Source organism: Scyliorhinus canicula, unplaced genomic scaffold, assembly GCF_902713615.1.
Source record: "Scyliorhinus canicula unplaced genomic scaffold, sScyCan1.1, whole genome shotgun sequence".
Taxonomy (NCBI): Eukaryota; Metazoa; Chordata; class Chondrichthyes; order Carcharhiniformes; family Scyliorhinidae; genus Scyliorhinus; species Scyliorhinus canicula.
In genome coordinates this window covers 1065432-1209610 of record NW_024056013.1, presented here as the reverse complement: position 1 = coordinate 1209610, position 144179 = coordinate 1065432, and the positions used below count along the sequence as shown (strand labels likewise).

General features: G+C 47.3%; 5 protein-coding genes and 1 long non-coding RNA gene across 6 annotated transcripts in view; 2 read left to right on the top strand and 4 right to left on the bottom strand.

Annotated features, from left to right (window-relative positions):
• LOC119961536 (gastrula zinc finger protein XlCGF26.1-like) overlaps positions 1-10847 on the bottom strand; it is a gene marked incomplete at its 3' end in the record, with an annotated part of 14740 nt that extends 3893 nt beyond the window's left edge. The window contains exon 1 of the mRNA XM_038788862.1: positions 9745-10847. Within this exon, the coding sequence (XP_038644790.1) occupies positions 9745-10758 (1014 nt within the window). The remainder of the gene's footprint in view (positions 1-9744) is intronic.
• Positions 10848-43822: 32975 nt separating this feature from the next.
• LOC119961544 (zinc finger protein 850-like) lies at positions 43823-116979 on the bottom strand. Its single transcript, XM_038788869.1, has 5 exons — positions 115687-116979; positions 106826-106831; positions 73879-74716; positions 44452-44741; positions 43823-44301 (listed from the first exon to the last, which is right to left on the bottom strand). Exons 1-5 carry the CDS (start codon positions 116361-116363, stop codon positions 43887-43889), a joined length of 2226 nt encoding a protein of 741 aa, XP_038644797.1. The 5' UTR covers positions 116364-116979; the 3' UTR covers positions 43823-43886.
• Positions 63767-65129, top strand: LOC119961549 (gastrula zinc finger protein XlCGF17.1-like). The gene has a single exon (XM_038788872.1). The coding sequence runs from the start codon at positions 63907-63909 to the stop codon at positions 64954-64956; it is 1050 nt and encodes a 349-aa protein (XP_038644800.1). The 5' UTR covers positions 63767-63906; the 3' UTR covers positions 64957-65129.
• On the bottom strand, positions 95550-101639 carry LOC119961560. Its single transcript, XR_005459680.1, has 2 exons — positions 101610-101639; positions 95550-96020 (listed from the first exon to the last, which is right to left on the bottom strand). It is a non-coding gene; the product is annotated as an uncharacterized LOC119961560 (long non-coding RNA).
• Positions 102303-104880, top strand: LOC119961556 (gastrula zinc finger protein XlCGF8.2DB-like). Its single transcript, XM_038788886.1, has 2 exons — positions 102303-102379; positions 103582-104880. The coding sequence occupies exon 2, from the start codon at positions 103876-103878 to the stop codon at positions 104635-104637; it is 762 nt and encodes a 253-aa protein (XP_038644814.1). The 5' UTR covers positions 102303-102379; positions 103582-103875; the 3' UTR covers positions 104638-104880.
• Positions 116980-125501: 8522 nt separating the features above from the next.
• On the bottom strand, positions 125502-131453 carry LOC119961547 (zinc finger protein 229-like). Its single transcript, XM_038788871.1, has 2 exons — positions 131383-131453; positions 125502-126962 (listed from the first exon to the last, which is right to left on the bottom strand). The coding sequence occupies exon 2, from the start codon at positions 126618-126620 to the stop codon at positions 125502-125504; it is 1119 nt and encodes a 372-aa protein (XP_038644799.1). The 5' UTR covers positions 126621-126962; positions 131383-131453.
• Positions 131454-144179: the final 12726 nt, after the last annotated feature.

Sequence of the window (144179 nt, the reverse complement as noted above, 5' to 3'; positions counted from 1 at the left end):
GATCATTGTTGATCTTTTATGGACTCAGCTCCACTTTCCGGCCCGAACACCATAACCCTTAATCCCTTTATTTTTCAAAAAACTATCTATCTTTACCTTAAAAACATTTAATGAAGGAGCTTCAACTGCTTCACTGGGGAAGGAATGCCATCGATTCACAACCCTTTGGGTGAAGAAGTTCCTCCTAAACTCAGTCCTAAATCTACTTCCCCTTATTTTGAGGCTATGCCCACTAGTTCCGCTTTCACCCGCCAGTGGGAACAACCTGCCCACATCTATCCTATCTATTCCCTTCATAATTTTATATGTTTCTATAAGATCCCCCCTCATCCTTCTAAATTCCAACGAGTACAGTCCCAGTCTACTCAACCTCTCCTCATAATCCAACCCCTTCAGCTCTGGGATTAACCTAGTGAATCTCCTCTGCACACCCTCCAGTGCCAGTACGTCCTTTCTCAGGTAAGGAGACCAAAACTGAACACAATCCTCCAGATGTGGCCTCACTAACACCTTATACAATTGCAGCATAACCTCCCTAGTCTTAAACTCCATCCCTCTAGCAATGAAGGACAAAATTCCATTTGCCTTCTTAATCACCTGTTGCACCTGTAACCAGCTTTTTGCGACTCATGCACGAGCATACCCAGGTCTCTGCACAGCAGCATGTTTTAATATTTTATCATTTAAATAATAATCCCTTTTGCTGTTATTCCCAACAAAATAGATAACCTCATATTTGTCAAAATTGTATTCCATCTGCCAGACCCGAGCCCATTCACTTAACCTATCCAAATCCCTCTGCAGACTTCTGGTATCCTCTGCACTTTTTGCTTTCCCATTCATCTTAGTGTCATCTGCAAACTTGGACACATTGCCCATGGTCCCCAACTCCAAATCATCTATGTAAATTGTGAACAATTGTGGGCCCAACACTAATCCCTGAGGAACACCACTAGCTACTGATTGCCAACCAGAGAAACACCCATTAATCCCCACTCTTTGCTTTCTGTTAATTGACCAATCTTCTATCTATGCTGCTACTTTACACTTAATGCAGCAACCTTTTGTGTGGCACCTTGTCAAAGGCTTTCTGGAAATCCAGATATACCACATCCATTGGCTCCCCGTTATCTACCGCTCTGGTAAAGTCCTCAAAAAATTCCACTAAATTAGTTAGGCACGATCTGCCCTTTATTAACCCATGCTGTGTCTGCCCAATGGGACAATTTCCATCCAGATGCCTCGCTATTTCTGGAAGAAACCCTGGAGGATTTGGAGAAACTACCTTCGCGATTGCTCATCAAATCTCCACATGGTCACTTCTGGGCACAAGGTTCACCTCTGTTATTCCAATTGGTCAGTCAGGGTCATTCAGATTAATGTCTCACAAGTCACAAATGAAGTGACTTATAAAGCATATTCTTACCTCTAATTATATAACTTTGGTAAAAGGATACAGAAATAATGATTGAATACTTTATTTGGATTTCAGCCCAGGGAGGAGGGAGAGTGTGTGGGACGGGGATTTACAGCTTTGGGGACAGAAGAGAGAGAAAAAAATGTTCCGCAGAAACTGGAATTAACTGTTCTGAATTTCTATCTTGTACTGATAGTGTGGCCTTTGTAAACTCCTTTTACAGGGCATTAGGAGAGGATTTTCAGACAGGAAACACAAACCAAATATCACATTAAGATCTGACAGCGTCACTCAATTGATCAGGACCTGAATATCCTCAGAATATAAATGTGAATTGAAAAATGTTTGTTCTGTTTGTGGGAAAATATTTGAAACATCAGTGTGACTGGAAAAGCACCAAGACACACACGCACCTGAGTGAGTGTGTTCCAGTGAACTGACTGTGGAAAGAGCTTTAACCAGTTACAGCCTGAAAAAACACACCATTCATTAAGGGGAGAAACCATACACGTGTTCTGTGTGAGGACCAAGCTTCACCTGATTGTCTAAAGAGGAAACGGACAAAGACACTGACTCCATGGAGATGCCGTCGAAACCGTGGGGTATGATTTTCGCTTAGGGGGTTTCCAAAATGCGAGAGGTCCCGGGTTCATATCCCGGACGAGCTCTGCAAAGCGCTTGACTGGGGAGGTGATGGTGTAGTGGTATTGTCACTGGATGAGTAATCCCGAGACCCAGCACAATTCTCTGAGAATGCAGGTTCAAACCCCACCATGGCAGATGCTTCATCGTGGCTTGTATTTGAACTTGAATCCAATAAATCAGGAGTAGCACAGTGGTTAGCACAGTTGCTTCACAGCTCCACTGTCCCAGGTTCGATTCCCGCTTGGGGTCACTGTCTGTGCGGAGTCTGCGCATTCTCCTCGTGTCTGCGTGGATTTACGCCGGGTGCTCCGGTTTTCCCCCAGTCCAAAGATGTGCAGGTTTGGTGGGGTGGCCATGCTAAAGTGTCCAAATGGGTTAAGTGGGGTTACTGGGTCATGGGGATAGGGTGGAAGTGTGGGCTTGAGAAGGGCTCTTTCCAAGGGCCAGTGCAGACTCGATGTGCTGAATGGCCTGTTCTGCACTGTAAATTCTATGATTGTGGAAGTTGGATGTTAAACAGTTTTGTGAGAATTGGGTCAAAGGAGCAAAGGGTAAGTCTCACAGACAAGATGAGCTCTGAGAGAGCATGATGGGAGACAGCAGGAAAAGAGGGGAAAGATGTGAGTTCAGAATTTGGACAAGGAAGTCTTTGAGGCAGTTTTACTGAGTGGCTTAGTGGAAGAGGAGCTGTAGAATCAGCTCATTGGATTGTTTCAATGGGTGGGGTTTTCCAATCCTTCCTGCTGGCTGGATCTTCCAGTCCCACAGATCTCTCGGTCTGCTGTTCTGGTTCATTGAGTTTGCTGTAGGCCTCTTGGGGTCTGTGGAAGAACTCCCGGTGCCCCATTCACCTGATGAATTCCCTGGAGCGGAGAAACTACGACATCTTCTTCGCAGCCTTCAACACATCATCGATGAAGACGAACATCTTGCCAAGGCCATCAACACTGCTTGCCTCCAAACAACCGCACAACCTCAAACAGACCATTGATTGCAGCAAACTACCCAGCATTCAGGGGAATAGCGATCATGACACCACACGACCCTGCCATGGCAACCTCTGCAAGACATGCCAGATCATCAACATGGGTACCACCATTACACGTGAGAACATGTGTAATGGTGTGACTCGGCCAACGTTATCGACTTCATACGCTGCAGGAAAGGATGTCCCGAGATTTGGGACATTGGCGAGGCCATGCAGACCCTGCGACAACATACGAACAGACATCGTGCAACAATCGCCAGGCAGGAATCTTCCCTTCCAGTCGGGGAACACTTCAGCAGTCAAGGGCATTCAGCCTCTGATCTTCGGGTAAGCGATCGGCCTTCAGGACCGCACGACAACGCAGAATGGCCGAGCAGAAACTGATACCCAAGTTCCGCACACATGAGTACCGCCTTAAGTGGGACCCTGGATTCATGTTACATTACATGTGCTTGCGAAATCCTACCAACTGTCCTGGCTTGAGACAATTCACACACCTTTAACCTGTGATTATCCCTCTCTCTAGTCGCACCGTATGTACCTATAAAGACTTAATTACCTGCAAAGACTCGCATTCAAAGCACCACTTTGCATCATTGAATTTTTCTACATATGTGTTTGAGGAACCCACATCATCATTCACCTGAGGAAGGAGCTGCACTCCTTAAGCTAGTGATTCTAAACAAACCTGTTGGACTTTAACCTGGTGTTGTAAGATCTCTTACTGTGCCCACCCCAGTCCAACGCCGGCATCTCCACATGATAAATGAGAAGCATTAAATACTTTTGCCAGTTTTGAACCAGGCATCTTTTGCACGTTATATGAATGTGATAACCTCTATACTGTACTACAGAAACAGCTGGCAGCACAGTACCAAATGGACCTGTGCAACGTTCAACTGCACAGTCTTGCTGCAGCTTTCAATGTTCGGCTGGGAGGCCAGGTCACTGATTACATGAAGACAGCTGTTCCTTTAAAACAGATGTCTCAATTCATAAGACTATAAGATATAGAACTGATATGGAACGTTAGCATTTGTTCAGAAAATATGGAACGGAACAATGCTCTCTGTTCAATCATTAATGCATCATTCTTATCTTCCTGCAGAAAATTTCCACCAATTTTACTCAATGTGTTTCATTCTTCAATATTGAACATCAGTATATTTATTTGTTATGTATGACTTCTTTTTGAATTGAATAGATCTCGAGTCTTCACCCTGAATAACTCTGAAATATACACCATTGAATAGCAAACATTTTTTTTAATATAAAATGTTTTTTATTGAGTTTTCATACTTTATATCCAACAAATTACAAATTATTAGAGAAAAAAAACCAAAAACACGCAAAAATTAACATATTTACAGGTAAGCATCTTCGTAATAACAACTGTGGCCGCCCCCTTTAGCCGGCATACATATTTTACATTCCCCAATATGGCCGAGGCACATGTTTATGGGCATTTATTTACAGTTTGGTTTTGGGCCTTAGCTAGCCATCAAACCCCCATAACGAACCCGTAGCCCTCTTCCCCCCACACCCCGCTACCTTCCCCCGATTCCCGTCCATTTTCCCCTGATTCTTGGCCACCCGACTATTCTTCCTCTTGTACGTTGGCCACAAACAGGTCCCGGAACAATTGCATGAATGGCTCCCACGTTCTGTGGAAGCCGTCGTCTGACCCTCGGATGGCGAATTTGATTTTCTCCATTTGCAGAGATTCCGAGAGGTCGGACAGCCAGTCTGCAGCTCTGGGTGGTGCTGCTGACCGCCAGCCAAACAGGATTCTACGGCGGGCGATCAGGGAGGCAAAGGCAAGGGCGTCCACCCTCCTCCCCAGGAATAGATCTGGCTGGTCTGAAACCCCGAAGACCGCCACTATCGGGCATGGCTCCACCCTCACCCCCACCACTTTGGACATAGCCTCGAAGAAGGCTGTCCAGTACTCCACAAGTCTGGGGCAAGACCAGAACATGTGGGCGTGGTTGGCCGGGCCTCTTTGGCACCGTTCATATCTGTCCTACACATACGGTTTCTTGTTAAGTGGGCTCTATGTACCACTTTTAGCTGTGTCAGGCTGAGCCTTGCGCACGTGGAGGTGGAGTTGACCCTAAGCAGTGCTTCGCTCCAGAGTCCCCACCCTATCTCCAGCCCCAGGTCGTCCTCCCATTTCATTCTTGTTGCGTCCAGTACGGTGTCGTCCCTTTCTACCAGTCGGTCATACATGTAGCTACAGTTCCCTTTCTCTAGGATACTTGCGTCCAGTAGGTCTTCCAGTAGTGTCTGTCATGGCGGTTGTGGGTACGTCCTTGTCTCCTTTCATAGGAAGTTTTTGAGCTGCAGGTACCGTAGCTCATTCCCCCCAGCTAGCCAAAATTTCTCTCAGTTCGTCCAGTGTTGCGATCCTGTCGTCCGTGTATAGGTCCCTGACTGTCAGTGTCCCCCCGTCCTGCCTCCACCTTTTGAAGGTGGCGTCAGTCAGTGCTGGTGTGAACCTATGGTTGTTGCAGATGGGAGCCTTGTCCGACATTTTGGTCAGGCCAAATTGCTGCCGCAGTTGGTTTTGAATTCAAACATGACTGACCAAGAAACCTTTTCACTGGGTAACACAAATCCCATGAATCTTTGTTCAGTTTAACCACAGACATATTTTAAACAAAGTCAAATATCGTTAAATGGAAGAGAATTGAGAATTATGTGTTGCTTATATTTGACCCCTCTGTGTTTTGGTGTGAAATATTCTGCAGCCTAAATCCCGTTCATGTATAAGAAAGGAGGGGTGACAGCAAATCTGCACTGAGCCTGGATTTCCTCATCTCCCTGAGTTGCTTTTCCTGTTTCTCCATTAAGGCCGAATTTTTCAAGGTGGTTTCGTTAAATCTGACATTTCCTCTAATTCAGTTACAGTATCGTTTGTGTCTGTCTCTATGACCACACATTACCATTAGATATGTTTCAGATGGTGATTAAAATGTTAATCTGCGTCTACAAAGCCATTAAATTCTTTTGTGAACTGAGCAAACTTCCAAGATCCGCACTTTGTTTTTTCATGTATGGAACGATCTGTCTGGACTGTACGCAGAACAATACTTTTCACTGTACCTCGGTACACGTGACAATAAATCAAATCCAATCAGAGACAGTTTCTTACTTGTCTTCAAATTGAAAAGAGTCGTCTTCAAAATTATTCATTCATGGGAGGAGGGCGTCACTGGCTGGACCAGCATTTACTGCTCATTCCAATTGCTCTTGAACCGTACCAGCCTCCCCGAACAGGCGCAGGAATGTGGCGACTAGGGGCTTTTCACAGTAACATCATTTGAAGCCTACTCGTGACAATAAGCATTTTCATTTCATTTTCATTTTCAACTGTGTGTCTTGTGAGGCTATTTCAGAGGGCACTTAGAAATCAACCACAACATTGCTGTGGATCTGGAGTCATGTGTAGGTCAGGCCACGTAAGGAGAGCAGATTTTCTGAAGGACATTAGTGAACCAGATGGGTTTTTACAAGATTTTATTCAATTTCATTATCTATCACAGATTCGATCCCAGATCCCCAGAGCATTAACCTGGGTCTCTGGATTACTAGCCCAGTAACAATACCATTACGCCACTGCCTAGCCCACAGGCTTGGCAGAATATGATGTCTTGTAATTTCTCAAAATTACAAGGAATTTATTTTTTCAAACAAATTCTGATAGTTCTGCTGTTCGAAACATTTGGTTGACAGTGTTTATTTTTTAAAATAAAGATCTAGTCTTCACAAAATAATTACCTCATACACCAATTCACTAATGATAATAACTGTTCACTACTGAATAATCATTGATTTAATTATTGTTTGTTGCTCTGAAATAAATACATTGTTAATATAGAAAAGGTACAGAAGGTGAAATGGCTGCATGAAGCCACGTGTTAGAGGTATAAAAGAGCTTCCTTGACCTTGTTACTAATGACAGGGAATACACTATGAAAATAACAATTTTAGAACTAAATGTGATTACACATGCGTACTTACAGCTTCCTACATTACAACAGTGAATATATTTCAAAAGTACTCCATTGGCTTTAAAACACTTTTGGAGGTCCAGTGTTTGTGAGAGGTTTTATAGAAATGTACATTTATTCTAATTGTCTGCAAACTAGGATATATTACACTCGGTGTCCTCACCAGAATCATTGATAAAGATTGAGTCTTAATTTTGTGTAATAACCACGGCATTGATACCATTTTGAATACTCTGTGAAACTCCCGACACACCATATGCACATTTATTTTTTGTATAACACAGCGGGTTGTTGTGATTTGGAATACACTGTCTGTAAATGGTGCTGGAATCTCATTGGATTGTAACTTCCAAAAGATAATTTGATACATTCTGAAAAAGAAAACAAAAAAGTCGTAATCTGGTATTGAATGGGTCACTGTACAAAGAGCTGGCACGGGGAAAATGGGCCAAATAGACTCCTCTGTGCTCTAGGAGCCTTGTGTACAGGTAAAACGAGTGGTGACAACCTGCAACTTGCTGCCTTTGAGAGTAGGAGATGCAGATATGACGGAATGATTTCAATCGGAAATTGGACGGGCACTGAGAGAAATAAACCTGCACAGATTTGGGGATAGAACAGGGCAAATGGACAGACTGGCTTCCTCCACAGAGAGTCAACATGGTCTCAAAGGGCTGAATGGCCCCATTCCCCACCCTCCACATGCTGTGATCTCAGGAGAGACAGCTACTCCAGCCGTTCCAACTACCTGGAGTCCCTTATCCCTGATGCCATTCTTGCACAATGGTTAGCACGGTTGCTTCACAGCATCAGGGTCCCAGATTCGATTCCCGGTTTGGGCCACTGTCTGCAGACTCTGCACGTTTTCCCCGTGTCTGCGTGAGTTTCCTCCCACAAGTCTCGAAAGATGTGCTTGTTAGCTGAATTGGAGATTCTGAATTCTCCCTCGGTGTACCCGAACAGGCGAGGAGTGTGACTACTAGAGGATTTTCACAGTAACTTCACTGCAGTGTTAATGTAAGCCTACCTGTGACAATAATAAAGATTATTATTATTGTAAATGTTCTCTACACCCTAAGAACTTCACATCTTTCCTGAAGTGTGGGATCCATATATAGAGTTCCATTCCAGAGTGATTGATTTGAAAAGCATGGAGGAAATGTCCAACTTGTTCAGTACCAGGGTGAGACTACACTGGGAGCACTATCAACATTGGTGATCTCCGTTTAGAAAAAGGAAATAGAGGCACTGGATAAGGTGCAACAAAGGTTCATAATATACAGAACTGAGAGCATTTAACACTCGGGAAAGGCTGGGGCTGCTTTTTTCTGGAAAAGAGAAGACTGATGGGTGACCTGATGGAAATCTTTAAGATTATGAAGGGATTCAATAGTCCAATAGGAATTTCAGTAGAAACCTCTTTACCCAGCGAGTGGTCAGAACGTGGAACTCGCTACCACAGCGAGTGGTTGAGGTGAAGAGCATAAATACGTTGAACGTAAAGCAAGATACAGACATGAGGGAGAAAGAATAGGAGATGCTGATGGGCGGAGGCTCATGTGGAGCATAAATACTGACACAGACCATGGCTAACCCCAGCCTGTATGGGAATTTAACCTGTAATGTTGGTGTCACTCAGCACGGACCAGCCATCCAGCCACTGAGCTAACCGAGCCCCATGTAAATCTGTAATAATTCCTTAAATATTAGTAATTGCCTGCAACGAGACCTGGGTATCCTCGTACGCCAGTCACTGAAGGAAAGCACGCAGCTACAGCAGGAGGTAAAGAAGGCAAATGCTATGCCAGCCTTCATTGCGAGCGGATTAGAGTACAGGAGCAGGAATATCTTGCTGCAATTATACAGGGCCTTGGCGAGGCCGTAGCTGGAATATTGTGTGCAGTTTTGGTCTCCTTATCTGAGGAAGGATGTTCTTGCTCCAGAGGGATTGCAGCGAAGGTTTACCACACTGATTCCTGGGATGGTATGACTGACGTATGAGAGATTGAATCAGTTAGGATTGTATTGGCTGGAGTTCAGAAGAATGGGGGATCTCACAGAAACCTATAATATTCTAACAGGACTTGGCAGGGTAGATGTCGGAAAGATTTTCCCGATGGTGGTAACTAGAGGTCGCAGTCTGAGGATACGGGGTACCATTTAGACAGAGATGAGGAGGAGAAACTTCTTCAGAGTGGTGAGCCTGTGGAATCTGTTACCATAGGAAATAGTTGAGACCAATACACTATGTTTTCAAGAATCATAGAATAGATCATAGAATTTACAGTGCAGGAGGCAATTTGGTACATCGAGTCTGTACAGGCCCATGGAAAGATCACACTACCCAACCCGTACCTCCACCTTATCCCAGTAACCCCAGCTAACCTTTTTGGACACGAAAGGCAATTTAGCATGGCCAATCCACCGAACCTGCACATCTTTGGACTGTGGGAGGAAACCCACACAGACAGGGGGGGAACGTGCAGATTCCCCACAGACAGTGACCCAAGCCGGATCACAGGATATGGAGGGGAAAGTGGGATTAAGGAATTGAGTTGGATGATAAACCATGATCGTAATCAATGGCGTAGCAGGTGCAAAGGGCCAAAAGATCTCTTACTGCTCCTATTTTCTAAGTTTCTGTGTAATCCCTTCCCACACTAAGAGCAGGTGAATGGCCTCTCTCCAGTGTGAACCCGCTGGTGTGTCTGCAGACTGGATAACTGTGTGAATCCATTCCCACAGAGGGAGCAGGTGAATGGCTTCTCCCCAGTGTGAACTCGCTGGTGTCTCTGCAGGATGGATGGATCAATAAATCCCTTCCCACACTGAGAGCAGGTGAACGGCCTCTTCCCGGTGTGAATTTGCTGGTGTGTCTGCAGGCTGGATAAATCACAGAACCTCTCACCACACTGAAAGCAGGGGAACAGCTTCTCCCCAGTGTGAATTCGCTGGTGTGTCTGCAGACTGGATGACTGAGTGAATCCCTTCCCACATAGAGAGCAGGTGAACGGGCGCTCACCAGTGTGAACTCGCTGATGGATCTGCAGGTTGGATAAATCACGGAATCCCTTCCCACACTGAGAGCAGGTGAACGGCCTCTCCCCAGTGTGAACTCGCTGATGTTGCCGCAGAGCGGATGAATCAATGAATCCCTTCCCACACTGAGAGCAGTTGAACGGCCTCTCCCCAGTGTGAATTCGCTGATGTTTCAGCAAGGTGGATGAATTCATGAATCCCTTCCCACACTGAGAGCAGGTGAACAGCCTCTCCAAAGTGTGAATTCGCTGATGTTTCAGCAAGGTGGATGAATCAATGAATCCCTCCCCACACTGAGAGCAGGTGAATGGCTTCTCCCCAGTGTGAATTTGCTGGTGTGACTGCAGGCTGGATAAATCAGTTAATGCCTTCCCACACTGAGAGCAGGTAAATGGCTTCTCCCCGGTGTGAACACGCTCGTGTCGCTTCAGGTTGGATAAACGAGTGAATCCTTGCCCACACTGAGAGCAAATGAATGGCCTCTCCCCAGTGTGACTGTGTTGATGAATCTCCAGCTCACATGGGAATCTGTATCCCTTCCTACACTGAGAGCAGGTGAATGGCCTCTCCCCAGTGTGACTGCGTCGATGAACCTCCAGCTGAGATGGGAATCTGTATGTCTTCCCACAGTCCGCACATTCCCACAGTTTCTCCATGTTTTGGGTCTCGCCGTGTCTCTCCAGATTGGACAATCAGTGGAAGCCTTGTCTGCACACAGAACATGTGCACTGTCTCTCCTCACTGTGAATGGTGTGATGTTTTTTCAGGCTGTGTATCTGGTTGAAGCTCTTTCCACAGTCAGTTCACTGGAACTCTCTCACTCGGGTATGTGTTGTGTGGGTCTCGGTGCTTTTCCAGTCACATTCACGTTTAAAATCTTTTGAAGCCGACAGATCGGACAAACATTTCTCCTTCTCGCCGATGATATTCAGATCAAAAGGAATCGAGTGAGTTTGTCACAACGATATGTGATGTTTGAGATTTCTGTCTATAATTCCTCCTCTTCCAATTTCCTTTAAAAACAATTTACAAAAGTCATCATTGTTCGTCCAGGATAGAAATTCAGAGCCGACAATTCTAGTTCCTATGGAACATTATTTCCTCTCTCGTTCTCCAAAAGCTGTAAATATCCATCCCACACACTCTCCCTCCATTCTCACTCTGCTGTATCTAATATTCACCCTCCCAATTCTCCTGAAGGTGCTGATTCATGTTGATTGACAGATCCCAGCTCAGCTCACTGCTTCCTGACCAGGACACAGAGATTATAATAGGAGCAAGAGTCAGCCATTCCGCCCACCGAGTCTGCTAACCATTCAATGAGATCCTTGGCCGATCTACCTCAGCATATTTTCCCACAGGATCCCCATATCCCTCGATATCTTCAATATCTAGAAACCTATCAATATTTGTCTTGAACATATCTGATGAATGAGGCTCCACATTCCTCTGGGGTAGAAAATTCCAAAGCTTCACCATATCCTCGAGTGAAGAGATCCCTCCTCATCTCAGCTTTCTCTCTATTTTCCTACCTGTTCCCCATAACCCTTAACTCCATTGTCAATAAAATATCTGTCAAACTTGTGCTTCAATATATTCAATGACCCCCAGATACAACTGGTCCCTGTGGAAGAGAAATCCAAAGACTAACAACCGTCTGAGGGAAGAGATAACCCGAAATCTATAACGTAGCTACAGTCTTCTATTACAAGACGATAAATAATACATTTACTTATTACAGAACGGTAAATAATACATCTAATCTGTACCACGTAACAACACTAGACATATCTCTGTCCATTATTAATTTAATGTCCCCTGAAAAATCAGCCATCTCCTGGGGGAACCCACCCCTTTAATTGTGAACATTAGGAAAGAGACAATTTTTTTGAAATAAATTTTGAGTAACCAATTATGTTTTTCCAATTAAGGTGCAATTTAGTGTGGCCAATCCACCTACCCTGCACATCTTTGGGTTGTGGAGCTGTTACTCACGCAGGCACGGGGAGAATGTCCACACGGACAGTGACCCAGGGCCGGGATCAAACACGAGTCCTTGGCGCCGTGAGGCAGCGGTGCTAACCATGGTGCGACCAGAGACCATTCTTTTCGTCAGACAAATAAATGCATGAACCTGTTAAGGAGGCCCCAATCCCCCAATAAGACCCATTGATTTTGTCAGTCTGCAGACAGGAGCTGGAGAACTGAACCCAGGCAGAGGAGAGGGAGGGAGAAAACTGGGAGTGGAGGAAAGAAATGGTGCAGATGGTGAGATGGGTTTGGATTTCAGCCCAGGGAGGAGGGAGAGTGTGTGGGACGGGGATTGATAGCTTTGGGGGAACAAGAGAGGGAAAAATGTTCCAGAGAAACTAGAATTGTCTCTTCAGAATTTCTATCCTGGACTGACAGTGATGGCTTTTATAAACTCCTTTTACAGGATATTACAAGGGGAGGATTTACAGATGGAAACTCAAATCAAACTTCACATCAAGATTTAACAGAGTCACTCCATTCATCAGGACCTGAATATCATTGGCCTGTGAATGTGGCAGAAGAAATGTTTGTCTGTTCTGTCGGTAGGAAATGATTTTCAAGATCAGTGTGACTGAAAAAAACCCGATAGACACACGACTCGCGTGAGAGTGTTCCAGTGAACTGACTGTGGAAAGAGCTTTAACGAGTCACACAGTCTGAAAAAACATCACACCATTCAGAACGGGGAGAGACCGTACACATGCTCTCTGTGGGGACAAGACATGAAATGAAAAATGAATTCACTTATTGTCACAAGTAGGCTTCAAATGAAGTTACTGTGGAAAGCCCCTAGTCGCCACATTCCGGCGCCTGTTAGGGGAGGCTGGTACGGGAATTGAACCGTGCTGCTGGCCTGAGTTGGTCTGCTTTAAAAGCCAGCGATTTAGCCCTGTGCTAAACTAGCCCCTGTAACCCCTGACATAAACTGATCGTCAAATTTGAAGAGGGACAAGGACACCAGCAGCATGCTGAAACCATGGACATGTGGGGACTGTGGGAAGGGATTTAGAACCCCACGTGAGCCGAGGACTCATCACCGCAGTCACACCGGCGACAGATCATTCACCTGTTCTGAGTGTGGGAAGGGATTCACTCAGTTATCCGAGTGAGGATTTACCAAGATGTGGGAAACGAGCTGGTGAGCGGCCTTTAATAAAGTTCAGGCTGCTCTGTGTAAGAAAGGAGTTTGATTCGGGGTGGTATACCCAGCAAAGCTGCAGCTCACACATGAGTCCAAAGACTTCCATTTTGAGACACCGGAGGAGGTGAACATTGTAAAGCATGGACTGAGGTCCAGTTATCTGTATTGGACAAGATCTACGTTTCTTGTGGGGTGGGATGGGTGTTGTGATATCCTCTATATAGTTTTGATATTTTCTGATGAAATCTGTTTTTCTGTTTGGGGTGAAGAGAGATTTTCTTTATGAAGCACAATGTAGATATATGGGGGTTGGGGAGGGAGATGGGTTAGCTACCTGATGACTAAAGAACTGTTTGCGTCTTACTCTGAGTGTATGGGTACGTGTGTGGCGGCCATCTTGGGTGGACTCTTGACCTGTACATTTTGAACATTTACTGGATAGTCCCTCATGGCTGATTCTGTGATACGGGGGGAGGGGGGGACAGACGCCTGATTCAGCTGGTCGCCTGGAGCATAAGCAGATTGGTTGGACCAGTGAAGAGGGGACGGGTTTTCGCTCATCTAAAGAATCTAAATGTTGGTGTGGTGTTCTTGCAGGAGACTCACTCATGGCTTAGAGATCAGACCAGACTGCGGAGGGGTGAGCCAAGTGTTTCACTCGGGCTTTGACGAAGGGCTCAAGGTGCTGTCATTTTTTTGTTTTGTAAATTTAGAGTCCCAATTCATTTTTTCAAATTAAGAGGCAATTTAGCGTGGCCAATTCACCTACCCTGCACATCTTTGGGTTGTGGGGTGAAACCCAGACAAACATGGGGAGAATGTGCAAACTCCATACAGGTAGTGACCCAGGGCCGGGATCGAACCTGGGACCTTGGCGCTGTGACGCAGCAGTGCTAACCACTGCACCACCATGCTGCCCGAGGTGTTGCAATTCTAATCGATAAACAGGTCCCTCTTTCGGTCACTAAGATCATTGCGGACACTAATGGGAGATACACGGTGGTCAGTGGGTCATTGTCCCCAACTGGGACGATGTTCCTTTGTAAAAAATATTATTGGGGTCCACCCCAGACCTGGATACACATCAGTTGATTCTTGGAGCAAACTTCAATTGTGTACTGGATCCTAAAATGGACTGGTCCAAGCCCATTCATCCCCGACAAATACAGGAAAAGGGAATGAAACCGAACGGACCACCCGGCAGCGACCCAGGCACCGGAAACGACAACGGCAAACCCGGCAAAAGATAAAGAAAAGCTGTTCAAGAGTAGATTGTAAAAGGATTATGGGACACAGATTTATGATTGTGAGCAAGATCTACAGGGGAGATTTTACACAGTGAGTGATAATGATCTGAACTCAATGCTTACACACAAAGGGCGATAATCTCCAGGTCCTGATAACCCGAATGGTGCTGTCAGAATTTGATGTGAGGATTGGTTGTGAGTTTCCTGTCTGCGAATCCCTTTCTAAGTCCCTGTGAAAGACGTTTACAACGGCATCACTGTCAGTCCAGAAATGAAATTCGGGAAAGATAAATATTTCTCCTGGTTTGAATTTGCTGTGTGTAAATCCTCCCCGACTAATCCCCTGTAAAAAGCGTTTCCAAAATTAATCACCGTCAGTCCAGGATAGAAATTCACACATTCACTCCTCCTGTTCCCTGGTCCAGGATGACCACTCATGCCCCCCCCCCCCCGCTGCACACTGACCCTCTTGTCATCAGCAGTCCCTCGATTTGAGGGTGTTGTCCACTCTAGGTTGGGAGTTTCTGCCCTGGGTCTTAATGTGACTGAACAGAGACTCAGAGCTTTGGACACATGGGATAGGATGTCCAATGAACCTTGAATTTACAGTGCACAAGGAGGCCATTCGGCCCATCGAGTCTGCATCGGCCCTTGGAAAGAGCACCCCATTTAAAGCCACACTTCCAACCTATCCCCTCAACCCAGTAACCCCACCCAAACCCTTTCAAACACGAAGGGCAATTTAGCACGGCCACTCCATCTAACCTGCACATCTTTGGACTGTGGGAGGAAACCGGAGCACCTGGAGGAAACCCACGCAGACAATGAGAGAGTGAAATCTGGAAAACAGGATTGGCTTCCTTTTCTTTCCATCTCTGCCACCGCTTTGCATTTCAATAAGACATTGGGACTCTAAGACTAATCCAGTTTGAAGGACAAGTTGTCTCCATTCTGAACAATGGGGAACAAGCTCCTCCCACTCATTGAAACATGGGCCCGACAAAGATGAGAAACGCGCATGCGCCCTGATGCGCAGCCAATAAAGATGGCGGCCGTAAATATGAGCCGAAATGAGGTGTTGCAGTTCTGCTCGGTACAAACTGGGTCCCGGAAATTTTTTTCCGCGGTTTGCGGCTCACAAAAGCTTTATACAACATTTCCGCCCACCCCCGCGATCTCTCGCTCCCTCCATATTGTTAATCGCCTGTCACCAATTTCCGATCTGAAAAACACGTCTTTCTCCTTCGCCATTACCCATACTGCGCATGCCTCAATCACAGCCTGGCCCCGCCCCTCATTCACTCCGATTGGTTGGACGACCAACCGCCCTCGCTCGTTCCTCTCGTTCCGCCTCCTCCTGCTATTGGTCCAGAGCTGCCGTCAATCACCCGGACATTGTGACGGTTACAGAGGCCACAGGCTCAGGCTGACTCGCTGATTGTCCAATAATAACAGTGAGAGTCTCAGTGGGACAATCAGACAATAATAGTGGAGATGGGGCCCAGAGGAGAAACAGCAAAGGATTCACTCACTTTGAGAGTAACAACACAGTATCATTCCAGTAATAAGTGTGTGAGTATCATTCCACTGCAGTGTGTGAGTGAGGAGGCCATTCGGCCCATTGAATCTGCACCGACCCTATGAAATATCACCCTATCTGGGCCAATCTCGGGCGGCATGGTAGCACAGTGGGTAACACTGTTGCTTCCCAGATCCAGGGTCCCAGATAATAATTCTGTCACTTATTATTAGACAATAACCTGCCTGAAATGAAAATCGCTTAGAAAAGCCCCTAGTCGCCACATTCCGGCATCTGTTCGGGGGGGGCTGGTACGGGAATGCCTGTTATTCCAATGCTGGTGTGTGTAATCTGTCACTGTTGAAAAATGAAAATCGCTTATTGTCACGAGTAGGCTTCAAATGAAGTTACTGTGAAAAGCCCCTAGTCACCACATTCCAGCGCCTGTTTGGGTAGGCTGTTACGGGAATCGAACCGTGCTGCTGGCTTGCCTTGGTCTGCTTTCAAAGCCAGCGATTAGCCCTGTGAGCTAAACAGCCTCTAAACTCCTCACGGACAGTGACCCACAGCTGGGATTTGAATCCGGGTCCTCAGCGCCGTAGGCAGCAATGCTAGCCACTGTGCCACCGTTATCATTTGACAATAATAGGAGGGCAAGATGCAAGGTAGCAAAGATAATTTGATGTTTCTGTGTTATGTAATGAGCCAGAATTGATAAAAGACCTTAAAGTAAGGGAACACTTAGGAAGCAGTGATCATAATATGGTAGAATTCAGTCTGCAATTTGAAAGAAAGAAGGTAGAATCAGATGTAAAGGTTTTACAGTTAAATAAAGGTAATTACAGGCGCATGAGGGAGGAACTGACGAAAATCGACTGGAAGCAGAGCCTAGTGGGAAAGACAGTAGAACAGCAATGGCAGGAGTTTCTGGGAGTAATTGAGGACACAGTGCAGAGGTTCATCCCAAAGAAAAGAAAGGTTATCAGAGGGAGGATTAGGCAGCCATGGCTGACAAAGGAAGTCAGGGAATGCATCAAGGCAAAAGAGAGAGCCTATAATGTGGCAAAGAGTAGTGGGAAGTCAGAAGATTGGGAAGGCTACAAAAACAAACAGAGGATAACAAAGAGAGAAATAAGGAAGGAGAGGATCAAATATGAAGGTAGGCTAGCCAGTAACATTAGGAATGATAGTAAAAGTTTCTTTAAATACATTAAAAACAAACGGGAGGCAAAAGTAGACATTGGGCCGCTCCAAAATGACGCTGGTAATCTAGTGATGGGAGACAAGGAAATAGCTGAGGAACTTAATAAGTACTTTGCGTCAGTCTTCACAGTAGAAGACATGAGTAATATCCCAACAATTCAGGAAAGTCAGGGGGCAGAGTTGAATATGGTTGCCATCACAAAGGAGAAGGTGCTAGAGAAACTAAAAGGTCTGAAAATTGATAAATCTCCGGGCCCAGATGGGCTACATCCTAGAGTTCTAAAGGAGATAGCTGAAGAAATAGTGGAGGTGTTAGTTATGATCTTTCAAAAGTCACTGGAATCAGGGAAAGTCCCAGAGGATTGGAAAATCGCTGTTGTAACCCCCCTGTTCAAGAAGGGAACAAGAAAAAAGATGGAAAATTATAGGCCAATTAGCCTAACCTCGTTTGTTGGCAAAATTCTAGAATCCATCGTTAAGGATGAGATTTCTAAATTCTTGGAAGTGCAGGGTCGGATTAGGACAAGTCAGCATGGATTTAGTAAGGGGAGGTCGTGCCTGACAAACCTGTTAGAGTTCTTTGAAGAGATAACAAATAGGTTAGACCAAGGAGAGCCAATGGATGTTATCTATCTTGACTTCCAAAAGGCCTTTGACAAGGTGCCTCACGGGAGATTGCTGAGTAAAATAAGGGCCCATGGTATTCGAGGCAAGGTACTAACATGGATTGACGATTGGCTGTCAGACAGAAGGCAGAGAGTTGGGATAAAAGGTTCTTTTTCGGAATGGCAACCGGTGACAAGTGGTGTCCCGCAGGGTTCAGTGTTGGGGCCACAGCTGTTCTCTTTATATATTAACGATCTAGATGACGGGACTGGGGGCATTCTGGCCAAGTTTGCTGATGATACAAAGATAGGTGGAGGGGCAGGTAGTATTGAGGAGGTGGGGAGGCTGCAGAAAGATTTAGACAGTTTAGGAGAATGGTCCAAGAAGTGGCTGATGAAATTCAACGTGGGCAAGTGCGAGGTCTTGCACTTTGGAAAAAAGAATAGAGGCATGGACTATTTTCTAAACGGTGACAAAATTCATAATGCTAAAGTGCAAAGGGACTTGGGAGTCCTAGTCCAGGATTCTCTAAAGGTAAACTTGCAGGTTGAGTCCGTAATTAAGAAAGCAAATGTAATGATGTCATTTATCTCAAGAGGCTTGGAATATAAAAGCAGGGATGTACTTCTGAGGCTTTATAAAGCACTAGTTAGGCCCCATTTAGAATACTGTGAGCAATTTTGGGCTCCATACCTCAGGAAGGACATACTGGCACTGGAGCGGGTCCAGCGGAGATTCACACGGATGATCCCAGGAATGGTAGGCCTAACATACGATGAACGTCTGAGGATCGTGGGATTATATTCATTGGAGTTGAGGAGGTTGAGGGGAGATCTAATAGAAACGTACAAGATAATGAATGGCTTGGATAGGATGGACGTAGGGAAGTTGTTTCCATTAGCAGGGGAGACTAGGACGCGGGGGCACAGCCTTAGAATAAAAGGGAGTCACTTTAGAACAGAGATGAGGAGAAATTTCTTCAGCCAGAGAGTGGTAGGTCTGTGGAATTCATTGCCACAGAGGGCGGTGGAGGCCGGGACATTGAGTGTCTTTAAGACAGAAATTGATAAATTCTTGATTTCTCGAGGAATTAAGGGCTATGGGGAGAGAGCGGGTAAATGGAGTTGAAATCAACCATGATTGAATGGTGGAGTGGACTCGATGGGCCGAATGGCCTTACTTCCACTCCTATGTCTTATGGTCTTATGGTCTTATAGTCAGTGTCACTGGGAGGTGTGTGATAAAATAGGAATGGAAACATCGTGACAGAGGCACGTGTGACTGACTCCACCTGATTCAGAGCTGTTCTATCCAAGATGAGAGCAATGAGGACATGGGGAACTCCAGAGATTTCTGGTATCTGAGGTGCATTTGTAGAGGAACTGAAATCACTCTAGTGGTTTTCGATTTATACAGGAAATATATCTGACAACTAAAACCAAAGTTTAAATCTTCTCTTTGAGACACATTGTGATTGAAAAGATCAAATGTTAAAACATCAGGAGAGGAAAATTCAGACTGTCACAAAGGGCATCATTGCTGCCTCACAGCACCATGGACCCTGGTTCAATTCCGGCCTTGGGTGACTTTCTCCCAGTATCTGCATGGGTTTTCCTACCTACCAGTCAAAGATTTGCAGCTCAGGTGGATTGGCCATGATCAACTTCCCCTTAGTGTCCAAAAATGTATTGGTTAGGTGGGGCTACAGGGATAGGGTGGGGGTGGGCCTAGGTATAGTGCCAACTGAATGGGCCGAATGGCCTCCTTTTGCACTGTAGAGATTCTATGAGTGAACTGTCGAATTCATTTGATTCACCATAATACTGCCAATTTACCCTCTACAAGTGTAACTCACTTAGAAAGTTACTGTAAATCTGCTTCCAGCAGGCTGTCAGTGTGAATTCCAGATCACATCATATCACTGTGTAAAAACCATTCTCCTCATCATCATTGTTGTCAAATATCTTAAATCTCTGTGTCTTCTGGTTACAAAACCTCCTGAAACAACATTTCAAACAAAGTTGATTTATTTCACATTTATTCAGAATAATAAACCTCATCAGCAGATTAAGACTGTCAGAGTAAACATTATTGAGTCCTGTACATGACTAACATCATCAAGGGTATAATCTAAACCTTGTAGTCGCTTGTGAACTCGCTGGTATGCTAGCAGGTGGGATGACTGAGTAAATCTCTTTCCACAGACATTACAGTTGAATAGCCTCTCCCCAGTGTGAATGCGATGGTGTTTCAGAAGATAAAATAAATTAGAAAATTCCTTCCCCCATCTGGAGCAGGTAAACGGCCTCTCCCCAGTGTGAACTCTCTGGTATATCAGCAGGTTAGATGACTGACTGAATCCCTTCCCATACACAGAGCAGGTGAATGGCCTCTCCCCAGTGTGAGCATATTGGTGTGTCAGTAAATCCTTTTTGTTTTTAACACTCTTCTCACAGTCAGGACAGTTAAAAAGTTTGTTATCAGACTGAACAAGTTGATGTGTCTGCAGGTGGGATGACTGAATACATTGATGTGTCAGCAGATCCTTTTTACATTTAAAACTCTTCTCACAGTCAGGACATATAAATGGTCTCTTATCAATGTGAACAAGCTGATGAGTCACTATGTGGGATGACCGAGTGAATCACGTTCCACACACCAGGCAGGTAATGGCCTCTCCTCAGTGTGAACTCGCTGGTGTGTCAAAAGGTTGTATGAATGGTTGAATCCATTCCCACAAATAAAGCAGATGAACGACCTCTCCCCAGTGTGACTACGCCGATAACCTTCCAGTTGTGATGGGTAACTGAATCCCTTCCGACAATCCGCACACTTCCACAGTTTCTCCATGGTGAAGAGTCTTTATGTCTCTCCTGGTTGAATCTTTGTCCACACACAAACAAGCATTGAATTTCTCCCTGCAGTGAATGATGTGATACTTTTTTGAGGCTGTGTAACTGGTTAAAACTCTCTCCAGTCAGTGAACTGAAAACTCATTGGGGGTGGGTCTCGGTGCTTTTGGAGTCACCCTGCTGAAACAGAACAAACACTTCTTCCAAATTCAAAGACTGAAGATATTGAGTTCTTAATGAATTGAGTGATTTTGATGTGATGTTTGGTTTTGAGTTTTCTGTCAGCCAATTCTCCACCAAATATCCTGTAAAAGGAGTTTACAAAAGCCATCAGTCAGTCTAGAATAGAAATTCTGAACAGACAATTCCAGTTTCTCTGGAATATTTTTCCTCTCTTGTTCCCCCATAGCTGTAAATCCCCGTCCCACACACTCTCCCTCCTCCCTGGGCTGAAATCCAAACCCATCTCACCATCTGCACCATTTCTTTCCTCCACTCCCAGTTTTCTCCCTCCCTCTCCTCTGCCTGGGTTCAGTTCTCCAGCTCCTGTCTGCAGACTGACAATGAAACCAATGGGTCTTATTGGGGGGTTTGGGTTCTCACCATTGTCCCCGCTCGCGGCGGCTCTCATTCAGCTTCTGAGAGCCGCACTCACTCTCACTGCGGCTGCGCTCAGACCGGAGCAGCACCGCGCATGCTCCGCACAGAGTGGCCACTTCCGGGGGCGGGGCATTGTGACGCCTGCGCTTTCTGGCTCCTGTCACGAATATAGGGCGTATTCAACCCCGCCTGGCATTACGGGTACCCTTCCACGCCATTATTCAATTGCGTTCTTCCGTGTGATAAATTGGTTCCGGCAATTTTGATACAGTTCGGTGTTTGTCCCGAATGTGGCGGCTGCATCGGTGCTTTTCTCTCTGATCTGCCCCTGTTAAAGGCTGTCATTTGTTTAGGGGGCGATTTACAGCAGGGCGCCTGCGGTCGCCATCGTTCTCAGCGGAAATGTGCAGCAGGGCGCATGCGCGGACATCCAGGAACCGGAAGCCGGAAGAGAGAATCTTGTGAATTTCTCTCCTGGACTGAGAGTGAAATTCCTTTGGAAACTCCTTCTTTAGAAAAAGGAGGCTTCACTGAGGGGAACTTCAAACCAAACATCAAGTCATCCTCTGACTGAATTATTCGATTCATCAGGACCTGAATATCATTGGGAGGTAAAATGGTTTGTCTGTTCTGTCTGAGGACAAAGATTTCAGATATCAGAGTGACTGGGAAACTTTTAATGACCATTCCGGGTTAAATTTGAGACTAATTACACCGATCACCGATTGGGGAAGTTAAATAATTTGCTGTTGTACTCTTATGTATGCAGGTAAATTTTAAAATTACCGCATTAGCATACTTGGCAGCGAAACTGGGCAAACTGCTGACCTTGTTAGTAGTGAGAGTTACTATCCCGGATTTTATCAAAGTTTGTTGTTCCTGTTGCATTTCATTCAGCTCATCGTGGCTGCAAAGTAGGTATTCAGCCGAAACTCAATTTGCAGATTGTGGTCTGTAGTTTTTTAAGTTACATCAATTCAACTGTCTATCTGAATACTTTTAAAATGTTATGAGGGTTTCTGCCATCATTTCAGGCAGCATGTCACAGATCCTCACCACCCTCCTAGTCCTTCCATAAATCTCTGCTCCCTTTTATATGTATCCCTCAACCAAAGGACCTTCCTATCCAATCTATTTAGATCCCTCAGAATTTAAAAAATATATTAATTTATATTTTTTACCACTTTGGCGGCAATTTAATTTTGCCAAGCCACCTAACCTGCACATATTTGGGTTGTGGGGGTGAAACCCACACAGAAAATGGGAGAATGTGCAAACTCCTTACAGACTGTGACCCAGGGCCAGGATCGAACCCGGGTCCCCAGCACGCAGGCACACAAGCCACTGCCACCATGAAACTCCAGAATTTTATACATTTAGAATAATCTTTACTATTGTCACTAGTAGACTTATATTAACACTGCAATGAAGTTACTGTGAAAATCCCCGTAACCACACTCGGGGACCTATTCAGGTACACAGAGGGAGGATTCAGAATGTCCAATTCACCTAACAAGCATGTCTTTCGAAACTTGTGGGAGGAAACCCATACAGACACTGGGAGAACGTGAAGACTCTGCGCAGACAGTGTCCCAAGTGGGAATTGAACCCTGGGACCCTGGCGCTGTGATGTAACAATACTAACCACTGTGGTACCATGCCGCCCATAAAACAGTTCGGCTCAATGTTCTCGCATTAAAGAAGCTGAAGCGCCCAATGTGGGTCTTGAACCCACGGCCCTGGGATTAAGAGTGCTCTACCGACTGAGCTAGCCGGGCTGCTTGTCATAATTTCATTTTGGTCTCCCCTCAGTCTTCTGTACCAAAGAAAACAGCCCCAGTTTATCCAAACTTTCTCTGAGCAAACATTTTCAATTTCTTGTCAATGTTCCTAAATCTCCTCTGTGCTCTCTCTAGTGCAGTCTTCCTGTGCACAGGAATCTAGCTCTGGCCTAACTAGTCCTGTCCTGCCATTTATCATGTCATCCTTTGCCTTGTTTTCCCTCCAGCTTTCTTCCTCATTCATCAATCATTTTTGTTTCACAGGTAAACTTCTTCATGTTCCTACATTTACTTTCAAATCAATGATGTAACCAGGAGTGAAGGGACCAGTACTGATTCCTTGGAAACCGGCACTGGAAACAGCCCATTGATTTTCTCTATTCTTTATGGGATGCGAGTGTCACGGGCAAACCAGCTTGGTTGCCCATTCCTAATTGCCCTTAAACTGAGTGGCTTGCGAGGCAATTCAGAATGAACCACATTTCAGTGAGTTGGCCAGATCAGGTAACGCCGATGCAGACTCGATGGGCCGAGTGGTTTCCTTCTGCACTGTAGATTCTATGATTAATTCCGACCTTGGGTCACTGTCTCTGTGGCGTTTTCCTGCGTCTGCGTAGATTTCCTTTCCGGGTGCTCTGGTTTACTCCCACAGTCCAAAAATGTGCAGATTAAATGGATTGGCTGTGCTAAATTGTCCCTGGGAGGTGTTATGGGTATAGGGTGGGGAATTCGCCACGGGAGGATGCTCTTTCAGAGAGTTGCTACAGACTCGATGGGCCAAATGGCCTCCTTCTGCACTGAGGGAATTCTATGATTCTACACTGGATGCAATGATGTGTTCACTCACACACTGCAGCCTGACTCTTATTATGGGAGAAGACACTGTGTTTGTTATTCTCAAAGTGAGTGAATCCTTTGCTGTTTCTCCTCTGGGCCCCATCTCCACTATTATTGTCTGATTGTCCCACTGAGACTCTCACTGTTATTATTGGACAATCAGTGAGTCAGCCTGAGCCTGTGGCCGCTCTCACCATCTGTAACCATCACAATGTCCGGGTGATTGACGGCAGCTTCGGACCAATAGGAAGAGGAGGGGCGGGTCTGGAGGACCGACTGACAGCAGCTGATCCTCCAACCTATTGGAGTGAATGAGGGGCGGGGGCCCTTCTAACCCCCTGTAAAAGGAGTTTACAAAAGCCATCACTGTCAGTCCAGCATAGAAATTCTGAACAGGCAATTCCAGTTTCTCTGGAACATTTTTCCCTCTCTTGTTCTCCCAAAGCTGTAAATCCCAGTCCCACACACTCTCCCTCCTCCCTGGGCTGAAATCCAACCCCATCTGCACCGTTTCTTTTTTTTTAAATTTAGAGTACGCAGTTTATTTTTTCCAATTCAGGGGCAATTTAGCGTGGCCAATCCACCTACCCTGTACATCTTTGGGTTGTGGGGAGAAACCCACGCAAACACGGGGAGAATGTGCAAACTGCACACGAACTGTGACCCAGAGCTGGGATCGAACCTGGGACCTCGGTGCCATGAGGCCGTAGTGCTAACTACTGCACCACCATGCTGCCCTTCTGCACCATTTCTTTCCTCCACTCACAGTTTTCTCCCTCCCTCTCCTCTGCCTGGGTTCAGTTCTCCAGCTCCTGTCTGCAGACTGACAATAAAATCAATGGGCCTAATTGAGGGTTTGGGACCTCCAGCGGGTTTTGGTGAATCCTCCCCGCCCACCTACCAGGGTTTCCTTCCTTGCCATCGGTGAGAACTCTGATTTATTATTCTCCCTTATGGTCCAGGTCTCTCCCTCAGCTTGACATATTTATTTGTCTGGCGAAAAGGATAGTCTCTTTCCTAATGTTCACAATTAAAGGGGTAGGTTCCCCAGGAGATGGCTGACATTTCAGGGCAATTAAATGAATAATGGACAGAGATATGTTACATGGTACAGATTAGATATATTATTTGCGGTTCTGTAATAAATTATATTTATTATTATTTCTCGCCTTGTAATATAAGACTGTAGCTACGTTATAGATTTCCAGTCATCTCTTCCTTCAGAGGTTTGATAGTCTTAAGATTTCTCTTCCACAGGGACCAGTTGTATCTGGGGGTCATTGAATATATTGAAGCACAAGTTAGACAGATATTTTATTGGTAATGGAGTTAAGGGTTATGGGGAACAGGTAGGAAAATAGAGAGAAAGATAAGATGAGGGATCTCTTCACTCGAGGATGTGGTGAAACTTTGGAATTCTCTATCCCAGAGGAATGTGGAGCCTCAGTCATCAGATATGTTCAAGACAAATATTGACAGGTTTCTAGATATTGAAGATATTGAGGGATATGGGGATCGTGTGCGAGAATGGTGCTGAGGTAGATCGGCCAAGGATCTCATTGAATGGTTGAGCAGACTCGGTGGGCCGAATGGCCTATTCTTGCTCCTATTCTAATCTCTGTGTCCTGGTCAGGAAGCAGTGAGCTGAGCTTGGATCTGTCAATCAACATGAATCAGCACCTTCAGGAGAATTGGTAGCGTGAATATTAGATACAGCAGAGTGAGAATGGAGGGAGAGTGTGTGGGATGGAGATTTACAGCTTTTGGAGAACAAGAGAGGAAATAATGTCCCACAGGAACGAGAATTGTCTGGTCTGAATTTTCATCGTGTACTAACAATGATGACTTTTGCAAATTGTTTTTAAAGGAAATTGGAAGAGGAGGAATTATGGACAGAAATCTCAAACTGCACATCTTGATGTGACAAACGCACTCAATTCCTTCTGATCTGAATACCATTGTGAGAAGGAGAAATGTTTGTCCGAACTGTCAGCTTCTAAAGATTTCAAACATCAGTGTGACTGGAAAAGCACCGAGACCCACACAACACACATCCGAGTGAGAGTGTTCCAGTGAACTGACTGTGGAAATAGCTTCAACCAGTTACACAGCCTGAAGAAACATCACACTATTCACAGTGAGGAGACAGTGAACATGTTCTGTGTATAGACAAGGCTTCCACAGATTGTCCAATCCGGAGAGACACGGCGAGACCCAAAACATGGAGAAACCGTGGAAATGTGGGGACTGTGGGAAGGGATTCAGAATCCCATCTCAGCTGGAGGTTCATCGCCGCAGTCACACAGGGGAGAGGCCATTCATCTGCTCTCAGTGTGAGAAGGGATTCGCTCAGTTATCCACCCTGCGGAAACACCAGCGAATTCACACTGGGGCGAGGCCGTTCGCCTGCTCTAAGTGTGGGAAGGGATTCATTAATTCATCCCACCTGCAGAGACATCAGCAAGTTCACACTGGGGAGAGACCATTCACCTGCTCCGTCTGTGGGGATAGATTCACACAGTTATCCATCCTGAAGATACACCAGCGACTTCACACTGGGGAAAAGCCATTCACCTGCTCTCAGTGTGGGAAGGGATTCACTTGGTTATCCAGCCTGCGGAGCCATCAGCGAGTTCACACTGGGGAGACGGCATTCACCTGCTCTGAGTGTGGGGAGAGATTCAGTGATTTATCCAGTCTGCAGACACACCAGCGAACTCACACCAGGGAGAAGCCATTCACCTGCTCTCTGTGTGGGAACGCATTCAGTGATTTATCCAGTCTGCAGACACACCAGCGAGTTCACACTGGGGAGAGGCCGTTCACCTGCCCTCAGTGTGGGAAGGGATTTATTGATCCATCCATCCTGCAGAGACATCAGCGAGTTCACACTGGGGAGAAGCCATTCACCTGCTCCCTCTGTGGGAATGGATTCACACAGTTATCTACTCTGCAGACACACCAGCAAGTTCACACTGGGGAAAAGCCATTCACCTGCTCTTAGTGTGGGAAGGGAATACATAGAAAATTGGAGCAGGAAGAGATAATTTGGCCCTTTGCACCTGCTCTGCCATTCATTATGATCATAGTTTATCATCCAACTCCACAGCCTAATCCCGATTTCCCCTCCATTTCCTTTGATCCCCTTTGCCTTCAGTGCTGTATCTAACTGCTTCTTGAAAATATGCAAGGTATTGGCCTCAACTAGTTCCTGTGGTAACAAATCCCACAGGCGCACCACTGTCTGGGTGAAGAAATGTTTCCTCATCTCTGTCTAAATGGTCCACCCCGTATCCTGAGACTGCGCCCACTGGTTCTGTACACTCCCACCATCGGGAAAATCTTTCCTACATCTACCCAATCAAATCCTGTTAGAATATTATAGGTTTCTATAAGATCCCTCATTCTTCTGAACTCCAGTGGATACAATCCTAGCTGATTCAATCTCTCATACGTCAGTCCCACCATCCCAGGAATCAGTTTGGTAAACCTGCTCCGCACTTCCTCTAGAGCAAGAACATCCTTCCTCCGATAACGAGATGGAAACTGCTCACAATATTCCGGGTACGGCCTCGCCAAGGCCCTGTATAGAACAAAGAACAATACAGCACAGGAACAGGCCCTTCGGCCCTCCAAGCCTGCGCCGATCACATGTTCTATCTAGACCAACCACCTGTATCCTTCTATACCCCATCTGTTCATGTCCTGTCCAGATAAGTCTTAAAGGTCGCTAACGTATCTGCCTCAACCACCTCACTTGGCAGTGCTTTCCAGGCCACCACCACCCTTTGTGTAAAATACTCTTCCCGCACATCTCCACTGAACCTTTCCACCCTCACCTTGAATTTGTGCCCCCTTGTAATTGCCATTTCTGCACTGTTCACTGTACCCCTAATAATTTTAAAAACTTTTATCAGGTCACCCCTCCATCTCTCTCGTGAAAACAATCCCGTTTATTCAATCTCTCCTCGTAGCAACATCCTGGTAAACCTTTTCTGTACTCTGTCCAAAGCCTCCACGTCCTTCTGGTAGTGCAGTGACCAGAATTGGGACACAGTATTCCAAATGTAAGATGGGATTCATTTGTTCATCCAAGCTTCTGCAACACCAACTTGTTCATACTGATGAGAGACCTTTTAAATGTGCTGACTGTGAGAAGAGTTTTAAAAGTAAACAGGATTTACTGAGACACCAACGCACTCACACTGGGGAGAAGCCATTCACCTGCTCCGTGTGTGGGATGGGATTCACTCAGTCATCAGACCTCCTGAGACACCAACTTGTCCATACTGATCAGAGACCTTTTAAATGTGCTGACTGTGAGAAGAGTTTTAAAAGTAAACAGGATTTACTGACACATCAACGCACTCACACTGGGGAGAGGCCATTCACCTGCTCCGTGTGTGAGAAGGGATTCATTTGTTCATCCCAGCTTTTGCAACACCAGCGAGTTCACACTGGGCAGAGACCGTACTCTTGCCCCGTGTGTGACAAGAAATTTATTCAGTCATCCCACCTGATGGCACACCAACTTGTTCACATTGATCAGAAACCTTTTAAATGTTCTGACTATGAAAAAAGATTTAAAAGTGAACAGAATCTGCGGAAACACCAGCGAGTTCACACTGAAACAGAATCAGAGAATTTACAGTGCAGAAGGAGGGCATTCGGCCCATCGAGTGCACCGGCCCTTGGAAAGAGCACCTTACTTAAGCCCATACCTCCAACCTAACCCATAACCCCACCTCAACTTTTTGGACACTCAGGGCAATTTAGCATGGCCAATCCATCTAATCTACACATTTTTGGTCTTGTGGGAGGAAACTGCGGTACCTGGAGGAAACTCGCGCAGACATGGGGAGAACGTGCAAACTCCGCACAGACTGTAAGCCAAGCCAGGAATTCTGGGACCCTGGAGCTTTGATGCAACAGTGCTAACCACTGTGCTACCGTGTGGCCTACATGTGGGAGCGATACTGGGGAGAGGCTGTTTAACTGATCCATGCGAGGGAGGAGATTCACTCAGTCAAACAACCTACACAGACATCAGCAAATTCCCAGACAACAGCAGGGTTTGGATTCAGCTGTTGCTGCTGCTGTTAGTCACATCCAGGACTGAATGATGCCTGGACGTCTGTTTCCAGTGGGGCTCCACAGTTTTCCGGTATATATCAATCATTTCGACTTAAATGTATGCACCAGGATTATACAAAAGTTGCTGATGTGTTTTAGACAATGAGGGAGTAAGCCATGAAGATAATGAGAGGTTAGGAACACACTTCAGTTAACTCCCGATAAAAATAAGGTCACTTCAGGATAATGGAAAAAACTGGTGGGGAAGCTACAAATAATCCTGTTTAAGAAAAATCAATTCAAAGTACCCAAATGTTTTTTTTCCAAATCAGGGGCAATTTAGCCTGGCCAATCCACCTAACCTGCACATCTTTGGGCTGTGGGGGTGAAACCCATGCAGACACGTGGAGAATGTGCAAACTCCACACGGACAGTGACCCAGGGCCGGGATTCAAACCCGGGTCCTCAGCGCTGTAGTCCCACTGCTAACCACTGATCCACGTGCTGCCCTAGCGACAAACAATTCCAATAACTTTATTGAACAGTTCTCAAATGGAAAGGCACTTGACTGCATTAAAAAGAAGGATCTGCAATAGACGTTTGATCAAGCACGTCATATTGAGGGCAAGATTATAAACAAGGCATTCATTTAAAGTGATTGGCAAAAGAAGCAATGCTGAGCAAGGCTAGGAGAGTGGGCAAAGAAGTGGCAGATGGAATACAATATGGAAAAGTGTGAGGCTATGCACTTTGGAAGGAGAAATGGAGGCATAGACTATGGGAGAATGCTGAGGAAATCACAAGCACAAAGGGACTTGGGAGACCTTGTTCAAGATTCTCTTCAGGTTAACGTGCAGGTGCACTGCAGCCTCACGGCGCTGAGGTCCCAGGTTCGATCCTGGCTCTGGGTCACTGTCCGTGTGGAGTTTTCACATTCTCCCCGTGTTTGCATGGGTTTCGCCCCCACAACCCAAAGGTGTGCAGGGTAGGTGGATTGGCCATGCTAAACTGCACCTTAATTGGAAAAAAAGAAAATGAAAATCGCTTATTGTCACGAGTAGACTTCAATGAAGTTACTGTGAAAAGCCCCGAGTCGTCACATTCCGGCGCCTGTCCGGGGAGGCCGGTACGGGAATGAATTGGGTACATTAAATTTTTTTTTAAAGGTTAACGTGCAGGTTCAGTCAGCAGTTAGGAAGGCAAATGCAATGTATTCAGGTCGAGTAGGCGAGAATACAAGACCAGGGATGTACTTCTGAGGCTATATAAGGCTCTGATCAAACCCCATTTGGATGTTAACAGCAGTTTTGGGCCCCGTATCTAAGAAGGATGTGCTGGCCTTGGGCTTGTCGTATGAGGAACGGTTGAGGACTCTGGGTCTGTACTCATTGGGGGGATCTTATTAAAACTGACAGGATGCTGCGAGGCCTGGGTAGAGTGGACATGGAGAAAATGTTTCCACTTGTCGGAAATTATTCCACAAAACTCTCCAAGAAATGCTTTAGGCAAGAAAATCGGCAGGCATTGGAAAATAAACAGAAATCGTGGCAACATGTTCATTTTAACCAACCCTCCAGTGACCCCCCCCCCCCCCCCCCCCAATCCTGAGCAACCTGCACCCCCAGATATCTAAAGTGAATCCCTGCCGTACGGAATGGCAGCCCCCCCCCACCCCTGCCCACACTCCCGGCCTAAACACCACTAAACACTCACTTTTGTCGAGATTTAATTTGTTCCCCGAGAAAGACCCAAACACCCGAAGCTCCAATATTCCCCCTCTTGACACACTCGGTTCCGACACATATAATAACACGTCATCGGCATACAAGGTCACCTTGTGCTCTATTCAAACCCCGCACCCACGCGCTATCCATTTCCATACCCCAAACGTCTTAATGCAATGGCCAATCGCTCAACCGCGAGTGCAAACAGCAGTGGGGGGACATAGGACATCCCTGCCTAGTCCCACGGTGGAGAGAAAAGTATCTCGAGTTGATGTTTTTGTGTGGACACTGGCCCCAGCTCCTTATTCAGTAGCTTTACCCAGTCCACAAATCGTGGACCAATCCCAAACCTCTCCAGAACTGCTATCAGTGCCCCCATTCCATTTGGACCATTTGGCCCTTAGCGCCTGCTCTGCCATTCATTATGATCATGGCTTATCATCCAACTCCATAGCCTAATCCCGCTTTCCCCTTTACATCCTTTGATTCCCTTCACTCTAAGTGCAATATCTAACTGCTTCTTGAAAACATACAATGGGCGAGATTCTCCGCAAATGCGGAGCATCGTGAAGGCTGCCGTGGAAGAGGCCGTCACCCACGGCAGCCCCCGCTCCGCCTCCCGGAACCGATTCTCCCCCCCCCCAAAATCGGGGCTAGGGGCGGGGCCCCGGGCATCTCGGCGGCGCGGCCTTGACGACGGTCGTCAAGGCCGCACGCCAAGCATCAACGCCCCCTCTCCCATTCTTCTGGACTCCAGCGAATATAAGCCTAACTGATTCAATCTCTCATAATCAGTCCCACCATCCCAGGAATCAGTGTGGTAAACCTTCGCTGCAATCCCTCTAGAGCAAGAACATCCTTCCTCAGATAAGGAGACCAAAACTGCTCACAATATTCCAGGTACGGCCTTGCCAAGGCCCTGTATAATGACAGTAAGATATTCCTGCTCCTGTACTCTAATCCGCTCGCAATTAAGGCTAGCATACCATTTACCGCCTGCTGTAGCTGCATGCTTACCTTCAGTGACTGGTGTAGAAGGATACCCAGGTCTCGTTGCACATTTCCCTCTCCTGATTTATGACAATTCAGATAATAGCCTGCCTTCTCGTTTTGCTTCCAAACTGGATAACCTTGCATTTCTCCAAATTATACTGTATCTGCCATTCATTTGCCCCTCACTCACCTTCTCTAAATCACACTGAAGGATCTCTGCATCCTCCTCACAGCTCACCCTCCCACGCAACTTGTGTCATCTGCAAATTTACAGATATTGCATTTTGTTCCCTCATCTAAATGGTTAGGTGACGCAGTGGTTAGCACTGCAGTCTGACAGAGCTGAGGACCAGTGCTCAATCCTGGCCCCAGGTCACTGTCATGATCTCATTGAATGGTGGAGCAGGCTCAAGGGGCCAGCTGGCCTACTCCTGCTCATAGATCTTATGTTCTGATGTTGACAATGCTCCAAGTGTAGTCGAACCATCGTTTTAAACAAGTGGAACATTTCTGCCGTGCTTTTCAATTCTATCCCTCTTGAATGGAACCCTATATACGGGCTTCACACTTTAGGAAAGATGAGAAGTTCTTAGAGAGGGTGTAGAGGACATTTACAAGATTGGCATCAGTGATGAGGGACTCCAGTTAGTTGGAGTAACTGGAGCAGCTGAATTTCTCTCCTGAGATCACAGCATCTGGAGGGTGGGGAATGGGGCCATTCAGCCCTTTGAGACCGTGTCGGCTCCCTGTGGAGGAAGCCAGCCTGTCCATTGCCCCGTTCTTTCCCCGAATCCCTGTGTGTTTATTTCTCTCAGTGCCCGTCCAATTTCCTATTGAAATCGTTCCGTCATCTCTGCATCTCCTACCTCATAGGCAGTAGATTCCAGGTTGTTACCACTCCCTTTACATGTACACAAGGTTCCTCAAACACCGAGGAGTCTATTTGGCCATTTTTGCCGTGCCAGCTCTTTGTACAGCGACCCATTTAATCCCATAGTTCGACTGTTTTGTTTTCTTTTTCAGAATGTACCAAATTCCCTTTTGGAAGTTACAGTCCAATGAGATTCCAGCACCATTTATAGACAGTGCATTCCAAATCACAACAACTCGCTGTTTCTACAACAAATAATTGAGCATATGGTGTGTCTGGAGTTTCACAGAGTATTCAAAATGGTGTCAATGCCATTGTTATTATACAAAATTAAGACTCAACCTTTCTCAATAAATTGGTGAGGACACCAAGTGTAATATATCCGAGTTTGTGGATAATTAGTACAAATGTACATTTTTATGAAACCTCTCATGACCACTGGGCCTCCTAAAGTGTTTTAAAGCTGATGGAGTAATTTTGAAATATATTCACTGTTGTAATGTAGGAATCTAAGTACACATGTGTAATCACATTTACATTTTAGTTTTAAAATTGTTATTTTCATTATAAATTTTTTTTAGAGTACACAATTCAGTTTTTCCAATTAAGGAACAATTTAGCGTGGCCAATCCACCGACCTTGCACCTCATTGGGTTGTGGGGGTGAGACCAACAAAACCACGGGAAGAATGTGCAAACTCCACACGGCAGTGACCCAGGGTCGGGATCGAACCTCGGACTACGTCGCCATGAGGTAACAGTGTTAACCATTGTGCCACCTTGCTGCCCGTAAATTGTTATTTTCATAGTGTATTCACTGGCCTTAGTAATAAGGTCGAGGAAGCCCTTTTATACCTCTAGCATGTGCCTTTCTGCAGCCATTTCACCCTCTGTACCTTTCTATATTAACTATGTATTGATTTCATTGCAAAAAACAATAATTAAATTGAACTTTATTCAGTAGCGAACATTGATTATGAATAGTGAATTGGTGTGTTAGGTAATTATATTGCAAAGACTAGATCTTCATTTCTAAAGATAACACAATCAACCCAAATGTTTCCAGAAACTGCAGAGCTATCAATTTGTTTGAAAAAATAAATTACTTGAAAATTTTGAGAAGTTACAAGATGTGGCGATAAGCCTGTATATAATATTACATGTACTCAGCAGTGTGACCTCCCACCAGTAGTTGGCGTCAGGCATCAGTCAGGTGACATCCAGCTACCAGTAGAAGGTTATCAGGCATAGACGAGGCCAGTCGCACATAAGGGTAGTTCCAAGAGAGTCCAATGTAACTCTGTGATAACATAGTCTGTACAGCATTCTGATCGTTACCTTACCACGTGTACATCAATAAATCATCGTTCTGGCTAAGTCACCAGCAGTTCTGTAGAATCATTGCAAGACAAGATCACAGAACACAACACAAGACACCATATTCTGCCAAGAATATCTGGGCTGGGCATTGGAGTAATGGCATTGTTACTGGGCGAGTAATCCAGAGACCCAGGTTAATGCTCTGGGGATCTGGGATCCAATCAGCCTGTGACACATGTGAAACTGAAATTGAATAACAGTATTGAATTAAAATTCTGATGATAACATTCTTGATTGTTGTAAAAACTCAACTGGTTCGCTAATGTCCTTCATGAAATCTGCTCTCCTTACGTAGCCTGGCCTATAAGTGACTGGTAATGTGTGCTTATAGAGACAGACACAAATGATACTGCAACTGAATTAGAGGAAATGGCAGAGATTTAACTGGGCCACCTTTTTGAAAAATTTGGCCTTAATGATAGAAAAACAGGAAAAGCCACTCAGGGAGGTGAGGAAATCCAGGCTCAGTGCAGATTTGCTGTCACCCCTCCTTTCTTATACATGAATGGTATTTAGGCTGCAGAATGTTTCAAACCACAACACAGAGGGGTCAAATAGAAGCAACACATAATTCTCAATTCGCTTCCATTTAACCATATTTGACTTTGTTTAAAAGCTGACTGTGGTCAAACTCAATAAAGATTCATGAGATTTCTGTTACCCAGTGAAACGCTTTCTTTTCTTGGTTAGTCATGTTTGCAATTCAATGCTGGTCAATGTGTACACCCCGAATTGGGACGATGCTGGTTTCATGCGGTGCATGTTGGGCCGGATTCCAGATTTGGAGGCGGGGGGCCTAATGGGGGGGGGGGAGTTTATCACGGTGCTGGCTCCGGCACTAGGTCGATCCAGATCCAGGATGGGTAGGAGGCCAGCGGCGGCTAAGGTGTTGAGGGGGTTTATGGACCAGATGGGAGGGGTGGATCCATGGAGGTTTGCGAGGCCGAGGGCCAGGGAATTTTCATACTTCTCTTGTGCACAAGGCCTATTCCCAGATTGATTTTTTTCGTTATGAGTAGGGCGCTGATTGCGAGAGTGGAGGTTGCTGAGTACTCGGCGATAGCCGTCTCTGACCATGCCCCGCACTGGGTGAACCTCGTGGAGGTGGGCGAGCGGGTTCGAGGATGTATCGAGAGGTACCTGGAGGCCAATGACAATGGGGAGGTCCGAGTGGGGACAGTCTGGGAGGCGCTGAAGGCAGTGGTTAGGGGTGAGTTGATCTCCATTCGAGAGTAGCGGGAATTATAGATAGAGTCAGCGGATGGGAGGCTGATTTGCGTGATGGACTGGGCTACATTCACAACCTTTTGTAGTTTCCTGCGGTCTTGGGCAGAGCAGGCTCCATACCAAGCTGTGATACAACCAGAAAGAATGCTTTCTATGGTGCATCTATAGAAGTTGGTCAGGGGCGTAGCTAACATGACAAATTTCCTCAGTCTTTTTAGAAAGTAGAGTCGTTGGTGGGCTTTCCTAATTATAGTGTCGGCATGGGGGGACCAGGACAGGCTGTTGGTGATCTGTACACCTAAAACCTTGAAGCTCTCGACCCTTTCTACTTTGTTCCCTTTGATGTAGACAGGGGCATGTTCTCCACTACACTTCCTAAAGTAGATGATAATCTCCTTCATTTTGTTGACATTGAGGGAGAGATTATTGTCATCGCACCAATTCACCAGATTCTATATCTCATTCCTATGTTTGAAATCCAACCCACTACGATGGTGTCATCAGCAAATTTGAAAATCGAGTTGGAGGGGAATTTGGCCACAGTCATAGGTGTATAAGGAGTGTAGTAGGGGGCTGAGGACACAGCCTTGTGGGGCACCGGTGTTGAGGATGATTGTGGAGGAGGTTTTGTTGCGTATCTTTACTGATTGTGGTCTGTGGGTTAGAAAGTTCAGAATCCAGTCACAGAGGAAGGAGCCGAGGCCAAGGCCACGGAGTTTGGAGATGAGTTTCGTAGGAATGATGGTGTTGAAGGCTGAGCTGTATTCGATAAATAGGAGTCTGACATAGGTGTCTTTGTTATCTAGGTGTTCCAGGGTAGGGTGCAGGTCCATGGAGATGGCGTCTGCTGTGGACCTGTTGCAGCGGTGGGCAAACTGTAGTAGATCTGGGCAATCTGGGAGGCTGGAGTTGATTTGTGCCATGACTAACCTTTCGACGCACTTCATGATGAATAAATGAAATGAAATGAAAAATGAAAATCGCTTATTGTCACGAGTAGGCTACAATGAAGTTACTGTGAAAAGCCCCTAGTCGCCACATTCCGGCGCCTGTTCGGGGAGGCTGGTACGGGAATGATGATGGATGTCAGACCCACTGGACGACAGTCATTAAGGCTCGCTGCTTGACTTTTTTCGGTACAGGGATGCTGGTCGTCTTCTTGAAGCAGATAGGGACCTCAGATTGTTGTAAGTAATTGAACAATTGTTGTAAACAGCTGAACATACATGGCTGGATAAAGACTAAAGCAGATGTCAAGACCCTTGGAGCGAAAACAGGTCTGGAGGGAGTGAGTCAAAAAACCTGGGGAGTTGCATTTTGCATAAATGGTGAGTGTGATCCAGTCACAATTATGAACAGTAAACAAACCTATCACTGGTTTGATGAGATGATTTACCGTGTCCCAGGTCTTGTAAATACTGTACAAACTGTAGATCAGCCTGCTGGCTGCCCATGTCTAAGTGATATCAGAATAATGTGCTTCTGTATTAAATAAAGTATCCAAACCTCTCTTTGTGCTTCATGCCCAGCATCTTGCCTAACTGTGGCTCCTCTGTTTTGCCGACTGGGAGAATCTTCCTGTTTACTAATTGCTCTATGGCAGCTGTGTTACCCAGAATCCCCCATGCTGAAGAAAGTCCCCTATCATTGAATGTACGAGGCCAGTGCGCAGGTGCAGTGTGGGTGTGTGCTCTGAGCATGCTCAGTGTCAGTCATGGTGAGAGTGAGGAGGAGCTGGGTTGAACACAACAGTGAGCTGTACCCCTGTTAGAAGGGCATCTCCCAATCTCCCAATTAACGGGCAACACGGTAGCATGGTGGTTAGCATAAATGCATCACAGCTCCAGGGTCCCAGGTTCGATTCCCGGCTGGGTTACTGTCTGTGCGGAGTCTGCATGTCCTCTCCCTGTGTGCGTGGGTTTCCTCCGGGTGCTCCGGTTTCCTCCCACAGTCCAAAGATGTGCGGGTTAGGTGGATTGGCCATGCTAAATTGCCCGTAGTGTCCTAAAAAGTAAAGGGGGGGGGGTTGTTGGGTTACGGGTATAGGGTGGATACGTGGGTTTGAGTAGGGTGATCATTGTTCGGCACAACATTGAGGGCCGAAGGGCCTGTTCTGTGCTGTTCTATGTTCTATCTCTGTTTGACTCTCCTGCAGCTTCCTGTCATGGTTGAGTTGGACAAGGAATTCTCATCATTTGAGCTGGAAAAGGCCATTGATTGCTGAGCAAGCAGAAAGGTGCCCGGCAAGGATGGAATTCCAGCTGAACTGCTCACACACAGAAAGTCCCATCGACTGTCACACCTTCCTGCCCTCCCCTTTTGGGCTGTGAGACTGGTACCATGGAACATGTGTGATGCAATAAAAACAGCAGTGACAGAGGGACAGCATCAACTACAGGGACATCTCACTCCTTAGAGTCAGGGGAGACCTTCACTTGGGTGATGTTTAAAAGATTCATCTACTTGCAGACTGAGTTTGTCCAGAAGCACAGTGCGGTTTCTGTGCTGACAGATCTACAGTGAACATGATCTTCTCCACACACCAGCTACAAGAGAAGTGAACAATTGGGATTTGATCTAAAGTGTTTGTGCTGAGAAAGTGAAATGTTCTAATTACTGAGTGAAAGATAACCTTTCAGTGTGAATCACAATTTACTGGTACAATTGGAAAAGGTACCAGAACATTTCAATCTCTGAATATAAACTTCAGCCTTGAAGTTATGTTTCGGAGTTCACAAGCTGTGGGAAGCTTTGTGAATGTTTCCTCTTCCCTTTTGTAAACATGATGTGGAGATGCCGGCGTTGGACTGGGGTGAGCACAGTAAGAAGACTTATTACAACAGGTTAAAGTCCAACAGGTTTGTTTCAAACACGAGCTCTCACCTGATGAAGGAGCAGTGCTCCGAAAGCTCGTGTTTGAAACAAACCTGTTGGACTTTAACCTGGTGTTGTAAGACTTCCTACTTTTGTAAACAAGCAAAGAAGTTGACCTTTCCCTAACAGCACGGCAATAATTCAAAATAAAGACTTTGACTTTGAAAGATTTGGCTTCATCCCATTTGTTGGGGTTATATTCCCGTGCGAATCATCCTGGGCGGGATGGAAATTTGCCAGAACTTTTTTAAAATAATACTAATCTTTATTGTCACAAGTAGTCTTACATTAACACTGCAATTAAGTTACCGTGAAAAGCCCCTAGTCAGCACATTCCAGAGCCTGTTCAGGTACACAGAGGGAGAATTCAGAATTGTCATGTGAGAGTACCTTTAAGAACTGGGTATATATCAAATAGCTGCAGTGAAGACAGACAGCCCAGCTCCACCCACACTCTGATATCACTGCAGCTATTTGATAAACACCCAGTTCTTAAAGGTATATGCACTACAGCTATTTGATAAACATCCAGGAATTTCCAGTCTTGGGTTGGGGGAGGAGGGGGTGCCAGGGAGACCGGAATCACAACAGGAAAACAATCCCTTCACACTCTCGGAGCGGTGAACGGTCTCTCTCTAGTGTGAGCATGTTGGTGAGTTAGAAGATCCATTTTGCTTCTAAAGCTCTTCCCACAGTCCGAACACAAAATGTCTTGTGTCAGAGTGAACATGTTGGTGTGAAATGAGGTGGGTTAAAGTTATAGAGTTTTACAGCACAAAACAAGGCCCTTTTTCCCATTGTGTCTGTGCCGGCTATCAAGCACCAATCTATTCTAATCTGTTTCAGGGATTATTAACATCAACTCAAATAAACTCCATCTGTCAGAATGAACATGGTTCAGTCCTGGATGTGATTAACACCAATAACAGCAGAGTCCTGGAGGCACTTGTGAACTCACTGGTGTGTCTACAGGGTGGATGACTGAATGAATCGCTTCCCATACAGGGAACAGATGAACGCTCCCTCCCTGGTGTGAATGTGCTGGAGTTTCAGCCGGAGGGACTGCTGAGTGAATCCCTTCCCCCACACGGAGCAGGTGAACGGCCTCTCTCCAGTGTGACTGCGCTGGTGAATCAGCAGATCCATTTTGCCTTTGAAGCTCTTCTCTCAGGTGGAACATTTAAAAGGTCTCGTGTCAGAGTGAACACGTTGGTGGGAAGTGAGGTGGGAAGACTGAGTGAATCCCTTCCCACACTCAAGGTCGGTGAATGGTCTCTCCCCAGTGTGAACGCGCTATAAATTGCCCCTTACTGTCAAAAGGTGATATGGGGTTTCGGGCAGAGGGAAAGGAAAGTGCACCTGGGTGGGGTGCTCTTTTGTAGAGTTGTTGCAAACTCAATGGGGGAAATGGCCTCCTTCTGGACTGTAGGGATTCTGTGATGCTGCCAAATCTGTTGAGTTAATCTGGCATTTTCAGTTTTAACTCAATATTACACACACTTTTAATCCACTTTTTATATTTACTGAACCACCATACCATCAATTCCCAGGAGCAGTGTCTTGATGTTTCAGCTATTTCGACCTTGGGTGACTGTGCAAACGCCACACAATCTCCCTGTGTCTGTGTGGGCTCCCTCCGGGTGCTCCAGTTTTCTCCCACAGTCCAAAGATACAAGTTAGGAGGATTGGTCACACTAAATTGCCCCAGCCCCTCCACCTTCTCCTCCTGCACCTTCGGGAAAGAAAGCCCGTCAAGGAACCTCTCCATTCCCCTCCTATCCCCCGTTGGCTCCGACCGGTACAGTTCCCCGTACAAGTCCTTGAAGACCTCGTTCACCTCTACCCCCTTCCGCACCACATTCCCACTCTTGTCTCTCACTCCAGCAATTTCCTTAGCCGCATCCCGCTTGCGGAGCTGGTGAGCCAGCATCCTACTCACCTTCTCACCATGTTTGTACACTGCCCCTTGTGTCTTCCTCCACTGTGCCTCCGCCTTTCTAGTGGTCAGCAAATCAAATTTAGCCTGGAGGCTGCGCCTCTCCCCCAACAGTCCCTCCTCTGGTGCCTCTGCATACCTCCTGTCCACCTCCAGCATCTTTCCCACCAGTCTATCCCTCTCACTCCTCTCGCTCCTCTCCCTGTGTGCTCGGATGGATATCATCTCCCCTCGAATCACTGCCTTCAGGGCTTCCCAGACCATCCCCATCTGAACCTCCCCCGTATCATTCACCTCGAGGTACCCCTCAATACTTGCCCGGACCCTCCTACACACCTCCTCCTCCGCCAACAACCCCACATCTAACCGCCACAGCGGACGTTGGTCCCGCACCTCCCACATCTTCAACTCTATCCAATGAGGAGCGTGGTCGGAGATTGCAATGGCCGAATACTCGGTCTCCTCCACTCTCGGAATCAGTCCCCTACTCACCACGAAGAAATATATCCGAGAGTAGACCCTATGTACGTGGGAGAAGAAAGAGTACTCGCGTGCCCTCGGCCTCACAAACCTCCATGGATCCACTCCACCCATTGTATCCATAAACCCTCTCAGTACCTTGGCCGCTACCGGCCTCCTACCCTTCCTAGAGCTGGACCAATCCAGTGAAGGATCCAACACCGTATTAAAGTCCCCCCCTATAATCAGACCTCCAGCCTCCAGATCCGGGATCCGTACCAACATACGCCTCATAAAGCCTGCATCGTGCCAATTTGGGGCATACACACTAGCCAGTACCACCTTCTCTCCTTGTAGCCTGCCCCTAACCATAACATATCTACCCCCCTTATCCGCCACCACCTCCGATGCCTCAAACAACACATTTTTCCCCACCAGAATCGCCACTCCCCGGTTCTTCACGTCCAACCCAGAGTGGAAAACCTACCCCACCCACCCCTTCCTCAGGCGGACCTGATCCGCCACCTTCAGGTGGGTCTCCTGAAGCATTGCCACATCTGCCTTTAGCCCCTTCAGGTGAGCCAGTACTCTCGACCGCTTCACCGGCCCATTCAACCCTCTCGCATTCCAAGTGACCAACCGGATCAGAGGGCGTCCCGCCCTCCCTCCCCCGTCGACTAGCCATAGCCCTTCGACTGCCGCCCCAGGCCAGCACCCCCTGCCCGACCCAGTCCCCATAGCGACAACACCTCAATTCTGTCCCCCCAGCCCCCACCAGCTCCTTCTTGTCCCTACCAGCAGCAACCCGGTATTCCCCTTTCCTCCCCTCCCTTCCCCCCCCAGGCCAGGAACCCCCCCAGCCGCGAACCATCCTCCATTGATCTTCCGTGGGTCAGCTGACTTCTGCTGACCCCGGAAACTCCCGCCAATAGCCCAACCCCTCCCGAAGTGGGATCATCCCCCAATCTATCCCTCCTCCAGGCACCGCTCCAGGGCGGGGAAGAACCAGTTAAGGCCCCGCCTCCCCCGTCACCGTCTCCACCCCCCAGCCCCGCAGCGCGGGAAACCAGAGGAAAGCCTGCGCTTTCGCACTGCCCCCCCACACCCTTCTGACGCAGCTCCCAAATATCAGCCCCACTTCCATACCCCCAACCCGCCATAGAATACAACAGACCCCCCCGACCCTCCCCGCAAGATACACAGCCCAAACAATGCCCCACGGCACAAAAAACAAAAAACATAGCAGAACAACCCCTCTGTAAATAACCATATCAAAATTGCAAAAGTACTAAAACAAGAAGAGAAAAACAGAAGAAAAAGAGAACACAGCAACAGCAGTATCCAGCACTAATATATTACAGCCGACCTCGCAACGCCCAACCCCTAGTTCAAGTCCAGTTTCTCCGTCCGCACGAAGGCCCACGCCTCCTCCGGGGAATCGAAATAATGGTGCCGGTCCAAATAAGTTACCCACAGGCGCGCGGGCTGCAACATTCCGAACTTTATCTTTTTTCTATAAAGCACCTCTTTCGTCCGATTAAATCCGGACCGCCGCTTAGCCACCTCCGCACTCCAATCCTGGTAGATCCGTACTACCCCATTCTCCCACTTGCTGCTCTTCACCTTCTTGGCCCAGCGCAGCACACACTCCCGATCACTGAACCAGTGGAACCTCACCAGCACCGCGCGCGGGGGTTCATCTTCCTTAGTCCTCCTGGCCAGCACCCTGTGCGCTCCCTCCAGCTCCAAGGGCAGATAGAAAGACCCAGCCCCCACTAGTGAATTCAGCATTACAGCCACGTAGGCTGTCAGGTCCGACCCCTCCAGCCCCTCCGCAAGGCCCAGGATCCGCAGGTTTTTCCGCCTAATGCGGTGATCAAGCTCCTCGAAGCGTTCCTGCCACTTCTTGTAGAGTGCCTCGTGTCCCTCCACCTTACTCACGAGCACCACGGCCTCCTCCTCTCGTTCAGTGGCCTGCGTCTGCAACTCCTTGATGGCAGCACCCTGGGTGGACTGAATCTCTGACAGCCTTCTGTTCGTTTCCTGCAGAGAGCTCAGTACCTCATCCTTGAATTCTTTAAAGCAGCGCAGGAGAGCAGCTTGTTGCTCCTGGGCCCACAGCCTCCACTCCTCTGGGGCTCCCCCTACCGCCATCTTGGATTCCTTCCCCCGTTTTTTCTGAGGAGCTGCTGCCGTTTTCTCCCCCTTTCCACTCTGAGTTCGAGGCATGGACTGCGGGGAAAGTCATTCAGGCACACCTTCCCCCACCGGGAGACGTCGAGAAATTTCTGTTTTGGGCTCTCAAAAGAGCCGAAAAGTCTCTTTAAAACGGGAGCTCCCAAATGTGTGGCTTCCTACTCCATCACAGCCACCGGAAGTCTCCGTGTTTGTGTATTTTAAGGGAGTATATATAACTTCCTTAGTTCGTCCTGTTGTCCCCTCAGATATTCCATCCGTTTGGTTAATGTATCTGCAGTCTGAGTTCTTGCAGTCTGTCTCCAATTCCTTCCTGTCTTGGGTATATAGGTCTAGATAGCTTGGTGTTGTGATTCATGTTGTTTAGTTCCCTATCTGTCTCCAGCAGATATTGTTGTCTCTCGATAATGACTGTGCTGTTGTCCTTGTCTTCTGGTCTTATCAACAGATCAGTGTTGGGTCCAAACTCGCGGATTGTCTGTCCTTCTCTCCGGGTGAGATTGTGTTTGTCTCTCGTATTTCACTACTGTGACAGGGCAGAGACCTAATTGAAGGGATTAAAACATGAGAGTTCTTGAAAAGATGGGTAAGGATTTGGCAGGCGACAACAAGTTCAAAGAGTTTGGAGAGGATTGAAATGACTCAGACGGGTATTCTGTCTGTCATGGACGGCAAAGTGGATGAATGAGTGGGAGCTGGAGAAAGCTGGTGTTCGGAGGAACCTGTTTGAGGCACTGATAGCAAGGAAGCTCACGTATTTTGGACATATGTTGTGAATAGGAAGGGAGTGTTTGGACAAAGAGGCAATGGCAGGCACCTGGAAACTGTGTACAAGGAAAGCCCAAAGGTGGCCTGGGTGGATAATATCAGAATGTGGACTGGCCTCTCGATGGGACAGGCAGTGAGAGCAGCGGAGAAATCAGTGAGAAAGACTTGTCTAGACAGCGGCCAACACTCGGAATGAGGACGGATGAAAGACAAGACAGGACACCTTTTGTGGTAGACGAAAGACTATTTACTAAACAGGATAAAATTAATGTACTATATCTGCATTTGCAGATCATTGCAAGTGGAAATGTGCTCTTGCTCAAAGAGAATCAGTCCACTGGAGTGAAAATTGGAAGACCGACCAGTCGAGAGGGAAACCCTCTGACCTTCCCTGTTCACCAAATGTCAGAAGTGAACATGGTTCAGTCCTGGATGTGATTAACAGCAGAATCCAACCCCTCTAATTACTTGTGAACTCGCTGGTGCCTCCGCAGATGGGATGCATTTCTGAATCCTATCCCACACACGGAGCATATAAACGGCTTCTCATCAGTGTGAACTCGCTGGTGTGTCAGCAGGTTGGAGGAATTGATAAATCCCTTGCCACACATGGAGCAGGTGAATGGTCTTTCCCCAGTGTGAACTCGCTGGTGTGTCAGCAGGTTGGATGAATTGGTAAATCCCTTGCCACACACGGAGCAGGTGAATGGTCTTTCCCCAGTGTGAACTCGCTGGTGTGTCAGCAGGTTGGATAAAATAGTAAATCCCTTCCCACAGACAGAGCAGGAGAACGGTCTCTCCCCAGTGTGAACTCTCTGGTGTATGAGCAGGTTGGATGAATTAGTGAATCCCTTCCCACACAGTAAGCAGGTGAATAGTCTCACCCCAGTGTGAATTTGCTGATGTGCCATTAGGCAGGATGAATCTCTGAATCCTTTCCCACATTCGGAGCAGGTGGATGGTCTCTCCCCAGTGTGAACTCGCTGATGTCTCAGCTGGCTGGATGAATTGGTAAATCCCTTCCCACACACTGAGCAGGTAAATGGCTTCTCCCCGGTGTGAACTCGCTGATGTTTTAGCAGGCTGGATGAATCTGTGAATCCTTTGCCACACATGGAGCAGGTGAATGGTCTTTCCCCAGAGTGAACTCGATGATGTCTCAACAAGTCAGACGAATTAGTAAATCCCTTCCCACAATGAGAGCAGGTGAACGGTCTCTCCCCAGTGTGAACTCTCTGGTGTATCAGCAGGTTGGATGAATTAGTGAATCCCTTCCCACACAGTAAGCAGGTGAATGGTCTCACCCCAGTGTGAATTTGCTGATGTGCCATTAGGCAGGAGGAATCTCTGAATCCTTTCCCACAGATCAGGAGCAGGTGGATGGTCTCTCACCAGTGTGAACTCGCTGATGTCTCAGCTGGTTGGACTGAATTAGTAAATCCCTTCCCACACACCTGAGCAGGTAAATGGCTTCTCCCCGGTGTGAACTCGCTGATGTTTTAGCAGGCTGGATGAATCTCTGAATCCTTTGCCACACATGGAGCAGGTGAATGGGCTCGCCCCAGAGTGAACTCGATGATGTCTCAACAAGTCAGACGAATTAGTAAATCCCTTCCCACAATGAGAGCAGGTGAACTGGTCTCTCCCCAGTGTGAGTACGCCTGATGAGTTTCCAGCTCAGATGGGAAAGTGAATCCCTTCCCACAATCTCCACATTTCCATGGTTTCCTCATGGTGCTGGTGTCCGTGTCTCGGTGCTTTTCCAGTCACACTGATCGTAAAATGGCCGAATGACGCCGTCAGATCTTGCTTTTAATATTCTATTAAAGGAGATTAGAAATGTCATCACTAGTCAGTATAGCTCACAAATTCAGAACAGACAATTGTAGTCGCTGTGAAACATGCTTTCCTATCTCATTCCCCAAATGCTGTAACTTTCCACCCACTGCTCCGAATATATTTAATGATGCAGTCTCCACTGTTCTCTGGGGAAGAGAATTGCAAAAACTAACCACCCTCTGTGGGAAGAAATTTTTCCTCATTCACCCGAGGAAGGAGCTGTGCTCCGAAAGCTAGCCATTCAAAACAAACCTGTTGGACTTTAACCCGGTGTTCTAAGACTTCGTACTGTGCCCACCCCCGCCCAACGCTGGCATCTCCATATCATATAAAGAGGGCGCCCGTATTTCGCACCTTTCATTTACTCAAACATTTTCTCTCCTGGTCACCGGGACCCTGAATCTGCTGCTTCGCAAAAATGACCGCGCATGCGCCCCGCTCCCTGTTGAACAGAGATGGCGCCGCTGGAACTGGGCCTTTCCCGGATAGAACCTCCGCAGCTGCAAACTCGGGAAATGCAGGATCTGATTCCGGCCGTGGGGCCTGTACCATGTGTTTATGAAGCCCTCCGTTCCCTCTCCACCCGGACTCACAGCTCCATTACTCACTCCGCCCCACCGACTCTAACCCACCACAAAGGCGTTCCCGCACTGGCAGGGCTCCGAACAAAGTGACAATGCGCATGCTCCAGATACAGCCCTGACTGCGCATGCACCGGATACAGCACTGCGCATGCTTCGGATACAGCACTGCGCCTGCTCACTGGCCTCCTGTGGAGTGAATAGGGCATATTCACAACCGCAGGGATTAATAGTCCTACCAATCAAATCCGAAACACTCAACCAAATAACTTTGTTACGATTTGAGATTAATTAATTTAAAATCTCAAATTGTGAATTGGTGATCTGCTATGTTCCGTTTTCTCAGTGTTCTCTTGTGTGACCACGCAGAGGTGTTCAAGCTTCTATGCTGTTTCCTCTCTTACCTCCTCTCATGGTACTGACTCTGGCTGGGTTCAATCGCGCCGCCACTGGTCCCTCTCTCTCTCTCTATTCCTGATGCTGAATATTCAGTGTTTCACAGAATGATACTGCATGAATGGAAGTCGTTTGGCCCATTAGACTTGTACTGGCTCTTTGGAAGATCTCTTCATTGAATCCCACAGCCCTGCTGGCAGAGTGAGAACAATGTGTATCTGCTGTTTTCCAATTGGATTGTTCATAGTCACATTCACCCCTGTGGAAAACAATGATTTGCCTGTTTTCTTTTAGAATACCCAATTCATTTTTTCAATTAAGGGACAATTTAGCGTGGCCAATCTACCTACCCTGCACATCTTTGGGTTGTGGGGGCGAAACCCATGCAAACACGAGGAGAATGTGCAAACTCCACACCATCACAGCATTTAGCCTATCAATCTGAGGACATCATCATTATTATTGCCCTTGAAACTGTTGACAGAATCAACCACAATTCTGAAAGCTCCATTAGTTGTAACACTCTCAGTGAAAACATATTTATCTAGCAAAAAACACACAGCTTCTCCACAGCAGAAAGGAAACCACTCACACACCAGTTCAAACTCTGAATGATTTCGGATGTTGCTAGTAATTGTCCAGAACTAGTTGTTATTTGCGAGGTGAAGGTACATCAGTAGCAGGAGTTGAAGAGGGTGATGGTAATAACCAGGCAGTCTGACTCACCAGGAATGCTGCTCTAGAGGAAGGTCCATGGGATCCACCCAAATTACAATCATTGGCACCGGTATGACAGACTCCAGATAAACCTGATTTAAAACACTTGTCAGGACCCATACCCTAGCGTGAGAATGGTAAAGAGGTGATAGACTTTCCCTTATCTCTCACAGCAAGGACTCACCCATCCTACACGATGAGGTTTTCTATCACAAAGAGGCTCTAATTCGATTTGGGTCACATCTGGATGTCTTACAAAAAGATTTTTTGTTTAGGGATCAAATTGGGTGAGTGTTTCACTTTCATGTCCCCATATGCTCATAATTAGTACTGGTGGCTGAGGAAACACCAGGATGTTTATCAGCACCTGAACCTGTGTCCAAACTAATCCGGTCATGCAGCAGGAAGACTAATTGGGAAGTTCCACATGATGGTCGGGATAAATTGGGAAGAACAAGTCTTTTATGGGCTATTCAGAACTGAGGGAAGGAAGCACGGTATCTATCTTACTATGGAAATAAGTGTGTCAGGTACAAAATTTAAGAAGTCTGATAACTAGATTGAGAATAAGTACTATGTTTGATTTTATCCAAAAGGGACTAGATGTGGATGGTCACCATGCTCATGGACAATGTCATACGATCACCACTCTTCAAATTTTCCTTTCTGACCTCCAGCCAGGTAATATTAAACATTTAGGTTGGAAAGTCAAACATCTGGTTCAGGGGAAGGTGCTCCTACAAACGATTCACTGGGATAGTTCCCTCCATGCTTGAATTGAAATTAACTATTGTTGCCTGTCCCTGGGTCTCCTGTTGTTAGTTGGAAGAAGTCCTCCATGGACCACCGTTGGAATATTGTGTACAGTTCTGTGGTCCAGCTAGTGTCTCATATAAGTTTAGCATAACCAGCTTGCTACTGTACTCCATGCCCTTATTATTGAATATTATAATAACCTTTAATAATTTTATTGAAACAAGTAGGCTTACATTAACACTGCAACGATGTTACAGTGAAAAGTTCCTAGTCACCACATTCATGGCACCTGTTCGGGTTCACGGAAGGAGAATTCAGAATGTGGAATTCACCTAACAAGCACATCTTTCGGGAATTGTGGGAGACAACTGGAGCACCCAGAGGGAAGCCATGCAGACACAGGGAGAGCGTGCGGACTTCACACAGACAGTGACCCAGATGGGAACCGAACCTGGAGCTGTGAACAACTGTGCTACCGTGCTGACCCATATGCCTTAACTGTTGTCTTCACCTATCCTACCACCTTTAATGACCTCTGCTCCTGTACCCCACGATGGCACAGTGATTAGCACTGGTGCTTCACAGCACCAGGGACGCGGGTTTGATTCCGGCGAAACCTCTCAGCCGAGTCCAGCATCGGCACTGCGCATGCTCCACATCACCATGCCCGGGGAGTGATTGACGGCAGCTCTAGACCAATAAAAGAAACTGGCGGGGCTGGAGGAACCAACCCCTCCTCCAACCAATCAGAGTGAATCAGGGACGTGACTGAGCCCCAATCACCATCCTGTATTAGAGCATGCGCAGTGCCGATATAAGTTCAGGATTTTGGCGGTCGGGTGGAAATTCTCAGCCGGTCAATTTCAGATCGGGTGAGTCATAAGGGAGGGATGGAGCCGGTGGATGGGTCGGGAGGTTTCATAAACACTCCGTGTAGGCCCTAAATTCGGATTACGAAGCTCGGATATGGGAGTTGAATTGGCGATCGCTGTTCGGGCTTTTCCCCGAGACAGGCCCGGGTGGCCGGGCGCATGCGGAGGGAGTGAAGGCCCGGCTTTGCTCCGCCTCCCATTCACTCTGATTGGCTGGAGGACCAGCCGCGCTTGTTCGGTCCTCCAGATCCGCCCCCTCTTTCTATTGGTCCGAACCCGCCGTCAATCAGTCCCTTGGCATTGTGACACTGATGTGGAGATGCCGGTGTTGGAAGTCTGACACCAGGTTAATGTCCAATAGGTTTGTTTCAAATCACTAGCTTTTGGAGCACTGCTCCTTCCTCAGGTGAATGAAGAGGTATGTTCCAGAAATATATACATAGGGAAAGTCAAAGATGCCAGACAATGCTTTGAATGCGAGCATTTGCAGGTAATTAAGTCTTGACAGATCCAGAGAGAGGGGGAATCCAGGTTAAAGAGGTGTGAATTGTCTCAAGCTTGGACAGTTGGTAGCATTTCGCAAGCCCAGGCCAGATGGTGGAGGGGTGAATCCAAGGTCCCGGTTGAGGCCGTACTCATGTGTGCGGGACTTGGCTAAAAGTCTGCTCGGCGATTCTGTGTTGTCGCGCATCCTAAAGGCTGCCTTAGAACACTTACCCGGAGATCAGAGGCTGAATGCCCTTGACTGCTGAAGTGTTCCCCGACTGCAAGGGAACTGCCTGGGAAGGAAACCCTGGCAGGTGGGCGGGGAGGATTCACAAACCCCCAATAAGCTCCCGAAGCGTGATACATTGGTGAGACCTTGCAGACGCTGTGACAACGGATGAACAGGCGTTGCGCCACAATGAATTGGGTACACTCAATTTATTTTTAAAAAGTAAAATTTCAATGAATTCAAATTATACCTTCTGCCTTGGTGAGTTTCAGATCTGGGAGGCAGGAAGATCATTGGGACAGTATAAAATATTTTTGTGACTGGAACATGATTTGGACAGTAAAGATATTAATTTTGGGTCATTAGGACAGTACCGGCCCCACAAATGACCAGCTTCATTCAGCTCAATTTCACAACCTGCCTTTGTGTTTTGTGGGTTCTCTCTCACTCCCTATTTTCTGTTTAAATCAGTTTCACAGGGTGTTCGAAGGGGAGGATTCAAAGTCTGGAAACTCAAACCAAGCATCACATCAGGATCTGACAGAGCCCTCAATTCATCAAATCCTGAATATCTGCGGATTTTGAACATGGAAGAAAAAGTATCGTTCACAGTGGGGAGAAATCGTACACGTGTCGTGTGTGTGGACGAGGATTCAGTCGATCATCGGTCCTCAAAAGCCACAAATGCAGTCACACTGAGGAGAAACAGTGGAAATGTGCGGACTGTGGGAAAGGATTTACTTACCCATCCAGGCTGGAAATTCATCGGCGCAGTCACACTGGAGAGAGACCATTCACCTGCTTCAAGTGTGGGAAGGGATTCACTCAGTTATCCCACTTGCACAAACACCAGCGTATTCACATTGGGGTGAGACCATTCACCTGCTCCAAGTGTGGGAAAGGATTCACTCAGCCATCCGCCCTACGCAAACACCAGCGAATTCATGTTGGGGAGAGACCATTCACCTGCTCCAAGTGTGGGAAAGGATTCACTCAGCCATCCGCCCTACGCAAACACCAGCGAGTTCACACTGATGAGAGACCTTTTCAATGTCCAGATTGCGGGAAGTGCTACAGATGTTCTGCGGAACTGATTCGCCATCAGCGTGTTCACACTGACGAGAAACCATTCCGGTGCTCTCACTGTGGGACTGGGTTCACACGATCATTTTACCTCACTGTACATCAGCGAATTCACACTGCGGAGAGGCCGTTCATCTGCTCCCAATGTGGGAAGGGATTCACTCAGTCATCCAACCTGCTGTCACACCAGCGAATTCACACTGGGAAGAGGCCATTCACCTGCTCTCAGTGTGGGAAGGGATTCGCTCAGTCATCCACTCTGCAGAACCACCAGCGAATTCACATTGGGGGAGGCCATTCACCTGTTCTTGGTGTCGGATGGGATTCCCTCAGTCATCTGACCTGGAGAAGCACCAGCGATTCACACAGGGGGGAGGCCATTCACCTGCTCCAAGTGTGGGAAAGGATTCACTCGTCATCCGATCTGGAGAAACACCACAAGTTCACACTGGGGAGAAACCATTCACCTGCTCCTGGTGTGAGAAGGGATTCACTCAGTCATCAGCCCTGCGGAGACACCAGAGAATTCACACTGGAAGAGGCCATTCACCTGCTCCTGGTGTGGGAAGGGATTCATTGATTCATCCGACCTGCAGAGGCACCAGCCATTCACACTGGAGAGAGGCCATTCACCTGCCGCAAGTGTGGGACAGGATTCACTCACTTATCCACCCTGCAGAGGCACCAGCGAGTTCACACTGGAGAGTGACTGTTCACCTGCTCCAAATGTGAGAAGGGATTTACCTCTTCATCCCACCTCCTGACACACCAACGCGGCCACACAGCAGTTACCTTAACGGCGTTCAAAAAGCATCTTGACAAACACATGGATAAGATGGATATAGAGGGATATGGCACAAGGGTTTTGGCCAAGGTAGCTATCATGACCGGTACAAGCTTGGAGGCCGAACGGCCTGTTCCTGTGCTGTATTGTTCTTTGATCGCTGTGCAGTGTTTGATTTTTGCTGTCCTTCATATTCAGGACTGAACCATGTTCATTTTGATCTCTTTCTGCTGATAACAAACTCCAGCCCATTTACAGGGGCTAATATTCTGGCTAAAAGTCAAATACATCAGATTTGTGTGAAATACGCAGTGTGTTGAAACTTTCTAATATCTCTGACACAAGTTATTTCCTTTTGAAGTTCTCTCGCTCTCCCCTGTCTCTTCAGTCCTCACCTCCAACAAGAAGTGTGAGGAGCTTGTGGAGCTTCTTTGTGCCTGAGATTGAGTCAATCCGATCAGCCGCCTCTGCTGCTTCCCTCCCTTCTACGAACCCACCGGACCAAACTGTCTCTAAATTTCATCCTTTCCCAAGCCCTGAACCCCATCTTTCTCTAGTTTCTCTCCTATCTCCCCTCGTTCCCTCTCATAGCCCATCTTGTCCATGAAATCCGGCTTCTGCTTCATTGACCATATTCCCACTGAGCTACTGATCAGCCAACGACTGAGTCCACGGATATGTCAACATTTCTCTCTTCAACTGTCCCTCTATCCTTCAATCTGCCATCATCACCTCCCTCCTCCACAAAACAACCCTGACCCTGCCAACCTTATAAATTACTGCCACCATCTTCAACCTCCCTCTCCTCATCCAAAACATATTGCCACCTCCCAAATCCTTGCCCATCTTTCCCAAACTCCATGTTTGAGTCCCGTCAATCAGGTCTCTGCCCTGTCACAGTGAAATACAGGAAACAACAGAATCTCACCCGGAGAGAATGACAGACAATCTGGAGCTTGGATCCAACATTGATATGTTCATAAGACCAGAAGACAAGGGTAGCAGCACAGTCATTATCAAAAGACAACAATACCTGCTGGCGACAGACAGACAACTAAACAGCATGAATCACAACACCAAGCTCCCTTGACCCATATACCCGAGACAGGAAGGAGAATTGGAGACAGAGTGGAAGAACTCAGACTCCAGACACATTAACCAAAAACAGATGGAATATCTGAAGGAACAACAGGTAGAACCAAGGAAGTTCTACCTAAAATACACAAACACATAATCTTTATTATTGTCACAAGTAGGCTTACATTAACACATAGAACATAGAACGATACAGCGCAGTACAGGCCCTTCGGCCCTCGATGTTGCACCGACATGGAAAAAATCTAAAGGCCATCTAACCTACACTATGCCCTTATCATCCATATGCTTATCCAATAAATTTTTAATGCCCTCAATGTTGGCGTGTTCACTACTGTTGCAGGTAGGGCATTCCATGGCCTCACCACTCTTTGCCTAAAAAACCCACCTCTGACCTCTGTCCTATATTTATTACCCCTCAATTTAAGGCTATGTCCCCTCGTGCTAGCCACCTCCATCCGCGGGAGAAGGCTCTCGCTGTCCACCCTATCTAACCCTCTGATCATTTTGTATGCCTCTATTAAGTCACCTCTTAACCTTCTTCTCTCTAACGAAAACAACCTCAAGTCCATCAGCCTTTCCTCATAAGATTTTCCCTCCATACCAGGCAACATCCTGGTAAATCTCCTCTGCACCCGTTCCAAAGCTTCCACGTCCTTCCTATAATGAGGCGACCAGAACTGTACGCAATACTCCAAATGCGGCCGTACTAGTGTTTTGTACAACTGCAACATGACCTCATGGCTCCGGAACTCAATCCCTCTAACAATAAAGGCCAACACACCATAGGCCTTCTTCACAACCCTATCAACCTGGGTGGCAACTTTCAGGGATCTATGTACATGGACACCGAGATCCCTCTGCTCATCCACACTACGAAGAATTTTACCATTAGCCAAATATTCCGCATTTCTGTTATTCTTTCCAAAGTGAATCACCTCACACTTCTCCACATTAAACTCCATTTGCCACCTCTCAGCCCAGCTCTGCAGCTTATCTATGTCCCTCTGTAACCTGCAACATCCTTCCGCACTGTCTACAACTCCACCGACTTTAGTGTCATCTGCAAATTTACTCACCCATCCTTCTGCGCCCTCCTCTAGGTCATTTATAAAAATGACAAACAGCAACAGCCCAGAACAGATCCTTGTGGTACGCCACTCGTAACTGAATTCCATTCTGAACATTTCCCATCAACTACCACTCTCTGTCTTCTTTCAACTAGCCAATTTCTGATCCACATCTCTAAATCACCCTCAATCCCCAGCCTCCGTATTTTCTGCAATAGACGACCGTGGGGAACCTTATCAAACGCTTTACTGAAATCCATATACACCACATCAACTGCTCTACCCTCGTCTACCTGTTCAGTCACCTTCTCAAAGAACTCGATAAGGTTTGTGAGGCATGACCTACCCTTCACAAAACCACTGCAATGAAGTAACAGTGAAAAGCCCCTAGTCGCCACCTTCCGGCGGCTGTTTGGGTACGTAGAGGGAGAATTCAGAATGTCCAATTCACCTAATAAGTATGTCTTTCGGGACTTGTGGGAGGAAACCGGAGGAATCCCACGCAGGCACTGGGAGAGCATGCACACTCTACACAGACAGTGATACAAGTGGGAATTGAACTCTGAACCCTGGTGCTGTGAATCAATTGTGCTACCACCCAGGGAAATCCCACCAGTCCATCCATCGGTCAGCAGAAGGAGGCCATTCGGCCCATCGAGCCTGCACCGGCCATCGGAAATGGAACCTACTTCAGCCCATGCCTCCACCACCTAACCTTTGTTTGGACACTAAGGGGGCAATTTAGCACGGCCAATCCACCTAACCTGTCCATCTTTGGACTGTGGGAGGAAAAACTGGAGCACCCGAGGGAACCTACGCACAGGACAGGGAAAATGTGCAAACTCCACACAGTCACCTAGGCCGGAATAGCTGAAACTTCAACACACTGCTCCTCGTAGATATAATTAGTGGATTACAAATGTGTGTAATCTAGAGTAAAACTGAAAATGCCAGATTAACTCCACAGGCCTGGCAGCATCGTAGAATCCCTACAGTGCAATAGGAGGCCATTTGGCCCATTGAGCTTGCAACCAACCCGACAAAAGAGCACGCAAAACAGGCTGCACTTCCCATGCCTCTCTCCCCGTAACCCCATTTCACCTTTTGGACACTCGGGGGCAATTTATAGCGCGTTCACGCTGGGTAGAGACCATTACCCTGCCTTGAGTGTGGAAAGGGATTCAGTCAGTCTGCCCACCTCACTTCACACCAACGTGTTCACTCTGACACGAGCCTTATTAAATGTTCCACCTGTGAGAAAAGCTTCAAAGGCAAAATGGATCTGCTGATTCCCAGCGCAGTCACCTGGAGAGAGGCCGTTCACCTGCTCCGTGTGTGGGAAGAGATTCACTCAGCAGTCCCTCCGGCTGAAAAACCCAGCGCATTCATAGAACATAGAACAGTACAGCACAGAACAGGCCCTTCGGCCCTCGATGTTGTGCCGAGCAATGATCACCCTACTCAAACTCACGTATCCACCCTATACCCATAACCCAACAACCCCCCCCCCCTTAACCTTACTTTTTAGGACACTACGGGCAATTTAGATGGCCAATCCACCTAACCCGCACATCTTTGGACTGTGGGAGGAAACCGGAGCACCCGGAGGAAACCCACGCACACACGGGGAGGATGTGCAGACTCCGCACAGACAGTGACCCAGCGGGGAATCGAACCTGGGACCCTGGAGCTGTCAAGCATTTATGCTAACCACCATGCTACCCCTGCTGCCCCTGAGTCATCTGGACTGTGGCTACTTTACTTTCATATTTTCTAAATACAGATTCCACATCCCTGTTCACTTAAATTTACTCCTTCTGATGGATACCAGTGTGTTTAATCCTATCCTGAGTTGTTTTTTTTAATAAACAATTTTAATATAGGTATTTTTGGCATTATAAACGACAATGTACAAAGAACAATAAACATAGTGCAATCACCACCTCCCATCCCACCAAGGCCTGCTTAATTGACCTCCTATTCTATGCTACCCTAACCCCCTCTTTTCCCCCCCCCCCAACTGACGATTAATTCTCCGCGAAGAAGTCGATGATGTTGCCACCCCCGGGTCGAATCCTAGCAGCGACCCTCTCAGGCAAACTGTATCTTCTCCAGGCCGAGAAAGCTCGCCATGGTCCGAAAGCCAGATCTCCGACTTCGGGGGCGCTGACTCCCTCCAGGCTAGTAGTATCCGTCCTCCGGGCTACCAGGGAAGCAAAGGCCAAAACGTCTGCCTTGCTCCTCCTGGACTCCCGGGGTCCTCTGAAACCCCAAAAATTGCCACCTCTGGACTCATCGCCACCTTGCTTTTCAAAACTCCAGACATGACGTCCGCAATCCCTGCCAAAATCCCTGAGTTTTGGACACGACCAGAACATGTGGACATTGTTCACTGGTCCTCCCACACATTTTGCGCACCCTCCTCTATCCCAAAGAATCTACTCATCAGGGCCACTGTCAGTGGCCCAGTGAACAACCTTGAATTGGATCAGACTGAGCCTTACCACATTGCAGTCGCCTGACCCTGCTCAGCGCATCCGCCCACAGGTCCTCCTCTATCTCCCCCCCCCCCCCCAGCGTTTCCGCCCACGGCCCTCTATCCCCTCCCCCCCCCCAGCGTTTCCGCCCACAGGCCCTCCTCTATCTCCCCCCCTCCCCCAGCGTTTCCGCCCACAGGCCCTCCTCTATCTTCCCCCCCCCCCCGTGTCCGCCCCAGGCCCTCCTCTATCCCCCCCCCCCCGCGTGTACGCCCACAGGCCCTCCTCTATCCTTCCCCCCCCCCCGCGTGTCCGCCCACAGGCTCTCCTCTATCCCCCCCCCCAGCGTGTCCACCCACAGGCCCTCCTCTATCCCCTCCCAGCGTGTCCGCCCACAGACCCTCCTCTACTTCCCCCCCCCCAGCGTGTCCGCCCACAGGCCCTCCTCTATTCCCCCCCCCCAGCGTGTCCGCCCACAGGCCCTCCTCTATCCCCCCCCAGCATGTCCGCCCACATGCCCTCTTCTATCCCCCCCCCCAGCGTGTCCGCCCACAGGCCCTCTTCTATCTCCCCCCCAACCCCCATCCTCCCCCGCCCTCCAAGCTCCTCCTCCCACTTATGTTCAATTCCTCGGTCTGCATCTCAGGAAAGCTCCCTTCTAAAAACAGGGTCCCCCATCCTCTCAATTCCCGCCCCACAGCCATATTCGGGACCTCCATTCAAGCTCCCCATTCATGCCCCCACTGCTCCCACGAGCGTCCTCCACTGACCTCAGACCCTCAGGGCCTCCATCACGGCAGGACTGGTGGAGAAGTGCACTTGCGGGAACGGCAGAGGCACCGGTACCAATGCCCCCAGATTGCTGCCTCTATATGAGGCTGCCTCCATCCGCTCCCAAACCGAACCCCTCATCACCCCACCACCACCCACTTCCTTATCATAGCTATGTTGGCCACCCAATAATAATTGCTACAATTCTGCAACGCCAGCCCTCCCCTTCCCCCTGATTCCACTCAAGCATCACCTTCTTCACTCGCGAGAACCTACCCGCCCATACAAAGCCCAGGATAATTTATGATCCTCACAAAAAAGAAACACACAGTGAAAATGGAGAGACACTGAAACACAAACAAAAATCTCGCAGGGACCGTCATTTTGACCATCTGCACTCTCCCAGCTAACACCAACGGGAGCGCATCCCACCTCCGAAACTCGCCCCTCATTTGTTCAACCAACCAGGACAAGTTCAACTTGTGTAACCGGCCCCAGTCCCGCACCACTTGTATTCCTTTTTTTTATATAAATTTAGATTACACCAATTATTTTTTCCAATAAGGGGCAATTTTAGCGTGGCCAATCCACCTACTCTGCACATTTTTGGGTTGTGGGGGCGAAACCCACAGCAGACACGGGGAGAATGTGCAAACTCCACACAGTCAGTGACCCAGAGCCGGGATCGAACCTGGGACCTCAGCGCCGTGAGGCGGTTGTGCTAACACTAGGCCACCGTGCTGCCCTTCACTTGTATTCCTAAATACCTGAACTGTCCCAACCGACCTAAACGGCAGCTCCTTTGGCCGACCCTCCTGACCCCTCGCCTGAACTATAAACATCCCACCTCTTTGGCATGTTCAGTTTTATACCCCAAAAAACCGGCCACATTCCCCCTAGATCTCCACGATTTTGCCCATTCCCACCACCGGATCTGAAACGTATAGGGGCAGCTCGTCTGCGTACAGCAGGACTCTGTGTCCCCCCCCACGGACCAGCCCCTTCCAGCGGGACTCTGTGTTGCCCCCCCCCCCCCACGACCAGCCCCTTCCAGCGGGACTCTGTGTTGCACCCCCCAATGGACCAGCCCCTTCCAGCGGGACTCTGTTGCACCCCCCCCCCCCATGGACCAGCCCCTTCCAGCGGGACTCTGTGTTGTCCCCCCCCCCCCCCCACGGACCAGCCCTTCCAGCGGGACTCTGTGCCCCCCCCCCCCCCCACAGACCAACCCCTTCCAGCGGGACTCTGTGTTGCCCCACCCCCCACAGACCAGCCCCTTCCAGCGGGACTCTGTGTTGCACCCCCCCACGGACCAGCCCCTTCCAGCGGGACTCTGTGTTGCCCACCCCCCCCCCCACAAACCAGCCCCTTCCCAGCGGGACTCTGTGTTGCACCCCCCCCACGGACCAGCCTCACTGAAGCCCCCTCGAGGAATTGCCAGCAGCTCTGTAGCTAACGCAAACAGCAGTGGGGAGAGGGGGCACCCCCTGTCTTGTCCCCCCGGTACAGTCTAAAGTAGTCAGAAGTTCGTCCTATGTCAACCTCGCACTAGCCTCCGGGGCCTGGTACAACAGCCTAAGCCAGTCGATAAAGCCCTTCCGAACCAAAACGTTCCATCACCTCCCATAAATCGTCCCACTCCACCCAGTTGAAACGCCATTTCCGCCATCCATTGCCATACTACTTCAACCTCCCTTCTTTCCAGGGGCATCATGATCACATTGAGCAGCTCTTATATATACCACCAGCTGCCTGCCCTCAACAAAGCCCAGTTTGGTCCTCCATAACACTTGGCACACAAGCTTCAATCCTGGAGGCCAAGAATTTGGCCAGCAATTGGCAATCCACATTAAGAAGGGAAATCTGGGCGGCACGGTGGCACATGGGGTTAGCCCTGCAGCCTCACGGTGTCGAGGTCCCAGGGGTCGATCTCGGCTCTGGGTCACTGTCCATGTGGAGTTTGCACATTCCCCCCGTGTTTGCATGGGTTTCGCCCCTACAACCCAAGATGTGCAGGGTAGTGGATTGGTTGCGCTAAATTGCCCCTTAATTGGAAAAACTGAAGTGGGTACTCTAAATTTAAAAAAGGATATCAGCCTATAGGACCATATAGCTCTCTTGGTCCCGTTTCAATATAATGGAGATGGTGGCCTGGATCATCGGGGCAGCACCCCACTGTCCCTTGCCTCATTAAAAACCTTGACCAACACTGGCTCCAATATTCCAAAGAACTTTTTATAAAATTCCATCGGGTACCCATCCAGCCCCGGAGCTTTACCCGGCTGCATGACCTTCAATCCCTCAAATATCCTCTTCAGCCTATCGGGGCCCCCAGCCCATTTACCCAGCTCCCGACCCACCTTTGGGAAGGTCAGCCCATCCAAAAAGTGTCTCATCACCTCTGGGCCCGTGGCAGTTCCAAGCTATAGAGCCCACTGTAAAAGTCCCTGAACGCCTTATTCAGCCCAGCCCCATCCCTTAACAACCTTCCATCCCCATCAGCCACCTTTCCTATTGCCCTGGCCACCTCAGTCTTTCTCAGCTGCGTGCAAGCATTCTGCTGCGTTCTCCCCATGCTCGTAGATCGCACCCCTCACCTTTCGAAGCTGCTCCACTGCCTTACCTGTGACAGGACCACAACCTCCACCTGCAGCCTCCGCCGTTCCCTTAAGAACTCCACCCCCAGGGTCTCCGCATATCTCCTCTCTATCTGCAAGATCTCCTTTACCAGTCGGTCCGTTTCTGCCTACCTGTCCTGTCCTTATGAGCCCAAATTGAAAACAACTCCCCTCTCACCACTGCCTTAAGTGCCTCCAGACCACCGTTGCTGAGACTTCCCCCGTGTAATTGATATGCAGGGAGTTTTGCATACATTTCCTCAGCCTCTCAACACCGCCTCGTCCGCAACCAATCCAACTTCTAACCTCCATTGTGGGCGCTGAGAGCTTTCTTCGCTAACCTTCAGTTCGACCCAATATGGAGCATGATCCGAAATGGTGATTGCCGAGTACCCCGTATCCGCCACCCCCGTCAATAAATCCCTGCTCAAAATAAAAAAGGCGATCCGGGAATAGAACCTATGGACATGCGAATAAAAGAGAACTTCCTTCCCCGTCAGCTGCCTGAACCTCCATGGGTCAGCCCCCCCCCCCCCCCCCCCCCCCCCCACCCCGCCCGCCGCCGCCCGCCCGCCAATGAACCCTCTCAGTTCCTTTGATATTGCTGGCACCCTAACCTGTTTTTGAACAAGACCGGTCCAGGCCGGGATCGATGACTGTATTGAAGTGCCCCTCCCATAACCAACTAGTGAGAGTCCAGGGTAAGGTATCATCCCAGCACCGTCTTTATAAATTCCACATCATCCAATTTGGCGCGTACACATTAACCAAAACTACCTTCATCCCTTCCAGCTTTCCACTAACCATGTCATAACGACATCTCCCGTCCAAGACTATACTACCCACCTCAAATTGCACCCCTTGTTCACCAGAATCGCAAACCCTCTTTCTTAGTATGCAATCCCGAATGAAAACCTGACTGACCCAACCCTTCCTCAACTTGATCTGATCCGCCACTTTCAGGTGTGTCTCCTGCAGCATTACACGTCTGGCTTCGGGGCCCTCAGATGCACGAACACCCGTGCCCTCTTAACTGGCCCATTTAATCCTCTAACAATCCAGGTGACCAGCCTAGTTGAGGGTGTCACCATGTGCCTCCCCCCCCCTCTCGCCGATCAGCCATCCCCTTTCCTGGGCCCGCCCCCAGCACATGCGCCTCCATCGACCCGCCTCCTGGCTGCCCCCACCCCCCCGACCTCCCCTCTGTCCCTCGGACCAAGTCCCTCCCTCGCCAGCAGAACAACTACCCCCACTCCCCCCTAGCAACAACACTTTGTAACCTAACCCCATCCATAAACTAAACATATGCACCCCCCCCCCCCCCCCACTGTGCTTCCGAAGACTAGCTCACCCAGCTAGCCTGGTGACCCCCGTCCCGGCACCAAGAAGTCTCCCACCTATTGTTCCCTAACTCCCCTCCACCCTGCCCATCGAAACCATTTCTCTCCTCAAACCAGCCCCAAACGCTCGCCTAATTAAAGGGGAAAAAAAACAGCAGCACAAAAAAAAACAGAGTAAACCCTCACAGTAGTGCAAATCAAAGTAATACAGAGTAAAAAGCCCCACCAACCACCCCCACTAAAACACAGAAAACCCGCAGAAACTGAATCTTTTTTACTTCCCCTCTCTTCAACGAAACTCAAATACAGAAGAAAAAAGAAAAAGAAAACATACAACCATCATTCAAAAAAACTTTTACGACTTTAAACAATAAGTTCTCAGTTCGGCACCAGCCCTTTCCTCTTAGCAAACTCCATCGCGTCCTCGGGGGACTCGAAATAATGGTGCTGGTCCTCATGTGTAACCCAAAGACGCGCCGGGTATAACAGTCCGAATTTCTCCTGCTTCTTGAACAGGATCGCTTTAACTTGATTGAAGCCTGCCCTCCTTCTGGCGACCTCCACACTCAGATCTTGTTAAACGCGCAAAATGCTGTTGTCCCATTTGCAGCTCCGTGTATGTTTGGTCCACTGGAGAACACACTCCTTGTCCAGGAACCTGTGGAACTTGACCATCATAGCCCGAGGGTGGTCCCCCTGCCACGGCTTCCTAGCCAGTGCTCTGTATCCCCGGACCACCTCCACTCTTTATTAGCCCTCTTGAATGACCCGCATCAATTCCTCCGTTGATGGTTGGGCCGGCACACCAGGGGTCTGGACACCAACCATATTGTCCTCTGCCGCAGCCTCCACCCAACCCGTGCTTATCTTCTTATTTCTCCCTTTTCGAGCCCTTTGGGTTCTCTGTTCCATACACCAGGTGTGGAACCAATGGCTAGTTAACTATGCCTCCAAATCCAGCGCTTGAAAATGCAAAACAGCCGGGAAGGGGGGGGGGGGCAAAAGTCTGGCCAGAGCAGGAGCCACCAAATGTGCGACTTACTCCCTCATAGCCTCACCCGGAAGTTAACACTCGCCAACATTATGGCCAGCACGGTAGCATGGTGTTTAGCCCAATTGCTTCACAGCTCCAGGGTTCCAGGTTCGATTGCCTGCTTGGGTCACTGTCTGTGTGAAGTCTGCATGTTCTCCCCGTGTGTGCGTGGGTTTCCTCTGTGTGCTCCGGTTTCCTCCCACAGTCCAAAAATGTGCAGGTTAGGTGGATTGCCCTTAGTGTCCAAAAATTGCCCTTTTGTGTTGGATGGGGTGACTGGGTTGTGGGGATGGGCTTGGGGTGGGGTGTGGGCTTGGGGTCGGGTGCTCTTTCAAAGAGCCGGTGCAGACTCGATGGGCCGAATGGCCTCCTTCTGCACTGTAAATTCTATGATTGTACTTTCTATGATTCTATGATTACACATCAGATAAAGTTTAGGTGTTTGGAGGATGAAACAAAATGAGGCCATGACTTATAACATTTTATTTTTCAATGACACATAATGTTCTCTCTGTGAATGGGTGAAAGCTCCGCCCCCGAGAGCCTACTTCCCGGAGTATGCGCGGCTGCACGAGGCTGAACCGGGTATTAGCGCAGCCTCAGGAGCAGTGAATATGAAACAGAGACCTCTAATGGCGGGGAATTTACCCAGCCTTCCCCGCGGTGGGAAATGCCCTCTACCAACTGGAGATCTGAACGCATGCGCGGTTCTTCCAGTGTTTCGAGCATGCGCAGGCTGAACAATAGTGAAGGGAAGGCGCCTGTTTGTCGCTCGGCAACCGGTAAGAGGCGGTGGCAGCGGCGGGAGGGGTTCCTGCGTCTGCGTGGGTGCAGGCCGCAAACCCCCAATAACACCTTCGGCTCCCGCGTTTGCAGCGTCGGTGCTTTCCCCGGGAACAGGCCCAGTTTAACGTCCGCCATCTTTTTTCCAGCGGGGAGCAGAGCGCAGGCGCGGCTATCTTGGTGACGTAACAATGAAGGGCAGGACGCTGGGTAGTGGAGGGTCAGAGGGAGCAGCCCAGGGACATTAGCTGGTTCAGAAGGTAGATGGGACACTTGTCTTTATTAGCCAAAGCATAGAATCTTCACCTGAGGAAGGAGCAGTGCTCTGAAAGCTAGTGTTTGAAACAACATGTTGGATTTAAACCTGGTGTTGTAAGACTTCTTACTGTGCTTACTACAGTCCAACGACAGCATCTCCACATCATAGAATATAAGCCATGATGTGGAGATGCCGGCGTTGGACTGGGGTGAGCACAGTAAGAAGTCTTACAAACACCAGGTTAAAGTCCAACAGGTTTGTTTCAAACACGAGCTTTTCGGAGCACGGCTCCTTCTTCAGGTGAATGGCCATTCACCTGAAGAAGGAGCCGTGCTCCGAAAGCTCGTGTTTGAAACAAACCTGTTGGACTTTAACCTGGTGTTGTAAGACATAGAATATAAGAGCAGGGATGATCTGATGGAGCTGTATGAAACACTTGTTCAGCCACAGCAGGATCATTGTGTGCAGTTGTGGTCGCCACACTACAGGAAGGATATTATTGCACCCAGAGAGTGTGGAGGAGATTCACCAGGGTGTTGCCTAAGCTAAAGTGTTTGAAAATAATGGGTTATTTTCCCCAGAGCAGGGGAACCTGAGTGGCACATATTTGAGGTGTATGGTATTATGAGGGACATAGATAGGGAGGTACTCGTCCCCCTTAGTAGAGAGATCAATAGCCAGGGACAGATTTAGGGTAGGGGATTTGAGGGAAAGCTTTTTCACCCAGAGGCAGGTGGGAATCTGGCAGTCACTACCTGAAAGGGTGGTAGAGGCAGGAACGCTCACAACATTTAAGAATCATTAATCATGCAAGGCTTTTGACCAAGCTCAATAAAATGGGATTAGAATAGATAGATGTCCGATGGCTGGGTCTATTTTTGTGCTGTAACTCTATGATTTCAGCCCAGGAAGGAGCAAAAATGTGCAGGATGGTGATTTACAGCTTTTGTGCAACAAGTGAGGGAGAAATGTTCCATAGAAACTAGAATTGTGTGTTCTGAATTTATGTCTGTACTGACTGATGACTTTTGTAAAATCCTGATTTGTCTCAGAAATAAAAGGATTTCTAACTTCAGGGTGACTGTCTCCTTCTGTGATCTGACTTTGTCTCATTCTATTCTTTTATAACAGGATCAGGAAGCGCTCACACCGGAGCGATAGAGTCAGTATACTGACTGTGGGACGAGGTTTCTCTGGTTGCAAAGCCTGACAGCGGGGAGAAACCATACACGGGTTTGGGTGAATGAGGCTTCAATTGATCATCCAACCTGGACAGTCACAAGGACACCGGCATCATGGCGAAACCGTGGAAATGTCGGGATTGTGGGAAGCAATTTAATTATCCATCCCGACTAGAAATCCATCGACGCAGTCACACTGCAGCTGGCATAATGGAGAAACCTTGGAAATGTGAGGACTGTGGGAAGGGATTCAATTATCCATCCCTGCTGGAACTTCACCGACGCAGTCACACGGGAGAGAGACCCTGGAAATGTGAGGAATGTGGGAAAGGATTCAATTATCCATCCTTGTTGGAAAACCATCAACGGAGTCATATGGGGGAGACAATATGGAAATGTGAGAAATGTGGGAAAGGATTCAATTATCCATCCCTGCTGGAATACCATCGACGCAGTCACACAGAAGCAGGAACCATGGAGAAACCGTGGAAATGTGTGGACTGTGGCAAAGGATTCAATTTCCCATGTTTGCTGGAAATCCATCGACGCAGCCACACTGGGGAGAAGCCGTTCACCTGTTGTATGTGTGGGAAGGAATTTACTAAGTCAACCAACCTGCTGAGACACCAGCGAAATCACACCGAAGAAAAGTCCTTCCGGTGCACTAACTGTGGAAAGAGTTTCGGGCAGTTATCCAATCTCACTGCTCACCAGCGGGTTCACACTGGGGAGAGGCCATTTGACTGCCTTGTGTGTGGGAAGAGATTCACTCAGTCAGCCAGCCTCATGTTACACCACCGAATCCACACTGATGAGAGACCATTCAGCTGCACTTACTGTGGAAAGAGGTTCAGACAGTCTTCTGACCTCACTGCACACCAACGCACTCACACTGGAGAGAAACCATTCATCTGCTCTGTGTGTGGGAAGGGATTCACTCATTCATCTGGCCTTTGGTCACACCGGCGAATTCACACCGAGAAGAAACCATTCAGCTGCATTGCCTGTGAAAAGAGGTTTAGACATTCTTCTGCCCTCACTGCACACCAACGCACTCACACTGGGGAGAGACCATTCTCCTGCTCCCAGTGTGGGAAGGGATTCACTCAATGCTCTCATCTGCTGACACACCAGAGAGTTCATACTGGGGAACCTGCTGTATGAGAGGGAAGGGATTCACTCAGTCAGAACACTTACTGTCACATCAGCAAGTTAACAAGCGACAGCAGTTGTTGAATTCTGCTGTAACTGCTGCTGTTAATTATGTCAAGAATCGATTATCCGAATATATTTGTTTTTTTTCTGTTGCTATTAAGAATAACTGGCTGAGGGCAGCACGGTGGCGCAGTGGTTAGCACTTGCTGCATCACAGTGCCAAGGCACCGGTTCGATCCCAGCTCTGGGTCACTGTCCGGTGGAGTTTGCACATTTTCCCACGTTTGCGTGGGTTTCGCCCGACAACCCAAAGATGTGCAGGGTAGGTGGATTGGCCACGCTAAATTGCCCCTTAATTGTAAAAAATTAATTGGGCACTCTAAATTTATATTAATAAAAAGCACATTTATAGTACCCAATTCTATAAAAATGAATTAAAAAAAAAAGAATAACTGGCTGGAGTTTAATATTCTGGAGAAGCCACTGATTTGGAGGACTGCAGTCTCCCTTTTTAAAAGCACCATCTGTGAATTTTCTGCTTAATTCAAAAACTCATGATAGATACTCTATTCAACAAAATTATGAACTTTTAACTGCAATCCGAAATTGCTCTTTGATGCAAAATCTACAATTCTGTATCTGAAAGGTTCCACTGATTAGCATCTCCAGTTAGACAGTGCTGATTAATCCTTGCTGACAATTCTCACTGACTTGCACATTCTTCACAGTGACCCCTCCATTATGAATATAAATTATCCAGGCACATCAGCCAAAACAATAAAATATTTTCTAGATACAAACAATAAAAAAATGTGATGTGAATTGGACCATTAAGGGATAGACAGCACAATACCACAATTAATGAGGGAGAGATGATTGAAATATTCAAACATTCTTTTGCCTCGCTTGTTCCCCGGAATAAATAACATGTAAACATAACATTGAATAATAAGACAAGTTATGAGATAAATTAATTAAAATCAGGAAAGGATGTGTTGACTAAACTCATATAACTTAGGGGATGGACTAAATTCACATATTTTAAAGAATGCAGAGAAGTGATAGCACAGGCAGTACGGCTCATAACTCATTCACTAAAGGTGTAGTGTCAGAGGACTGGTGGGTCACTAATGTAATTTCTGTGTTTAAGAAGGGGACAGATCATGCCCAGGGATGGTACACCAGTCAGCTTCACATCAGCAAATAATACAATCCTGACTAAAGTAGAGAATATAAGAACATCTAGAAAAAATTAATATAACATAGAACAGTCAGTGTGGATTTCAAAAGGAAAAATCTTTCCAAATTAACCTTATTGAATGTTTTGATGTGATAGACAATGGTAATGCAGTCAATGTCAATTATCTGGATTTTCAAATGGCCATTGATAAGATTCCCTACAGGACAATAATGGACACGGTCGGAGAATATGTAGGTGGGACAAATGATAGACTGGATTGTCAGCTGGTTACAAGACAGAAAGTAGAGAGTGGGAGTAAAGTGGAGTTATTCAGAGTGACAGAAGGTAGGAAGGGATGTTCCACAAGGATCTGTGCTGGGGCCACGGCTGTTCACAATTTCCATTCACCACGTGGACTTTGGAAACCAATACACAATCTCTAAACTGGGGAGATAGAAACGAGGAGAACTGCAACAAATTACAGGAGGACATTTCTAAACTTGCTGAATAGACAAATAATTGACGCATGATGTACAACGGATACTGTGAAGTACATAGATCATAGAACATACAGTGCAGAAGGAGGCCATTCGGCCCATCGAGTCTGTACCAACCCGTTAGTACATTTTGGTGCAAAGAATAAGGGGGTCACTTCTTACTTGGAAGTTGTGAGTGTAGATGGTGGAGAGAAACAGGTCTCAGAGCAACAGAGAAAATAAATAAAGCAGAGGGCCAGGAGGGGAATAAGTGAAAGGAAGTTATGATAATCCTTTGGGTCCTTGGTTACACCATACGCAGAGTACAGGGTGTGGTTCTATTCAGCTCACATCATTGGCAACCTTCTGTCTTGTGAGATGATAGTTTGCATCTTAAGTGTTCAGCTGTTTTAAATATTGCCTGGGATAGTTCAAGAGCCTTTCTGTGGCAAGACATGTCTGACACATTTGCTGCAAATGAAGACATTGGGCTGAGAAGGTGCTGGATTCTCTGGATCCTCCCCTCAGCAAACTGAACTTTCCATTTCTCCGGTCCCCACATTATCAAATGGAGATGGAGCCACTGGACAGGGAGCAAGAGATTCACAAGGATCATACCAAAATGTGTGAGTTTATAAATCAGGAAAGGATTGAGAGACTGGATCTCTTTACTTCTTGGTTTCAACTGTTTCCTCTTGTAGGGAAGAGCAAAACTAGAAACCACAAAATACGATCATCACCAAGAAATCCAATAGGGAATACAGAAAAAACTCCTTCAGCCAGAGAATGGTGAGAATGATCTCACTACCACAGGCACTGGGTGAAGTGAATAGTATCAACGTATGTATAGGGAGGCCGGACACACACATATATATATATGGGAGAAACAAAGATGATAGGAGACTCAAATAGAACTGAAACACCAGTACAAACTGGCTGGCTGAATGGCCTGTCTCTGTGCTGTATAACCTGTGTAATCCCATTCAAGGCTTCAACTGATCATCCAACCTGGAGAGACACAAGGATATCCACAACAGGGAGAAATGTGGGGGACTGGGACGGGATTCAGTTCTCCATCCCAGCTGGGAACTCATTGACACCAGAACACTGGGGAGAGACAATTCACCTACCCTGTGTGTGTGAGAAGGGATTCACTGAATCATCCAGCTTCCAGAAGCACTGGAACATTTGCAGCGAGGAAAAAACGTGAAACTGGCTCCGCGTCAGAGAAAAGATTTAATCAGTTGTCCAGTCTCCAGATACACCCACACCGGAGAGATGCTGTTCATTCGCTCCAAATGTGGGAAATTATTTACTTGTGTTTCCAGCCTCGCTGCCCATAAAGTTGTTCACTCATTTAAGGGACCTTTTAATTGTTTGCACTGTGTGAAAAGATTTAAAAGTGTTAAATATCTGATGAAAAACCAACTCACTGACACTGGAGAGAAACCATTCACCTGCACTGAGTGTAGGAAGGGATTCACTCATTCACTGAACCTGCTGACGCACCAGCATATCCACATCTGACTGTATTGGGTGGATTCTGTTGTTATTCTGACCACTGACTGCGTCTGAACCAAACTGTTCATCACCTCAGCATCGATTTCACCCTGAACTGATTTTCTGATCCATATTCGATCCATCACCAAGGCAGCCTACATCCACCTCTGTGACATCTCCGGTCTCCTCCTGCTTCATCCTGTTTGCTGCTGAAACTCTCATTCAGACCGTTACATCTTCTAAACCCGAATATTCCTGAACCCTCTGAGCTTCCCTTCGTATCCCAGCTGCCGTCAATCTGGAACATTGGTGCCTTTTGTTTAATTCTTCCACAGGATGTCACTGGCAAGGCCAGCAATTGTTGCCCATCCTGATTGAAGTTTACAACCAACTCAGGGCGTTTAATAGTCACTTTATTCCTCTAGGTCTGGAGTCACATAGTTCATAGAACGTACACTGCAGAAGGAGGCCATTCGGCCCATCGAGTCTGCGCCGGCTCATGGAAAGAACACCCTACCCAAGCCCACACCTCCATCCTATCCCCATAACCCAGTAACCCTACACAACACTAAGGACAATTTTGGACTTTAAGGGCAATTTAGCAAGGCCAATCCACCTAACCTGCTCATCTTTGGACTGTGGGAGGAAACCCACACAGACACGGGGAGAACGTGCAGACTCCGCACAGACAGCGACCCAAGCTGGGAATCGAACCAGGGACTCTGGACCTGTGAAGCAATTGTGCTAACCAGTATGCTACCGCGCTGCCCAGGTCGGCCAGACCAGGGTTTTTAACGACAATTTCATGGTCCCCATTATTGAGACTAGCTTTCAATTCCAGATTTTATTGAATTTAAATACCACCAATTCATATTGGGATTTAAACCCATGACCCAAGAATATTTGCCTGACCTCTGGATTACTAGTTACATTACCACTACCCACCACCTCTCTATCCTAACTCAGTCCCATTCACCGATTACTCCTGTACTATTTGATCTACATTGGTGCCCCTTCTAACAATGCATCAACTTTTACACTTCTCAGATTTTATTTCAAATCCCTCCCTGACCTCACCCCTCCCTCTCTGTAACCACCTCCAGTGCGACATCCCACTTAGATCTTTCTGCTCCTCCAATTCAAGGCTCTTGTACATCCCGATTTCCGTCTCTCCTCCAGTGTTGGATATGCATTCAGCTGCCTGGATGCTGAGCCCTGGATTCCTCCCTAACCGGCCCCACCTCTCGAACTTTCCCTCCTCTCCTTTAAAACTTCTCTGACCCAGTGTTTGGTCCGAATATCTCCTGTTGAGTCTCAGTGTTGAGGTTAACACTCCTGTGAAGCACCTTGGGATGTTTGACAATGTTAAGGTGCTATATCAATACAAGTTGTTATTGCTGCTGTTAATCACGTTAAGGACTGAACCATCTTCATGCTGACAGTTGGGAGTTTATTGCTGATATTAATAATCACTAAATAACTGGGATTGGGGATAAGATTCTGGATATATGTCAGAAATCAGTTTTGTTTCACATACACTGTGATAAATTGTTGATTTCTCTTTAATAAGCAGAGACTAACTGATGTCCTTTATGGATTATTTAGTTTGCTGTCATTTTCTCCCTTCTTACTCGATTATTTTAGTTTTCAAATCTTCCATTACAAATCCCAGCTCCCCTCACCTGACACTGAATTTCCTTTCTCACGATACTGTGGTATTCCCTCAAATAATCCCTGCTGTCTGTGCTGAATTAATCCATCTCAGTAACAAATGTTGAAATGTTTGCTCCACACCCATTGGGTTTCATCACAGAATGAAATCCTGACAGTGCAGAAGGATACCATTTGGCCCATCGAGTCTGCCCCAACCCTCAGAGTACCCTACCTAGGCCCACTCCCCTACCCCATTCCTGTAACCCCAGAACCCCACATCACATTTTGACACTTAGGGGAAATTTAGCATGGCCAATCTACTTAACTTGCACATCTTTGGACTGTGGGAGGAAACCGGAGAACCCGGAGGAAATCCACGCAGACACAGGGAGCAAACCCCACAGTCACTCAAGGCTGGAATTGAACCCGGATCCCTGGCGCTGTGAGGTAGCAGTCCAGGGACTCGAGGACAAAAAAAAAATTCACATCCAATATTCCTTGCCCCAGCACTCAGGGAGTGCTGCACTGTCAGAGTTTCCTTCTTTCAAATAAGATGTTCAACTGAAGCCCTGTCTGTTCCTCTCAGTTCCTGTAAACGTTCCCGTGGCCACTATTGTGAAGAAGAGTTGGGGTTATCTCCGGTGTCCTGGCAAATATTTATCCCTCAATCAACATCACCAAAATCCGATCATCTGCTCATTATCACATTGCTGTTTGTGGGATCTTGCTGTGTATAATTTTGCTGATGTTTTTCCTACATTACACCAGTTACAACCCTTCAAAAGTACTGTTTGGCTGTAAAGCACTTTGGGATGTCCTGTGATTGTGAAAGGAGCTACAGAAATGCAAGTTTTTAAATCTAAGGTTGATGTTATCTGATCTTCTTATCTGTAACTTAATTGACCTCGGCCACCCCCAACTTACCATTTAATAAATTCACTTTGTTTCACTGTTTCAGACACGATTTTAACCAATTAAAGCAAAGGCAGAATTCTCTGGATAGTAAATTTTAAATGTTTATTAAAAGAGCAAGATTTACTGAACGACTTGAAGACATTGACGTTTATAACTTCACGCAGGTGATCAGTCTGTGGAAGTGTAACCCTCCCTGGCTCCTTCTTTGACAGTAATTTCCTTGGAACTCGGTCTCGAGAGTCTTCAGTACTTGGCCAGCAAGGAAGACCTTCGGAACCTCGACTTTTACCCCCAAAGTGACCATTACCTCATGTCAGAGTTGGGCCTGTTGTAACATAACCATTGGTCAATTAGGCACTAGTTTAATTGAATTGGATTCCCAATTACTGACTCCACCTTCTCTCATTATCTTGGACAGGAATACAATCGAACAGTTTCATACTCTCCTTTACCTGATTCTGTACAATTCCTTATTCATATAGTATCAAATGTTGAGGCTAATCAGGGTGGGAAGGTCTCTCTTGCCGGTACATTTATCCTCATTGCCCATTTACAGGAATTGAGCTTTTACAATTTTACAGCAAATAAAACCCAGTCCTTTACTATAATTACTGATTCATTCATTACTACTATTTTGACCACTTTATGAGCCCCTTCCTTTGATCTAATGGAATATTTCCATTTCCAAGGGATTTATCATCGACTTCAGGAAGCGTAGCACGACACACACACCCCCATCTGCATCAATGGCTCAAAAGTGGAGATGGTCAATTAAGTTCCTGGGGGTCACCACCCCCAACAGTCTGTCCTGGTCCACTCACGTTGATGCAACAGTCAAGAAGGTCCAACAACTTCTCTACTTCCTACGGAAGCTAAAGAAATTCAGCATGCCTGCATCGACTCTCACAAACGTCTACAGATGTGCGCTAGAGGGCATCCTATCCAGCTGTATCACAGCTTGGTATGGCAACTGCTCGGTCCAAGATTGGAAGAAACTGCAGACTGTGGTGAACTCAGCCCAACCCATCACACAAACTTGCCACCCCCATATTGATTCTGGATACACCTCCAGCTGCCTCAGGAAGGCAGACAGCATTATCAGAGACCCCTCCTACCCAGGCATTGCCTTCGTCTACCAGGAGTTCTCAACCTTTTTTAACCCATTGACCCCTTTTCCTCTTAATTTTTTTTTGTGGACCCCCATAGCCATTCCACAGAAAAAAAAGCTTCTTATATGCGTGGTAAACTAATCCTTATATTTTGTCCGATGGCTAAAGTCCATCTACCTTACCGCGAGGGTTGGAAACGGATTAGCGGTATTTTCGTACGTTGCCAAACATATTCTAATATGAAAAGTAATGAAAAAAACTTTTTACTGACTAAATTGAATTAAATTACTCTAAAAATAACCAATTCATATCAAATATACACAGTTTCTAGTGATTACTGTTATAAATCATTCATTAAACTTGTCAAGGAGAAACGATAGGTGATTTTCACCTCCGTTTGTTCTAGGTAACTTTAAATTTGCGACACTGTCAAATGTAAAGTTTTTTTCTTCTACTTAACTGCCATAAAAAATTCATAGCTACATGAATATTTCTACTTTTAGTATTTTAATATGGCGTAGATTACTGTAAAAATTTAATTCTCAGTAATAACAGTTATTCTGAAGTAGAATTGCTCTATGGACCACTAAAATATCACCGTGGACCCCCAATTCGGTATTTCTTTTGTGTGGACCCTCAGTAATGTTACATGGACCCCCAGGGTCCATGTGGACCCCGGTTGAGAACCTCTGGTCTAGACCCTTCCATCAGGCAGAAGGTACAGAAGTCTGAAGACTCGCACATCCAGACATAGGAACAGCTTCTTCCCAACAGCTACAACACTCCTGAACGACTCCCCCCCACCCCCCAGACTGATCTGTTCCCTGTAAGAACACAATTCACGATGCCCTATGCTGCTCTTGCTCATGTATTTGCTCTGTTTGCCCCCTTGTTCTGCAGTAACCAATCACTGTTTGTTGCTGTACCATTTGTCAATGTTCTGTCGATTATTCTTTGTGTCTACTTTGTTTACGTACTGTGTCCTTTGGCCGTAGAAAAAATACTTTTCACTACTTCGGTACATGTGACAATAAATCAAATACTTAACTTTTCTTGTTTGCCACGTTTGAATCACTTTTCCTGTTGGAATTTTGTACTTTAATAGAATCTATATTTGCTGTATTTTTGTGAAATAAAAATCACAAAATACCCAGAGGACCACAGGCTGCATTCCCCTTTGAGCAAGAAAGAGAGAGCGAGCGAGCTGACTGGTGGTGATTTAATCTGAGGGTCACCACACCTCAGGCGAGGGGTAATGTTGATAAGGCCTGGCCTTCATGGTTAACCATCACCCAGTGTGGGAGTCGAACCGAGCTGTTGGCCTCGTTCTGTATCACGAACCAGTCGTCCAGGCAACTGAGCTAACCGACCCCCTGGTAAACATGTAATAATTCCTAATACATTAGCTATTCCCTGTCTCCCATCAGTTTCCCAGTCCACCTCAGACAACTTGTCCCTCAAACCCAGATAGTTTTCTTGTGTCAGTAACACCCAGATAAGTGAGTAACACCCGGATATTTTGTTTTTAAAATTAGAATACCCAATTCTTTTTTTCCAATTAAGAGGCAATTTACCGTGGTCAATTCACCGGCCCTGGGTTTTGGGGGTGAGACCCACTCAGACACGGGGAGAATGTACAAACTCCACACAGACAGTGACCCGGATCCCTGGTGATATCGAGATCAGTTAAATTTAAAAAAATGTAAACACTAGGGCCCATCTCCATGGCAGCGTGGCATGCTTTGGGAGGTTCCAAACAGGAATAGGCGCTAAATACCTTCAAAATTCCAAACACCCTTTCAGTTTGTGATCCTTGTGCAATTTGAAGCCAGGTATTAGCAACAAGGCTCAAAGAGCATCAGCCCACTGGAGGCAAAGTGGTGAGACCGGCCAGTCCAGCAGAAAGAAACCCTCCGACCATCCCCACTGACCACCTGTCAGAATGAACAAAATGCAGCCCTGGGTGCAGAGCAGAAACAATAACAGCAGAATCCAACCCCTGTAATCAATTGTGAAATTGTTGGTGTCACAGCAGGTGTGGTGAAACATGCAATCCCGTCTCACATTGAGGGGTGGACAGCGTCTCCCCAGTGTGAACGCGCTGGTGTCTCCGCAGATTGGATACTTCAGTAAATCCTTTCCCACACTGAGAGCAGGTGAATGGCCTCTCCCCGGTGTGAACGCGCTGGTGTGACTTCAGGCTAGATACATCAATAAATCCTTTCCCACACTGAGAGCAGGTGAATGGCCTCTCCCCAGTGTGAACACGCTGGTGTCTCCGCAGATTGGATACTTCATTAAATCCTTTCCCACACTGAGAGCAGGTGAATGGTCTCTCCCCAGTGTGAACGCGCTGGTGTCTCCGCAGGTCGGATACTTCCTTAAATCCTTTCCCACACTGAGAGCAGGTGAATGGCCTCTCCCCAGTGTGAACGCGCTGGTGTGACTGCAGGCTGGATCCTTCAGTAAATCCTTTCCCACACTGAGAGCAGGTGAATGGCCTCTCCCCAGTGTGAACTCGCTGATGTCTCAGCAGGGTGGATGAATTAATGAATCCCTTCCCACACTGAGAGCAGGTGAATGGCCTCTCCCCAGTGTGATCTCGCTGATGACTCAGCAGGGTGGATGAATTAATGAATCCCTTCCCACACTGAGAGCAGGTGAATGGCCTCTCCCCAGTGTGAACTCGCTGGTGTGACTGCAGATGGGATGCTTGACTGAATCCCGTCCCACACTGAGAGCAGGTGAATGGTCTCTCCCCAGTGTGAACTCGCTGGTGTCTCTGCAGGCTGGATAACCGAGTGAATCCCTTCCCACACTGAGAGCAGGTGAACGGCCTCTCCCCAGTGTGAACTCGCTGGTGTACGGACAGAGTGGATGACTGAGTAAATCCCTTCCCACACTGAGAGCAGGTGAACGGCCTCTCCCCAGTGTGACTGCGTCGATGAATCTCCAGGTGAGATGGGAATCCGTATCCCTTCCCACACTCCCCACATTTCCACGGTTTCTCCATGTTTTGGGTCTCCTCGTCTCTCAGGTTCGACAATCAGTTCCGAATCCGCGTAGGGTCTCTTCTCACTGTGAATGGTGTGAAGTTTTTTCAGGCTGTGTAACTGGTTAAAGCTCTTTCCACAGTCAGTTCACTGGAACACTCTCACTGGGGTGTGTGTTGTGTGGGTCTCGGTGCTTTTCCAATCACACAGATGTTTGAAATCTTTAGAAGCTGACAGTTCGGGCAAACATTTCTCCATCTAGATTCAAAGCCCGATGGTATTCAGGTTGAAGGGAATCGAGTGACTGTCAGATCGAGACGTGACGTTTGAGATTTCTATCTGTAATTCCTCCTCGTCTAATATCCTGTGAAAACAATTTACAAAATTCATTACTGTCAGTACAGGATTGAAACTCAGAACAGACAATTCTAGTTTCTATGTCACATTTTTTCCTCTCTCTTATTCCCCGAAAGCTGTAAATCTCCATCCCACACACTCTCCCTCCATTCTCACTCTGCTATATCTAATATTCACCCTCCCAATTCTCCTGAAGGTGCTGATTCATGTTGATTGACAGATCCAAGCTCAGCTCACTGCTTCCTGACCAGAACACAGAGATTAGAATAGGAGCAAGAGTTGGCCATTCGGCCCACCGAGTCTGCTCAACCATTCAATGAGATCCTTGGCCGATCTACCTCAGCACTGTTTTCCCACAAGATCCCCATATCCCTCAACATCTTCAATATCTACAGGAGGGATGTAGAGAACCTAGTGGAGTGGTGTAACAACAACAATCTATCCCTCAATGTCAGAAAAACTAAAGAGCTGATCATTGACTTCAGAAAGCAATGTATCGTACACACCCCTGTCAGCATCAACAGGGCCGAGGTGGAGATGGTTAACAGTTTCAAATTCCTAGGTATGCGCATCACCAACAATCTGTCCTGGTCCACCCACGCCAGCGCTACCACCAAGAAAGCAGAACAGCGTCTCTTCTTTTTCATGAAACTAAGCAAATTCAGCATGTCCACATTAACTCTTACCAACTTTTACAGATGAAAGCATCCTATCGGGCTGCATCATAGCCTAGTATGGCAACTGCATGGCCCAAGATCGTAAGAAACTTCAGAGAGTTGTGAACACAGCCCAGTCCATCACACAAACCTGCTTCCCATCCATTGACTCTATCCACACCTCCCACTGTCTTGGGAAAGCGGGCAGCATAATCAAAGACCACTCCCACCCAGCTTACTCACTCTTCCAACTTCTTCCATCGGGCAGGATATACAGAAGTCTGAGAACACGCACGAACAGACTTAAAAACAGCTTCTTCCCCGCTGTTATCAGACTCCTAAATGGCCCTCTTATGGACTGACGTGATTAATACTACACCCCTGTATGCTTCGCCTGATAACGGTGTTAATGTAGTTACATTGTGTACCTTGTGTTGCCCTATTATGTATTGTTTTTCATGTACTTAATGATCGGTTGAGCTGCTCGCAGAAAAATTTGTTTCACTGTACCTCGGTACACATGGCAATAAACAAAATCAAATCCAATCAAGGCTAGGTGGATTGGCTATGCTAAATTCCCCTTGGTCTCCAAGGGTCTGCACGTTGGGTGGGGTTATGAGGATGAAATGGGTGGGATGGAGTGGGCCTGGGTGCGGTGCTCATTCGGAGGGTTGGTGCAGACTCAATGGAGCCGAATGGGCTCCTTCTGCACTGTTGGGTTCTATAACTTTGGCACTTCTGTCCTTAAAATGCAGTGGAAGTAGAGTCCGTGAATATTTAAGGCAGAGATGGATAGATTCTTGATAAGCAAGGGGATGAAAGGTTATTGGGGTCGGAAGGAATGCGGACTTGACGTTAAAATTACTGAATTGTGGAGCAGGTCTGATAGGCCGACTCCTAGTTTGTGTGTAAGGAGCAGGCTCGAGGGACCGACTCCTAGTTTGTGTGTAAGGAGCAGGCTCGAGGGACCGACTCCTAGTTTGTGTGTAAGGAGCAGGCTCGAGAGGCCGACTCCTAGTTTGTGTGTAAGGAGAAGGCTCGAGGGACCGACTCCTAGTTTGTCTGTAAGGAGCAGGTTCGAGGGGCCGACTCCTAGTTTGTATGTGAGGAGCAGGTTTGAGGGGCCGACTATTTTTCAGAGACCCAAAATCCTGTTTACTGTCCTAATGATTTTCCAGAGACCCCGGCATGAATCGCACCAAGACCACATCCCGTGAATGAACAGAAAAGAAAATCTGCCATCCTTACCTGGTCTGGCCGACACGATTCCAAACCACAGCAATGTGGTTGATTCTGTAAATGCCCTCCGAGATGGCCGAGCCAGCCACTCGGTTTGAGGGAAATTAGGGATGGGCAATAAATGTTGGCTCAGCCAGTGACTCCCACAAATGAATAAAATAAAATCCTGGAGACTCCAGCCAGTCAATCCGAGAGAGTTGGTATCCGGTCCAGGCTCTCAGCGCATGGCCCTGCGGCTCCTTGGCCTCTGTAAAGATGGCGGCCGGTAACCCGGGCCTGTCACCGCTCAGCTCTCACTCTGTTCGGTGCTGTTTAAGATGGGACCGTTAACATTTTACTCAGGAGTTGAAGCCTCCACGGGGTATTTATGAAGCCTCCTGGCTCACTCCGCAGCTTCTATTGCTCCCTGGCCATCCACTGGCTCCATTCCTGAAAGTCGCTCCATTGTTTTTTTCCTGCTCCTCGCACCGTCAGCGATAATCTGTACTGCGAATGCACCAATCACAGCCTGAACCATCACAATGCCTGGGGAAGTGATTGGTGGCAGTACCGGACCAATAGGAATAGAGGGGGCGGATCTGGATGTGCGGACAGGAGCGGCTGGTCCTCCAACCAATGGGAGTGAATGAGGGGTGGCGCTGGACTGTGAGTGAAGCATGCGCAGTGCGGGTGATGGGCAGACGTGTCCACAATGGGTAAAGGGGGGGATGGTGGGGCGCAGGGTCCGGTGGGTGGACAGAGTGTCTCCGGAAATAAACTGAACGGATCCTTCTCCCCCTGTTTACACCGAGCGGGGCCGCAGCCCCCAGATCAATGAAGAGCTGCTTTGTATGAGGTTGGCCATTGGTTCCAGAGGTTGTTCCCTGGTCGCCAGCATCACCTCTTTATCAGTGAATCATTGGTCACAATAACGACTGAGGCCATTCAGCCCGTCCTGTCTGTGCTGGCTCTCTGTGCCAGAGCCAATCAGCCCCTCCCACTCCCTTCTCCTTTCACCAACAAGACCAGCAGCAAATATTCCCCATCCCCAGTTACCTGTGGAGAAGATGATGTTTGACCTTCTTGAATCGCTGCTGTCTGTGTGGTGAAGGTGCTCCCACAATGCTGGAGTTACAGGTTATTCACTCAGTGATGATGAATGAACAGTGATACATGTCCAAATCAATAACACTGTGTATTTATTTAGAGCCCTTTGTGTAATGGACCGTTTTGAGGTGCTCCATAGGTGGGATAAAAAGCAATATTTGACATAGAGTCATGTAAGGAGATAAGAGGCAGATGGTCAGAGTTGGATTTAACGAGTATCTTAAAGGAGGACAGGAAGATAGAGAAGTCAAGAGGCTTGGGGAGGAAATTCCAGAGTTTGTGGCCTTTGCTCGAGGCATGGATAACAAACAGAGTGATTAAAATCAGGAATGGTCAGGAAGCTGGAATGAGAGGAGTGCAGAGACCTTGGAGGTTGAGAGGCTGGAGCTGATTGCAGAGACTGGGAGAGATAAGAGCGTGGAGGAGATTACAGAGAGATAGAGAAGGGAATAGAGGCGATTACAGAGAGATAGAGAAGGGAATGGAGGAGATTACAGAGAGATAGAGAAGGGAATGGAGGGGATTACAGAGAGATAGAGAAGGGAATGGAGATTACAGAGAGATAGAGAAGGGAATGGAGGAGATTACAGAGATATAGAGAAGGGAATGGAGGAGATTACAGAGATATAGAGAAGGGAATGGAGGAGATTACAGAGAGATAGAGAAGGGAATGGAGGAGATTACAGAGAGATAGAGAAGGGAATGGAGGGGATTACAGAGAGATAGAGAAGGGAATGGAGATTACAGAGAGAGAGAGAAGGGAATGGAGGAGATTACAGAGATATAGAGAAGGGAATGGAGGAGATTACAGAGAGATAAAGGGTCCGCCCAAAAGGGCGCGTAACCCTGGGACCTATAAAAGACAGGTCACAAACTCAGTTTGTTCTTCTTGACCAGCCCTCCTCTCTTGACCAGCCCTCTTGACCAGCCTTTACCGAAGAAGACCTTGACCGAGAGAGGAGAGGTTCGGACAGCAGCTGCCAGCAAGTAAGTGTCTCACAACGATCGCTACCAGAGATAGACATTCCTGACCCCTTTTAACCCGTACCAACCTGAAGTCTGCGGACCCAGTGCAGAGCAAGAGGCCCTTGTCCCCTGATCCGGCAGTTCCTTATTCAGATAAGTATTGGTCTATTTAGTGGTAGGAATAGTTTAGTCATCTTAGCGTGTGCATGAGTAGTTTATAATTGTATTATAATAAACTCATTTGTTTGAACTTACTAATTGGTGTATGGTTTTATTGCTTTGAACTTGACCTTGAAACTTGTGGCGGTATCTTAACGATACCTGGCGACACTTCCGGTGGCGCCCTCGAGGAGGGAGGTCGCAGGTCGGATCACTCCCACCCGCGATGGGGAAACGGACCTTTGTTAACGGACTTTTTTGGGACCTGGCAGCCTGAATCGGTGAAGGAGACGATAGGGAAGAGGCTTCCTTTCCGGGGTATGGGCAGCTGGACTAGAAGTGGTCGAGTGGAGCGGCAAAGATCGAAGCGGGAGCAGCGGGGGCCCCAGGCCGGGCGGCCAAGCATGGCGGACGGCGGGGGCTCACTGGCCAAGGGAGGAGCAGATGGAGTTCTTCAAGAACTGCTTCGCTGAGCTGAGGAGGGACACGCTGGACCCGATGAGAGCGGTGATGGACCGAATGGTCAAGACACAGGCGGTCCAAGGGAAGGCGCTCAGGGAGGTCGAGGCGAAGCTCTCCAGTCAGGCGGGCACGATAACGGAGCTGGAGCACGAGGTGGAGGAGCTGAACGCCCGTCAGAGGAGGATGCAGGAGCAGCTTGAAGAGCTGGGGAACAGAGCCAGGAGGCAGAATTTACGGATCATTGGCCTCCCCGAGGGCTGCGAGGGGTCGGATGTGGGCGCATACGTGACGGGTATGCTTGAGGCGCTGATGGGACCGGAGGCCTTCCCTCAACCCTTGGAGTTGGATGGGGCGCATAGAGCCCCCGCAAGGAAGCCCAGGACGGGCGACCGACCGAGGGCCTTGGTGGTCCGCTTTCACCGGCTTGCTGACAGGGAACGTGTGCTGCGATGGGCCAAGGCGGAGAGGAGCAGCAGATGGGAGAACTGCGAGGTGCGCATTTACCAGGACTTGGGAACGGAGCTGGCCAAGAGGCGTGCAGGATTCATCAAGGTAAAGGCAGCCCTCTACAAAAAGGAGGTGAAGTTTGGAATGCTGTATCCTGCAAAGCTCTGGGTTACGTTTGAGGAACTCCACTACTATTTTGAGACACCAGAACAGGTTTGGACCTTTATTAAAGATAAGAAGCTGGACTTGAACTAATGGGCACTTGGTTCTTTCAGTGCTGTACAGTGGCGGCGGTCTGTTAAACCAAAATTGCTCTGATTAGGACTTTTATTAAAAGAAGCTGGACTGGAACTAAAGGACTTTGGGCTCTCAGACCTTTTGTGTGGCGGCGATTTGTTAAACTATCCTGTACTGTAAACTTTTATCCAATATTGTTTTCAGCTTGGACAGAGAGTGCGGGCTGGAGGGTGCACTGTTTAGGGTCTTTTGGGGGGAATTGCAACCGGGGGGGGCTGCGCTTGGTACCTTTTGGCGGGAGATCGGGGCCTCTGATAGGGGTATGGGCTAGGGGCTGGTTGCGGGACTTGAAAGGGCACGGTGGGATACAATTGGGTTAATGGGTCCCTGGCGTGTGGGGGGAGGGCCTGAGCGCTGGGACGGGAGACAGGTAGGCGCCAAGGGCAGGGGTCGGTGTGGCTAGCGTAGGTCAGGGGGTACCAGGGAATTGGAGGTGGGGCGGGGCGGGCTAGGGCCAAGCGCAGGGCTGACCTGGTAGGTCAGGCCTTTGGGGGGGGGGGGGGGGGGGGGGGGGGGGGAAGAGGGTTAGGGCCACGTTAGTTTAGTTGTATACGTGTGGCATGGGCAAACAGAGCTGGCAGTGGAAGTGCCTTCTTAACATGTTTATTCTTTCCCACTGTTCATTTTCACTATGTTAAGGCTCTTTGCACAGGGCCATTTTTCTCTCTGTAACTGTTACAAATTTGTGTTAAATAAAAAACTTTAAAATAAATAAATAAATAAAAAACCGATACCTGGCGACTCCAAAGCCAAGTAACGAAACAGAGCCAAATCGAGTGCTCAGCACACTCACCCAGAACGAGCAACATCCCGAACAGGCGCTAGAATGTGGCGAATAGGGGCTTTTCACAGTAACGTCATTGCTGCGCTAATGTAAGCCTACTTGTGACAATAAGGATTACTATTATAAATAAATCAAATCAAAACCTGGGTGACGGTCACATTCAGAAGTTATTAAAATGGAACCACATACAGATAAACTATATCAGTATTTACTGACATTTCCATTTTAATCACTGCTCCTGGTACCTGACACCTCTTAACTTGATCCATCACATCACCACTTGGACTAACTGACTGGGCTGAGGTCTGTCTTGGATAAAAACCCAAGGATCACTTGTCATCACAGAATGCTAGAAATGTACAGCACAGAGGAGGCTATTCAGCCCATTGTGTCTGTGTTGGCTGAAAATGGTTTATCCAGCCCACTTTCCACCTCTTGGTCTACATAGAACAGTACAGCACAGAACAGGCCCTTCGGCCCTCGATGTTGTGCCGAGCAATGATCACCCTACTCAAACCCATGTATCCACCCTGTACCGGTAACCCAACAACCCCCCCCTTAACCTTACTTTTTAGGACACTACGGGCAATTTAGCATGGCCAACCCACCTAACCCGCACATCTTTGGACTGTGGGAGGAAACCGGAGCACCCGGAGGAAACCCACGCACACATGGGGAGGACGTGCAGACTCCGCACAGACAGTGACCCAGCCGGGAATCGAACCTGGGAACCTGGAGCGGTGAAGCATTTATGCTAACCACCATGCTACCGTGCTGCCCTGCAGGTCACAGAAACTCCACATCAGGGTGTCTTTAAATGTGATGAGGGTTTCTGTCTCTACCACCCTTTCAGGCAGAGTTCCAGATCCCCACCACCCCCCTGGGCGAAGAAAATCCTCAATTCCCCTCTAATCCTTCCAACAGATACTTAAATCTCTGGCCCCCTGGTTACTGACCAGCCTGTTAATGAAATAGGTCCTTCTGCCGTCTGATCCACTATATCTGGGACCCTCATAATTTTATACACCTCAATTAAATGTCCACTCAGCCTCCTCTGTTCCACAGAAAACAATCCCAGTCGATCCAATCTTTCCTCTTGTTAAAATTCCCCAATCCTGGAAACATCCAGAAAAACCTCTTCCGTCCTCTCTGCAGGAAGAATGTGATTGTACCGGAATGTGATGACCAGAACTGTACTCCGTACTCTAGCTGTGATATAACTCGTGATTTTAGTTCTAGAATAACCATTCTGTAACCTTCAATGTGATGGAAACTGACAGCTGCAACCTGCCAGCATTTGAAAGATATTTACAAATAATTTGAGGGTTTCTTACAGTTGGGACCTTTCTCTGTCCTGTCCATTCGAGGTGTTTGATAACAGCCTTTCTCCTGTGAATATCTAGCTGGAGTTTTGGGACCTGATGTGTTTCCTTGTTCATCTTGTTGACTCTAAACATTGAACCTTGTGGTTCAGACACCAGAGAATCAAACTCCCAACAACAGATTGTCTGTTACTGACTTTCTTGACAGCTCTGCAATAATACAGACAGTCAAATCCTTACATGGTTCTGGTCCTCAGTGACATACATAAATAATCAGCTTTAGATGTAATTCATATATTCCACAGGAAACTAAGGCGCTTCCTGCCAGCCAGAGAGTAAGGGAGTGAATCTGAACCGTGTCCCCGGGAAAGGAGCATCCTGAGGACCAGCCATCTGCCTTTCCCTCGGGGACCAGGACCGAGCCGCAAACCAACCATCAAGGAAGCCCCCAAAGCTGGCCTGCCTTTCAAATCCGCCCATGGGAAGGTATATTAAGCCCGCCTCCACTCATAACACCAATCACAGCTGGAAATCGGAGTAGGAAATCATTAACCAGTCGCTGTGTGTGCAGGAAATCATTAACCAGTGGCTCTGTGTGCAGGAAATCATTAACCAGTGGCTCTGTGTGTGCAGGAAATCATTAACCAGTGGCTCTGTGTGCAGCAAATCATTAACCAGTGGCTCTGTGTGCGGCAAGTCATTAACCAGTGGCTGTGTGTGCAGCAAATCATTAACCAGTGGCTGTGTGTGCAGGAAATCATTAACCAGTGGCTCTGTGTGCGGCAAGTCATTAACCAGTGGCTGTGTGTGGCAAATCATTAGCCAGTGGCTCTGTGTGCAGCAAATCATTAACCAGTGGCTCTGTGTGCAGCAAATCATTAACCAGTGGCTCTGTGTGCAGGAAATCAGTAACCAGTGGCTCTGTGTGCAGCAAATCATTAACCAGTGGCTCTGTGTGCGGGAATTCATTAAACAGTGAACTTTGTGTTAATTTTCAGAAAACCACTTTTACTTGGAATTATTTTTCCATGGAAGTGGATGATCAGCCATGATCATATTAGAGAACAGAGCATGCTCAATGGGCTGAATGGCCTGCTCCTTTCCTATGTACCTGTCCTGGGAGTGTTTGATGGGGATGGTGCAGAGGGAGCTTTACTCTGTACCTAACACTGTGCTGTACCTGTCCTGGGAGTGTTTGATGGGGATGGTGTAGTGGGAGCTTTACTCTGTATCTAACACCATGCTGTACCGGTCCTGGGAGTGTTTAATAGGGACAGTGTAGAGGGAGCTTTCCTCTGTATCTAGCCCCATGCTGCACCTGTCCTGGGAGTGTTTGATGTGGATGGTGTAGAGGGAGCTTTACTCTGTATCTAACACCATGCTGTACCTGTCCTGGGCGTGTTTGATGGGGACAGTGTAGAGGGAGCTTTACTTTGTATCCAACCTCGTGCTGTACCTGTCCTGGGAGTATTTGATGGGGACAGTATAGAGTGAGCATTACTCTGTATCTCACCCCGTGCGTACCTTTCCTGGGAATGTTTGATGGGGACAGTGTAGAAGGAGCTTTACTCTGTATCTAACCCCGTGCTGTACCTGTCCTGGGAGTGTTTGATGGGCTAGTGTAGAGGGAGCTTTACTCTGTATCTAACCCTGTGCTGTACCTGTCCTGGGAGTGTTTGATGGGGACAGTGTGGAAGGAGCTTTACTATGTATCTAACACCATACTGTACCTGTCCTGGGAGTGATTGATGGTGACAGTGTAGAGTGAGCTTTATTCTGTATCTAACCCCGTGCGTACCTGTCCTGGGAATGTTTGATGGGGACAGTGTAGAAGGAGCTTTACTCTGTATCTAACCCCGTGCGTACCTGTCCTGGGAATGTTTGATGGGGACAGTGTAGAAGGAGCTTTACTCTGTATCTAATCCCGTGCTATACCTGTCCTGGGAGTGTTTGATGGGGAGAGTGTAGAGGGAGCTTTACTCTGTATCTAACCCTGTGCTATACCTGTCCTGGGAGTGTTTGATGGGGAGATTGTAGAGGGAGCTTTACTCTGTATCTAACCCCGTGCTGCACCTGTCCTGGGAGTGATTGATCGGGACAGTGTAGAGGGAGGGAGTTTTACTCTGCATCTAACCCTGTGCTGTACCTGTCCTGGGAGTGTTTGATGGGGAGATTGTAGAGGGAGCTTTACTCTGTATCTAACCCCGTGCTGCACCTGTCCTGGGAGTGATTGATCGGGACAGTGTCGAGTGAGCTTTACCCTGTATCTAACCCTGTGCTATACCTGTCCTGGGAATGTTTGATGGGGACAGTGTAGAGGGAGCTTTACTCCCTGTCTAGCACGTTGCTCTGTGTAGATGAATGTGGGTCACACTCCAGCTTTTCACACTTTGAGCCGGTGTTTTCTCTTTCTGCCCGTGTTTATCCATGTCAAATGTTTAAATATTCAGGAGGAACAATGTTTATGTTGAAACCCGATCAAGCCCCTCGTCCGGAGCCTCAGCCACAGGCTCCAGCTGGTGTGTAACCTGTAACCAGATCCCAGCAGGATTAAAACAAGCTGACAAGCGGCAGTAGCTCCTTGTACAGCGAAAGCTGTTCCCGGACCGTCAGCAGATACAGGACCGAAGAAGACCCTTTTGCCATAAATATGAAGCTTACGAGGTAAACACGATTTTCAGTCAAATATATTCAACCCCTCCCATCTCTCTCTGTACCCCGAAGCCCGCCTTTGCACAGAAATTTGGGAAGGACACAAAGGTGTTTGTGGGAGCGAGGTGAAGCCACAAGAGGGGGTGACGATGTGGGGGGTGGGGGGATGTTGTGGAGGGTAGTGGAGAGGGTACGAGAGGGAAGGTGGACAAGGCTGTGTCATGGGGACGGGGTGGGGATTCTGGAGAGGATGGGTTCGAGAGGCCCCGGGGAAGTTACTGAAGAGTGGGGGAGATTCCCCCTCCCCCTCAATGATGGGGTCTGGGGGAAGAGAGTCAAACCGCAGAATCCCTACAGTGCAGAGGGAGGCCATTCATCCTATCGGTTCTGCACCGACCCTGTGAAAGTGCACCTGAATCTAGGCCCACTCCCCTATCCCCGTAAACCCACCCATCCTGCACATCTCTGGAGAGGGGGTGGGGGGAAGAGAACCTGGGATGGAGAGACTGTAGAATACGTGGTCCAAAGGAGAGGGGCTGGTGGTGTTCGGGACACCAGGGTTCCCGTGTGTGAGGGGGACCCTGTGGGTGTCTGGGGAAAGGGGTTCCTGTGCGCACGGGCATTTGTGTTTGGAGGGAGGTGGGGCATCCTGTTTCTGGGTGTGTGGGGCGGGGGGGTGTCCTGTGCTCTCGTGTGTGTGTGTGGGGGGGAGGGGGGGCGGAGAGGGGTCCTGTGCTGTCGTATGTGTGTGTGTGGGGGGGCGGGTGGTCCTGTGCTGTCATGTGTGTGTGGGGAGGGTCCTGTACTGTTGTGTGTGTGCGCGTGGGGGAGGGTCCTGTGCTGCTGCGTGTGTGTGGGGTGGGCGTCCCGAAGTGGCGGGGGCGGGGAAAGAGTGTTGAGCGGGCGCCTGGGGGAGGGGGTCGTGTGTGTGCGTGGGGGGGGGGGGGGGGGGTCCTGTGTATGTATGTGGCCCGTGGTGTCCTGTGTGTGGGTGTGTGTCTGCGGGGAGGTGTCCTATGTGTGGGGGGGTCCTGCGCTGTCGTATGTGTGTGTGTGGTGCGGGGGTGGTCCTGTGCTGTCGTGTGTGTGGGGGTGGCGGGGGGTCCTGTGCTGTTGTGTGTGTGTGCGGGGGAGGGTCCTGTGCTGCTGCGTGTGTGTGGGGTGGGCGTCCCGGGGTGGGGGGGAAAGAGTGTTGAGCGGGCGCCTGGGGGAGGGGGTCGTGTGTGTGTGCGCGCGCGGGGGGGTTACTGTATGTATGTGGGCCGTGGTGTCCTGTGTCTGGGTGTGTGTCTGCGGGGAGGTGTCCTGTGTGTGTGGGGGGGGGGGGAAGGGGCGGTGTCATGTGTGTGGGTGTGTGTCTGGGGGTGGTGTCCTGTGTGTGGAAGAGGTGCCCTGTATGTGGGTGTGTGCCTGGGGGTGGTGTCCTGTGTGTGGGTGTGTGTCTGGGGGCGGTGTCCTGTGTGTGGGTGTGTGTCTGGGGGTGGTGTCCTGTGTGTGGGAGAGGTGCCCTGTGTGTGGGTGTGTGTCTGGGGGTCCAGCTCCCCTCACTGACCCCCTGTTGTGTTTGTTTTGCAGGCCGGGGGGCAGGACGCTGTTGCCGGTGGTGTGGCCTCCTCCCCTCCCCCTGCTCCTCCTCCTGGGCCCGGGGCTCGGCTGCCCCTCCGACTGCCTCTGCTGGAGCCCCAACCGGACGGTGAGCTGCTCGTCCCGGGGGCTGGAGGCGCTGCCACGGGGGATCCCGGCTGGCACACGGGCTCTGGACCTGAGCGGCAACCGGCTGGACTGGGGCCCGGCGCGAGGCCTGAGCCGTCGGCTGGACGAGCTGGAATTGGGCCATAACCGGCTGCGGGAGCTGGAAGCCGGCGCCCTGGACGGCCTGGAGCGGCTATGGCGCCTGGGCCTAGGCCACAACCTCCTGCGCTACCTGCAGCCCGGAGCCCTCCGCGGCCTGGCCGCCCTCCGCAGCCTGGAGCTGGCCGGCAACCCGCTGCTGCTGCTCAGCGATCACACCTTCCGCGGCCTGGCCGCCCTGCGCACCCTCAGCCTGGGCTCCCCCGAGCTGGCCTGGGCCGGCCCGCAGGCCTGGGCAGGCCTCAACCAACTCACCGTCCGCGGCGCCGCGCTGGCCTGGCCACCCGGGCCTGTCCTCTCCCCCCTCCTCAACCTGACCGCCCTCCGCCTGCTGGCCTTTCCCAAGGTCACCGCCCTGCCCGGCCGCCCCTTCCAGGGCCTCTCCCGTCTCCGCCTGCTGGAAATCGACTCCTGGGCCTCACTGGCCCAACTAGGCCCAGATTGCCTCCTGGGCCTCAATTTGGTCTGGCTCTCAGTCACCCGCTGCAACCTCAGCGACGTTCCCTATGCCAGCCTGAGGACTCAGGCCTACCTGCGCTTCCTGAACCTCTCCCACAATCCCATCGCTGCCATCGGCGGAGCGCTGCTGCAGCACGTGACCCGCCTGGAGGAGCTGCGATTGGTGGGCTGCAGCCTGCGCGTCATCCATGACGCCGCCTTCCGGGGCCTTATCTACTTCCGGCTGCTGGACGTCACGGCCAATCAGCTGGCCAGCCTGCCGGCTACCGCCTTCCGCTCGCTGGCCTCCCTCCAGAGCCTGGGCCTCGGCCTCAACCCGCTGGCCTGCGACTGCCGCCTGCTCTGGATCGTCCGCCGGCGCCATCGCCATCGCCTCCGCTTCCTGGGCTCCCAGCCGCCCGCCTGCGCCTCCCCGCAGGCCGCCGGCTCCCTCCCTGCCAGCACCTTCAGCTGCCGCCGGCCCCGCATCCGCGACATGAGGCCGCAGCGGCTGCAGGCCCGAGAGGGCCAGACCGTCACCCTGCGCTGCTCGGCTGACGGCCAGCCGCTGCCCCTCATCCTGTGGCTCAACCCACGGCGCCAGCGGCTGGGCCACCCCGAGGCTGGGATGGGCCTCCCCGGGGGCCTGGGCCTAATAGCCGAGGACCAGGGCCTGAACCCCGAGGACCGCGGCCTCCTCCCCGGGCGTCCGGACCCCAGCCTGCCCCCCGCGCCCCCGCTCCTTTCTGGCCCCGCCATGGGCCGCAGCCGCCTCCTGCCGGACGGCAGCCTGCAGATCACCTCGGTCCGCCGCATGGACTCCGGCACCTACCGCTGTGTGGCCCGCAACGCCGGCGGCAACGCCACGGCCTCAGCCTCGCTACAGGTGCGGCCGCTCTCGCTTCAGGAGCTGGGACTGGCCGGGCGCTCCGACTCCCGGGCCAAGGCCGGCCTGCGGCCCGGATACCCCTTCGACACCCACACGCAGCTGGTGGCCACCACCATGGGCTTCGCTTCCTTCTTCACCGTGGTGTCGCTCTGCTTCACTTTACTCTTCATCTGGAGCCGGGTCAGCGGGCCCATCAAACACAACATCCATGTCGACTTCGTGCCGCACGCTGGCGGGGGCGGCGGAGGCAGCAGCGGGGATGACGCCAAATACAACATGAAGATGGTCTGAAGGCTGACGTCACTTTTCCTGAGACGACACTGCGACCCCATCTATGCCTCAATTGCTAAAGGACAAGTGCCCCATATGCCTCTTTCACCATCCTATTAACCTGCCCTTCCATCTTTAGAGATCTATGGACAAACAGGCCAAGGTCCCTTTGTTCCTCAGACGTCACAGTGTCAGGCCGTTCACTGAATGCTTCCTTTTCAAATTACTCCTTCCAAAGTGTGTCACCTCACATTTTTCAGGGTTAAATTCCATCTGCCCCGTTTCTGCCCATTTGATCATCCTGTCTATATCTTCCTGTAACCCAAGACACTCAACCTCACTGTTAATCACCAGGCCAAGCTGTGTGTCATCCACAAAGGTAATGATTCTACCCCACACATAGTCATCTATGGCGTTTATATAAATGGCAAACAACAGGGGACCCAGCGCAGATCCCTGTGGTACCCCACTGGACACTGGCTTCCAGACACTAAAGCAGCCGTCTGTCATCACCCTGTCTCCTGCAGCTAAGCCAATTTTGAATCCACCTTATCATGTTACTCTGTATCACATGTATTTGTCTTCTTTATAAAGTCTCCCATGTGGGATCTTGTCAAAGGCTTTGCTGAAATCTGTGTAAACTACATCACTACCACCATCAACACACTTGGTGTCAATCAAAATTTGTGAGGCATGACCTCCCGCTGAGCCATGCTGACTATTCCTGATCAAACCTTGCCTCTCCAAGTGGAGATAGATTCGCTCCTTCAGAATTTTCTCAGATAGTTTCCACTACCACTGACGTGAGACTCACTGCTTTGCAGTTCACTGGCTTATCTCGACAATCTTCCTTAAAAAGTGGGATCATATTAGCTGATCTCCCGTCCTCTAGCACCTCCCTCATAACCAAAGTGGAATTAAAAATTTGGGTCAGGGCCCCTACAATCCCACAGCATCCTGGGACACAATTCATCCAGACCTGGAGATTTGTCCACTTTTAAGCCTGCGAACACTTCCAATGCCTTGTCACTCCCTCTGTCAATTCACTCAAGAACCTCTCGGTCTCTCTTCCCGAGTTCTATATCTACCTCCTCATTCTCTTGGCTGGAGACAGATGTGAAATATTTGTTCATCACCCAAACCAACGTCCTCAAAAGTTTCTCTCCATTTAAAAAATAAATTGCCTTTTTATTCCTCTGACCAAAATAACCTCACACTTATGCATGTTAAATTCCATCTTATCAAATGTATTCTGGAAGTCCAAATACGTCTACAGTACCCTATTATCCATTTGGCTTGTTACATCTTCAAAGAACTCCAAACAAATGAGTCAAACACGATTTACCCTTCACAAAACCACGCTGACTGATGGATTGCGGTTTGACTTTCCAAATGTCCAGTTACTACTTCCTCAATTATGGATTCCAACAGTCTCCAAACAACAGGTTTTAAACTAACTAGTTTCCTACTTTCTGCCTTTTTGAACAGGAGGGGTTACATTAGACTTTCCCACTAATGTAGTGACATTGTCACTGGGTCAGTGTCTCCCCCTGGTGTCTGTGAGGTTGTTTGTGGAGAGAAGCCGGAAGTGACGGACAGTGAGAGTGGAGAATGTTCATTGTTTCACATTCGGCGCTGGGGCCGCACTCGGGATTTGTAAACCCCGCCCCCCGACATTGACCTCTCACTTGACACCTCACAATGCTTGATGGAACTGATTGACAGCCGCCCCTGACCAATAGGGTTAAGAGGCGGATCGAAGGGCCATCAGAAGCGGCTGGTCCTCCAGCCAATCAGAGTGAATGAGGGGGCGGGACTGGGCCTAGTGAAGAATGCGCAGGCTTTCTCGGATTCACAATCCGGAATGGCGGGAGCGAGGGAGAGCTGGATTAGGCGCGTCGTTGGACACACTTCTTAAACATGTTATGTAAACCGAAAACCCGGAGAAATAACCTACCAGTACCGCGGGGACCTGAACGGGGCCTGCAGCTTTTTCACAGACAGGACAATGAGGACGCCATCTCTCTCTCTCGCGCACTGGCGATGGTGCGCATGCGCACTTGCCATCTTTATTGTGGCACCAGCTTCAGTGCGCGCGCGCACCCACCATCTGTGTTCAGTAAGAAGTCTTACAACACCAGGTTAAAGTCCAACAGGTTTGTTTCAAACACGAGCTTTCGGAGCACGGCTCCTTCTTCAGGTGAATGGAAAGGCTTGTTCCAGAAATGTTTATATAGACACAGTCAGAGATGCCCCGGAATGCGAGCACCTGCAGGCAATCAAATCATCAAAGATGCAGAGAGAGAGGTAACTCCAGGTTAAAGAGGTGTGAATTGTCCCAAGCCAGTTCAGTCGGTAGGCCTCTGCAAGTCCAGGCTTGTTGGTGGGGGCCGAATGTAATGCGACATGAATCCCAGATCCCGGTTGAGTCCGCATTCATGCGTGCGGAACTTAGCTATAAGTTTTTGCTCAGCAATTTTGCGTTGTCTCGTCTCCTGAAGGCCTCCTTGTAGAATGCTGACCCGGAGATCAGAGGCTGAATGTCCTTGACTGCTGAAGTGTTCCCCAACTGGAAGGGAACAGTCCTGCCTGTTGATAGTCGCACAATGCCCGTTTATTCGTTGTCGCAGTGTCTGCATGGTCTCGCCAATGTACCACGCTTCGGGACATCCTTTCCTGCAGCGTATGAGGTAGACTACATTGGTCGAGTCGCACGAGTATGCGCTGCGTACCTGGTGGGTGGTGTTTCCACGTGTAATGGTGGTGTCCATGTCGATGATCTGGCATGTCTTGCAGAGATTACCCTGGCAGGGTTTTGTGGTGTTGTGGTTGCTGTTCTGAAGGCTGGGTAATTTGCTGCAAACAATGGTTTGTTTGAGGTTGCGCGGTTGTTTGAAGGCCAGTAGTGGGGGTGTGGGGATGACCTTGGCAAGATGTCCATCCTCGCTGATGATGTGTTGGAGGCTGCGAAGAAGATGTCGTAGTTTCTCCGCCCCAGGAAAGTACTGGACGACGAAGGGTACTCTGTCAGTGGTGTCCCGTGTTTGTCTTCTGAGGAGGTCGGTGCGGTTTTTTGCTGTGGCGCGGTGGAACTGTCGATCAATGAGTCGAGCGCCATATCCCGTTCGTACGAGCGCATCTTTCAGCATCTGTAGGTGTCTGTTGCGCTCCTCCTTGTCTGAGCAGATCCTGTGTATACGGAGGGCTTGTCCATAGGGGATGGCTTCTTTAATGTGTTTCGGGTGAAAGCTGGAGAAGTGGAGCATCGTGAGATTATCTGTGGGCTTGCGGTAAAGCGAGGTGCTGAGGTGACCGTCCTTGATGGAGACGAGTGTGTCCAAGAATGGAACTGAATTTGGAGAATAGTCCATGGTGAGTTTGATGGTGGGATGGAACTTATTGATGTCATCGTGTAGTCGTTTCAGTGATGTCTCGCCGTGGGTCCAAAGGAAAAAAATGTCATCGATGTATCTGGTGTATAGCATCGGTTGAAAGTCCTGTGTGGTGAGGAAGTCCTGTTCAAACTTGTGCATGAAGATGTTGGCATATTGAGGTGCAAATTTGGTCCCCATGGCTGTTCCGTGCGTCTGGATGAAGAATTTGTTGTCGAAGGTGAAGACGTTGTGGTCTAGAATGAAACGGATGAGTTGCAGAATTGCGTCTGGAGATTGGCAGTTGTCGGTGTTGAGGACTGAGGCTGTTGCAGCAATGCCGTCGTCATGGGGGATGCTGGTGTAGAGTGCCGAGACATCCATTGTGACGAGGAATGTTCCTGGTTCAACTGGTCCATGGGTGCTGAGTTTCTGTAGGAAGTCCGTCGTGTCGCGACAGAAGCTGGGTGTACCTTGTACGATGGGTTTCAAGATGCCCTCGATGTGGCCAGAGAGGTTCTCACACAGGGTCCCATTGCCTGAAACGATAGGACGGCCTGGTGTGTTGGCCTTGTGTATTTTCGGGAGGCAGTAGAGATCTCCAATGCGGGGATTACGTGGGATGAGAGCACGTAGGGTGTTCTGAAGGTCTGGATCTAAGGTCTTGATCAGTCTGCTGAGTTGGCGGATGTGTTCCTTGGTTGGATCTGCGGGTAACTGCCTGTAGTGTTCCTGGTTGTCGAGTTGTCGGTATACTTCTTTGCAGTAGTCTGTTCTGTTCAGTATGACGGTGGCCCCTCCTTTGTCTGCTGGTTTGATGACGATGTTGCGGTTGGTCTTGAGAGTGCGGATGGCGTTGCGTTGTGCTTGGGTGACGTTTGAGGCTGCCTTGTGATTGCGAGTGATGAATCTGGCATTGACACGACTTCTGACGGCTTGAGCATACATGTCGAGTCTAGGGCAGCGGCCTTCCAGAGGGGTCCAATTTGACTCTTTCCTTTTCGGTTGCTGCACTGCAGATCTCGCGGTCTGATGTTCCGGTTCATTGGTCGTGTCCCTGGGTTCGCTGTCGGCCTCTTGGGGTCTGTGGAAGAATTCCCGGAGCCTCATTCGCCTGATGAATTCCTTATTCCACATCATGACCATCTGTGTTGGCGGCGGTAGTAGCGAAGCGCACGCGCATCCACCATCTTTATTGGGGGCAGCAGCAGGCTCAGTCGCCATCAATGTTGAGGGCAATCATTTTCAAATGTTTCTTCATGATAGTGTTTCACTCCAAGTTACAAATTCTTATTTATGAGACCTAACCCGGGATTTGTAAACCCCGCCCTGTCCAGGGCAGTGACAATAATTCGTATTTATTGTGCCTTGACAGAATCAAGCTTTTTAACACATCTCAGAAAAACGTTATAAAATAACAATTGACAGTGAGCAACATGAGGAGATATTAGATTTTAAGGATAATCTTAATGGAGGAAAGTGAGTGAGAGAGTCGCAGAGTTTGAAGGAGGAAATTACAGAGATTGTGGCCCAGTCAAATGATAAAAGGCCAGTAATGGTGGACCGAATAAATTAGGAATGTTATCGTGGCCGGAATGAAATTAGTGCAGAGATCTTGAAGGGGTGTGGAGGAGATAACAGTGATCAGGATGATGACAACTATAACAAACGAAGAAGGGGAAATTTCAACTTTTGGTACTTCTTAAAAGGAAAGTGAGCCCAGGGGATGGGTAAACAAGACTTGTTTGTATTGTATTTGTTTTATTGTCACATGTACTGAGGTACAATGAAAAGTATTGTTCTGTGTACAGTCAGAAGTTCTGATGTGGAGATGCCGGCGTTGGACTGGGGTGAGCACAGTAAGAAGTCTTACAACACCAGGTTAAAGTCCAACAGGTTTGTTTCAAATCACTAGCTTTTGGAGGAAGGAGCAGTGCTCCAAAAGCTAGTGATTTGAAACTAACCTGTTGGACTTTAACGTGGTGTTGTAAGACTTCTTACTGCAGTCATAAGTTCATGAGATACAGGAGCAGAATTAGGCCATTTGGCCCATCGCATCTGCTCCACCATTCTATCATAGCCAGAGCATCTCCTCCCGAGAACACATGACCTAGGAGCAGACAATTTAGCCTCCCGCGCCTGAACACCTTAAATGTGATCATGGCTGATCCCATCCTCGGCTCAAATCCACCGTTCTCCATAAGCCTTCAACCAATTACCAATCAAAAATCTGTCTCACTCCTCCTTGAATTTACTCACTGTCCCTTCATCCACCGCACTCCGGGGTAGTGAATTCCACAGATTCACAACCCTTTGGGAGAAGTAGTTTCTCCTCAAATCTGTTTTAAATTTTCCACCTCTTGTTCTAAGATTATGACCTCTCATAGAACATAGAACAGTACAGCACAGTTTAAAATGCCCCACAAGAGGAAGCATCAGCTCCACGTCTACTTTATAATCTTCATTATTGTAGTGATCCACAGGAGGCAGGACTTCCGTCACCACACCAATATTTATTTACAATAACGATATTACAGGAGCAGCTACAAACAGTGCTGCGAGCAGTCCAGTCAACTTAAGACTGGCTCACAAAGCCTTCACAGGTGCTTATATGTGCCCCCTCAGTGAGCTATAATTGAGGGAGCTCATACTCCAATTGGCCAACCAATAAAGCCAATTGGAGTTCATTCCAATTATTGTCACAAGTAGGCTTACATTAACACTGCAATTGAGTTACTGTGAAAAGCCCCGAGTCACCACACTCGGGCGCCTGTTCGGGTACACAGAGGGAGAATTCAGAATGTCCAAATTACCTTACCAGCACGTCTTTCGGGACTTGTGGGAGGAATCCGGAGCACCCGGAGGAAACCCATGCAGACATGGGGAGAACGTGCAGACTCTGCACAGTCAGTGACCTAAGCCGGGAATTGAACCTGGGACCCTGGTGCTGTGAAGCAACAGTACTAACCACTGTGCTACCATGCCGCCATTTGATGATTGGCTGAAGTATCGTCCACACACAGAACACATAAACATATTCTCCCCATTGTGAACAATGCTTTTTGATGTTATATACAAAAGCTGATGGTTCAGGCTGTGATGAATCGAGTGACTGTTAGACCATGTAAACTGCTGCATTGTCATAAAAACCGAACTGGTTCACTAATGTCCTTCAGGGAAAGGAACCTGCCAAATGGTCGAGACCTACACAACAATGTAGCCCATCGGAGAAGGGCGACAGGTGCGAAGGGAGGAAGTGAATGATAAGGACTTGAAAGATCTAGAACTAGACAAGAACTTTCAGAGAACCTGCCCCAGCCACAACATTCATCAGCTCAAAATACACAGGAATACCATCAGCTTCAAATTCCCCTTCCAATCTCAAACCAACCTGACTTGGACTTACATCGGCATTAATTCATTGTTACCGGGTGGTAATCCTGTCACTTGTTACCTCATACCACTGTGACAGCACCTTCACCGCACAGATTGCAGCAATTGACAAAACATCACCGTCAAGGGGAAACTGCTGATTTTCCATAGATTGTTTTCATTCTTTCACGGAATGTAAGCATTGTTGACAAAACCGGCATTTGTTGTCCATCCCGAATTGTCCTTCCAAAGTTGGGGGTGACCTTCCTTCATTAATCGCTGCAGTCTCAGTACTGTTGGTGTACCCATAGTGATGTTTGGGAAGGAATTCGAGCACTTTAGCCCAGAGACAGTGAAAGCACAGCAAGTCAGAATGGTGTGTGGCTTAGAAGGGTATTTGCAGGTTGTAATGTTCCCATGCTCATGCTGTCCATATCCTTGTATGTTAGGGGGTTTGGAAGGTACTTTCAGAAGAGGCTTGGTGAGTTGGCAATGCCAGCGATGTCCATGTCCCAATAATGAACAATAAAAATATTGTAGAAGTAAAAAGTCTCAACAGAAATAGTTTTGCTGACTTTAAACAGCCTTTAATTGGTCTGTGTTTCTGGACTCGGTTCTGTGAGCAACATCTGTAATAAAACATATTAAATACTATCAACATCTTGGGGGCTACCATTGACCAGAACCGGAATTTGACTAGCCATATAAATAGCATGGCTACAAGAGCAGGTCAGAAGCTAGGAATCCTGTGGCAAGTAACCTTCCTGCTGGCTCCCCAAAGTCTGTCCAACATCTTCAAAACACAAGTCAGGAGTGTAATGGAATACTCTCCACTTGCCTGGATGAGTGCAGCTCCAACAACACTCAAGAAGCTTAACACTATCCAGGACGAAGCAGCCCATTTGCTTGGCACCCAATCCAAAGAACAATAAAAGTACAGCACAGGAACAGGCCCTTCAGCCCTCCAAGCCGGTGCCGACCATGCTGCCCGTCTAAACTAAAATCTTCTACTCTTCCGGGGTCCGTATTGCTCTATTCCCATCCTTTTCATGTATTTGTCAAGATGCCTCTTAAACGTCACTATCATCCCTGCTTCCACCACCTCCTCCGGCAGTGAGTTACAGGCACCCACTACCCTCTGTGTAAAAATCTTGCCTCATACATATCCTCTAAACCTTGCCCCTCGCACCTTAAACCTATGCCCCCTAGTAATTGACCGCTCTACCCTCGGAAAAAGTTTCTGACTATCCACCCTGTCTATGCCCCTCATAATTTTGTAGACCTCTATCAGGTCACCCCTCAACCTCCGTCATTCCAGTGAGAACAAACCGAGTTTATTCAACCTCTCCTCAAAGCTAATGCCCTCCATAACAGGCAACATCATGATAAATCTCTGCACCCTCTCTAAAGCCTCCACATCCTTCTGGTAATTTGAAAAATATTAAGGTAGGTAAGTACCAAGGGCCTGATGGGATCTACACCAGAATACTGATGGAGACAAGAGAGGAAATTGCTGAAGCCTTGACAGAAATCTTTGGATCCCCACTCTTCCGGGATCCGTATCCCTCTATTCCCATCCTATTCATGTATTTGTCAAGATGACCCTTAAACGTCACTATCGTCCCTGCTTCCATTACCTCCCCTGTTCCTTCTTAAACAAAGGAACAACATTGGCTATTCTCCAGTCCTCCAGGACATCACCAAATTTTAACACTATACTCCAAGTGTGACCTAACTAAGGTTCTATACAGTTGCAACATGACTTGCCAATTTTTATACTCAATGCCCCAGCCAATAAGGCAAGAATGGAGTATGCCTTCTTGACTACCTTCTCCACCTGTGTTGCCCCTTTCAGTGACCTGTGGACCTGTACACCTAGATCTCTCTGACTGTCAATACTCTTGAGGGTTCTACCATTCACTATATATTCCCTACCAACATTAGACGTTCCAAAATGCATTACCTCACATTTGTCCAGATTAAACTCCATCTGCCAAATCTCCAAACAATCTAAATCCTGCTGTATCCTCGGACAGTCCTCATCGCTATCCACAATTCACCAAAATGGGGCTGGTTCAATTCCCGGACAAGCCTCCCCGAACATGCGCTGGAATGTGGAAACTAGGGGCTTTTCACAGTAACTTCATTGAAGCCTACTTGTGACAATAAGCAATTTTCATTTCACCAACCTTTGTGTCGTCTGCAAACTTACTAATCAGATCAGTTACATTTTCCTCCAAATCATTTATATGTACTACGAACAGCAAAGATCCCAGCACTGATCCCTGTGGAACACCACTAGTCACAGCCCTCCAATCAGAAAAGCACCCTTCCTTTGCTACTCTCTGTCTTCTATGACCTAGTCAGTTCTGTATCAAATCTTGCCAGCTCACCTCTGATCCCGTGTGACTTCACCTTTTGTACCAGACTGCCATGAGGGACCTTGTCAAAGGCCTTACTGAACTCTATATAGACAACATCATCTGCCCAACCTGCATCAATCATCTTTGTGACCTCAAAAAACGCTATCAAGTTAGTGAGACATATGACCTCCCCTTCACAAAACTGCACTGCCTCTTGCTAATACATCCATTTGCTTCCAAATGGGAGTAGATCCTGTCTCAAAGAATTCTCTCCAGTAATTTCCCTACCACTGACGCAAGGCTCACCAGCCTGTAGTTCCCTGGATTATCCTTGCTACCCTTCTTAAACAAAAGAACAACATTGGCTATTCTCCAGTCCTCCGGGACATCACCTGAAGACAGTGAGGATCCAAAGATGTCTGTCAAGGCTTCAGCAATTTACTCTCTTGCCTCCTTCAGTATTCTGGGGTAGATCCCATTAGGGCCTGGGGACTTACCTACTTGAATATTTTTCAAGACACCCAACACCTCGTCTTTTTGGATCTCAATGTGACCCAGGATATCTACACACCCTTCTCCAGACTCAACATCCACCAATTCCTTCTGTTTGGTGAATACTGATGCAAAGTATTCATTTAGTACCTCGCCCATTTCCTCAGGCTCAACACATAGATTCCCTCCCCTGTTCTTCAGTGGGCCAACCCTTTCCCTGGCTACCCTCTTTCTTTTTATGTACGTGTAAAAAGCCTTTGGATTTTCCTTAATCCTATTTGGCAATGACTTTTCGTAACCCCTTTTAGCCCTCCTGACTCCTTAAGTTCCTTCCGACTTTCCTTATATTACACACAGGCTTCGTCTGTTCCCAGCCTTCTAGCCCTGACAAATGCCTCCTTTTTCTTTTTGACAAGGCCTACAACATCTTTCGTTATCAAAGGTTCCCGAAATTTGCCGTATTTATCCTTCTTCTGCACAGGAACATGCCGGTCCTGAATTGCTTTCAACTTTCAGTTGAAAGCCTCCCACATGTCAGATGTTGATTTACCCTCAAATATCCGCCCCAATATAGGTTATTCAGTTCCTGCCTAATATTGTTATAATTAGCCGTCCCCCAATTTAGCAGATTCACCCTAGGACCACTCTTATCCTTGTCCACCAGCACTTTAAAACTTACTGAATTGTGGTCACTGTTCCCAAAATGCTCCCCTACTGAAACTTCTACCACCTGGCAGGGCTCATTCCCCAATACTAGGTCTAGTACAGTCCCTTCCCGAGTTGGACTATCTACATTTTGTTTTAAGAAGCCCTCCTGGAAGCTCCTAACAAACTCTACCCCTTCCAAGCCCCTAGCACTGGAAGTTCCAGTCAATATTGGGGAAGTTAAAGTCTCCCATCACAACAACCCTGTTGCTTTTACCCCTTTCCAAAATATATCTACCTATCTGCTCCTGTTTCTCCTGCTGGCTGTTAGGTGGCCTGTAGTCACCCCCCAACATTGTGAGTGCACACTTCTTATTCCTGATCGCTACCAATATAGTCTCGCTGCCCTCTGAGGTGTCCTCCTGCAGTATAGCTGTGATATTCTCCCTAACCAGTAGCAACTCCATCACCCCTTTTACATCCCCCTCTATCCCGCCTGAAACATCTAAATCCTGGAAAGTTTAGCTGCCAATCCTGTCCTTCCCTCAACCAGGTCTCTGTAATGGCAACAACATCATAGTTCCAAGTACTAATCCAAGCCCCAAGTTCATCTGCTTTACCTGTTATACTTCTTGCATTAAAACATATGCACTTCAGGCCACCGTTTCAACTTTCAGTTGAAAGCCTCCCACATGTCAGATGTTGATTTACCCTCAAATATCCGCCCCAATATAGGTTCAGGCAGCAGGGTAGCATGGTGGTTAGCATAAATGCTTCACAGCTCCAGGGTCCCAGGTTCGATTCCCGGCTGGGTCACTGTCTGTGTGGAGTCTGCACGTCCTCCCCCTGTGTGCGTGGGTTTCCTCCGGGTGCTCCGGTTTCCTCCCACAGTCCAAAGATGTGCGGCTTAGGTGGATTGGCCATGCTAAATTGCCCGTAGTGTCCTAATAAAAGTAAGGTTAAGGGGGGGGGGGGGTTGTTGGGCTACGGGTATAGTGTGGATACGTGGGTTTGAGTAGGGTGATCATGGCTCGGCACAACATTGAGGGCCGAAGGGCCTGTTCTGTGCTGTACTGTTCTATGTTCTATGTTCTATGTTCCCGCTGTTTTCTGCAACATCTCCCTGTCTGCTCTTCCTCAGAGCCACACTGGCCCTAATCACTCATTCTCCCTCACTTTTTTCACCTTCTGACGTATTGCTCCGGTACCCACCCCCCTGCCATAATAGTTTAAACATTCCCGTGTGACACTAGCAAAACTCCCGGCCAGGATATTTATGCCTCTTCAGCTTTGATGCAACCCGTCCTTCTTATACAGGTCACACCTGCCCTGGAAGAGTTGCCAGTGGTCCAGATAACTGAAACCCTCCCTCCTACACCAGCTGTTTAGTCACGTCTTTAGCAGTTCTATCTTCCTATTTCTAGCCTCACTGGCATATGGCACAGGGAGTAATCCCGAGATTACAACCCTAGAGGTCATGTCTATTAACTTTCTGCCTCACTCCCTGAACTCCTGCTGCAGGACCTCATCCGCCTTCCTGCCTACATCATTAGTACCAATATGTACCACAACCTCTGCCTGTTTGCCCTCCCTCTTCAGGATGCCTGCTACCCGTTCTGAGACATCCTGGACTCTGACACCAGGGAGGCAACATACCATCCTGGAGTGTCTTTCACATCCACAGAAGCACCTATCTGTGCCCCTGGCTATAGAGTCCCCTATGACTATTGCCCTTCTGCTCTTTGGCCCTCCCGCATCAGAGCCAGCCGTGGTGCCACTGCTCTGGCTGCTGCTGTTTTCCCCTGATAGGCTATTCCCCCCAACAGTATCCAAAGGGGTATACCTGTTCGAGAGGTGGACAACCACAGGCGATTCCAGCACTGACTGCCTGCCCCTTCTGGTGGTCACCCATCTCTCTGCCTGCACCTTGGGTGTGACCACATCTCTATAACTCCTATCTATGATGCTTTCCGCCACCTGCATGCTCTGAAGTGCATCCAATTGCTGCACCAACCGAACCACGTGGCCTGTGAGGAGTTGCCATTGGTTACACTTGCTGCAGTTGTAGTCAACCGGAATGCTGGAAGCATAACATATCTGCCACATCTCACAGTTGGAGCACTTAGATTGAGTTACAATTAACTATATGGCCCTGACGTTAGATTTTACTGTAAAATTAAATGCTAAATACTGACCTCTGCCCTCAAGTTTAGTTACTCCACTATCTCGCTAATCAATGAGATTTGGTTTGCAATATAATTTTTATTTTCCAATTCAACAGATTCCCAATCAGCCAATCAGGTCACAGCTTTACTGTGATGTCACTTCAGCCCCCCCCCCCCCCCCCCCCACAATTTGAAAAAGTAAAAATCATTTACTTTCCCAGCATGTTCTCTGGTTCTCTCCCTGCAGATGAACAGTTACAAGCTAGAAAAAAGAAAACAAAATGGTAGGGAAAAAGCACCTTCTCCCACTCTGCACCAAATTACCACGTTCCAATTCCCACTCTGGCTGTGTCTCACTCAGGATGTGTCTCCTTCACGTGCGCAGCATACTCCATGAACATCCACTCCCTCCAGGACAGTGGCAGCAGTGTGTACCATCTACAAGATGCATTGCAGAAATATGCAGCACTTTCCAAACCCACATTCACAAAGGATAACGGCAACATACAAATGGAAATCCCACCGCCTGGAAGTTCCCCTCCAAGCCACTCACCATCCTGAATTGGAAATATATCACTGTTCCTTCACTTCATGGGGTCAAAATCCTGGAACTCTCTGCCCAATAGCACTGTGGCTGTACCTACACCACATGGACTGCAGCAGTTCAGCAAGGCAGCTCACCACCACCTGCTGAAGGGCAATTATGGATAGGAAATAAACACTGGCCCAGCAGGCGGCACGTGGCACAGTGGTTAGCATTGCTGCCTACGGCGCATAGGACCCAGGTTCGAATCCCGGCCTTGGGTCACGATCTGTGTGGAGTTTGCACATTCTCCCCGTGTCTGCGTGGGTTTCACCCCCACAACCTAAAGGTGTGCAGGGTAGTTGGATTGGCCACGCTAAATTGCCCCTTAATTGGAAAAAAAAATTGGGTACTCTAAATTTATAAAAGAAAAAAAATACTGGCCGAACCAGCGACGTCAACATCGTATAAATGAAAATTTGAAAAGCAAAAACACTACAGACGTTAGAATATCAAAATATAAATAGCAAATGCTGGACATCTGTGGAAAGAAAGGACCAGAATTCCAGGCTGAGGTATGATCTGCGGTATGAACTCTGATGAAATGCAGCTGATGAATGATAGCAATAGCGCCCATAATCCCCCGCGGTTCAGAAACCGCTCTATCCAACTCGCTCATTGCCCAGGCACTGTGTGCGCATGGTCCAGGGCCAGCCAGCCGCGGGGCATTCTGGGTAGTTCTTGCTATTCCGAGTCGGAGAGAGCCGGAAGTGGTGCAGCAGATGGGCTGCAGTAAACTGGTAAGGATATGGAATCCCAGGGGGAGTGATGGAGCCAGCTCTGGACGGGGAAAGTTTCTCAACTCCCGAGTGAAGCTCGCAAACCCTAAATAAGACCCTGCGATGGAGAGTGTGTGGCTCCGGGCCCTGTGCCTGGGATCAGCCCCGGGTGAACATCCACCATGATGGTTCAGTTAGGAGAAGAGCGCATGCGCTGGCTTCTGGGTGACGTAAGAAGGAATGAGTGGGACTTTCAGGGTTCCTGTTCCCAATCGGGTCCTAGTGCCTGGGGATATTAAATGAACTTCAGGTTTTCAACTGAGCGACAGGTTTTTCAAGCGGTTTATTGGCACCGTGATTAGCACCGCTAACAAGCATCCAGGGTCAAATCCGAGCTTGGATGACTGTCTTTGTGTAGATTGTAAGAAGTTTTACAACACCAGGTTAAAGTCCAACATTTGGAATCACTGCCTTTCGGAGCATAGCTCCTTCATCAGGTGACTCCTGCTGGCACACCAGCGAGTTCACACTGGGAAGATTGCACTTTCTCCCCGTGTCTGTGTGGGTTTCCTCCACTTTCCTCCCACAGTGCAACAATGTGCAGGTTTGGTGGGGTTATGGGGATAGGGTGAGGAGTGGGCCTTGGCAGGATGCTATTTTAGAGAGTTAGTGTAGACATGATGTGCCGAATGGCTTCCTGCACTGTGGGGATGCTAATGGGGAGGTTTCAGTCCCTGTATAGTTACTGGAAGGGGCTGCTCCGAAATGTGTAGTGCTACTTTACCTCCACATTCCTAGCTTTGCTGCACATATGGGTCTGGGCTGGTCGGAGTAGATGGTCTGTTCCTGGATTTGATTAAAACATCAATTTGTAGATCCAGATGGGTGAGCCCAATGGGGAGAATGTAGGGCTTCCTCTGGCTGCTGAACCCTCTCTGTGGTCTTGTCCATGTTCAGGTGGCCCTGGAGCTGGATCATGATCACCAATTCACTTGATATCTTCCACAACTGTTGTTAAATCAGGGTGTAGAGTGCTTTTGAGACACTGAAAACAACATTCTGGTTTAGGTAAAAACTGTTCCTTGTTTTTGTTGGGATTTTGCCTTCTTTTACTTTGATTGGGCAACATATTTGGGGAACCAAGAGATGAAAATTAGAATTATTTGTTCTGAATTTTTATCCTGGACTGACAGTAATACTGACACAGTCAACTCCTTTTACAGAGGATTGAAAGGAGAGGATTCAACACATTCACACGAGTTGAATATCACCAGTCTTTGAATGTGGAAGGAGAAATATTTGTCTGTTCTTTCCATCGGAAAGGATCTGAAACATCATTGTGACTGGAAAAGCACCGAGACACGCATCCGAGTGAGTGTTCAAATGAACTGACTGTGGAAAGAACGTTAACCAATTACCCAGCCTGAGAAAATATCGCACCATTTACAGTGGGGAGAAAACGTATATGTGTTCTGCGTGTAGACAAGGATCAACTGATTGTCTAACCTGGTGACACCATGGTGAAACGGTGGAAATGTGGGGACTGTGGGAAGGGATTCCGAATCCCATCAGCGCTGGAAATTCATCAACGTAGACACACTGGGGAGAAACCATTCATTTGCTGTGTGTGTGGTAATGGATTTGCTGATTCATTTGGACTGGTGTCACACCAGCGAGTTCACACTGGTGAAAAACCGTTCATTTGCTCCCAGTGTGGGAAAAGATTCCGGTCTTCATCCAACCTCACCGAACATCTACGGGTTCACACTGGGGAGAGACCATTCCACTGCTCTGAGTGCGGGAAGAGATTCACTTGTTCTTCCCATCTTGCTCATCACAAGCTTGTCCACACTGGTGAGAGGCCGTTCGTCTGCTCCGTGTGTGGGAAGGGATTTATTAGATCAACATTCCTTCTTAGACACCAACGTATTCACACTGAAGAGAAGGCATTCACCTGCACTGAGTGTGGGGAGAGTTTCACTAATTCATATAATCTTTTTGATCACCAGCGAGTTCACACTGGGGAGAAACCCTTTACTTGCGGGAAGTGTGGGAAGAGTTATACCCGTGCATCTAGTCTTCGGGATCACCAGCGAGTTCACACTGGGGAGAAACCCTTTACCTGTGCTGAGTGTGGGAAGGGATTCACTGCAAAATCGCAGCTTCGGTCACATAAACTTGTTCACACAGATGAAAGACCATTTCAATGTTCTGACTGTGAGAAGAGCTTTAAAAGCAGAAGCGATTTGACGAAACACCAGCGAATCCATTCTGGGTAGAAGCCGTTCATCAGCCATGTGATGGAGGATTCACTCCAGACATCCGCTCGCTTGGCTTATCCAATTGCTCGACTGGCAAACCAGAGAGTTCACATGTTATTACAGGGATTGGATTTCTACACCCAGGTATGAGCCATGTTCATTCTGACAGCTGAGATTTATTTCCATTGATGTTAAACACCAACCCATTGAAAGGGATTAATAGAATGGACATGAATTGCATTAAACACAGTGTTTGGAGTATTTTCCTGTTACCGACTGTTCCATTGTTGGGTCTTTTCTCTTTTGTTAATGGAAGACTTGTATTTATATAGCGCCTCTCACAACTTCAGGATGTCCCTAAGTGCTTTACAGACAATGAGGTTCTTTTGAATTGTAGTCACTGTTGTAATGTAGGAAATGCAGCAGCCAGATTGTGTACAACAGGCTCCAACAAACACAAATAAGATGCTGGAAATACTCAGCAGGTCAGGCAGCATCTGTGAAGCAAGAAAGTGAGTTCAAAACAGAACTGTGATTATGACCAGATTATCTGTTCAGTGTTCATCACCGAGGGCTTTATAGTGAGCAGTTCACACGAGAGAACTTCCTCCTTCAAACTATCAACAGCAGAACCTTTATGTCCAGCTGCAAGAGCAGATGAGGTGAGATTGAAAGGTTTCCTCTGAAAGACGGTGCAGTATTCCCTCAGTACAGTGCTGTATTCTCTCAGTACAGTGCTGTATTCTCTCAGTACAGTGCAGTATTCCCTCAGTACAGTGCTGCATTCCCTCAGTACAGTGCAGTATTCCCTCAGTACAGCGCTGTATTCCCTCAGTACAGTGCTGTATTCCCTCAGTACAGTGCTGTATTCCCTCAGTACAGTGCTGTATTCCCTCAGTACTGTATTCCCTCAGTACGGTGCTGCATTCCATCAGTACGGTGCTGCATCCCCTCAGTACCGTGCTGTATTCCCTCAGTACGGTGCTGCATTCCATCAGTGCAGTGCTGCATTCCCTCAGTACGGTGCTGCATTCCCTCAGTACGGTGCTGCATTCTCTCAGTACAGTGCAGTATTCCCTCAGTACAGTGCTGTATTCCCTCAGTGCAGTGCTGCATTCCATCAGTGCAGTGCTGGATTCCCTCAGTACAGTGCAGTATTCCCTCAGTACAGTGCTGTACTCCCTCAGTACACTGCTGTACTCCCTCAGTACACTGCTGTATTCCCTCAGTACTGTGCTGTATTCCCTCAGTACAGCGCTTTATTCCCTCAGTAGTGCTGTATTGCCCTCAGTACAGTATTCCCTCAGTACAGTGCAGTATTCCCTCAGTACAATGCAGTACTCCCTCAGTACGGTGCAGTATTCACTCAGTACAGTGCAGTAATCCCTCAGTACACTGCAGTACCCCCTCAATACAGTGCAGTACTCCCTCAGTACAGCGCTTGAAGTTAAAACTCACCACTATTCTTAGAATTCCCCCTATACCAAAAAAAGGTTGATATTCTAAATGGTGAACAGGGATTCTCACTCCCTGACTCCAGTGCAGGCTTCTGTGGGTGCCATTCAGGTCAAACTATCTTTTCAAGTTATCCCCCGGTATAACCCATACCTTCACCGAAGAATTTTACCTACTTACCCCTTAATAGCATCGATGTCCTGGGTCCTGCGTTATTAAGGAAGTGAAGTAAGCTAATAACCACTTTTTCAGGTTAAGTTATTTTTATTATTATATTTTTTCTTTTAAAAGCTGCAAACACTTTCTTTACAGAAAGGAAAAAAGATCTTGCTTCTGGCTGCTTCAGGCCCACCTTGGCAATCGATCTTCTTAAAATCTGGTCTTCTTGAGTTGTATTCGCTGGTGAACTCGGTTGCTGTGTCCTGTTCTTCCCATGCACCGAGCTGTGAGAGCTGGCTCTGCTAGCTATCTCTAAGCTGACTCTGACTCCTGTTTAAATTCTAGCCTTCCTTAGATGTATAGCTGTTTAAACTCGGCTGCTTGCCTTGTCTTTCCCATGACCGAGCTCTCTCTCTCTCTCTCTCTCTCTGAGTTCTCCTCCCCTTCTCTCCTGTTGCTGGTGCTGTCTGTTGCTGTTCTGCTTCTGCTCCCTGGGTTTATATTCTCTTTCTGAGAGTTATTAAGTTTTAACGACTTTATTGTAAATGGGCTTGTTTCACTTTGATAGTTTAAAAGTATCTTTGATGTAAACATCTTACTACAACTAATTATTCATTTTGGGCATATCGTCTCCTCTCAGATCTGATTAAACAATGCTTTGGTTTCAATAGGTGTTACTTTTAATTCTGTGATTTCAAATCGTTTAATTTTCCAATTGTCCCCAGCTCATAACTTTGCCTTTGATTTTGACTTACATGATGTTTCTCGTAGACAGGTCGTCTCCAATTTTCTTTTAATTGTTTGATGTTCATAGAATTTTACACTTTAAAATTGACACCAAATTTGACTGAGTATCTTCCATCCTTTCCGGCTGTTTACTAAGAGAGTTTATTTCAATTAAGGTGTGAAATTTTGCTTTTAGCTGCATGCTAAAATTTAACTTGGTTATGACTTGAAAGACTTGCCTGTTTTAAACATTCGTCACTTAATGCAATTGAAACTCTCATCCATGCTTTTTCAGATGCTTCCTGAGATAGTTACATTCCATGAAGGTGTGAGCCATTGTTTTAGCTTACCACATGAGACTGTGTTTGATTAGCCTGCTTGTGAGCAAGAATCTGCATTTTACAACCCTGCTCTTTGAAGCTGCTATGAAACTTTTGTGGGATCTTTCCCTGTACCCTCTCAAACCAGATATTGCCAGACTTCCATGTTTCAAATGACACATTTTTCTGTATTTTCAAGAACAGCTGTATTCATAGAACATAGAACAGTACAGCACAGAACAGGCCCTTCGGCCCTCAATGTTGTGCCGAGCCATGATCACCCTACTCAACCCATGTATCCACCCTATACCCGTAACCCAACAACCCCCCCCCTTAACCTTACTTTTTTATTAGGACACTACGGGCAATTTAGCATGGCCAATCCACCTAACCCGCACATCTTTGGACTGTGGGAGGAAACCGGAGCACCCGGAGGAAACCCACGCACACAGGGAGAGGACGTGCAGACTCCACACAGACAGTGACCCAGCCGGGAATCGAACCTGGGACCCTGGAGCTGTGAAGCATTTATGCTAACCACCATGCTACCCTGCTGCCCCTAAGTACTGTGCAGTATTCCCTCAGTACACTGCTGTACTCCCTCAGTACACTGCTGTACTCCCTTAGTACAGTGCTGTATTCCCTCAGTACAGCGCTTTATTCCCTCAGTAGTGCTGTATTGCCCTCAGTACAGTATTCCCTCAGTACAGTGCAGTATTCCCTCAGTACAGTGCAGTACTCCCTCAGTACGGTGCAGTATTCCCTCAGTACGGTGCTGCATTCCCTCAGTACGGTGCTGCATTCCCTCAGTACGGTGCAGTATTCCCTCAGTACAGTGCAGTATTCCCTCAGTTCAGTGCAGTATTCCCTCAGTACAACATCGGAATACCAGCTGTGCTTTATGGTTGGGTTTCTGGAGCTGAAGTTGAACCCACATCCTCCTGGCTCAGAGATGGGAATGTAACCACTGAACAATAACCCCTCATCATTAACTCACAATTATTTCCGTTCTCACATCTTTGGTTGTTCTCTTGAATACATTAACCCATTGAATCATGCAGGGGGGTGAACAATAGTCTTTACAGACACCTAGAAGTGGGACAAGGTAGTACATTTCAGTAGAAATTATTTATTTTCAGACAAGTTCCATTTTATAAGCGAACAAGATCGAGGAAGCCATTTTGAGACTAATATTTACCTGAATGGGGCATTTTGTATCCAGCTATTAACCAATTGTATTAATCAATGAAGTGTATTCATTACTCACCAATCAGAAACAAATAGTGATCATCAATTGATTTTAATTGAAGATTTAATAATCAGTTTGTAGTATGTGTTAAAAGACTGGGTTATACCTGAAACTAATGTCAGCCTGTTTTAAATTCTGTACTCCAGCTTCTGTAAGAAGAAATGTATGATTTGATAAGATGGTTAGCAGTGAGGTTTCATGCTCTTGGTAACCTTTTTGAGATGGAAGGTCACACAATGAATTGAAGACTTGTGCAGGATCAGATAGGAGGGACACATTAAACAGTCCCATTGTATCTCGATCTGAGACATTTACCCAAATGGTTAAAAAACAATTAAAATGATTCAGTAATGAAATTGACCAACCATTGAGTTCTAACCAGTTGATTCAAACTGAGGGAGGAGCTACTTAAGGATTTAAAACCCGAGGAGAAGGTCTGTTGTCAGCCAAGTACTGGAATCCCCAAAGCAAGATTCCCATCAGAATTGTCAAAAGGGCAGCATGTTGGCGCAGTGGTTAACATTGCAGCCTCACGGCGCTGAGGTCCTTGGTTCGATCCCGGCTCTGGGTCACTGTCCGTGTAAAGTTTGCACCTTCTCTCCCGTTTGCATGCGTTTCGCTCCCACAACCCAGAGAGGTGCGTGGTAGGTGGATTGGCCACGCTAAATTGGCCCTTAATTGGAAAAAAATTGAATTGGGTACTCTAAATTTATATTTTAAAAATAATTGTTGTCAAGAAGTGGTACAAGAGGGATTATGTTTATACAGCCTGATCAGCCAAGATAAATGGAAAAAGTCTGTTTATATCGATCAGTTTCCCCTTTTCCTTCCAGATCGATCAGTTTCCCCTTTTCCTTCTGTATCGATCAGTTTCCCCTTTTCCTTCTGTATCGATCAGTTTACCCTTTTCCTTCCGGATCGATCAGTTTACCCTTTTCCTTCTGTATCGATCAGTTTCCCCTTTTCCTTCTGTATCGATCAGTTTACCCTTTTCCTTCCGGATCGATCAGTTTACCCTTTTCCTTCTGTATCGATCAGTTTACCCTTTTCCTTCTGTATCGATCAGTTTCCCCTTTTCCTTCCGTATCGATCAGTTTCCCCTTTTCCTTCTGTATCGATCAGTTTACCCTTTTCCTTCCCGTATCGATCAGTTTACCCTTTTCCTCCTGTTTCGATCAGTTTACCCTTTTCCTTCCGTATTGATCAGTTTTTTTTTTTTAATTTAGATTACCCAATTATTTTTTCCAATTAAGGGCAATTTAGCATGGCCAATCCACCTACTTTGCACATTTTTGGGTTGTGGGGGCGAAACCCACGCAGACATGGGGAGAATGTGCAAACTCCACACGGACAGTGACCCAGAGCCGGGATCGAACCTGGGACCTCAGCGCCGTGAGGCAGCTGTGCTAACCACTAGGCCACCGTGTTGCCCTCGTATCGATCAGTTTACCCGTTTCCTTCTGTATCGATCAGTTTACCCGGTTCCTTTTGTTTCGATCAGTTTTCCCTTTTCCTTCTGTATCAATCAGTTTCCCCTTTTCCTTCTGTATCAATCAGTTTCCCCTTTTCCTTCTGTATCAATCAGTTTACCCTTTTCCTTCTGAATCAATCAGTTTACCCTTTTCCTTCTGTATCGATCAGTTTCCCCTTTTCCTTCCGTATCGATCAGTTTACCCGTTTCCTTCTGTATCGATCAGTTTACCCGGTTCCTTTTGTTTCGATCAGTTTCCCCTTCTGTATCAATCAGTTTACCCGTTTCCTTCTGTATCGATCAGTTTCCCCTTTTCCTTCTGTATCGATCAGTTTCCCCTTTTCATTCTGTATCCATCAGTTTACCCTTTTCATTCTGTATTGATATGTATCTTTATTTTAAATAAATTTATTTCAATTTACCATCTGAAATTCCTGTCCTTCCTAATCGTTGAAAGTCTTGTTCAAACTAAAACAATTGAGTAAACTATTTACAAACACTGGTGGATTGCTTGGTTGAAATTAGAACAAAGAACAATACAGCACAGGATCAGGCCCTTCGGCCCTCCAAGCCTGTACCGGTCATACCAAATTTGGCCAAATCCCTCAGCACTTCCTTGTGCCATATTCCTCTATACCAGGGGTGGGCAAACTTTTGCGTGCAAGGGCCGCATTCAGAAATTCACAATTCACAAAGGGCCGCATAGTATATTAAGTAAAATAATTACTTCACCCGGTTATGATTCTGGGCGCCTCATATAGAACATAGAACAGTACAGCACAGAAAAGGCCTTTCGGCCCTCGACGTTGTGCCAAGCAATGATCACCCTACTCAAGTCAACGTATCCACCCTATACCAGTAAGTAACCCAACAGCCCCCCCACCCATTAACCTTTAAAAAAAAATTTAAAAAAAAAAAAAAAAAAAATTTTTTTAAAACAATTTTTTTTTTTTTTTTTTTTTTAATGACTTGGTGGGCCGCAGAAATACCTTTGGCGGGCCGCATGCGGCCCGCGGGCCGTAGTTTGCCCACCCCTGCTCTATACCCATCCTATCCATGTGTTTGTCATGATGTCTTTTGAACGCCGCTAATGTATCTGCCTCCACACCTCTTCTTGCAATGCGTTCTAGGCACTCACCACCCACTGCACAAGAAACCTGCCTCGCACATGTCCTCTAAACTTTGCCCCACGGACCTTAAACCTATGCCCCCTGGTGGCTGACCCCTCCACACTGAGAAAGAGTGCCTGTCCATCCACTCGATCCATGCCCCTCGTAATCTTGTAGACCTCGATCAGGTCATCCCTCAACCTCCGTCTTTCTAATGAAAGTCCGTGTCTATTCAGCCTCTTCACATGGCTAACACCCTCCAGACCAGGCAGCATCCTGGTAAACCTCCTATGCACCCTCTCCAAAGTCTCCACATCCTTCTGGTAGTGTGGCGACCAGAATTGTGCACAATATTCCAAGTGCTAACTAGAGCATGACTTGCCAGTTTTTATACTCGATGCCCCATCCAATGAAGGTCAGCATTCCGTATATTTTCTTGACTAACTTGCCCACTTGTGTTGCCACCTTCAAAGATCTGTGGACCTACACGCCCAGATCTCTCTGACTTTCTTTATTCCTAAGAGTTTTGTCATTTACAGTACATTTGCCCTCTATGCATTATCTCACATTTGACCGGGTTAAACTCCATTTGCTATTTCTCTGCCCAAGTCTTCACCCTATCTATGTCCTGGTGGATTTTCTGACGATCCTCAACATGATCTGCCACTCCGCCAACCTTGGTGTCATCCGCAAACTTACTAATCAGACCGGCTACATTTTCCTCCAAATTGTTTATGTATACGACAAACATACGTTTTAATATGAGATCACCTGAAAGTCTATAAAATTGTCTGCATTGGATGGAGCCCTTGCAGCCTCACGTGAGGATATCGGTGTGAATGTGCAGATGTGATTTGTCAAATGTAAAATAACTCATGAAGAAATGTTTCGTGAAATTGACTGAAGAATGAATCCCAGACATGCTCAAACAGTGTCCTAGGCCAAACTAGTTTCAGCTGATGCTTCATCAATGACCGTACTCCCATGATAAGGTCAGAATTGGGGATGCTCTCTGATGACTGCACAATGTTCACCATTTGCAACTCCTCAGTCACTGAAGCAGTCCATGGCCAAATGCAGCTTGTACTGAGAAGTGGTAAATAACATTCGTCTCTCACAAGTGCCAGACTATGATCATCACCAACAAGAGAGGATCTAACCTTGACATTTAATAGCATTACTATCACTAAATCCCTCACTGGCAACATCCTAGGGGTTGCCATTGACCAGAAACCAAACTGGACTAGCCATAAATACTGTGGCTACAAGAGCAGATCAAAGGCGAGTAACTCACCTCCTGACTCCCTGAAGCCTGTGCACCATCTGCAAGACACAAATCAGGAGTGTAATGGAATACTCTCCACTTGTCTGGATGGGTAATAATAATAATCAATATTAGTGTGACAAGTCGGCTTACATTAACACTGCATCACTGAGAACGTATGAAGGGAGCCCCTGTTGGAAATTACCGCAGGAATCTGAAGCCTTCAAATTTTTTTAAATTTAAAGTACCCAATTCTTTTTGTTCCAATTAAGAGGCAATTTAGCACGACACATTCATCTGCCCTGCACATCTTTAGTTTGTGGGAGTGAGACACGGGGCGAATGTGCAAACTCCACACGGTCAGTGACCCAGGGTCGGGATCGAACCTGGGACCTTGGCACCATGAGGCAACAGGGCTAACCCACTGCAGCACCGTGCTCCCCTAGTTTTAGTATCTTACTACGATGTGTAATTAAGAAATTAGGCAAACCAGCTCCAGTGTAGAAATCAGTTGTGAGAAGTCAATAAGATTAAACAGAGGTCACAGCCAAGGAGAATCTAGAACAATGCCAGAGACAAACAGAGGTCACAGCCAAGGAGAATCTAGAACAGTGCTCCGCTTTCCTCCCACAAGTCCCGAAAGACATGCTCGTTGGGTGAATTGGACATTCTGAATTCTCCCCCTGTACCTGAACAGGCGCTGGAGTGTGGCAACTAGGGGGTTTTCACAACAACCTCATTGCAGTGTTAATGTAAGCCTACTGTGACAATAATAAAGATTATTATTAGAGGAGTCATCAAGTCTAAAGGTAACAGGGGCATGGATGAGGTTTCATCAGCAGATGAGCTGGGGTTGGGGGGGGGGGGTGGAGACAGGTGAGATTATGGAGATTGAAATATCTGGTATTAGTGATGGTGTGGATATGGGGTCAGAACTCATCTTGGGGTCAAATCTGACCCGGAGATTGTGCAGAGTGTGGTTCAGCCTCAGACAGTTCCCAGGGAGAGGGATGGACTCGGGAGTTAGCAAAGGGAATTTGCATCCCGGTCCTGGGTCACTGTCCGTGTGGAGTTTATACATTGTCCCCATGTCTGCATGGGTTTAATCCCCACAACCCAAATATGTGCAGGTTAGGTGGATTGGCCACGCTTAATTGCCCCATAATTGGAAAAAAAATAATTGGGTACTCTAAATTTATTTTTTAAAAAGGAAAGGGAATTTGTGGTGGTGACTGAAGATAATGACTTTGGTCTTCCCAATTTTAATTGGAGGAAGTTTCTGCCCATCCAGTACTGGATGTGGGACAATCAGTTTGATAATTTAGTAACAGTGGAGGAATGGAGAGGGATGGGGGTGAGGTAGAGCTGGGTGTTGTCAGTGTCCATGTGAAAACTAACACAGTGCTTTTGGATGATGTCACCTACTGGGGTCTGGGAGGGGCTGGGGATAGAACACCAAGTAAAAGGACTTTGGAGAGGAAAGGGAGATTGGAGATGTCTTGGAAATTTGTAAAGATGGTGGGGTCAAGTGTTCTGTTTAGGATGGGTTGCATTAAAGTGAGAGGGCAGAACCAAATGTAGAACTGTAAACATATCAACTAACGCAGAGAAGTTGGATGGTCAACTGTTTTGTGAGAATGGAGTCAAGGGAACAGAAGTTGGGTCTGATGGACAATATAAGTTCAGAGGGAGATAGAAGATAGGAGAGAAACTGGAGAAAGATCCGAGTTCAGGGCTCAGACGAGGAGGAACTTTTGACGCAGTTTGGTCTGGTGGGTTAGTGGAAGGGAGGGAAGCAGCGGAGGTAGCTGATCAGATTGCCTCAATGTCAGTGACAAAGGAACCCCATGAACTCCACACACTTGTTGTCAGAGGTGAGGATGGATGAAACGGGGGGAGGGCGAAGAACATTTCAAAAGGAAGAACTTTTGTTAGAAAATTTTTTAAATACTTGACGCACATTGTTTCACACAATACTGATTTATTTGACTTTTACCTGGAATATTAACCCCTATAACTGAGCTGGAGTATATTTACTGTTAAGGGCACTGCCAGAAAGGAAATTTGAGACATTTGTCCCCACAGTTTGTCTTTGCAATTTGTATGGGAGAAGGAGAGGTTGTGGACTCCAGAAATGATGTCCCCGACTATTTGTGATGGTTTCTTAGCAAAGTAAATGTTCATGATGGAATCGGAAAATAAATAAAATGAAATAGAAGTACACTTAAAATAAGACAATGGCTTCACACATCCCAATACTTTAAACAGTTCCAAACAATCTTAATTTAACTACCTCAGAGCTAACCTTCCCCAATCTGTCCAGCAATGCTATAAAATGCAGAAACCTTATCCCAAACTGTGCCTTTACTCCAATTTGCTCCTGAGGTTAACCAGCAGTTAACTGGCTTTTCAAATCTGGCTTCCTTCACCCAGCATTCTGGGCTGAGATTTAAACAGTATCTTCACCCCCTTAACTACGTTCTTTCCCTTTGATCTCTCCATCGTTTTATCCAATTTATTTCGAACTAATCTCTCCCAGAATTGATTAACATAATCTCTTTACTTTAAATTCATAATTTTAAAAATTGAATTTACTTTATCCATACTTCATTCATGACACCTTTCTTTCACACCTTGCATCTTTTGAATCGCAACACCCATTCACATCTGTTTCTGTTCTCTACCCAACCTAACTAGATTTTTTCGGTAAATATCTGGTTTGAAGTCGAGCTGGGCTCATTAACACATCAAACTCACAGTTTAAATTCACACAGGTACTCTTTCTCCCACTGTCAGGACCACTCTCACACTTCACCAGTTACAAAACATGATATTACACATAGAAAATAGTTCAATTTCTTAGATTCTTCTGACAAATTTTCTTGATAAAACATCAGTAGAAATCGACATTTATGAACAAGGTTCATTCCTGGGTGTGATTAACAGTAAATATGATCACTAATTATTTGCAAACACGCTGGTGACTTGTCAGGATGGACATCCGAGTGAATCTCTTCCCACACACGAAGCAGGGGAACGGTCTCTCCCCAGTGTGAACTTGCTGGTGTCTTTGCAGAGTGGATGACTGAGTGAATCCCTTCCCACACTTGGCGCAGATGAATGGCCTCTCTCTAGTGTGAATTCGCTGATGTACAGTCAGTTGAGATGATTGCCTGAACCCTGTCCCACAGTGAGAGCACCTGAATGGTCTCTCATCAGTATGAACAAGCTGATGGCGCATCAGGTCCACAGAACTTTTATAGCACTTCTCACAGTCAGTGCATTGAAATGGTCGCGCTTCAGTGTGAACCTGCTGGTGTTTCAGCAGGGTGGATGAATCGCTGAATCCCTTTCCACATTTGGAGCAGGTGAATGGCCTCTCCCCGGTGTGAACTCGCCGGTGTTGTAGCAGTCCTGATGATTGAGTGAATCCCTTACCACATTCAGGGCAGGTGAACGGCCTCTCCCCAGTGTGAATTCGCTGGTGTACAATGAGTTCAGATGACTGCCTGAACCCAGTTCCACAGTCCGAGCACCTGAACGGTCTCTCATCAGTGTGAGCTCGCTGATGACGCATTAGGTTGAGGGAACTTTTATAGCACCTCTCACAGTCTACACATTTAAAAGGTCTCTCGTCCGTGTGAACCTGCTGGTGTTTCAACAGAGTGGAAGAATCAGTAAATCCCTTTCCACACTTGGAGCAGGTGAATGGCCTCTCCCCAGTGTGAACTCGCTGGTGTTGTTGCAGCCCTGATGATCGAGTGAATCCCTTCCCACACTCTGGGCAGGTGAATGGTGTCTCCCCACTATGAACTCGCTGGTGTCTCAGCAGGTTGGATGACCAGGTAAATCCCTTCCCACACTCTGGGCAGGTGAACAGTCTCTCTCCAGTGTGATTGGGCTGATGGGCTTCCAGCTCAGACAGGGATCTGAATCCCTGCTCACAGTCCCCACATTTCTCCGCACTGCCAGCATTGCTAGTTTCTTGCATGTTAAAAATCCGATGATATTCAGATCCTGATGTGATGTCTGTTTTCAGTTTTCTAACTGCAAATCCTCCCCTTCTAACATCCTGTGAAATTGATTTAAAACAGAAAAATAGGGAGTGAGAGAGAACCCAAAAAACACAGGTTGAGCTGAAAGAATCTGGTCATTTGTGGGGCCGGCACTGGGAGAAAGTGACCATGGAAACTGCTGGGTTGTCACGAAAAACCAACTGTTTCAGTAATGTCCTCAGGGAAGGGAACCTACCATCCGGTCTGGATTCCTACATCCCTACACAGGATTCTGGCCTCTATACGAACATATGAAATAGGAGCAGGAGTAAACCATAAGCCCCATTGAGCTGCTTCAACATTCACGATGATCATGGCTGATCTTGGTTTAATCTCCAACTTCCCGTCCTCCTCCTCAAATCCTTTGATTCCCTGAAAAATCTCTCCATCTCTGGGTTAGAAAGTTCCCTCATTTTAATCTTGGGAAGACTTAAGCTACTGTCTTCGCTCCCTGCTACAAATTCCACTTCCTAACCATTCAATCCGTCTATCTCCTCAGAAACTGTCTGAGGATTGTGCAGACTTGAGGGGCCGAATGGCCTCCTTGTGCACTGTGATTCTATGATTGTCAATCTGGGATAGAAAATCCCAACGTTTCTTCTCCTGCTCCCTCATCTAAATGACCGATCATGCTCCCTGCTGTACTTTGCCCCTTGTCGTCATCAGCAGTCCCTCAATTTGAGGATGACATCTACTCAGAGTCTTGAGTTTCTGCCATGGGTGGACAGAACCACAGATCTTGAGACCATGAGGTATTGGAATCAGGAGAGCAGGATGTATTTTTCCCTTTCTTTCCATCAATCCACCGCCCCATCATTCAGACATTGGGACTCAAAGACTAATCCAGTTTGATGGACAAGTTGTCTCCATTCTGAACAATGGGGAACAAGCCCCTCCCACTCATTGAAACATCGCCCCGACAAAGATGGCGGCCACGCATGCGCCATGGTGCACACTGTTTCCACTAAAGATGGCGGCCATTAATTCAGGCCGAAAATGAGGAGCTGCAGCCCCGCTCGGTACAATCTGGGTCCGGCTAACTTTTTTCCAAGGTGCTTACGCAGCGTTTCCGCCCTTCCCCGCGATCTCTCGCTCGCTACATATGGTTCACCACCGCTTACTTGCTACACATGTAAACAAGCAACCGCTCTCCGTCGCCATTACGCACACTGCGCATGCTTCAATCACAGCAGGCCCTGCCTCTCTTTCACTCCGATTGGTTGGAGGACCAGCCGCTCCCGGTCGGTCCTCCAGTCCCGCCCCACCTGATCCTATTGGTCCGAAGCCGCTGTCAATCACCCGGGCATTGTGACAGTTTCAAATGGTGAGAGCGGCCACAGTCAGTATCTGGAGAACCGGAACTACATTTGGTTTTCATATAATAATCAGATCGTCATGGTTTGTTGACAACATAATATAATCCACTTCTGGTGTGTGTTACACTGTCACTGTTATCATCAGACATTTTAAAGAAATGAATTTAGAGTACCCAATTAATTTTTTCCAATTAAGGGGAAATTTAGTGTGGTCAATCCACCTACCCTGCACATCTTTGGGTTGTGGGGGTGAGACCCACGCAAACACACGGAGAAGGTGCAAACTCCACATGGACAGTGACCCGGGACCAGGATCAAACCCTGGCACCGTGAGGCAGCAGTGCTAAGCACTAGGCCACCATGCCGCCCACTTTATTAAACAATAACCTGCCTTTTATTCCAATTCTGGTGTATGTTGCCACTGCAGGTCCTGGGCTGATTGGAGTCTGGTATAATAAACATAGTCTGGTTCCAGTGCCTCTGAGGTCATTTCAACGGCAGGTAAGCTGATATTAATGGAGACAAAAGGCCCAATTATATCCAATTGTATATAAATATCCAATTGTAATAGGAGGACAAGGTGAAAGGAAGCAATGATATTTTGAGGTTTCTGTGTTGTGGTGTCACTGGGAGGTGTGTGATAAAATAGGAATGGAAACATGACAGAGACACGTGTGACTGACTCCACCTGACTGAGAGCTGTTATACCCAAGGGGACAGCAATGAGGACATGGGGAACTCCAGAGATTTCTGATATCTGAGGTACATCTGATGGGCTTTTACAACAATTGACAACGTTTTCATGATCATCATTACTTTTAATTTCAGATTTTTATTTAATTGAAATTTCACCATCTGCCATAGTGGGATTCGTACCCCAATTCCCAGAGAATTACTCAGGGCCTGGATTACTAGTCATGTGACTTTTACATTTTTTGTTATGAATTTAAAGTACCCAATTATTTTTTTCCAATTAAGGGACAATTTAGCATGGCCAATCCACCTACCCTGAAAATCTTAGGGTTGTGGGTGTGAAACCCACATAAACACGGGGAGAATGTGCAAACTCCACACGAACAGTGACCCAGAGCCGGATCGAACCTGGGACCTTGGCACGTGAGGCAGCAGTGCTATCCGCTGCGCCACCATGCTGCCCATACTCGTCATGAGATATTAACAATATGCCATCGCCTCACCGAGTGATGCAGTGTACATTACACACATTTTTAATCCAGTAATATATACATCTATCCTGCCTATATGATCCTTTTCAAGTCTCTTTGCCCTGTACAGGAATTAATGAACATGGATCTGTTCATCAGCATGAATTGTCATTCAGAAGAATTTGAATGGTATATATTAGGCACAGCAGAGAGAATGGAGGGAGTGCGTGTGAGATGGAGAGATACAGGTTTTGGGGATGGGAGAGGAAGGAATATTCCATAGAAACGAGCACTATGTGTTGTGAATATCTATCCTGTCCTGACAGTGATGATTTTTAAAACTCAATTTAGGGGCAGCGCGGTAGCATGGTGGTTAGCATAAATGCTTCACAGCTCCAGGGTCCCAGGTTCGATTCCCGGCTGGGTCACTGTCTGTGCGGAGTCTGCACGTCCTCCCCGTGTGTGCGTGGGTTTCCTCCGGGTGCTCCGATTTCCTCCCACAGTCCAAAGATGTGCGGGTTAGGTGGATTGGCTATGCTAAATTGCCCGTAGTGTCCTAAAAAGTAAGGTTTAAGGGGGGGTGTTCTTGGGTTACGGGTATAGGGTGGATACGTGGTTTTGAGTAGGGTGATCATTGCTCGGCACAACATCGAGGGACGAAGGGCCTGTTCTGTGCTGTACTATTCTATGTTCTATGTTCTATTTACAGGGTAATAGAAGTTTGCATTCAGGAAATTCAGACTAGATATTGCATTAAAAACCAGACATAAGTCAGTTGATTCATCAGCAACTGAATATTGTCATTCGAATGTGGAAGGAGAAATGTTTCTCTGTTCAGTTTGTGAGAAAATATTTCAAACATCAGTGTGACTGGAAAAGCCCCGAGACTCACACAACACACACCCGAGTGAGAGTTCCAGTGAACTGACTGTGGAAACATCAGTGTGACTGGAAAAGCACCGAGACCCACACAACACACACCCGAGTGAGAGTGTTCCAGTGAACTAACTGTGGAAAGAGATTTAACCAGTTACACAGTGGGGAGGCAGTGGTGTAGTGGTATCGTCGCTGGACTAGTCATCCATAAACCCAGGATAATGATCTGGGGACCCGGGTTTGAATCCTACTACCACAGGTGATGGAATTTAAACTCAATAAAATATCTGGAATTAAAAGTCTATGAAACCTGCTGGTTCACTAATGCACTTTGGGAGGGAAATCTGCCGTCTTTACCCAGTCTGGCCTACATGTGACTCCAGACCCATAGCAATGTGGTTGACTCTTACCAGCCCTCAAGGGCAATTAGGGATGGGTAATAAATGCTGGCACAGCCTGCGACGCCCACGTCCAATGAATTTTTTAAAAAATCGTTTCATTAATTGTAACTCAATTAAGGATCACTACTTATTTAATCATGTTACAAAATAATTAATACAGTAATTTGTAATTAATACATTTGGTTAATACAAGGTACACTGGTTCTTTACTGGGTAGTACTACACTCCATATGCTTCTGTGTATTTATATTGTATATTTATTGTATGTCTTATGTTTTCTCATGTATGGAATACGTGACAACAAACCAAATCCAATCAAAGAGACAGTTTCTTACTAGTCTTCAGATTGAACAATGAGCCGCCTTAAAAATTATTCACTCATGGGAGGTGGGGGTCACTGGCTGGACCAGCATTTACTGCACATTCCAATTACCCTTGAACTGCGTGTCTTGTGAGGCTATTTCAGAGGGCACTTACAAATCAACCACAACATTGCTGTGGATCTGGAGTCACGTGTCAGCCAGGACACATAAGGAGAGCAGATTTCCTGAAGGACCCGACGGGCTTTTACAACAATCAACAATGTCAACATTATCCTTTTAATTTGAGACTTTTATTCAATTTCAATATCTGTCATAGGCAGATTCGATCCCAGATCCCCAGAGCATTAACCTGGGTCTCTGGATTACTAGCTCAGTAACAATACCATTACTCCACTGCCTAGCCCACATATTCTTGGCAGAATATGATGTCTTGTAACTTCTCAAAATTATAAAGTAATTTATTTTTTCAAACAAATTCTGATAGCTCTGCAGTTTCTGGAAACATTTTGGTTGGTAGTGTTAATTTTTAAAATAAATATCTAGTCTTTGCAATATAATTACCTGATACACCAATTCACTAATAATAATCAATGTTCACTACTGAATAATCATGAATTTAATTATTGTTTTTTGCTATGAAACCAATACATAGTTAATATAGAAAAGATACAGAAGGTGAAATGACTGCAGGAAGCCACGTGTTTGAGGTATAAAAGGGCTTCCTTGACCTTGTTACCAATGACAGCGAATACACTATGAAAATAACAATTTTAAAACAAAATGTGATTACACATGCGTACTTACAGTTTCCTACATTACAACAGTGAATATGTTTCAAAAGTACTCCATACTTGAGGTTCTAGTGGTAGTGAGAGGTTTTATAGAAATGTACATTTGTTCTAATGTCCGCAAACGAGGATATATTACACTCGGTGTCCTCACCAAAATCATTGATAAAGATTGAGTCTTAATTTTGTGTAATAACCACGGCGTTGACACCATTTTGAATACTCTGTGAAACTCCAGACACACCATATGCACAATTATTTGTTGTAAAACACAGCGAGTTGTTGTGATTTGGAATGCACTGTCGATAAATGGTGCCAGAATCTCATTACGCTGTAACTTCCAAAAGGGAATTTAATGCATTCTGAAAAAGAAAACAACCTAGCCGAACTATGGGATTAAATGGGTCACTGTACAAAGAGCTGGAATGGGGAAAATGGGCCAAATAGACTCCTCTGTGCTCCAGGAGCCTTGTGTACATGAAGTGATGGTAATGACCTGGAACCTACTGCTTATGAGGGTAGGAGATGCAGAGATGATGGAATGATTTCAATATGAAATTGGATGGGCACTGAGAGAAATAAACCCACAGGGATTCGGGGGATAGAATGGGGCAATGGACAGACTGGCTTGCTCCACACAGAGCCGACATGGTCGCAAAAGGCTGAATGGCCCCATTCCCAACCCTCCAGATGCTGTGATCGCAGGAGAGAAATTCAGCTGCTCCAGTCACTGCAACTAACTGGAGTCCCTCATCTCTGGTGTTATTCTCATAAACGTTCTCAATATCGTCTCTAAGAACTTCACATCTTTCCTAAAGTGTGGGGCCCATATATAGGGGTCCTTCCTAGAGGGATAGAATTGAAAATCATGGAGGAAATGTTCACCTTGTTTAGAACCAGGGTTAGCCTGCACTGGGAGCTCTGTCAACATTGGTGAACTCCATTTGGAAAAAGGAAATTGAGGCACTGGATAAGGTGCAACAAACATTCATAATATACAGAACTGAGAGCATTTAACACTCAGGAAAGGCTGGGGCTGTTTTTTTCTGGAAAAGAGAAGACTGATGGGTGACCTGATGGAAATCTTTAAGATTATGAAGGGATTCAATAATCCAATAGGAATTTCAGTAGAAACCTCTTTACCCAGCGAGTGGTCAGGACGTGGAACTCACTCCCACAGCGAGTGGTTGAGGTGAACAGCATGAATCCAATGAGCGTAAAGCTAGATACATACATGAGGGAGAAAGAATAGGAGATGCTGAGGGGGGAGATGTAGAGGGGTGGGTGGATCATGTGGAGCATAAATACTGACACAGACCATGGCTAACCTCAGCCGCTATGGGAATTTAACCTGTGCTGTTGGTGTCACTCAGCACAAACCAGCCATCCAGCCAACTGAGCTAACCGATCCCAGTGTAAATCTGTAATAATTCCTTAAATATTAGTGATTGCCTGTCTCCCACCATACTATTTAATGTAGTTTCCCAGTGCACCTCAGACAACTTGCCCCTCATACCCTAATAAATTTCTTCTGTGAGAAGCACCAAGATTAATTAAACAAAAGACCCATGTAACCACCACAGCCCATCTTCATGGCAATGTGGCATGATTTTGGGGGTTTCCAAAAAGAGATGGTAATGAAACATCTTCTAACCTCCAAACACCCTTTCACTCCTTGTGAAATGTGCAACCAGATATTCGCAAGAAGGCTCAGAGAGAATCAGCCCACTGGAGACGAAGTCATGAGACCGGCCAGTCCAGCAGAAAGAAACCCTCTGACCATCCCCATTGACCAAGAATGAACAAGATGCAGTCCTGGATGTAATTGAGAACAGAAACAATAACAGCAGAATCCAATCCCTATAATCGGTTGTGAACTTGTCGGTGTCTCAGAAAGTGCGATGAATTACTAAATCCCCTCACACATTGACAGCAGGTGAATGGCCTCTCCCCAGTGTGAACTCCCTGGTGTGACTGCAGACGGTATAACCAAGTGAATCGCACAAATAGACGTAAACGGGTGTGAGATAATTGGGATTGTGGAGACATGGCTGCAGGATGACCAGGGATGGGAATTGAATATATTCAGTATTTAGGAAGAACAGACAAAAAGGAAAAGGCACTGGAGTGGCAGTGCTGGTTAAACAGGGAATTAATGCCGAGGAAAGATATTAGCTTCAACAATGCGGAATCTGTATTGGTAGAGCTGAGAAACACCAAGGGGCAAAAACATTAGTGGGCATCATAAATAGACCCCTAAACTGCAGTGGTGATGTTGGGAATGGCATAAAACAAGAAATTAGGCTGATTGTAAAAGTTTCTTTTGGAATGTGAAGAGAAAGATTGGTGAAGACAAATGTAGGTTCCTTCCAGTCAGAAACAGGGGAATGTATAATAGGGAACAAAGAAATGGCTGAGCAAATAAATACATACTTTGGTTCTGTCTTCACAAATAAGGGCACAAATCAGACACCAGAAATGTTGACGGAACGCAGGATTGAGTGAGAGGGAGGAACTGAAGGAGGTCAATGTTAGGAGAGAAATGATGTTGGGGAAATTGATGGGATTTAAGGCTGATAAATCCCCAAGGCCTGATAATCTGCATCCCAAAGGACTTAAAGAAGTTGCTCCAGAAATAGTGGATGCATTGGTGGTCATCTTCCAGGATTCTTTAAACTCTGGAACAGTTCCTGCAGATTGGAGGGTGCCTTATATAATTCCACTATTTTAAAAGGGAGATAGAGAGAAAACAGGGAATTATAGACCAGTAAGTCAGACATCGGCAGTGGGGAAATATCTAGAATTCATTATCAAAAATTTTATAGCAAAGCACTGAGAAACCAGTGGCAGGATCGGACAGGGTCAGCATGGATTGGTGAAGGGAAAATCATGCTTGACAAATCTACTGGAATTCTTCGAGGGTGTAACTGGTAGAGTTAATGAGGGGCAGCCAGTGGATGTGGTATATTTGGACTTTCAGGTAGCTTTTGACCAAAGTCCCGCATAAGATATTAGTGTGTAAAATAAAAGCACATGGGATCAGGAGTACTGTATTGAGATGGATAGAAAACTGGTTGCAGACAGGAAACAAAGAGTAGGGATTAATGGTCTTTTTCAAATGGGCAGGCAGTGATTAGTGGGGTACCGCAGGGATCGGTGCTCAGACCCCAGATATTCACAAGATATATTGATGATTTTTTTAAAAATTGAAAGTACCCAATTCTTTTTTTCTAATTAAGGGGCAATTTAGTGTGGCCAATTCACCTACCCTGCACATCTTTGGGTTATGGGGGTCAGACCCACGGAGACACAGGGAGAATTTGTCTCCACACAGACAGTGACCCGGGGCAGGAATGAACACTGGTCCTCAGTGCCGTGAGGCAGCAGTGCCAACCACTGTGCCACCCTATATATTAACTATTTAGATGAGGTAACAAAATGAGAAGGCAGACGATTATCTGAACGGCCATAGATTAGGAGGGGAATGTGCAACAAGACCTGGGTATCCTCGTACACGTCACTGAAGGAAAGCAGCAGCTACAGCAGGTGGCAAAGAAGGCAAATGGTATGCTAGCCTTCATTGCGAGCAGATTAGAGTACAGGAGCAGGAATATCTTGCTGCAATCTAAAGGGCCTTGGCGAGGCCATACCTGGAATATTGTGAGCAGTTTTGGTCTCCTTCTCTGAGGAAGGATGTACTTGCTCTAGAGGGAGTGCAGCAAAAATTTCCTAGACTGATTCCTGGGATGGTATGACTGATGTATGAGAGAGTGCATCAGTTAGGATTGTATTCGCTGGAGTTCAGAAGAATGGGGATCTCATAGAAACCTATAATATTCCAACAGGACTTAACAGGGTAGATGCAGGAAATATTATCCTGATGGTGGGAACCAGAGGTCACAATCTGAGGATACGGGGTAGACCATTTAGGACAGAGATGAGGAGAAACATCTTCAACCAGAGAGTGGTGAGTCTGTGGAATTTGTTACCACAGGAAATAGTTGAGGCAAATACATTGTATGTTTTCAGGAAGCAGTTAGATATCGCACTTAGAGCAAAGGGAATCAAAGGATATGGACGGAAAGTGGGATTAGCTATTGAGTTGGATGATAAGCCATGATCATAATAAATGGCAGAGCAGGTGCCAAGGGCAAAATAGTCTCTTCCTGCTCCTATTTTCTATGTTTCTATGTAATCCCTTCCCATACTAAGAGCAGGTGAATGGTTTCTCCCCAGTGTGAACTTGCTGGTGTCTCCGCAGGTTGGATGAATGAAGGAATCCCTTCCCACACTGAGAGCAGGTGAATGGCCTCTCCCCAGTGTGAACTCGCTGATGTCTCTGCAGACTGGATAACCAAGTGAATCCCTTCCCACACTGAGAGCAGGTGAATGGTCTCTCCCCAGTGTGAAGTCGCTGGTGTGACTGCAGGTTGGATGAATGAATGAATCCCTCCCCACACTGAGGGCAGGTGAATGGCCTCTCCCCAGTGTGAACTCGTTGGTGTGTCTGCAGGTTGGTTAACTGTGTGAATCCCTTCCCACACTGAGAGCAGGTGAATGGTTTCTCCCCAGTGTGAACTCGCCGGTGTGTCTGCAGACTGGATAACTGAGTGAATCCCTTCCCACACTGAGAGCAGGTGAACGGTCTCTCCCCAGTGTGAACTCGCTGATGTCTCAGCAAGGTGGATGAATCAATGAATCCCTTCCCACAATGAGAGCAGGTGAATGGCCTCTCCCCAGTGTGAATTCGCTGATGTCTCAGCAAGGTGGATGAATCAATGAATCCCTTCCCACACTGAGAGCAGGTGAATGGCCTCTCCCCAGCGTGAACTCGCTGATGTCTCTGCAGGGTGGATAACTGTGTGAATCCCTTCCCACACTGAGAGCAGGTGAATGGCCTCTCCCCAGTGTGAATTTGCTGATGTTTCCACAGGTTGCATGAATTAATGAATCCCTTCCCACACTGAGAGCAGGTGAATGGTCTTTCCCCATTGTGAACTCGCTGATGTCTCCGCAGGGTGGATGAATCAATGAATCCCTTCCCACACTGAGAGCAGGTGAATGGCCTCTCGCCTGTGTGAACTCGCTGGTGTGTCTGCAGACTGGATAACTGAGTGAATCCCTTCCCACACACGGAGCAGGTGAATAGTCTCTCCCCAGTGTGAATTTGCTGATGTCTCTGCAGGCTGGATAACTGAGTGAATCCCTGCCCACACTGAGAGCAGGTGAACGGCCTATCCCCAATGTGACTGCGTCGATGAGTCTCCAGCTCTGATGGGACTCTGTATCCCTTCCCAGAGTCCCCGCATATCGATGGTTTTTCCATATTTTGGGTCTCCTCGTGTCTCTCCAGGTTGGACAATCAGTGGAAGTCTTATCTACACACAGAACGTGTGCACTGTGTCTCCTCACTGTGAATGGTGTGATGTTTTTTCAGGCTGTGTAACTGTTTAAGCTCCTTCCACAGTCAGCTCACTCGGGTGCGTGTTGTGTGGGTCTCAGTACTTTTCCAGTCACGCTCACGTTTAAAATCTTTTGAAGCCGACAGATTGGACAAACATTTCTCCTTCTCGCCGATGATATTCAGATCAGAAGGAATCGAGTGAGTTTGTCACATCGAGACGTGATGTTTAAGATTTCTGTCAATAATTCCTCCTCTTCCAATATCCTTTAAAAACAATTTACAAAAGTCAGCGGTCAGTACAGGATAGAAATTCAGAGCTGACAATTTGAGTTCCTCTCTCGTTCTCCAAAAGCTGTAAATCTCCATCCCACACATTATCCCTCCATTCTCACTCTGCTGTATCTAATATTCACCCTCCCAATTCTCCTGAAGGTGCTGATTCGTGTTGATTGACAGATCCAAGCTCAGCTTACTGACCAGGACACAGAGATTAGAATCGGAGCAATGATGACTGGAAATCTATAACGTAGCTACAGTGTTGTATTACAAGACAAGAAATAATAATACGTTTACTTTATTACAAACTGTAAATAATATATCCAATCTGTACCATGTAACAACACTAGACATATCTCTGTCCATTATTAATTTAATCATCCTTAAATGTCAGCCATCTCATGGGGAACCCATCCCTTTAATTGTGAACATTAGGAACTTAGTGAACTTTTTTGAAATAAATTTACAGTAATTAATGTGCAATTTAGCGTGGCGAACCCGTCTGCCCTGTACATCTTTGGGTTGTGGATCTGAGAGCCATGCAGAAACACGGAGAATGTGCAAACTCCACACGGACAGTGACCCGGGGCCGGGATCGAACTCGGGTCCTTGGCACCGTGAGGCAGCAGTGCTAAGCACCATGCTTTTCGTCATTCAAATAAATGTGTCAACCTGTTAAGGCAATATTGTTCAAACTTTTTTTCCGGGGACCCATTTTTACAACCGGCCAACCTTCGGGATCCAACCCGGCCGATCTTCGTGACCTACACCGGCCGACCTTCGCAGCCGAAGCCCGCTGACCTTCGTGACCCACTATTTTCTCTTATCTTATTTGCTGCTGACAACATGGAGGAATCGCAATCGCGCCCAAAGCACGTGATGTCAATGTTCAGGGTGTGTGACCTGCTCTCTGCCTCCCTTCAGGCAGGAAGATTACAGACATTTTTTTTTAAATCTTCTGCGACTCCGATTGCACAAATTCACGGGCAACAGCCGGATTTGTTTTTACAAGTTCAGGGGGAGGGGGTTTATTTGATAAAGTTTAACAGAAAAAAAAGTTTACATGCTCTACAAATTGGAGGTTCACCACATTTCACCGAAACATTACAATTAAAAATGTAAAAAAATAAAAGACATTTAAAAATCAATCAATTAATTGATAAAGCTTCCAAATACGACCAGCAGGCACTTTGTTTTGGAATGTTTAAAAATCAAGATTTAAAACGTTGACATCTCTTTGTTGAAGTTACAGCTGCGGTGAAACCATCGTTGGATCTCTCACCATTCTTGGAGTAAGAGACTTCAAAGTTCAGAAAGCAACCAATCGCATAATTTCCCCCGAACCTTCTACAGCCGGCTTTTAGCAATGCCGGCTGCAGCGGCCTTCAAAAAGGCTACGACTAGATTTCAGAAAATGCGGCCGCACTGCGCATGCGCAAAACTCTTGAGCATGTGCACAGATGAGCAGGCACACATGCGCAGCGCGGCCGCATTTTGTTAATATGTTCGTGGCCATTTTGAAGGCTGCTTGAAGCCGGTATTATTAAAAGCCGGCTGCTTCACGCGGATTTGCGCGATCGGGAGCTCCGCGACTGACGGCTCCGGGACCCTCCCGACATCTGCCCGTGACCCACACACGGGTCGCGCCCTCGACTTTGACAATGCCTGTGTTAAGAAGATGGGTGTGAGGAGTTGGAACCACTTTGTGAAGCCACGAATCTTCATGGAATTTTTTTTTCCCAATTAAGGGCCAATTTAACGTGGTTCCAGGTTGGGCTCAAATCATCAATGAGGACTCTGATCTGTGGGAAGGAAACCCTGGCAGGTGGGCGGAGAGAATTCACAAACACCCGCTGGAGGCCCCAAACTCCCAATAAGACCCATTGATTTTATTGTCAGTCTGCAGACAGGAGCTGGATAACTGAACCCAGGCAGAGGAGAGGGAGGGAGAAACCTGGGAGTGGAGGAAAGAAATGGCGTAGACGGTGAGATGGGTTTGGATTTCAGCCCAGGGAGAGTGTGAGAGACGGGAAAAAATGTTCCAGAGAAACTAGAATTGTCTGTTCAGAATTTCTATTGTGTACTGAGAGTGATGACTTTTTTTTAAATTACAAAAAACATAAATTTAGAGTACCCAATTCTTTTTTTTCCCCAATTGAAGAGTAATTTTAGCATGGCCAATGCACCTACCCTGCACATCTTTTTGGATTGTGGGGGTGAGACCCACGCAGTCATGGGGAGTATGTGCAAACTCCATACAGACAGTGACCCAGAACCGGGATCAAACCCGGGTCCTTGGCTAACCACTGAGCCACCGTACCTGCCCCTAGTGATGACTTTTATAAACTCCTTTTACAGGATATTACAAGGGGAGAATTTACAGATGGAAACTCAAATCAAACTTCACATCAAAATTTAACAGAGTCACTCCATTCATCAGGAGCTGAATATCATTGGCCCGTGAATGTGGAAAGAGAAATGTTTGAGCTTTGACAAGAGTCATCGGACTCGAAACGTTAGCTCTTTTCTCTCCCTACAGATGCTGTCAACCTGCTGAGATTTTCCAGCATTTTCTCTTTTGTTTCAGATTCCAGCATCCGCAGTAATTTGCTGTTATTTCAGAAAAATGTTTGTCTGGTCTTTCTGCAGGAAAGGATTTTCATGATCAGTGTGACTGAAAAATACCCGATACACACTCGAGTGAGAGTGTTCCAGTGAACTGACTGTGGAAAGAGCTTTTACCAGTTAAACAGTCTGAAAAAAAATCACACCATTCAGAGCGGGGAGAGACCGTACACATGCTCTCTGTGGAGACAAGACAGAAACTAATCGTCAAAACGTGGAAAGGGACAAGGACACCAGCAGCACTCTGAAACCGTGGAAATGTGGGGACAGTGGGAAGGGATTTAGCTCCCCATGTGAGCTGGAGATTCATCACCATAGTCATACCGGCAACAGACCATTCACCTGTTCTGAGTGTGGGAAGGGATTCAATCAGTTATCCGAGTGAGGATTTACCAGGATGTGGGAGCCGAGCTGGTGAGGAAGCGAGTGGCCTTTAATAAGGTTCAGGCTGCTCTGCGATAGAAAGGAGTTGGATTCGGGGCGGTATACCCGGCAAAGCTGCAGCTCACATACGAGTCCAAAGACTTCCATTTTGATAGACCGGAGGAGGCAAACACTGTAGAGCATGGACTGGGGTCCAGTAATCTGTATCGGACAAGATCTATGTTTCCAGTGGGTGTTGTGATATCCTCTATATAGTTTTTGATATTGTAATAAAATCTGTAGATATATTTGGGCGGGGGGGGGGGGGTTAGGAAGACGGGTGAGCTACCTGATGACTAAAGAACTGTTTGTGTTTTACTCTGCGAGTGTATGGGTGCATGTGAGGCAGCCATCTTGGGTGGACTCTTGGCCTGTACATTTTGAAGATTTACTGGATAGTTCCTCATGGCTGATTCCGTGATGGGGGACAATTGTCCCCCTGATTCAGCTGGTCACCTGGAGCATTAGCAGATTATTTGGACCAGTGAAGAGGTGGAGGGTTTTCGCTCACCTAAAGAATCTAAATTCTGGTGTGATGAGGGCAGCATGGTGGAACAGTGGTTAGCATTGCTGCCTACGGCACTGAGGACCCGGGTTCGAATCCCGGCCCTGGGTCACTGTCCGTGAGGAGTTTGCACATTCTCTCCGTGACTGCGTGGGTTTCACCCCCACAACCCAAAAGATGTGCAGGGTAGGTGGATTGGCCACGCTAAATTGCCCCTTAATTGGAAAAAATAATTGGGTACTCTAAATTTATTTATTTTTTTTAAATAAAAAAATTCTGGTGTGATGTTCTTGCAGGAGAGTCACTTGCGGGTTAGAGATCAGACCGGACTGCGGAGCGATGAGCCAAGTGTTTCACTCGGGCTTTGACGAAGGGTTTGAGGTGCTGCAATTCTAATCAATTAACCGGCCCCTCTTTCAGTCACTGGGATCATTGCGGACACTAATGGGAGATACGAGGTGGTCAGTGGGTCTTTGGGTGCTGAAGAATGGCTAAGCCCCTAACTGGGACAATGTGTCATTTGTAAATAAATTGTTGGGATCCATCCCAGACTTGGATACACATCAATTGATTCTTGGGGAAAATTGTGTACTGGATCCTAAATGGACTGGTCCAAGCTGATTCAACCACTACAAGAACAAAAATGGAATGAAATCTGGACGGACCACCCGGCATCGACCCAGGCATCGGAAATGACAACAGCAAACCCGGCAAAAGATAAAGAAATCTGTTCCCATCAGTAGAGTATAAAAGGATTATGGGACACAGATTTAAGATTTTGAGCAAGATCTACAAGGGAGATAGGAGGTAGACATTTTATACAGTGAGTGGTAATGATCTGAACTCAATGCTTACACACAAAAGTCGATAATCTCCAGGTCCTGATAACCCGAATGGTGCTGTCAGAATTTGATGTGAGGATTGGTTGTGAGTTTCCTGTCTGCGAATCCCTTTCTAAGCCCCTGTGAAAGAAGTTTACAAAGGCATCACTGTCAGTCCAGAAATGAAATTCAGGAAAGATAAACATTTCTCCTGGTTAGTTTGCTGTGTGCAAATCCTCCGCTTCTAATCCCCTGTAAAAGAAGCCGCAGAGCTTCAACACCATTATCCCAACAAGACTAATAACCAAAGTCCGCAATCTTGGACTTGACCCTTCCCTGTGCAGCTGGAGCCTCGACTTCCTCACCAACGGACCGCAATCTAACAGGATAGGCAACAGCACCTCCTCCACCATAAGTCCTCAACACCAGAACCCCCGCAAGGATGTGTGATCAGTCCTCTACTGTACTCCTTATACACCCATGACTGTGTGGCAAGATTCAACTCCAACTCAATCGAAGTTTGCAGATCATACGACTGTGGTGGGCCGCATCTCAGACAACGACAAATCATGATGTACCGAAAACAACCTCTCCCTAAATGTTGGAAAGACCAAGGAACTGATCATCAACTTCAGGAAGCGCAGCACAACACACACTCCTATCTACATCAAGGCTCCGAGGTGGAGATGGTCGATAGCTTTAAGTTCCTGGAGGTCACCATCACCAACAGTCTGTCCTGGTCCACTCACATTGATGCAACAGTCGAGAAAGCCCAACAACGTCTCTACATCCTGCGGAAGCTAAAGAAATTTGGCTTCTCTACATTGACTCTCACAAACTTCTACAGATGTGTGATAGAGAGCATCCTGTCCGGCTGTATCACAGCCCGGTATGGCAACTGCTCAGTCAAAGATCGCAAGAAATTGCAGACTGTGGTGAACTCAGCCCAACACATCACACAAACTTGCCACCCCCACATTGATTCTGTATACACCTCTCGCTGCCTCAGGAAGGCAGACAGCATTATCAGAGACCCCTCCCACCCAGGCATTGCCTTCATCCAGACCCTTCCATCAGGGAGAAGATACAGAAGTCTGAAGACCCGCACATCCAGACATCGGAACAGCTTCTTCCCCACAGCTACAAGATTCCTCAACAACTCCCCCCTCGGACCGATCTGTTCCTTGTAACACTATTCCTGACACCCTATGCTGCTCTTGCTTATGTATTTGCTTTGTTTGGCCCCTTGTTCCGCACTGTAACCAATCACTCACTGTTTGTCGATGTACCATTTGTCAACGTTCCCTGTTGATTATTCTTGTGTCTACTATGTACGTACTGTGTACGTTCACTCAGCCGCAGAAAAAATACTTTTCACTGTACTTCGGTACATGTGACAATGAATCAAATTCAATCAATCGAAAGAGCTTTGGAAACATGGGACAGAATGTGTAATAAGAGTGAAATGCGGAGAGCAGGATTTTCTTCCTTTTCTTTCCATCTCTGCCACCGCTTTGCATCATCAATAAGACATTGGGACTCAAAGACTAATCCAGTTTGATGGACAAGTTGTCTCCATTCTGAACAATGGGGAACAAGCCCCTCCCACTCATTGAAACATCGCCCGACAAAGATAAGAAACGCGCATGCGCCCTGCTGCACATCCAATAAAGATGGCGGCCGTAAAGCCGAGCCAAGCAGAAGGAGCTGCACCTCCGCCCGGTACAAACTGGGTCCCGTAAAGTTTTCCGAGGTTTGCGGCTTACAACAGCTTGACACAACGTTTCCGCCCACTCCCGCGATCTCTCGCTCCCTCCATATTGTTAAATGCCTGTTACCAATTCCGGATCTGAAGACACAGCCCTTCGCCTTCGCCTTCGCCATTACCGACACTGCGCATGCTTCAATCACAGCAGGCCCCGCCCCTCATTCACTCCGATTGGTTGAAGGACCAGCTGCTCCCAGTCGGTGTCTGAGACCCGCCCCTCTTCTTGCTATTGGTCCGAAGCTGCCGTCAATCACCTGGGCATTGTGACGATTATTGACGGTAAGAGCGGCCACAGGCTCAGGTTGACTCGCTGATTGATCAATAATAACATTGTTTCACATTCGGCTCTGGGACCGCACTCGGGATTTGTCCGGGCAATGATTGACGGCAGCGCGGGAACAATAGGAGGAAAAGGGGATTGTTTGGAGGACCGAATAGGAGTGGCTGGTCCTCCAACTAATCAGTGAATGAGGGGCGGGGTTCTCGGGGTGCCGGCTCAGAAAAGAAGCAACCGCGCAGGCGCACGTGCCAAAACAAAGAAAGGTTCGTCTCCTTAATTTCTAACCTGGATGCATAGTGATGATTTTTGCAAACAGAGATTACAGCAATCGGGCAAAAATTAAACAGATTGGGCATTATTTTCTTGAGAAATCAAGTAACTCAGTCATTACCTAATACAAAGCTTTAAAATGGTTGGGCAGGGGAGAGGTGGGGTTTATACTGCCACTTGTAAAGGGGTCGAAAACTGGGAGCCAGGAATAAACATGGACGGACGGTAGCTCAGTGGTGACCACTGAGAAACGGTGCGGGATTTGCCGCTTTCACGCTTGACACTGAGAAGAATGACAAGCGCTGCTGCTTCATAGCGCCAGGCACCCAGCTTAGGTCACTGTATGAAGTCTGCACGTTCTCCCCATGTGGGTGTGGGTTTCCTCCAAGTGCTCTGGTTTCCTCCCACAAGTCCCGAAAGATGTGCTTGTTCGGTGACTTGGACATTGAATTCTCCCTCAGTGTACCCAACAGGCGTCGGAGTGTAGCAATTTGGGGCTTTTCACAGTAACTTCATTGCACAAGCCTACTTGTGACAATAATAAAGATTATTATTATAAACTGTGTCATAAATACTAATAATGAGAGGTATTAATAAATCCAAGAGGGAGATATGGACACATTTCTTTGTTCACTGGATTAGAATGTGCAACTTTGTTACCAGGGAAGGAGTTGAGGAAAGTGCTGGGATGTTTCCAAAAGGGAATGGGACAAGCACATGAGAAAAGGGAATGGAAAGATCAACTGACAGGCTGAGATGAGGTGGATGGGATGGAAGGAGATGTGTGTCGAGTATAATCAGCAAAACAGTTGGACCAACTGTGTGTGCATTGTAGAATCTAAGTAATTCAATGTAAACTTCTTTTACAGAATATAAGGATTGCAGATGGGAAATTCAAACCAAACATCATGTCAAGTCCTAACAGAGTCTATCGATTCATCAGAAGTTGAAAATCATCAGCCTTTCAATGTGGAAGGAGAAATGTTTGTCCTGCCTGAGAAAAGATTGCAAACATCTGTGTGACTGGAAAGGCACTGCGGCACATACAGAGTGATTGTTCCAGTGTACTGACTGTGCAAAGAGCTTTAACCAGTCACAGAGTCTGAAAAAATATTGCACCATTTACATCAGGAAGTGACCGTACTCAGGCTGTGTGTAGACGATTCTTCAACCCATCGTCCAACCTGGACAGACATAAGAACACCGGCACCACGGAAAAACCGTGGCAACTGTGGGGACTGTGAGAAGGGATTCAATTATCCATCTGAAATGGAAACTCATCGACGCAGTCACACTGGGGAGAGGCCATTCACCTGCTCTGTTTGTTGGAAGGGATTTACTCAGTCATCCAGCCTCTACACACACCAGCATGTTCACACTGGTGAGAGGCCATTCACCTGTCTGGATTGTGCGAAGGGATTTAATGCTTTATCCAACCTACGGACACACCATCAGGCCACTCTGATCAGAGACTGTTTAAATGCGCTGACTGTGAGAAGAGCTTTAAAAGCAGAAACACACATACTGGGAAGAAGCCATTCGCCTGCTCGATCTGTGGGAAGGGATTCACTCAGTCATCCCACCTCCTGGCACACGAACATGTTCATACTGATCAGAGACCATTTAATTGTTCTGACTGTGAGAAAACTTTGAAGCAAACGGGATCTTCTGAAACGCCAACAAACTCACACTGGGGGGAGGCTATTCACCTGCTCATTGCATGCGCAAGGCTTTGGCCGCGCGCGGACCCGGCTTCCCAAACTCTGCCTCCCTGTAACTCCCCTCGCCACCCCCAGACCATCCCCCCAGCCCCCACCGAAGTCTCCCCTGCCAACGGAATGGCTCCCCACCCCCGACAGTGACAGCGCTGGACAGTCCGTAGTCGCCACGTAAGGTCCCTGAAAGTTGTGAGGACACGTGTCCCACACCATCAGGGAGTCGGCCAATTGGGGGTGGCGCATTGGGGAGGGTCCCTGGTGAGGTCCTGGGGCCGTCCATATGGCGTGCGGCGTACTCGTGTATCCCATTTTAGGGGGCGGAACATCGGAAAAACGGTGCCCCCTCTGATTCCAGCGTAAAAATGGATTGTCCGGCCGATCGCGATTTCGCCGATCGAAAAATCCAGCCGATTCTGGGCCAGGGTTTAGAGAACCCCAAAGTGTATCATGGAGTTGACCTGACCCACAATTTTAAATGAAAATGAAATGAAAATTGCTTATTGTCACGAGTAGGCTTCAATGAAGTTACTGTGAAAAGCCCCTAGTCGCCATATTCCGGCGCCTGTCCGGGGAGGCAGGTACGGGAATCGAACCGTGCTGCTGGCCTGCTTGGTCTGCTTTAAACGCGAGCGATTTAGCTGAGTGAGCTAAACCAGCCCCTATTGAGCTAAACCAGCCCCTATATAGATTGTGGTTATGGGGAGCACAAGGTGTGGTGCAACAGAGAGCTAAAGTATGTTTAAAACAAAACAATGTTTATTCAATGAATCCAGTTAACATTTTATAAACACACAGTAAACAATTTATCAATTACCAATCCTGACCACCCCACCAAAAGAATACAGTACTCTATAGATAACACTGGATAACTTTCCAAACAACATCCATCAGATAAATCCTTTTTGAAATAAAGACAATAGGTTTAAATGTTCTACAGAAACAGGTATTACTTTGAAATCATCAATGATCACAAGACATAGGAGCAGAATGAGGCCACTCGGCCCATCGAGTCTGCTTCATTCATGCCCGATATTTTTCTCATCCTCCTCATTCTCATGAAGAAGGAGCTTTTAAAGATCGAGTCACCTTGTTCAACATCAAACTAAACTCACTGTCTTCACAAAGTAGATGCTATCTGTAAAGTCTCAGGCAAGCGACCACTCGGAAGCGATGACTGTCGAAAAAGTTGATTTATTCCTCTTACTATTTACATCTTCTGCTCACCAAAGGGTCTCCCGCGCCGGCCCACACCTGGGTCGGGATATTAATGTTCCAGCAGTCCGAGGAAAAGGTGGGGCAGCTCCCCCTCCCCTCACCTGTGTAAATAATACTCGGGTGAGGCCATAGGGACTCTGGGGTTGCAGATTCCTGGGCCTCCTGTAGGGTTAGAACACTACCCAGGCCATGGAGGCAGATTAGGAAACCCTGTCCCTAGATTGGTTCAAAATTGAGGACGTGTTGAAGTCAGAATGTAAATTACAGGAGCGCTGGCAATAATCTCCCAGCCATTCCTGGGGGTGCCAGAGGACTGGAGAATTGCAAATGTTGGCAAAGATTGGTAAGAGACTCGAGGACTGGGAAATCTTTAGGGGGAGACAGAAAGCTACTAAAACAGCTGTAAAGAAGAGTAAGATAGATTATGAGAGTAAACTTGCTCAGAATATAAAAACAGGCAGTAGAAGTTTCTACAAATATATAAAACAAAAAAGAGTGGCTAAGGTATGTATTGGTCCTCTAGAGCAGTGCTGCTCAAAGTGTGGACCAGTACGCGAGCCATTGTCTGCCGGTACTTGGAGTGTTTCCAGAAAAGAAAGAGACAGTAGTGATATTCAACGCCACGGGAGGCTGCCGATCCCTGGCACATTGAAAAAAAAAACTGCCGGTCTGCCACATCAGATAGTTTGAGAATCACTGCTCTAGAGGATGAGAAGGGAGACTTAATAATGAGAGATGAGGAAATGGCTGAGGAACTGAACAGGTTTTTTGGGTCATTCTTCACAATGGAAGACACAAATAACATGCCAGTAACTGATAGAAATGAGGCTATGTCAGGTGAGGACCTTGAGAGGATTTTTATCACTAAGGAGATAGTGATGGGCAAGCTAATGGGGCTAAAGGTAGACAAGTCTCCTGGCCCTGATGGAATGCATCCCAGAGTGCTAAAAGAGGTGGCTAGGGAAATTGCAAATGCATTAGTGATAATTTACCAAAATTCACTAGACGCTGGGGTGGTCCCGGTGGATTGTAAATTAGCAAACGTGACACCACTGTTTAAAAAAGGAGGTAGGCAGAGAGCAGGAAATTATAGGCCAGTGAGCTTAACTTCGGTAGTAGGGAAGATGCTGGAATCTATCATCGAGGAAGAAATAGCGAGGCATCTGGATAGAAATTGTCCCATTGGGCAGACACAGCATGGGTTCATAAAGGGCAGGTCATGCCTAACTAATTAAGTGGAATTCTTTGAGGACATTACCAGTGCAGTAGATAACGGAGCCAATGGATGTGGTATATCTGGATTTCCAGAAAGCCTTTGACAAGGTGCCACACAAAAGGTTGCTGCATAAGATAAATATGCATGGCATTAAGGGTAAAGTAGTAGCATGGATAGAGGATTGGTTAATAGAAAGCAAAGAGTGGGAATTAATGGGTGTTTCTCTGGTTGGCAATCATAGCTGGTGGTGTCCCTCAGGGATCCATGTTGGGCCCACAATTATTCACAATTTACATAGATGATTTGGAGTTGGGGACCAAGGGCAATGTGTCCAAGTTTGCAGATGGCACTAAGATGAGTGGTAAAGCGGAAAGTGCAGGGGATACTGGAAGTCTCCAGAAGGATTTGGATAGGTTAAGTGAATGGGCTAGGGTCTGGCAGATGGAATATAATGTTGACAAATGTGAGGTTATCCATTTTGGTAGGAATAACAGCAAAAGGGATTACTATTTAAATGATAAAATATTAAAACATGCTGCTGTGCAGAGAGACCTGGGTATGCTAGTGCATGAGTCGCAAAAAGTTGGTTTACAGGTGCAACAGATGATTAAGAAGTCGAATGGAATTTTGTCCTTCATTGCTAGGGGTGGAGTTTAAGACTAGGGATGTTATGCTGCAATTGTATAAGGTGTTAGTGAGGCCACACCTGGAGTATTGTGTTCAGTTTTGGTCTCCTTATTTGAGAAAGGACGTACTGGCGCTGGAGGGTGTGCAGAGGAGATTCACTAGGTTAACCCCAGAGCTGAAGGGGTTGGATTACGAGGAGAGATTGAATAGACTGGGACTGTACTCATTGGAATTTCAAATGATGAGGTGGGATCTTACAGAAACATATAAAATTATGAAGGGAATAGATAGGATAGATGCGGGCAGGTTGTTTCCACTGGCGGGTGAACACAGAACTAGGGAGCATAACCTCAAAATAGGGGAAGTAGATTTAGGACTGAGTTTAAAATGAACTTCTTCAGCCAAAGGGTTGTGAATCTATGGAATTCCTTGCCCAGTGAAGCAGTTGAGGCTCCTTCTTTAAATGTTTTTAAAATAAAGATAGATAGTTTTTTTGAAGAATAATGGGATTAAGGGTAATGGTGTTCTGGCCGGAAAGAGGAGCTGAGTCCACAAAAGATCAGCCATGGTCTCAATGAATGGCGGAGCAGGCTCGAGGGGCCAAATGGCCTACTCCTGCTCCTAGTTCTTATGCACTTTTTCAAAAAGAACAGTTCCAGCAATTACAGACCAGTTAGTTCTGAATATCCTGGGAAAGGAGTTCACTAAAATCAGCAACAACTCAAACCAGCGGTTTAGGTTTCTGTTTCTCTTCCTGCACAATGTGACACTCAACTCATGTTTACAATGATCCACTTTGCAAACAGAGATCTGCGGCTTCATTAATTTCAGCCCAAAGTGTAACCACAGGAAGAGGAGGCTTTGCAAACATCCCACCCTTACTGATGAGATTCAGTACATCAGTCCAAAAGACTGGCTCTCAGTCCAAAAGACTGGCTCTTGTGTTTGTGGTCCCGGGAGTGTTCCCAATACATTCCCTGGATCCGAGGGTTAGGAAACACTCTGGAAGGTATGGGGAGCTGGGACCTGTCCATGGGAGTAACTGAAGGTATGAGAACTGGATTAAAAAGAAGAGACCCTAAAATGGGGCAGTCGGGAACAGGACACCAGTTAGATTCCTCTTATCTTGGAGAAATTACTGTCCCTGCTGTGTATCTGAAAAAACATAAATTCATTTGACACATATCAGAATATTAAACTGCAGAAAATTGTGGGATGATTAACATCAGCATGAACATTCTCCAACTGTCAGAATGAACATGGTTCCGTCCTGGATGTGATTAACAGCAGCATTAACAACAGAATCCAATTCCAGTTGTTGCTTGTGAACTCTCTGGTGTCTCAAGAGGTGGGACAAGTGGATGAATGTCTTCCCACAGTCAGAGCAAAGAAACGGCCTCTCCCCAGTGTGAACTCGCTGGTGTGTCAGAAGATTGGATGGATGAATAAATCCCTTCCCACACGTGGAGCAGGTGAATGACCTCTCCCCAGTGTGAACTCGCTGGTGTTTCTGGAGGCTGGACGACAGAGTGGACCGTTCCCACACACAGTACACCTGAATGGCCTCTCCTCATTGTGAACTCGCTGGTGTTTCTGGAGGCTGGACGACAGAGTGGACCGTTCCCACACACAGTACACCTGAATGGCCTCTCCTCATTGTGAACTCGCTGGTGTGTTAGCAGATCAGTTGAGGTTTTGTAAATCTTCTCACATTCAGAACATTTGAAAAGTCTTTTATCCGTGTGAACCAGTTGGTGTTTAGCAAGGTAGGATGATCGTGAGAATCCCTTCCCACAAACGGGGCAGATGAATGGCCTCTCCCCAGTGTGGACTTTCTGGTGTATCAGCAATTCACTTGTGGTTTTATAACTCTTCTCACATTCAGTACATTTGAAAGGTCTGTTATCCGTATGAACTAGTCGGTGTGTAGTGAGGTAGGCTGATCGGGTGAATCCTTTCCCACACACAGAGCAGGTGAATGGCCTCTCCCCAGTGTGAGTACGTTCATGTTCAATGAGTGTCTGTGATCGTATGAACTGCTTCACACAGACAGCAACTGAATTGTCTCTCGGTGAGAACAACCTGGTGCGTGACCAGGTCCTCGGAGCTTTTAGAGTTGTTATCACAGCCTGAGGGGTTAAAGAGCCTCTCGTCAATGTAAACTTGCTGGTGTGTCAGCAGGTGGGAGAACTGAATGAATCCCTTCCCACATACGGAGCAGATGAATGGCCTCTTCCCCAGTGTGACTGCGTCGATGATTTTCAAGCAGGGATGGATAATTGAATCCCTTCCCACAGTCCTCACACTTCCTTGGTTTCTCCATGGTGCTGGATTTGTTGTGTCTCTCCAGGTTGGATGATCAGTTGAAGCCTGATCCACACACACAACATGTGTACGGTTTCTCCCCGCTGTGAATGTTGTGATGTTTTTCAGGCTGTGTAACTGGTTAAAGCTCTTTCCACAGTCAGTTTACTGGAACTCTCTCACTTGGGTGTGTGGGTATCTCGGTGCTTTTCCAGTCACACTGATGTTTGAAATCTTTTCCCACAAACAGAACAGAGAAACATTTCTCCTTCCACATTCTCCGATGTCATTCAGATTTTGATGTCGCGAATGATTCTGTTACATCTCTGTGATGTTTTGTTTGAGTTTCCACTTGCAAAATTTTCTCTCCTAATACCCTGTAAAAGAAGTTTACAAACATCATCACTGTATAGCAATAGAAATTCAGAATAGACAATTCCAGTTTCTCTGGACTAATCTTTTATCGCTTGTTACCCCAAATAAGTGGTCCAAACAAACTGAAAGAAGACAAAATTAGCAACAAAATCACAGGGAAGCTTCCTAACTAAACCAGAATGTTGCTTCCAGTGTTTTGGAGTTGCTCTTTACCAAGTTTCCCACCAGTTGTGGAAGGTAGCAAGCGTACCAGTGGACACCACTGCTTCCTTTCAATGAAACGTTGTAAGGCAGTCTGACAGGCGCCCAACCTCCAGAGAAACTGCTCATTGAGGTTCAACAAATTTCTGTGTTAACCAGATCCAAGAACAGGTCCAGAAGTACTTCTGATTTACCCAGCCTCCTCCACACTGGACAGCCAAAGATTAGGAGCCTGGGGCTCAAGTGTAACCAAAGTTGAGGAGCAGTCCCTTCAGGAAACTATACAGAGGCTGTAACCTCTCACCCTGAATATATACATGGCTTCATGCACTCTTCTCGACTGCAGCCTGGGGATGGGTGAAGTTGGTTAACTTGTTGCCAGAACGATGCTTTTTCGGGCACTAGGACCAGGCCGGGAATAGACAATGAAGCCCCGCCGATTACACACCTTTCCCAGGACAATCAGTGTCCACTCTCCTACATTACTCTGATGGAGTTCAGAGGCTCAGAGGAGGGAAAAAATTAGGACGGTTTTGGACCGTGGGAAAGACTAGAACGAGGCGACACACTTTAAGAATGAGAGATGGGGAGAGGAGGGCGGTCGCCCTTGCCTTTGCCTCCCTGATCGCCCGCCGTAGAATCCTGTTTGGCTGGCGGTCAGCAGCACCACCCAGAGCTGCAGACTGGCTGTCCGACCTCTCGGAATCTCTCCAAATGGAGAAAATCAAATTCGCCATCCGAGGGTCAGACGACGGCTTCCACAGAACGTGGGAGCCATTCATGCAATTGTTCCGGGACCTATTTGTGGCCAACGAACAAGAGGAAGAATAGTCGGGTGGCCAAGAATCAGGGGAAAATGGATGGGAATCGGGGGAAGGTAGCCTGGGGGGGGGGGGGGGGGGCTACGGGTTCGTTATGGGGGTTTGTTCTCATGGTTTTATGCTTATTTCTTTTTCTTGTTAATTTATTGTTTTTGTATTGGAGGGGAGGGGTTACTGTTTTTCTCTGTTGTGATAAAATTTGTTGTTGAAAACTTGAATAAAAATTATTCCAAAAAAAAAGGAAGGACAAAGCCGCAAGCGACAGTCTGATGGCAAGCTAAGGCCCAAAACCAAATTGTAAATAAATGCCTAGAAACATGTGCCTCGGCCATATTGGGGAATGTAAAATATGTATGCCGGTTAAAGGGGGTGGCCACAGTATTTATGAAGATGCTTGCCTGTAAATATACATGTTAATTTTTGCGTGTTTTTTTTCTAATAATTTGTAATTTGTTGGATATAAAATATGAAAACTCAATTAAAAAACATTTCCAAAAAAAAAGAATGAAAGATGGGGAGAACGTGAAGGCTAAAATGAGGATAATGTTTTTGTTTCCGAGGTTCATTAGTCTGTGGAATTCACTTCCCCAGAGAAGTGGAGGCTGGGGTATTGAATTTATTTAAGGCAGAGTTGAATAATAGATTTTTGATAGACAAGGGAGACAAGGATTCTGGGTGCAGGTGGGTGGTGCAGACAGGCAAAGGGAACTGAGACCACAACCAGGTCAACCCTGATATTATTAAAAGGTGGAACTGGCTTGGAGGGCTGAATGGCCTGTTCGTCCTCCTAAGTCCCAGTCCGATGGGTTCAACCCAGCAGCATCTCCACCATCTCCACTCCAGCCCAAATTGCTTCTGCATCCAATGCCCATTCTAACTGATCCCTGCTCATAATTGGTCTGCCCAGACTTTCTGTACCTGCGCATTCCAGTCTTTTTGATTAAGATAGGATGCACTCACATACACAACTGTTTCTGGGTTGAACTGTGCTCCCTCTTGGGAGGGGTGTGTTTTTTTTCTCTCTCTCTCCCTTCCACCATGCCCCATATCGGTGTGTCCTTTACCAGTGGTCTGTGCTGCTCGTTTGGGAGCCTTTCTGCTGATGTGGTGGTGGGCGTGTGCTGGCGTGAAATCTGGTGGTTTTGTTTTCTTGTTGATTATTCATTGGTTTCTGTTTCATAACAATAATCTTTATTGTCACAAGCAGGCTTACATTAACTGCAATGAAGTTACTGTGAAAATCCCCGAGTCGCCACATTTTGGCCCCCGTTCTGGTTCACTGAGGGAGAATTCAGAATGTCCAGTTTTGGTATATTGTGGATGTTTTTACTGTATTGCTGAATGTTTTGTATTCAGCTGTGTTCTTTTGTAATATGGAGTTGTTAATAAACTAAAATATCTGTATTGACCCATGCAGGGAATTCTGGGTAGCATGTTCCACCATTTAAATGTAAGAAAAAAGAAAGATGATGTGTCAAAACCACAGAAAAGAAGAACGATATAAAACAACGAACATAATCTGCTTCCATTCCGCATAAGTGTCAGACAAAATTAATATATTAATTGCAATCAAATACTGTGATTTAAATCCTTCAGTTTATCATGTTTCTTTAACTCAATTACTGAATTCAGATTCATGTCCTCAGTCTTTTCTTCCTGAGTCTCTGAACTCCGTCAGACAGAGTAATGTAGGACAGTGGACACTGATTGTCCTGGGAAACAGCAGCAAGAGGAGCTCACAGGCCAGAAGGGCAAGGGAGCAGTGAGGTCTGGCACCAGACATGAGGGCTGGAACCCGAGTTGGTCAGTCAAGTGAGTGAATGTCTTTTTTTTATTAGTGTCACAAATAGGCTTACACTGCAATGAAGTTACTGTTCGGGTACACTGAGGGAGAATTCATAATGTCCATTTCACCTAACCTGTGGACTGTGGGAGGAAACCGGAGCACCCGGAGGAAACCCACACAGACACGGGGAGAACGTGCAGACACTGCACAAGGGCAGCACGGTGGCCTAGTGGTTAGCACAACTGCCTTA

Excerpts from the sequence above, each read along its gene's own strand:
- LOC119961547 (XM_038788871.1), bottom strand. The coding sequence starts at position 126,620 with ATGGAAAAACCATCGATATGCGGGGACTCTGGGAAGGGATACAGAGTC.
- LOC119961544 (XM_038788869.1), bottom strand. The coding sequence starts at position 116,363 with ATGCAAGAAACTAGCAATGCTGGCAGTGCGGAGAAATGTGGGGACTGT. Across the intron at positions 44,742-73,878 it reads ATCTGCGGAGACACCAGCGC|CAAATTCACACTGGGGTGAG; the intron begins GTTCACACTGGG and ends ATGGCACATCAG. Across the intron at positions 44,302-44,451 it reads AAGCCATTTACCTGCTCAGT|ACTATTCACCTGCTTACTGT; the intron begins GTGTGGGAAGGG and ends CACTGGGGTGAG.
- LOC119961549 (XM_038788872.1), top strand. The coding sequence starts at position 63,907 with ATGGCGAAACCGTGGAAATGTCGGGATTGTGGGAAGCAATTTAATTAT.
- LOC119961556 (XM_038788886.1), top strand. The coding sequence starts at position 103,876 with ATGGTGAAACGGTGGAAATGTGGGGACTGTGGGAAGGGATTCCGAATC.